Source organism: Harpia harpyja, chromosome 10 (assembly GCF_026419915.1).
Source record: "Harpia harpyja isolate bHarHar1 chromosome 10, bHarHar1 primary haplotype, whole genome shotgun sequence".
NCBI lineage: Eukaryota > Metazoa > Chordata > Aves > Accipitriformes > Accipitridae > Harpia > Harpia harpyja.
In genome coordinates, this window is record NC_068949.1 from 112,470 (window position 1) to 240,896 (window position 128,427).

A 128,427-nucleotide genomic window follows, 5' to 3' on the forward strand; every position below is an offset into this window, starting at 1 on the left:
GTAATTTTTTTTTTTTTAACTTAATTAAACCCAGTGACAGTGCCATATTCTACTGCTTTTTATTTCACATTTTATTTAATTTCCAAGTTTACAGAGCATTTTCCAAGTTTACAGAGCATTTTCCAAGTTTCCAGAGCATTTTCCAACGTATCAGTCTTTTCCACATTCCTTGCTGCCATTACGTCCATCGCTGCACGTCCAGAAGTTTTCCTCCCCGAGGTGACGTTACCTCCGCCACCCCTGTTCCCGGGCAGAAAAGGAGTGATCTCTGCTCCTCTTTACAGACTGTCTACTTCCACACCTAGACACAAAAATAAAAATTGAAAATTATCATTACATCACAAACTACAAAGAGCACCCAAATATTTTACAAGCACACCACGGAAAAATACAGTTACACCCACACACTTCACAACCCTGGCCTCCCTCAATGCTGACCATCTAGTCCAACTCCCCCACCCTTCGTCCGCAAAATCCTCAATTGTCTTGCAAAGACCATCCGCTAAACAACATAATTCTCTGCGCTAAGTGGCAATTGCCACGTTCCAGGGGAGTGCTCCACAGGAACACCGTTCCCGGGAGCCTTGAAAAAAACCGCCCTGCCTGCCAAAACCCCGGCCCAAGCCTGACCCCCGTCCGAACATTGGTGATGAACATTGCCTCACGGAGTGACCTGGACCGGGGAAAAAAAAAAAAAAACCAGCCGGGGGGAAAAAAAAAAAAATGCCCGAGCTGGTTTTTTTTCATTCTAGTTGTATTTTGTTTAATTTTAAGTCCCTGAAAAACACCTCAACTATACAACGTGAAAGGAAAAAACATTAAAAAGCTAGAACACATAACCCTACAAAATTACATACATTCACAACACACCACGCATTCGCATCGCATGCACGCCAGCCCTCGTTCTCATCCATCCAACAGCTCGCCACCCTCAAGGGGCTATCGCCCTGTGCCTGCGACACCGGGGGCCTCAAAAATCGCCCTGCCTGCCAAAACCCCAGGCCGAGCCTGACGCCCCTTCCAAACATTGGCAATGAACATCACTCCACAGAGCAGCCGGGACTGGGGAAAAAAGAACCCAGCCGGAGGGGGGGAAAAATAGTCCCCTGCCTGGGGTTTTTTTATTTAATTGTATTTTATTTTTTCTAATTACCTGACAAACATTTCTACATCCAACCTGCAAAAGACCATTAAAAAGCTAAACCACATAACCCTACAAGATTACACACATTCACAATACACCACTCATTCAGATCACACGCACAGTAGCCCTCACTCTCAACTAACCCATTCCGTTGCCAAAGGGCATCAACGGGCCATTGCCCCTTACCCGCAGCACTCGGGGCCTCAAAAATCACCCTGCCTGCAAAACCCCCAGCCCCAGCCCAATCTCCTTCCAAGCTCCCCACAAACTGCCCTTCCATTACACCAGTGTTTCAACACACACCATCTCCACCACACATAGATTTTCAGCCTGATACTTAGCTTATCATAGTGGCGCAAGTCACAGTCGAACCTCCGTAGCAGCCACATCGCCTAAACGTGAGGTTCCTTCAATTACCTCGTGCCCCGTGATCACCTGCAAAACCAACACACAAAACTGTTGGACACTTCACCCTCGGCATAAAAAATCCTCCACCCCTCCAATCTCCTGCTTCCCACCTATTCCAAAAACAAAAACCTCAGTGCCTTAACCATTTCTAGAAGCTTACCACAAAATGTCCACGTAAAAAATATTAACATCAATGCCCACTTACTGCCTTACTATATTCTACGTCACAAACCACTTGCAACCCACTCCACTACTCACAGGCAATGACCAAAAAAACATTTAACACTCAATGCTAACAATTAAGGCAAATCAACATTTCACCCATAGACTCTTATCGCTGTTCCACCTACCCCTGACTCTACATCCCTGGGCAGAGCAGCTCCAAGCCAAACACACCCATGCACACAACACAACAAACAAAGTGATTCAAAGAGAGAGAAAACTCTCAGCAAGAAGAAGGACTCCCAGATGGGAGGTGCCATCTGGCAAGATGACCTACAGCATCCAAAACCATGAAGCAAGGAGGCTCTACAACAGCCCCAAAGAAGAAGAGGCAAAACTAACGGCCCGTTACAAAAGGTTACTGGCAAAACTAAGATGATGGATGCTTAAGAAGCCTGTCATCAAGACCTAGGAACATCAAGATGCAGGGAAGAACTCCCAGTCCAAGACAACACACGGCTAGACAGCAGAGCTGCCAAAGCAGCCTGGAAGAGCGCCGCAAAAGAGAACCACCTGGTACCTTCTGACACCAAACCACGCTTTAGAGCTCCGAGCACAAGAAAAGAAGCACCCGATTGGCACAGTGCTGATGAGTAAGGGCATTCGAGACCCTAGGGACGGTGACCGAAGCGCATGCCGTGCTCCCTGAGCACAAAGACTGATGACGGCATTGAGAGCCAAGGAAGGTCGAAGGCACAGAAGACAGACTACACAAACCACACACCACCACAGACAAAGGCTGGAACTGCCCTGCCCGGCACACGCTGGTCTCGTGCTGCAAAGCAACCCGCTCCCTTCACCTGCCCAAAGGGGACTGCTTTGGGACAGCCCTCTCTCCTGCACTAACTTTCAAACCCCTCCCTGCAATTCCCAGCTGTGTCCCTCCCTCCCAGCCTCTCCCCAGCCCGGGTCCCTCAACTTAGCTTTCAAAGGGCCAAGGGTCCAAATCCATCCTCCACAAAAATCACATGGGCTAACTAGGATGTTCCTGCAGTCGCCAGGTTCCTCTTCATCATCTGCAGTGAAGACAAAAAAAAAAAAAGCAACAAAGTCAGAAGAGGCAGTAAGTATCCCATCAGCCAACACCAACTACTTTCCCAACCCCCCACTTAATCACACACACCACAGCGTTATGCTTACCCGCTCATTCCAGAGTCAGAACCTACAGCCATCATCACTCATGGTACCTGAGATAGCAACACACGCAAAATTAGCACAGCACTCGTGAGAAGTCACCAGCCCCATGCTCCTCCTCCCTAATCCACAGCTCACCTCAAACGCTCATCCCATTCCAAAGGTGGCCCGCACAGCGCCTCCAAAACAAAAGGGAAAAGCTTAAACCAAACTGCCACCTAATACTTCGATATACAACACCAACCCAGCCCACAACCACCTCACCTTCTTCAGACTGCTCGTCGGCCTGCGGCTTCACCCCTCCGAGGCTGCGTGCGCCACCTGCAAAAACCAAAGCAGAAGACGCATGCTGAGACACCGCCTGAAACCTCAGCCCGCCCGCACCAATTCCCAACTCCCTCTCCTTTCCCTTGGCCACTCAACCACCCCGCCTCTGCCATCGACAGCTTGCCTCATTGAAGCCTCCATACCACCTGCAAAAAACAAATGACAAGTGATGCTGCCAACTTCACCAACAATACAACGCCTCCAAAGGAACTGTTGCTTCAACCCGTTAGTCACGGCTCAACTTGCCCAAGTCACCTCTGGTGCCGACAGCCCGCTTCGCTCCTTGCTTCGCACCTTCAAAATAAAAGAAAAAAAGAACCCGTTAAGCTAGTCGTAGAGCCGCCAGCCACATCTTCCCTCTGACTCCACTCACAGACCCACCTTCTTATGGTGCTCCGCTCCCCTCCTCCGTCGCTCTGGGGCACGCATCTTGTCCCTCTGCATCTGAAAAAAAAACCCCATATTGAACAAGTCACCTGGATGCAGAGCAAGAGCTTAACAACTCCAGAGCTCTTGATTCCATCTACAAAGACCATCTGGAGTCCAACTACAGCCTGCCATTTAAAAAGAAAACCAAAGAAAAAAAAAAAAAAACACCAAAAAAAAAAAAACCAGGGCCAAACTTTAAGCCCATCACATGCAAGACTTAACACCTTAGATATTCAAATCCGCTTCACTACCCCTCCACAGCCCCTGCCACACGGCTCCAATCGTCTCCGTAAAACACTATCAGCACGGCTGTCCGCACAGCCCGCCGATGGCTACTCTAGCCGAGATGACTGTACAGCCCTCGCCTAAACGGTCTAGGCACATCAACATTTCACCCATAGCCTCTTATTGCTCTTCCACCTACCCCTGCCTCTACATCCCCAGGCAGAGCTGCTCCAAGCCAAACACACCCGTGCGCAGAACCTCGCCACGTGGAACGCTACCAACAAGGTGATTCAAAGAGAGAGAAAACTCGGCAACAAGAATGGCCCCCGGACGGGAGGCGCCAGCGGGCAAGATGACCTACATGGCCGCAACCGTGAGGCCAGGAGGCTCTACGGCAGACCCCGAGAAGGAGCCAAACGGAACGGCCCGGTACAAGACGGCACTGTCGAAACCCAGACGATGGATGCGCCGGAAGCCTGGCGTCAACACCTAAGCACGTCAGGATGCGGGGAAGAAGTCCCAGTCCGAGAAAACGGACGGCTAGAGAGCGGAGCTGCCGACGCAGCCCGGAAGAACACCGCAAAAGAGGACCGACCGGAACCTGCCGAGACCGATCCACGCTTTAGAGCTCCCAACACAAGAAACGAAGCACCCCATTGGCACCGGGCCGATGAGTACAGGCATTCGAGACCCTAGGGACGGTGCCCGAAGCGCACGCCACGCTCCCCCAGTGCAAAGCGCGACGAGGACATCGCGACCCGAGGAAGGTCGAAGGCGCAGAAGACACGCTACACAAACTGCACACCACCACGGACACAGGCTGGAACTGCCCTGCCCGGCACACGCTGGTCTCGTGCTGCAAAGCAACCCGCTCCCTTCCCCTGCCCAAACAGGACTGCTCCTGGACAACCCTCTCTCCTGCACTAACTTTAAAACCCCTCCCTGCAATTCCCAGCTTCGTCCCTGCCTCCCAGCCTCTCTCCAGCCCTGGTCCCTCAACTTAGCTTTCAAAGGGCCGAGGGGCTGAATCCATCATCCAGAAAAACCACACGGGCTAACCAGGATATTCCTGCAGTCGCCAGGCTCCTCTTCATCATCTGCAGGTAAAAAAAAAAAAAAACCCAAAATATCCAAACCAAACCAGAAAAGGGAGTAAGCATCCCATCGGCCAACGCCAACTACTTCCCCAACTCCCCGCTCCTCACAAGCGCCACCACGTTACACTTACCTGCTCATTCCAGAGTCGGACCCTTCGGCTGCCATCACTCACGGTACCTAACATACCAAGAGACACCAAATTAGCATGGCACCCGTGAAAAGTCACCGGCCCCACACTCCTCCTCCCTACTCCACAGCTCACCTCAAACGCTCAGCCTATTCCAAAGGTGGCCCACACAGCGCCTCCAAAACAAAAGGTAAATGCTTAATCGAGCGGCCACATAATACTTTGCTATTCAACACCGACCCAGCCAACAACTGCCTCACCTTCTCAGACCCCTTATTGGCATACAGCTTCACAGGAGACCTTATAGCAGCCTTACAGTACCTAAAGGGGGCCTATAAGAAACCTGCAGAGGGACTTTTTACAAGGTTGTACAGCAATAGGACAAGGTGGTAATGGCTTTCATCTGAAAGAGGGTAGATTTAGTTTAGGTGTAAGGAAGAAGTTTCTCACTATGAAGATGGTGAGACACTGGAACGGGTTGCCCAGAGAATTTGCAGATGCCCCCTCCCTGGAAGCATTCAAGACCAGGTTGGACAGGGCTTTGAACAACCTGGTCTAGCAGGTGTCCCTACCCATTGCAGGGGGATTAGAACTAGATGATCTTTATGGTCCCTTCCAACCCAAACCATTCTATGATTCTATGACATCCAAATCCAACTGCAAAACTCATCTGAGAAAGGCTGGTGAACCCTCCTCCCTTTCCGCACCAGTCCCAAAACTTTAGAAACCCCTTTTCTTCTTCTCAGCTGTCAGGAAAGCAACCCCACTGTTTCCTGACACCTCCTGCCCTCCATTTGCACCCCTGAACCCCCTTCAGTGACTACTCCTCAGGGAAGAGAGGGGGGAGAGAGGGGGGAGGGGGGAGAGAGGGGGGAGGGGGGGAGAGAGGGGGGAGGGGGGGAGGAGGGGGGGGAGGGGGGGGGGGTGGGGGGGGGGAGAGAGGGGGGTGGGGGGGAGAGGGGGGAGGGGGGGAGAGAGGGGGGAGGGGGGGGGAGAGGGGAGAGGGGGGGAGGAGGGGGAGGGGGGGGAGAGAGGGGGAGGGGGGGGGAGAGAGGGGGGAGGGGGGGAGAGAGGGGGAGGGGGGGAGAGAGGGGGGAGGGGGGGGGGAGAGAGGGGGAGGGGGGGAGAGAGGGGGGAGGGGGAGAGGGGAGGGGGGAGAGAGGGGGAGGGGGGGAGAGAGGGGGAGGGGGGGAGAGAGGGGGAGGGGGGGAGAGAGGGGGAGGGGGAGAGAGGGGAGGGGGGAGAGAGGGGGAGGGGGGGAGAGAGGGGAGGGGGGGAGAGAGGGGGGAGGGGGGAGAGAGGGGGAGGGGGGGAGAGAGGGGGAGGGGGGGAGAGAGGGGGAGGGGGGGAGAGAGGGGGAGGGGGGGAGAGAGGGGGATGGGGGGGAGAGAGGGGGAGGGGGGAGAGAGGGGGAGGGGGGGAGAGAGGGGGAGGGGGGGAGAGAGGGGGAGGGGGGGAGAGAGGGGGAGGGGGGAGAGAGGGGGGAGGGGGGGGAGAGAGGGGGGAGGGGGGGAGAGAGGGGGAGGGGGGGAGAGAGGGGGAGGGGGGGAGAGAGGGGGAGGGGGGGAGAGAGGGGGAGGGGGGAGAGAGGGGAGGGGGGGAGAGAGGGGGAGGGGGGGAGAGAGGGGGAGGGGGGGAGGAGAGGGGGAGGGGGGGAGAGAGGGGGAGGGGGGGAGAGAGGGGGAGGGGGGGAGAGAGGGGAGGGGGGAGAGAGGGGGAGGGGGGGAGAGAGAGGGGGAGGGGGGAGAGAGGGGGAGGGGGGAGAGAGGGGGAGGGGGGAGAGAGGGGGAGGGGGGGAGAGAGGGGGAGGGGGGAGAGAGGGGGAGGGGTGGAGAGAGGGAGGGGGGGGGGGAGAGAGGGGGAGGGGGGAGAGAGGGGGAGGGGGGGAGAGAGGGGGAGGGGGGGAGAGAGGGGGAGGGGGGGGAGAGAGGGGAGGGGGGGAGAGAGGGGGAGGGGGAGAGGGGGAGGGGGGGAGAGAGGGGGAGGGGGGGAGAGAGGGGGAGGGGGGGGGAGAGAGGGGGAGGGGGGGAGAGAGGGGGAGGGGGGGAGAGAGGGGAGGGGGGGAGAGAGGGGGAGGGGGGGAGAGAGGGGGAGGGGGGGAGAGAGGGGGAGGGGGGGAGAGAGGGGGAGGGGGGGAGAGAGGGGGAGGGGGGGAGAGAGGGGGAGGGGGGGAGAGAGGGGGGAGGGGGGGAGAGAGGGGGGAGGGGGGGGAGAGAGGGGGGAGAAGAAAAGAGAAAAAAAAGAAAAAAAAAAACCAACTGCATACAAGTGTTACTTTCTACTACACATGCTGCTGAACCTTGACTAGTCCTGAAGCTCTTACCTTAGACAGACACCTCTTCCCAAAGGGCTGAGCCAGCTCAAAAGCTGCAAAGGACTCAAGGAAGAGCTGAGCACCAACACCAGAGACACCCAGGAGCACAATGAGCTCCCCTGAGCAGAGGCTGTGGCTCAAATACCCCAGGCCCTGCCCACCACCCTTCCCACAATCACCTGGAAAAGGGGAAAGGCAAACCACCACAAGGCAGGAAGGCAGACACAGGAGCAGCTGTGAGTTTTCTCACCTGCCTCCAATTTACAGCATGCAAAGCCCTGAACAGAGAAGGCAACCCTTCCTGGAAACAACAATACCTGCTCTTGTACTACAGCTACACCTATTGCATCAGCAACATGACCAGGTAGGGAATTAAACTTAATTCTTCTGGGGCACAGATAGAAAGAGATAGATGTCCTTCTACACTATGTAAGAAACTAGCTCATTAAATGCAATAACAACGTTATCAAAATTGATGTGCTTTAGTTTCCTGTAAAAAAGCCAAAATGCTCTGGGGTTACGCTGCATTTCTAGCAAGACCATGCCTACCAGTCAGAAAGCAGAATTATATGCCTTAAGAATTCCATCTAAAAAATATCTCTGGTTGCAAGATAAGTTATTTACTGTGAATCACCGATGATTCAGAGTCGCCCTGAGCGTGTCTCCGACTGACTCCCTTAACAGAGGTACAAGAGTCCCAAAGCGCAAGAGGACACCGAAAGAACATGGAACACAGACACGCAGCGGACCAGGCAGCAGCCACGCTCCACAGAGACACGCGGGGGGGGGAGCAGCCACCACACCCCCCACAGTCACGGGGAGGGGCAGCTGCCCACGTCGAAAATAACCTCACATCGAAAATAACCTCGCATCGGCAGAATTGGCAGTCGATAGACAGGGTGGGGTGCAGAGGTATGTCTGTAAAAACATGGCGGGGGGGGGGGGGGCGGGGGGGAACGCACGAGCTTACCTACACCAGGGGATCCACCCAAGTAATCCACAGCAGTAAACTCGCCTGGGGTAACACCCAACACCAGATAATCCACGCCACCTGCCCCATGGAAGGGGTGCATCCCACAGGATGGGGCATCTGCTGTGCATCACCAGACACTTATGACAACACATCTGAAATACAAAAATCACAAATTGTATTTCAGCATATTAAAAAAAAAAAAAACACCAAACAAAGTAGAGGAATTCCAGCAGAGTAAAGGAGAGGCTAGCAGGTGACCTAAAGGAGGACTCGAGCTAAACAGGTCAGCTCACAATACAACACATCTTTCAGAAGCTAGACTGATTTGAACACTTCAAAGCAGTGTGAAGACTAATTGATATGATTTTGAATGCATTCTTGGCAGAAAAGCAAACACTCCTGCCAGTGTTGCAAAGTGTCTCCTCCCTTCCTTATGCCACTGCTGCAGGGAGATAAAACTGGGAGGCTGCAGGACAAGGTTGTACTGGCATCAGAATCTACACTTTAACTTAGCTTCCAGAGGGCCGGGGGTCTGAATCCATCCTCACCAAAACCACATGGGCTAACTGGGATGTTCCTGCAGTCGCCAGGTTCCTCTTCATCATCTGCACAAACACAGTGCCAGCAATAAGCATCATGTCGGTCAACTTCTTCCACAACACCCTTCTCCTCAAAAGCAACATGGCCTTCTGCTTCCCCGCTCTGCAGATTCTGGTGTCAGATGCTGCAGCCATCATCACTTGTGGCACCTAAGATACCAAAAGACAGAAAACTACCATTGCACTGGCAAGAAATCACCATCCACGTGCTCCTCCTTGCTCCTACGCTAGCTCACCCAAAACGCTCATCCAAGTCCAACAGCAGCCTGCAAAACCAAAGAGAAGTGAAGTCCTGACATTTATAATCTACAAGGGACCTGCCATAAGCTGCAAAGGTTCTAGGGACAACATGGCACTCTCGTGAGCAATTGGGAAAGGCAATAAGCCATCCCAGACCCCAAAAGACACTGTGCCTCATGGCCCTGCTGCTTTCTTGAGAGATACCAAAACTCCATCTACAGATGCGTACAAGACGCTCACCCTAACCCCTGCTAAATAATGTCACCATTGGTCCTAATAAGAGAGATAATATCAGCAACTTACACAGCATACAGCAGAACTGGTGAAAAAAACAAGGTTCCATTTTCAATAACATCAGGAATTCTGGTAAAAAGCAATGCATCTAGAATTAAAAAAAAAAAAAGGGCATAATATTAAACCATCTTGCCAACCATGAACACTCAATACAAAATTACTGAATGGGGGGGGGGGGGGAAGGGGGGGAAAACCCTGCACAAAAGCATTACTTTCTACTACACATGCTGCTGAACCTTGACTGGTCCTGAAGCTCTTACCTCAGACACCTCTGCTTCCCAAAGGGCTGAGCCAGCTCAAAAGCTGCAAAGAAGTGAAGGAACAGCAGAGCACCAATACCAACAAAGCCCAGGAGCACAGAGCTCCCTGAGGAGAGTCTGTGGCTCACATACCCCAGGCCCCTGCCCACCACCCTTCCCTGAATCACCTGGGAAAGGGGAGGGACAAACCACCACAAGGCATGACGGCAGACACAAGAGCAGCCGTGTGCTTTCTCATCTGCCTTCATTTTGCACTGTGCAAAGCACCGAACAGAGAAAGTGACCCTTACTGGAAATGACGATACCTGCTCTTGTACTACAGCTACATCTATTGCATCCGCAATGTAACTGGGTAGGTAATTCCATTTAGCTTTTCTGGGGCATAGATAGAGAAATATAGATGTCCTACTAAGCTATGTAAGTAGTTCATTAAATGCAGTAACAATATTGTTAACAAAAATTATGTAAATGAGAGGGATGTGAGGTGTCCTACAGAGCTAAAAGTGTGCTAAGGGCAACCTCAAATGCATCAATAGGCATTGTGACACCATTAGAAGGGCCCCAACTGGGCCAAACACACCAAAGAAGGCTCAGAGACACAAGGAGGAAGTCTGGAAGGGATTTGAACAGAATACAGATGTCCTCAGGAGGCTGGGGACCAAATAGAGGCACCCTAGATGGCAGAGAGGATGATAAGAGCACTCTGAAGTGCAAAGAAAGCCGAGGATGGGCCTCTGAGGGAACAAGAGAGGATCAAAGTCTGCTACAGAGCTAAAATAGGGCTGTAGTACACAAAGGCGGTCTCAGGAGGCACAATGACTGGGAGCAGAGGGGTCATGAAAGACACAGTTGGGTAAGAGAGAGATTGAAAGGGAAGTGCTACCAAAACGCTGTGTGGCACAAGCAAGGTCTGGCAGGCATCCTAGGTGGCATAGAGAAAAAAAAGAATGCTCTTTTTTGGGAACGGAGATCTTGGGAGAGGTGCAATTGCAACAAAATTAGTCCAAAGGAGGCTTACAGATCTAAAAGTGTGCTGCAGAGGACATCTAGGAACTTGGGAGACATTGTGACAGTAGCAGAGGGCTTCTGAGAGGGATGGACAAAAGAAGGCTTGAGGACATGATGAAGCAGTCCAGAGAGGATTTGAACAGACTACAGATGTCCTCAGGGGACCAGGGAATGAACAGAAGTATTCTAGCTAGCATAGAGAAAATGAGCATTCTGGAGATGAAAGATGGCATCAGGAAAGGTTCTCAGGGAGGGAGAAGGGTGTGAAGTGCACAACAGAGCCAAAAGAGGACTGTGGGGCATGAGGATGGCCTCAAGAGGCATGATGATAGGAGAAGAAGGGTGCTGAGAGTAAAAGACAAAAGGCGGCTCTGGGACACAATGCAAAACTCAAGAAGGTGTCCCAGCAATGTACAGATGTCCTCAGGGGATGAGCAACTGAATGGAGACATCCAAGATGGCAGTGAACAAGGTAAGAGTGCTCTGGAGCACAATGAAAGCCTGAGGACAAGTTTTCTCTGAATAAGAAAGAAACAAAGCCTGCTGCAGAACTCAAGGATAGTGATGGAACACAAGGACGCTCGCAGAAAGCATTGTGACAGAAATAGAGGGGTGCTGAGGTGGCCAGAGACACAGAAGGCGGCTCGAGGGCGCAAAGGTACTCGGGGAAAGGATTTGAACAGAGTACAGATGTCACGAGGGAGACACTGACCCCCCGAAGTCAAACGAGATGGAGGAGAGGACAAAAAGACTGCTCTGAGGAAGAGGCGATGTTCTGACAAAATGAGAGGGGTGCAAAAGACGCTCCAGAAGTAAAAGCATGCTGAGGAGACCCTCTAAAGACTTAGGATGAACCGAGAGAAAAGAACAGAAAAAAAAAGACACTAAGAAAACTTAAAAAAAACAGGGTATGTGACAAACAAGAAAGAATTAAAAAATAGGGATAGAGAGCTTGATAAAAATAGCCATAAAAAGAAAATTTTAAAAGTGACAGCACTAAGACAAGAAACACTTAAAAAACAAAGACAGTGAATGGGATAAAAGTAGACATAGAAAGGGGATTTTTAAAAAAGGATTAAGAAAATAAAGGGAAAAAATTGAAAAATAAGGCCAGCCAACTAAATAAACAGAAACATAGAAAGTAAATTTTTTAAGTGGTGGCAATTAAGAGAGGAAAAAATTGAAAAATAGAGACAGAAGACTAAATAAAAGTAGCTATTAAAAAGCTTTAAAAGCCATGGGACTAAGCAAGGAAAAAATTAAAAAATAGGTGCAGCAACCTAAACAAATGGAGATATAGCAAGTACATTTTAAAAGCAACAGGGTACATGACAGACAGGAAAGAAATAAAATATGGAGATAGGGAGCTTGATAAAAGTAGACATAGAAACAAAAGGGAGTAAGAGAAAAAGCATGAAAAATAGGGAGAGCAAACTAAAACAATGACATAGAAAATTTAAAAAGCGAGGGCACTAAGGAAATGCAAGAAATAATAAAAAATAAAGACAGTGAACTGGATAAGAGCAGACACAGAAAGATAATTTAAGAGTGACACGTTAAATGACAGAGAGAAAAATTAAAAACTAAGCATAAGCCTGTTCATAAAAGTGGTCACAGAAAGAACACTTTAAAAGCTATGAGGTACAGGACAGACAGGAAAAAATTTAAAATAGGGACACCAAAATATGTTAAAGTAGACATAGAAACAAAATTTTAAAAGCCAACGGATTAAGAGATGAAAAGATTAAAAAAATAGGGACAGCAACTAGAAGGTAGATATAGAAATAAAAATTTTAAAAGAGATGGCACTAAGGAAGGACAAGAAATAATTAAAAACTAAAGACATCAAACAGGATGAAAGCAGACCTAGAACACTTTAAAAGTGAGAAGGCTAGGAGAAGAAAAAAAGCCTAAAGTATAGAGACAACAAACTAAACAGAGACATATAAAGTAAATATTTTAAGTGACAGGGTATGTGAAAGGCAGGAAACAAAAAATAGGGATAGGGAGCATAGTAGGCATAGAAGAATAATTTTTAAAGCAATGAGGTACAGAACAGACAGGAAAGAATTAAATCTAGGGACAGCAAACTAGATAAAAGTATACATAGAAGCAACATTTTAAAAGCCAGGGGATTCAGAGAGGAAAGAATTAAACAATATTGATAGCAAATGAAAATGCAGACATAGAAAGAAAATTTTAAAAGGGAGGGCACTAAGGAAAGACAAAAAATAGTAAAGAAATTAAAACAGTCAACAGGATAAAGGTAGAAAGAAAGAAAGTTTAAGGAAATGAGGAAAAAGCAAAGAAATTAAAACGGAGACATAGAAATGAAATCTAAAAAGCAACAGTACTAAGAAAAGACAAGAAATAATTTTTAAAAGACAGTGGAGGGAATAAAAGTAGGCATAGAAACAACATTTAAAAAGCAATAGGATTAGGGAAATAAAGGAAAAACTTAGGAAATTGGGACAGCAATCTAAAACAGATGTAGAAAGAAAATTTTAAAAGCAACAGCACTAAGGAAAGACAAGAAATAATTAAACAAAGACAGCGAAATAAAGGTAGCAAACGGGATAAAAGTAGACAGAAAATTTTAAAAGAAACAGGGACTAAAGAAATAAGAAAAAATTAAAAATTAGCAATGGTTGTCATGGTTTAACCCCAGGCAGCAACTAAGCGCCTCACCGCTGCTCACTCACTGCAGTTGTTGGATCCAGAGACCTTCTCTTCCCTTTGAGGGTACTGAAGAGTGTTGAACAGGGCTCAATAAGCATGGGCCTGGCCCTAGCACATTGCAGCAATTTGTGTCTCCCTGGAATTGTTGGGGTGACAGTATACTTTTTCCAAACATTCTACTAGTTTTTCAGGATTCTGCACTCGTTCAAGGATGAAGTTCCAAAACACTAGAGGTGCCCACCATCCTAGGCATTTGCCCATACTGTCCCACACACCCTGCCGCTCATAATTATCCAGCTTTGGGGCAGAACTCTGGCTGATATTCTTAAATAGTTGTTTAACCCTAAACAAGACTGGAACCGTATTCAGGAACATGCTAGTTCCTAGCAAGAGGACCATATCCTAAAGATACTGAAATTTTAAAAAATTCTCAAACACTGTTGTAATTAGCCTGGAGGAGAAGGGGTGGGGAAAGAAAGGCATCTCACCCTAGATTGGCTCTCCGAGGAGAAAAGGTAAATGGTGTAATTATTAAGTTTCCCACGGATGGCTCCTGAACTATAGAGGTGACGACCATGCCAAGTACAAATATTGGATTAGTCCCACGACTGATAATTTTATCATACCGTAAGCCAGTATTATATAGTACATCAAAGCAAAAACCTTAATCCACAGATGACATGCAGCAGCACAGAGACTATATACAGCAAGTGAGGTGGTACATAACAAAACTCTAAAAATGAGCGCCACAACTCTAAGAGCCAATAAATCAACATTGTGACCGGTGAATATTAAACGAATGTAATGAATGCTTGTAACAAATTTGTTTTAACACACCCTGGTCAGTTATCTCAACCCTTTGTGCCCCATGTTGGGTGCCAAAAAGGACTGTCGTGGTTTGACCCCAGCCAGCAAGTAAGCACTGTGCAGCCGCTCACGCATTTTCCCCCTACCCAGGAGGACAGGGGAGAGAATTGGGGGGGAAAACAAAAGTAAAACTCGTGGGTTGATATAAGAACAGTTTAAATAGGACAGAAAGGAAGAAAATAATAATGATAATAGTAACAACAATAAAATAATAATAAAAGAATTGGAATATACAAACCAAGCAACGCACAATGCAATTGCTTACCACTCGCCAACCGATGCCCAGTTAGTTCCTGAGCAGAGATGCCCCCCCAGGCCAACTCCCCCCTGTTTATATATGAGGCATGACGTCACATGGTATGGAATACCCCTTTAGCCAGTTTGGGTCAGCTGGCCTGGCCGTGTCGCCTCCCAACTTCTTGTGCCCCTCCAGCCTTCTTGCTGACTGGGCATGAGAAGCTGAAAAATCCTTGACTTAATCTAAACACTATTTGGCAACAACTGAAAACGTCAGTGTGTTAACATTCTTCTCATACTGAACCCAAAACATAGCACTATACCAGCTACTAGAGAGAAAATCAACTCTATCCTAGCCGAAACCAGGACAATGGTGAACTAAAACAGAGATGTAGAAAGAAAATTTAAAAAGCATTGGCAAGAAGAAAGAAGAAATAGTTAAAAATAAAGACACCAAAAGGAAAAAAGTAGGCATAGAAAGAACATTGAAAAAGCAACAGTCATTAGGAAAATAAAGGAAAAAAATAAAAAAACAGGGACAGCAAACTAAAAGAAATGTAGAAAGAACATTTTAAAAGCAACAGCGCAACAGAAAGACAAGAAATAATTAAAAGAAAAGACAGCAATGTAAAGACAGTGAATGGGATACAAGTAGTAAAATTTTAAAGCAAAAGGGATTAGGGAATTTACCAGAAAAAAATAAAAGTGAGTGACAGCAAACTAAAACGGAAACATAGAAAGAAAATTTTAAAAGCGAGGGCACTAAGGAAAGACAAGAAATAATTACAAAAAACAGCAAAGGGAATAAAAGTAGGCAAAGAAAGAACTTTTAAAAGGCAACAGGCATTATGGAAATAAAGGAGAAAATTAGGAAATAGGGACAGTGAACTAAAACAGATGTAGAAAGAAAATTTTAAAACCAACGGCACTGAGGAAACAAGAAATTATTAAAAGAACAGATAACGAAATAAAGACAGTGAACAGGACAAAAGTAGACAGAAAATTTTGAAAGCAAGTTATTAAAAAATAAGGAAAAAATTAAAGTTAGTGATAACTAAAATGGAGACGTAGAAAGAAAATCTAAAAAGTGATGGGAAAGAAGCAAGAGAAGAAATAATTAAAAGAAGACAGCAAAGAGGAAAAAAGCAGGCACAGAAAGAACTTCTTAAAAGCAAGGGGTATTAGGGAAATAAAGAGAAAAACTAAAAAATAGGGACAGCAAACTAAAATAGACATGTAGAAAGAATATCTAAGAAGCGAGAGCACTAAGGAAAGACAAGAAATAACTGAAAAATAAGGGCAGGCAAATAAAGACAGTGAGCGGTATAAAAGACGACAGAACATTTTAAAAGCAACGGTGATTAACAAAATAAGGAAAAAATAGTGATGATGCACTGAAACGGAGGCATACAAAAAAATTTTTAAAGTGATGGCACTAAAAAAAACCCCCAAAAAATACTTAAAAATAATGACAGTGAAGGAGATAAAAGTAGAAAATATGGAATGCAGAGGGATTAAGAGAGGAAAGAACTAAAAAATAGAGATAGCAAAATAGAAGGCACACAGAAAATTTTAAAAGCGATGGCACTAAGGAAAGAGAAGACAAGATTTTAAACAGACAGCCAAGGGATAAAAGTAGGCACAGAAAGAACATTCAAAAAGCGAGGGGGATTAGGAAAATAAAAGGAAAAACTAAAAAATAGGGACAGCAAACTAAAGCAGATATAGAAAGAAAATCCAAAAAGCAAGGGCACTAAAGGATGACAAATAATTAAAAAAATAAAGACATCAACAGGAAAAAGTAAGCATAGAAAGAACATTTTAAAAGCAATAGGAATTGGGGAAATAAAGGAAAAAATTATGAAATAAGGACAGCAAACTAAAACAGATCCAGAAAGAAAATTTAAAAAGTGAGGGCACTAAGGAAAGACAAGTAGTAATTAAAAACAAAGACATCAAAGGGAAAAAAGTAGGCATAGGAAGAACATTGATAAAGTGATGAGCATTAGGGAAATAAAGGAAAAAAATTAAAAATAGGGACAGCAAACTAAAATAGATGCAGAAAGAAAATTTAAAAAGTGAGGGCACTAAGGAAAGACAAGAAATAATTATAAAAAGCCAGCAAAGGGAATAAAAGCAGGCATAGAAAGAATGTTTAAAAAGTAAGGGGGGTTAGGGAAATAAAAGAAATATTAAAAAAAAGAACAGTGAACTAAAACAGACACATAGAAAGAATATTAAAAAAAGCAAGGGCACTAAGAAAAGATGAGAAATAATTAAAAAATAAAAGGTAGGCAACTAAAGACCACATTTTTAAAAGCAACTGTGATTAAGGAAATAAAGAAATAATAAAGGCAGTGATTACGTTGAAGTAGACATAGAAAGAAAATGTAAAAAGCAACGTGGTAGACAATAGCAAGGAAAGAATTAAACAACAGCGACATGCAGCTTGATAAAAGTAGACAGAAAGAAAATTTTAAAAGCGATTGGGCACAGGACAGACAGGAAAAATTTAAAAACTAGTGACAGTGAACTAAAACTGAGATATAGAAAAGAAATTTAGAACCAATGGGGTGCAGAATAGCGAGGAAAAAATGAAAAAATAAAGACAGTGAACTGGATAAAAGACATAGAAAATTTTAAAAGCAATAAATTACATGACAGACAATAATTAAAAAATAGCAATAGCCAGCTTCATAAAACCAACCTCCACTCCCAGTTTTATTGCTGAGCACGACATCATACGGTCTAGAATATCCCTTTGGTCAGTTGGTGTCAGCTGTCCCAACTGCGTCCCCCTCCCAACGCCTTGTGCATCCCCAGCTGCTCGCTGGCAGAGCAGGGTGATGAGCGGAACAGCCCTCAGCACTGTTAGCACTGCTCAGCTATAACTAACACATCCCTGTATCATCAACACTGTTTTCCGACAAATCCAAAACAAAGCCTCATACCAGCTACTTGAAGAAAATTAACTCTATCCCAGCCAAAACCAGCACGTTCTCCATCCCTTATTCCACACCATCTATGCCATGCTTAGGTTCACACTATCCAACACATCCTCACTAACCACCACCACACCCTTCCCATCCTTTGATACAATATACAGATATCATTCTCTTAGTCTATGGACCACCCCTCTAAAATGTCCATAAAATGTCCACAGAATGTCCATGGAGTTCATTTAGTCCATGACTTTGGGCTCCATCTGTTACAGTGGTCACTCAGGACAGCAGAGGTGGTGTGTTGCATGGAGTTACTGGGCACCAAAGCCATCTCAGGTCGGGTCGCTGCTGCGCTTGCACTGCTTCTTGTAAGGCTCGGCCTCCATTGGTTCGGGTGGTTCCTGCTATAGTAATTCCTATAACACGCAACTCGAATCATGGGTTACAACAATTTAAAGTTATTTCCATTACAATCTCCACCCCTGGTGCCTTTGGACCAGGCCACAGGGTTTAACGTTGCAATGAACTCCTCACCTTGCCCATGCTCCGGTGTCCTGGTTTCAGCTGGGATAGAGTTAACTGTCTTCCTAGTAGCTGGTACAGTGCTATGTTTTGAGTTCAGTATGTGAAGAATGTTGATAACACTGATGTTTTCAGTTGTTGCTCAGTAGTGTTTAGACTAAAGTCAAGGATTTTTCAGCTTCTCATGCCCAGCCAGCAAGAGAGCTGGAGGGGCACAAGAAGTTGGCACAGGACACAGCCAGGGCACCTGACCCAAACTGGCCAACAGGGTATTCCATACCATGTGACATCCCATCTAGTATAGGAACTGGGAAGTGGGGGTGGGGAATTGCCACTCGGGGACTAGCTGGGTGTCGATTGGCAGGTGGTGAGCAATTGCACTGCACATCATTTGTACATTCCAATCCTTTTATTATTGCTGTTGTCACTTTATTAGTGTTATCATTATTAGTTTCTTCTTTTCTGTTCTATTAAACCGTTCTTATCTCAACCCATGAGTTTTGCTTTTTTTCCCAATTGTCTCCCCCATCCCACTGGGTGGGGGGGGAGTGAGTGAGCAGCTGCGTGGTGCTTAGTTGCTGGCTGGGGTTAAACCAGGACATCCAGCTTGGACTTATCCACAGACTGCAGTCCCTTAGGGGTGTACCTGCTCCACGTGGAGCCTTATCTGTGAGCCACAGCCTCTTCAGGGGTATACCTGCTATGGCAGAGACTTATCCACAGCCACAGTCACCTTGAGGTGCGCCTGTTCCAGCATGGCCTTATCCATGGGCCACAATGCCTTCGGAGATATACCTCCTCCAGCACGGCCTTACCCATAGCCATAGCCCCTTCAGAAGTAAACCTGCTCCAACATGGCCTTAGCCATGGCTGCAGTCCCTCCAGGGGTGTACCTGCTCTGTCGTGGGCTTATCCATGGCCACACGCTTTGAGATGCTCCAGCATGACCTCCTGCACAGCCACTGATGCTTCAAGGTGTACCTGCTGCAGCATGGACTTATCCTTGGGCCACAATCCCTTCAGAGGTATACCTGCTGCGGCACAGACATAACTACAGCCACAGAGGCTTCGAGATGTACCTGCTCTGGCATGGGCTTATCCACGGCCACAGCCACTTCAGGGTGTCCTGCTCCCGCATGAAGTCATACGCAGGTTGCAGTCCCTTCGACTCAAGTTCACACTGGAGTTCCAGCCTGTCAAGTACAGCACCACAGAAACAGCAGCAGATGACCATAGAGCCCTGGAGGTTCCATCTTTGCTCCGTACAAGAGTGCAGCTCTGCACTCCTTGCCACTCCCTGCCAGCAAGCATCACAGTTGCACTTTACTGCCTGCAACATGCAATACTTAGTAGGCTGGATAGGCTGTTCTGCCAATATGTCGGGTGAGCATCTCAGTTCCTTTGGCTGCCTAATTTGCCTCCTTAAAACAAACACTTCAACACTCAGTTTCTCTAATTCAGACCCCTCTAAAGATCTCCTGGCCTGCAAGCCATTTTCAGCTAGCAACACAGATGAAATACAGCACTGGTAGAAATCCAGCCATCATCGTGCTTTGATATCAAAAGGCTTTTGTAGAACCCCTAATTGTTTTGGCATCAAGACTGCAAGGCAAGAAATACACCTCTCCTTGAACAAGCAAGACACCTGCCAAAAAGCTGTGCACAGTGATATCTGGGGCTGCCTGTGACTGACGCCTTTTTCTGCTAAAACCAGAGCACGGTTCCCTTGTGAAGAGCCATGGGCAGTGCAGAAAGTACCTCAGCTTTCCCTGCACCGGGTCCCCAGAGAACAGCGTCTTAGTCTGACTGGAGCGTGCAGCAGTCTGTTTTCATCCCAGCCGCTCGCCCTTGAGAAAGCGGCTGCCTAGGGCAGCAGCAGAACCGCTGCTGCCCAAGTGGAAAGGAGTGACTCGGTGTAAAGCTCTCCAGGGTGCCTGTGTCCTGTGCAGAGTCGATGACCACGGCAGCCTGTACACAGGGCCAAGCTGACAACCTGAGGAAGAGGCACAGGGCATAGAAGTTTCTGCAACAACCGTACATTCCAGACTAGCTGGACAGAGTAATAGGTGAGAGACACAGGCTGGCAGGAGAGGGGAAGAGACACATCCACGGATCCGGGGGGGGGGGGGGGCTGGGGAGAGAAATGCCAAGGGGGGGGCAGGGGGAAGAGACACACCCACAGACATGGTAGAGCAGGAAAGGAAGAAACATGCCCATGGATGCGGGGGGGGGGTGGGGAAGGAAGAGACACAGACACAGGGGGCAGGGAAGGAAGAGACACATGTCCATGCATGCAGGGCGGGCAGGGGTGGTGTAGACACACCCATGGAGACAAGGTGGGCGGGGGAAGATACACGCCCACAGATATGGGGGGCTACAGGGAAAGACACACACCTGCAGACTGGGGGGGGGGCGGCACAGGGAAAGACACCCACCCACGGACACGGCCAGGCAGTGGGAGGGACACCCACCCGCAGACACATGAGAAGAAACATGCCAACAGACATGGGAGGGAGGGGGGAAGACACACCCATGGACACTGGGGAAAGACCCACGCCTGCAGACAAGGGGAGGGACAGAGAAGACCCATGCCCACAGACACAGGGGAAGACACACACCCACGGACACAGGGAGGGGCGGGGGGAAAGGCCCACACCCACAGACATGATAGGGACTGGCAGAGGGGAAAGGCCGACACCAACTGACATGGAGGGGGGGGGCGGGACAGGGGGAAAGGCCCACACCAACCAACATGGGGGGAGAAGGGAAAGGCCCACGCCCACCAACAAATAGGGTGGGGGGGAAGCCCTGAGCTCACAGACACAGGGGGGACAGGGGGGAAAGGCCCACGCCCACAGACATGGGGTGGGGGTGGCAGAGAGAAAAGGCCGACACAGACTGACATGGGGGGAAGGGCCTACACCAACCAACATGGGAGGGGGCAGGGGGGAAAGGCCCATGCCTACCGACATGGGGGGCGGGGGGGGTAGGGGAAGGGAGACAGCCACACCTGGAAACACAGAGGGGCAGGGAGGGAGGACCACACCCACCGACATGGGGCAGGGACAGCAGAGAAGACATGCACCCCCTGAGACCATGGGGAGGGGAAGAAGACACACACACGTGGAGAGAGGGGGGACAGCAGGGGAGACACCCACCCACAGAGCACAGTGTGGGGACAGCAGGGGAGACAGCTACATATGGACATGACAGAAGCTGGGGGGAAGCACCAACCGACGGGCACGCTGGGGGGGGGGGGGGGGGAGACAATGACCACCCATGGTCATGGCAGGGGGAGATGCATACACCCATGGGCACAGGGAGAGGGGGGGCATGGGGGCACACCCACAGATGCACCGCAGGGGGCCAGGGTGCAAAATAATCCCAAAAAGAGACCCCAAAAGCACAAAACTCAAGCAAATCGACCTCATGGCCTGCACCCCTGTCTGCTCACCTTTGCTCTTGGGCCTTGCTTAACTGTCCTGTTTAGCCTAGATATATTACTTGAACTGCAAGAATAAGTCAAACCACTCACTGACACACAAAAATTACAGTTACTGCCACATGATTCAAATACAGGTAGAGGCCGATAGAGCTCAAGAACTCAGCCCCACAAATGCCAAAAGAAGTACAGGTAACAAACGACTGTGGCTAGTGTAACAGACTTCCGTTACGGATCAATACTTCTTAAACAACTCTATGAACTGCAGCATGGAGAACCCCTCAGTAGACAGCAAGCTCAAAAAAGAACGCCAACATAAATGGGACACGAGACTGGGCTGCCAGAAGCTGCTCACATACGGAATGCTACTAGTAGATAACACTGAGTTATAAAGCCTTAAGCCAAAACTGCACAGTAGTTACAGGACACCTGAGTGCAGACAGATGCTGAATATGACTTGATGGTCCCAAAATCTGATGGAGACCCCTCAGACACAAGTGCTTGATGAGAGCCACTTCTTGCCAACGTATGAGCTCTGTAAGAAAAAGCCAAAGGCGATGCAGACTGACCTATTAAAAATCTTGGTACAGAAGCATGTGTTACTTCAGATGGCAGGATGGTTCTGCCAGGTTGGTCCAACCCAAGTATTGGGTTCTAATGCCTGTCCAGTGGTGTCCGTGAGATCCCTTGCAGCCTCAAATGCTATAGACGCTCCCCCATCCAGGACCATGTTCTGCATGTCTGAGCCACCACCCCGCCATGACCATCCCCCCCCCATGATCAAAGTCAAACAGAATAAACACTCTGCTTCATCACCTTGGCCTCAAAGAAGCTTCCTTCCTTTGCTGACAGTCAATGCAGATATCCTCATGCTATTCCTTGAGTCTGGGCTAGTCCTTGGGTGCCCGTACTGCCAAAGGAAGAGAAAATGATCACACACCGATAACCTGCTCCATCCTCCTCTTGTTCTTCGAGGAATCTAAAGAAAGCTACCATCCCCATCATTACCTAAGAGAAGAAGTTCGTGCAGGAGATGACAGAGCCCATCCCCATCAACAGAAAACTCTGCGATGGCCCTGCTTTGCCTTTTGCCAACAGCACCTGCCATCAAGGTGCCCCAAACCCCTTTGAGTTGCTAGGAAAGTCAGATACATTTAGTTCAAAACATCTGGCAAAGAAGGTATCAGCTAACAACTTACATGTACCCTACCTTATCCCAGAATGAGGCAGATAGCTGGCTTCCTCCCACACAAAACTCACATATTCAGCAAACACACAAACCAGAACAACACTACGCTAAACAAAACAAAATCCTTACCCTCTGACATGCTTTGAAAGGGATTAGCGCACCCACATTATATCTGCTCACACAATTGACCCAAGTACAGGACTTCCTCAGGGTCAGCCCCGCAAAGACAAGAGGAAGCCTTACATTACCTCCCTGGATGCCCCGGTGCTCCGCTCCCCTCCCCACTGCTCCAATCATGGGAAAATGCTGGTGAGGATATCTGGCAAAACGAGAGGAGAGTGCTAGAGACCTGGATGCCAAAACACCACCTGACTTCACCTGCAGGAATAAACAAAAGAAACCCTGCCAAAAAGAATTCTAACCAAAATCCAGAAAGCATGAAAAAAAGAGAAAGCTCAAATAGACAGGACACCATACCATGCAGCAACCAAGACCACCTGACAAGCAAAGCTCTAAGGAAGAAAGGTCCCAAAGACCTTAGCCAGCTCAACAGCTGCAGAGGACTCAAGGAAGAGCTGAGCACCAACACCAGAGACACCCAGGAGCACAATGAGCTCCCTGAGCAGAGGCTGTGGCTCAAATACCCCAGGCCCTGCCCACCACCCTTCCCACAATCACCTGGAAAAGGGGAAAGGCAAACCACCACAAGGCAGGAAGGCAGACACAGGAGCAGCTGTGAGTTCTCACCTGCCTCCAATTTACAGCATGCAAAGCCCTGAACAGAGAAGGCAACCCTTCCTGGAAACAACAATACCTGCTCTTGTACTACAGCTACACCTATTGCATCAGCAACATGACCAGGTAGGGAATTAAACTTAATTCTTCTGGGGCACAGATAGAAAGAGATAGATGTCCTTCTACACTATGTAAGAAACTAGCTCATTAAATGCAATAACAACGTTATCAAAATTGATGTGCTTTAGTTTCCTGTAAAAAAGCCAAAATGCTCTGGGGTTACGCTGCATTTCTAGCAAGACCACGCATACCACCTAACTTCTACAATAACTACCTTCTGGATAGGACTGAATCAGAAAGCAGAATTAGATCCCTTAAGAATCCCTTCTGACTCCCTTAACAGAGGCACAACAGTCCCAGAGGACAAAAGAAACTGAAAAAACATGGAACTACAGGGGCATGGCAGGGGCAGCAGCCAAGCCTGACACACATGGGGGGGGGGGGAACCTTGCATGGGGGAAAGCCATGTTAAATGACAGGAAAGAATTAAAAACTAAGAATAGGCCTATTGATAAACATGGTCATGGACAGAAAATTTTAAAAGCAATGAGGTACAGAACAGACAGGAAAACATGGGACACCAAAACCGATAAAAGTAGACATAGAAGCAAAATTTTAGAAGCCAAGGGATTAAGAGATGAAAAGATTAAAACATAGGGACAGCAAACTAGAACAAACATAGAAATAAAACTTTCAAAAGAAGTGGCACTGAGGAAGGACAAGAAATAATTTTTCAAAGACAGCAAAGGGGAAAAAAGTAGGCATAGAAAACATTTTAAAAGCAATGGGGATTAGGGCAATAAAGGGGAAAATTAATAAATAGGGACAGCAAATTAAAACAGATCTAGAAAGAAAATTTAAAAAGTGATGGCACTAACAAGAGACAAGAAATCATTAAAAGAAAACACAGCATCATAAAGACAGTGAATAGGGTAAAAGAAAATTTTAACAGCAACGGGTTAAGGAAATAAGGAGAAATTAAGAAATAGCAACAGCAAACTAATACAGACATAGAAAAACCTTTAAAAGCAGCAGGGTGCAAGACAGGAAAAAATAAAAAGCAGAGACAGCAAACTGGATAAAAGTTGACAAAGAAAATTTCATAAGCAACGGCATTAGGGAAAGATAAGAAAAAAGTAAAGAAAAGGATTCAAGGAGAAAGAGAGGAGAATGGAAAGAAAATTCTAAAAGCTGTGGGGTAAGGGACCGACAGGAAGGAATTTTAAAGGGATAGGGAGCTTGATAAAAGGAGAAATGAAAATTTCAGAAGTGGAAGGAGTAAGAAGAGAGACAAAAAATAGGGGCAAACTAAGTCAGAGACATCAAAAGAAAATGTAAAAGCAACAACATAGAAGAACAGAGAGGAAAAATTAAAAAGTAGGGAGCACAAACTGGATAAAAGTTGACAGTCCAAAAACTTTAAAAGCAATGGGATTGAGAACAGGGATGGAAAAAATATAAGAAATAGGCTCAGCTAACTAAATAAATGAAGACACGGAAACAAAATTTAAGAAGTGATGAAGTAGAGGACAGGCAGGAAGAGATTAAAAAAAACAGAGAGAGAAAATTCAGAAAGCAGGGGGGTACTGGCCATACAGGTAAGAAGTTAAGTATCAGGAGAGGGAGCCGGACAGACAGCCCCAGGGAAAGCACATTGGAAGAGCAATGGGGTGCAGAGCAGAGGGAGTCACTGAAAACAGACATAGGTCACTGGGCAGAGGGAGACCTAGAAATGCAATTTTCGCAAGCAACAGGGAAGAAGGCAGTGTGGGAAGAATGAAATAACATCGGGTGGGGACCCAGAAAGGGAAAGGCATAAAAAGGAAACAGAAGGTAACAGGGTACAGGGCAGCATTGACAAGAGAGCAAAAAGCTTCAGGGAGCAGGACAGTCCAAAAGGGAGACGGAGGCAGGGACAGGCAGAGGTCTGGAGAAGCATGGCAGCGACGGGCCCGAACGTGCAACTCACCACAGCTCCTGGTGTCGGCAGGAAACCCTCACCACCCTGAGGCTCCTCTCTCTGCCTCTGCCCCTTCCTCCTCCGCAGTGCCAGCTGTCTGACCCTCACCCACCCAGGAGCAGGCGGTGGGTGCCTTCACACTCCTCTACCAGGAGGCTTCCCAGAGGAGCTCCCTCTGGAACAGGAACCTCACCAGCTGCACCTGGAGCTGCCCTAGCCCATCCCCACCCGCAGCCTTTTAAACCACCAGCCCAGCCCCATCATCACTTCATGGGTCCCACCTGGGCTGCCCCAGCCCACCCCACAGCCTCCAGCTGTGGGGAGCAGGGCCCATGGCCCCAGCCCCCCAGCTCCTCAGCCCCCAAGACCCCGCCCAGGGACTGCAGACCCATCCAGGGGTACAGAGGGACAGAGAAATGTTTATTCATCCCAGCAGTGAAGTGAGCAGCTCAAGGCGCAGTGCCCCCAGGCAGCAGGACAGAGGAAGGGAGGAGGGATGCCAGAAGAGGTGGGGGAGGGAGCCAGAACAGGGTAAAATTAAACACAGGAAACAATTAAAATACGGGTATGGTGCCAGATAGAGGCAATGTAGTAAAAATGTCAATGGTGACGGAGTACAGGGCAGCGTTGGCAGAAGAGGAAAAGGTTTGGGGAACTGGACAGATAGGTGGGCAGCTGGAGAGGGAGACAGAGGCAGGCAGCGATCTGGAGACCTTCTGCAGACCTGCTGCGGTCACCGACCACACACACGCACTGCACAGGGCAGCTATGAGGACCAGCCCGCCTCCAGCCCAGCCAAAACCAGGACCACTGCAGCCCGCACCCCACCGCAGCAGGGTCCTGCTCGGTCCCACCCTGTGCCACACCACCAGCCACCAGCTTCTGCCCATCCCGCGACAGCTGCGCAGCTATCGGTCCCTTCACCTGCAAAAATTGTCTTTCCAATGTCCATAAATCGTCCATCAAACATCAACCGTGGTCAGCCAGCCCCTGGCTTGGGCTCCACCCATTGTGGTGGTTGCCCAGAACAGCAGAGGCAGTGGGGGGCCACGCAGGCCGGCTCCAGCAGGGGCACAGCAGCAAGTCCACAGCCTCCTGCAGCTCCTCCTCCAGCAGCGTGGGTGGCTCCCGCAACGGTGCATCCTACCACGGGTGGAAACGTGGGTTGCGGCACCATCGAGGCATCTCCACTGCCGTGTCCACGCAGCATCCGTGGCACCAGGCCGTGGGGTTTGACATTGCAGCAAACTCCTCCCCTGGCCTCTTCTCGGGGGGGTGGGGGGGGGGTGGGGGATGTTGTCCACGGGCCACTGGCCCATCGGGGTGTGCCTACTCTGGTGACCCCCCCCATGGCAGCAGCGGTGGTGGTTTGGGGGTGGCGCTGCAAGTGGTTGCTGGAGCTGGGGGACGGGGGGGGAAAGGGGGTTTAGAGGGGATTTGGGTTATCCCCCATCCCCCCATGGCTGCCCCGCATACCTGCGATGCTCCCCTGCCAGGGGTGCTGCTCTGTGGCCATCAGCCCACGCGCATCCCCCGACAGTCAGCCCCGCTTCAGTTGTCCCCAAAGTCCCCTGAGAGTCATCCCTATGACAGTTGAGACACACCAACGGGCACGGCGGGGGGAAAGGGACGCGCCCCGTGGGCAAAACCCCATGTGCTGCACCGACAGGACAGTTCTGCACTGTCCCCTCCTGGTACCACCTGTCAAAGCAGACTCTGAAACATATGTTTACTTTGAGCTTTTGCTGTTTATTGAGAACATAAAATCAGGAAGAAGCACTGAGCATAGAACCCACCTTATCTTTAGGTTTACATGGGTTTATCCATTCAGACAAACATAAATTATCTAGATAAGGGAAAACTCACTATGGGACTAGAATCTTAGTAGGTTGGTAACTAAGGATACAGTTTAGGGATAGAGGGATAGAAAGAGAAGAGATGAATAGGGAGCAGGACAGAGGGATACAGAGAAAGAAACAAAGAAGGAAGGAGAGAGAAACACAGGGACAGGGAGCAGAACGTAGAGAAAAAGATGACAGGGAATGTCATGGTTTAACCCCAGCCAGCAAGTAAGGACCACACAGCCACTCGCTCACTCCCCCCAGTGGGATGGGGGAGAGAATCGGAAGGATGAAAGTGAGAAACTCATGGGTTGAGACAAAGACAGTTTAACAGGTAAAGCAAAAGCCGCGCACACAAGCAAAGCAAAACAAGGAATTCATTCACCGCTTCCCATCGGCAGGCAGGTGTTCAGCCATCTCCAGGAAAGCAGGGCTCCATCATGCGTAACGGTTACTTGGGAAGACAAACGCCATTACGCCAAACATCCCCCCTTTCTTCTTCTTCCCCCAGATTTTTATTGCTGAGCATGATCTGTGGTATGGAATATCCCTTGGGTCAGTTAGGGTCAGCTGTCCCATCTGTGTCCCCCTCCCAACTTCTCACCCACACCCAGCCTACTCGCTGGCAGGGCAGCATGAGAAACAGAGAAGGCCTTCATGCTGTGTAAGCGCTGTTCAGCAATAACTAACACAGCCCTGTGTTATCAACACTGTTTTCATCACAAATCCAAAATGTAGGCCCATACAAGCTACTATGAAGAAATTAACTCCATCCCAGACAAAACCAGTACAGGGACAGACAAAGAGAGTGGTAGGACCAGGACACAAAGAAAGAGAAAGAAAAATCAGCAATGGGCAGCAGGACAGAGGGAGAGAGAGAGGGAAAAGGACAGGACAGTCAGAGGGATATAGAAAACCAGTGAGGGACAAGGAGCCAGAAAATGGGATTCAGCAAACAAGAGAAGGACAGGCAGCAGGACACTGGGACAGAGAGAACAAGAGTGACGGAGGAACAATGGAGAGATGGAGCAAGAGAAAGACAGTGACAGAGAGCAAGATGAAGATAGACCAGTAAATAATAGGTAGACAGGGATAGAGAGAAGAAAAAATAGGGACAGAAAGAGCAGCAGAGTAAGCAAGAGATGAAAAAAGGGAAGGAACAGAACAGAGATGCACAGCTGGACAAGAGATGGAAAAAGTAAAAGTAGGGATGGGGAGCAGGAAAGAGGAACAGGGAGTCAACAAGATGCAAGGATAAAGACAGGAAGGAGCACAGAGGGATGGAGAAGGAAAGAGGGATAGGGAGCAGGACAGGAAGACAGAAAAATAAGAAGGACAAGGACTGAGGAACAGAGAGAGAAACAGCAGCACCACTGCGCAGGCGCTTCTGGACCCTGCAGAAAAGCCCATGAAATAAGCTCCTGGCATGCCCAGGAGCCAACATGGCTGACCAGAAGCCCCGTGCCACAGGAGTACAGCTCCTGCCATGCCAGCAGACACAGCCTTCCCTGTTTTTTGACCCTGCAGGGATGCAGTTCCCCCCACTGCCTCCTCTGGAGCTCTACCCAGCCCCCAGCAGCCCCCACCCTGCCCTGGCACGAACCCCCCGCACCTCAGCCACCACCCCCAGCCTCTGCCATGATCTGCCCCCCCCCACCCCCCGTGGCCTTCCCCTGCACCCACCCACCGATTGCTCAAGCGACCCCACCACCAGACCCAGAGCCCTGGGCATGCAAAGCAGACAGCAAGTGTTTATTCATTCACGCATATAAGTCGTCCCAGGAGTGAGTCTTCTCAGGGGCTCGATGCCCGTGCACTCCCCTGCCCTGGGACATCTTGGCGACCGTTACTGGAGCAGAGCTCTTCGATCCTGCAGGGAATGGGTCAGGTCCCGGAGCGATGCGCTGCAGGACAGAGGTGGAGGTAGCCACAAGGGAAAGGGCCCAGAACACAAGAGAGGACAAAAGGGACAGCCAGCTGGACAGGGGATATAACAAGAGTCAGTGGGACAGGGGGTACAACAGAGGGATCATCAGAGAAAGGGACAGGGACCAGGACAGCACTGGGGGAAAAAAAACAGCTGTGATGAACAGCAGGACAGAGAGACAGAGAAAGAAAAATTACTGAGGAAGAGAGAGAGGAAAGAAGGAGAGCCAGCTGGACAGGGGGATATAACAAGAATCAATGGGTCAAGGAACAGGGCAAAGAGAGAAAGACAGAAAAAATAAGAAAAAAGACAGAGGGGACAGCAAGAGGCAAAAAAAGGGACAGGGATTTGGCCAGAGATAGAGGAAGAACCAGTAGGAACAGAAGAAAAGGTATAAAAAAGGGAGACAGGGAGCAGGACAGAGCTGGAGAAAGCAGCAGTAGGGACAGAGGGGTAGAGAGAAATAAAGACAGAAGAAAGGACAGAGAAACAAAAATAAGGGCAGGAAATAGGACAGAGATGGAGGAAAAAAACTGGGATGAGCAGTATGACAGAGGGAGTAAAAAAAAAAAAATAGGGGCAGGGAGCAGGACAGAGAGATATAGTGAGAAACCATGGGACAGAAAGGAGAGTGACAAGATAAAAAGCAAGAGGGAGCAGGACAGAGAAAAGGGGCGTGGGGGGGGAAGGACAGAGAAACAGGGAAAGAGGGTCAGAGAACAGGACACTGGAATAGAACAAGAAAAAGAAGGACAGGGAGCAGGACATACAGAGAGAAAGAATGGGAACAGGACAGGGGGACTGAATAAGAGAGGAGGGTGCAGATCAGGACAAAGGGATGGAGAAGGAGAAAAAACAGCGATGGAGAAAGAAGAAATAGGGATGCAGAGCCCTACAGAGGCATTGAGAAAACAAGTGGGAGACAGGGAGACAGAAAATAGGACAGAGAGAAAAAGACCAGAAAAGGGAGCTGGACTAAGTGAGGGGTGAGAGGGCAGGGGGGGATTAGGACAGATTAACAGAGAGGGAAACAGAGGGATGGGGATCAGGACAGTGGGACTGAAAGAGAGAAAGAAGGGGAGCAGGACAGCAAGGTGGAGTGAGGAAAAAACACAGATGGGAACGGACAGAGGAAAAAGCAAGAAAGAGCTGAATAGGAAGAAAGATAGTGGGATATAGATAGAGAAAGAAAAAATAGCGACGGAGAGCAGGGAAGAGGGATAGAGAGAGAAAAACAAGGACAGGAAGAAGGACAGAGGGATAGAGAGAGAAAGAGAGCCATTGGGGGACCAGGACAGTGGAACAGAGACAGAAAGGAACAGGGTGCAGGACACAAGAATACAGAGAAAAACAGATACACAGGGAAGTGGGGAAAAAAAACAGAAAGAAAGGGACAGTGAGCAGGACAAAGGGATGGAGAGAAAAAGAGAAGGATGGGGAGCAGGGCAGAAAGCTGGAAAGAAAATATACTGCTGGGGAGCACAACAGAAGGACAGAGCACAAAAGAGAAGAATGAAAAGCAGGGCAGTGGGATGCAGAAAGAAAAAATAGTCATAGGGAACAGGACAGATGGATAGAGAGGGAAAAAAAGGAAGGACAGATGGATTGTCAGAGAAAGAGAGGGACAGGGAGCAGGTCAGAGTGACAGAAAAAAAAGGACAGAGCAGGACAGACGAATAGAGGAAATAATACTGATGGTGAGCAGGACAAAGAGATGGAGACAAAAAGGAGGGGAAGGATGAACAGGGGATAGAGAAAGAGGGGCTAGAGAATGAGACAAAAAGGACAGGGAACAGGACAGGGGGACTGAGAAAAGAAAAGAAGTATGCAGATCAGGACAAAGAGATGGAGAAGGAAGAAACAGCAATGGGCTGCAGGTCGGAGACAGACGAAGAGAAAAATGGGTCGGGAAGCAGGACAGAGGAAGACAGAGAGGAAAAAAGGGACAGCCAGCTGGACAGGGGGATATAGTGAGAAACTATGGAACAGGCAGGAGGACAAAGGCAGAAAAAATAGGGAGAGAAAGCAAGACAGAGGGACGAGGAAAAAAAAGGAGGAGGGAGCAGGACAGAGATGGAGAAAGAAGCAATAGGGACAAAAGGATAGAGAAGGAAAAAGACAAACTGGATGAAGGACAGAGGGACAGAAAAAGAGTGTGACAGGACCAGGACAGGGAGGTGGAGAAAGAAAAAAATAGCAATGAGCAACAGGACAGAGAGACAGACCAACAGATGAGGAGCACGACAAGAGGGATAGAGAGAAAGACCAGGACAGGTAATGGGGTGGGGAGATAAGGAGCACAATAGATGGATAGAAAGAAAACAAGAGGGGAGGAGAGCAATACAGCACTGTCGTGGAAGAGGGATGGAGCAGGCAGAGCAAGAACAGAGAAAAACAGAGGTACAGGAAGTAGAAGAAACATGGCGGAGAAAGAGAGAAAGGGAGGCTTGGGCGGGGGGGGAACAAAATAGCAATGGACAGGAGAGAGAGACGGATAATTAAACAATACGTCTAAGGAGAGAACAGAGGGACAGAGTGAGAGAAAAGAGGGACAGGGAACGGCATAAACAAAAACAGAAGGAAAGAGCAGGGGGAAAGGACAAGACAGGGGGTGGAGAAAGAAACTGGGACAGAGAAAGAGGAACCCAGAGAAGGACAGAGATGGCGAAATAAAAAACAGTGAAGAGTAGCAGGACAGACAGATGGAGCAAGAAAAAAAATAGGGCCAGGGAGCAATACAGAGAAAAGGGAGGAAAGAGAGAGACACGGAGCAGGACAGAGGAAAAAAAATACTGATGGGGAGCATGACAGAGGAAGAGAGAGAGGAAGAAGGGACAGCCAGCTGGACAGATGGATATAGCAAGAAATGATGGGATGGACAGCGGGACAAAGGCAGGACAGAGATGGACAAAGAAACATTAGCGACAGAAGGACAGAGAAAAAAAAACACGGACGAGAAGGACAGAAGAATAGACAAAAAGAGTGACAGGACCAGAACAGAGAGAGGGAGAAAGAAAATCCAGTGATGAGCAGCAGGACAGAGGGGGAGAGAGGGGAAGAGAAGGGCAGGAGGACAGCCAGACACAGAAAACCGGTGAGGGACAGGGAGCGAGACAATGGGATTCAGAGAACAAGAGAGGGACAGGGAGCAGGACACTGGGACAGAGAGAGGATGAGAGTGACGGGGAGAACAGCAGCAAGTTGGAGCAAGAGAAAAACAGGGACAGAGAGCAGGATGAAGATGGAGCAATACATAATAGGGACATGGAAAAGGACAGAGCAATAGAGACAAAAAGAGAGGAACAGGTAGGACAACAGAGGACCGGAAAAAGAAAAGACAAGGGACAGGGAACCACACAGAGGGACAGAGAGAAAAAGAGAGTGACGGGGATATAAAGAATAGGGACACAGAGCAGCACAGAGGCATAATAAGATGCACAAGGATAACAGCAAAGCAACAAAGACAGGGACAGGGAGCAGAAGAGAGGGATGGGGAGCAGGGCAGAGGGACAGAAAGAGAAAAATAAGAAGAGGAAGGAGGACTAAGGAACAGAGAGAGAAACAAAGATACAGGGAAAAGGATGGAGAGATGGAAAAAACAGTAAAAATAGGGATGTAGTGTCCTGCAGAGAGATGGAGAAATTTAAAAAAAACTGACAGGGACCACGATGGAGGGAGAAAGAGAGGGACAGGCAGAAGGACAGAGGATAGAGAAATATGGGGATGGGGAGCACAACATAAAGACAGATGGAGAATAAAGAGAACAGGGAACAAGCCAGAGAGATTGAGAAAAAAAGGAATGCAGATCAGGACAAAGAGATGGAGAAAAGGGAAAAGTGGTAATGGGCTGCAGGACAGAAATGGAGGTAGACAAAAAGAGGGACAGGGAGCAGGACACAAGAACAGAAAGACAAAGAGAGCAATACGGACCAGGACTGAGGAGCAGAGATGGACAGGGAGCAGGACACAAGAATAGAGAGAAGAGCAGAGATAGAGGGAAAGAAAAAAAGACAGAGGAAAAGAGAGGCTCAAGAAGCCACACAGAGGGACAGGGAGCCAGGCAGACAGATGGACAGGCAAAGAGAGACAGAGGGATGAAGGACAGAGAGAGACGGTGGCAGAGACAAACAGAGATGGGCGGGGATCTGGAGGGGTGGCGGATGCAGAGGGGGGCAGGGAGAGAGCAGGATGCAGATGAGTGAGACATGGCCCTAAGGGCCTGGGACTCACGACAGCTCCTGCTTTCAGCACTGCCCACAGAATTTTCCAGTTCTGATGCTTCTTTCTCTGTCTGTTTCTCTTTCTCTCCCCCTTCCTCTTCTGCAGCTCTAGTCACTTGACTGTCCTCCACCTAAGAGAACACAGTAGTACCTTATAGCTCTTGCAATACGAGGCTTCCTAGATGCACAGCCTTGCACGCACACACGCCCTCCCCATGGCCGTACCATGCTTTTGGATACACATACAGACCCTGCGGTGCTTGTCAGTGATCTGGTCTGCTGAGGACTACTCAGAGGGACCCTTCCTCACTCAGAAAGGCTGGCTGTCTCTTGTCTGTGGCTGGAGGCACCTTCTAGCTCAATCCCCTTGATTTCATTCTCCAGCTGCTTTACCATTTTCTAGCCTCTTAAGCTTCATCCACAGCAGCTCCTGTGGATGGTCCAAAGCCAGTAAGTGTCCACCGGTCCCTGGTCCAAACAGGGGCAGCCCACACAAACCTGAGGCAAATGTAGTCAGCAACAACCACGGGGAGGAACAGACAACTGAGTCCTCAGCACGGCCTCTGGGAGAGGAAGAAGACAGGCAGCCGTTACTTGAAGGGTTCCATCGCAGCTCATGCCGGCAAAAGCTCCCACAGATGGCGCTTTCCCCACATGGACGCTCCCAGCACCTGCATTAACGGGCAATAAAGCGCATTCAAGGCAGCCGGCTGCTGTCAGGAAGGGGCCGGGCGGGGAGGGGATCGTCGCCTGGCGGTGCCCTTGGCGGGGGGACAGGGGGTTGGGGCCCCCCTCCTTGCAGAGGGACGAGGAGCGGGAAATCCCCCTCCCCGCCCGCTCCTCCCCGCGTCTGCCGCCCCAGGGAGCGGCCAGGAGCCGCCCCTCACCCGCGGCCGCCGAAAGGTCCCGCCGGCTGCCGAGGACGGGAAACGCGCCCGGCCGGCGCCGGCAGCCTCCCGGCGTGCCTCGCGGCCCATGTGACCGCCCGGAAGCCCCCCCCTCCGTTCCGGAAGACTACAGCTCCCGGCGTACCCCGCGCCCCACGTGACCACCCGGGAGCCCCAGCCGCCCCGGGCAGTCCCCCGGCGGACTGGCGTGGTCCTGGCCCCGGGCTCCTGGGCCCCGCCTGGGGGGCCGGGAGGGCAGTGGAAGACGGGTGCTCCCCCACCAGGCCTCGCCCCTGGGGTGCCCCGTGCTGCGGGGGAGGGTCACATCCCATGGGGCCGCGCACACCTCCTGCCCGCCGCACACACACACACGACAATTTCTGAATTTTTTTATATTTTATTATTTCTGCCATGAAAAGTACAAAGAGTCGAGTCCGGGGGTGGGGGCCTGCAGCCCGTCCCCTCCGGAGGCCCCGTTCCGCCACAGGGGGGGCCCTGTTCACGCTCAGGAGGTTTCTCCCCGTGTTGGGTCCCCCCGGACAAATGGTGGGGGGCCGAGGCGGGGGCCCCTGGGGTGCAGCTCTTATTGCTACTGAACCGGGGGTCCTCTCGGCCCACTGATCCTGCTGGGGCTGCCTGGAGGCCTGGGGTGGGAGTCCCCAGGGTGGAGCTGCCCGGGGTGGGGTCAGAGCTTGGAGGGTGGAGGCAGCCCCGGAGGCCTGGGTCCCTTGCCCACCCCCAGGGACGTGCGCACACATAGGCAGGGGGAGTAATAAATATTTACATTAACGATAAGTTAAAACTACAAGAAGCTGCAAACGGGCACGACACGACGCAACGCAAAAAGCAGGACCTGGGAGGGCTGGGGTCCCAGGGTACCCAGGAGGGACAGGGGGTCCCCGGGGCCCCAAGGCTGGGGAAAGCCAGCGAAGAATCGGAAATAAATAGGAACCGAAACCACTGAAAAGCAAGAAATTATCCCGACGGAGAAGAGAAAATAAATAATAATAGCAATAGTAATAATAACAACAACAAGAAGAAGAAGAACAACAACAACAACAACAACAATAATAATAATAATAATAATAATAATAATAATAATAATAATGAGGATGGGGCTGCTATGGGGAAGACAGCCTGTTGGGAGGGTTGGGGGTTTCGGGGGGGGTTCTGCCCTTTTCTTTGGCCATGACACTCAAACTGGCCAAGCAAAAGCACCCACCCCAGCAAGCTGAGGAGGTTGGGGCAAAAAAAAAGCCCATTTTGGGGTATTTGGAGAAGGATGGGGACAGGGCAGTGTGGACAAGACACACACACACCCCACCCCACACCCAGTTTGGGGGTGCCGGAGGCTTGGGGCAGCAGGACCCCCTGGCAGCCTCAACGTGATGACATTTTAGTGCCATCAACCACCCCCACCCCCCAAAATGTGCTGTGACTGTGCTTGGGGATTATAACGTCTGGTCCTGCCTCCAAGCAACTGGGGTGGCACATAAAAGATTCTCACACACACCCCCAGCCCCCACAACTTCCCTCCAGAGGGGTGATTTGGGGGGACTTCAGGGGATTTTTTTTTAATTTTTTTTTTTTTCTTCTCTTACAAAAATAGATGGTTTTGTGTCTGTCGCTCTGGAGGAGTCACCGCGTGCTGTGTCGGTCTCTCTCCTCGCTACCGTTAGCGCTACCGTTATTGTTATTATTCGTTATTGTTTGTTCTTTCTCCCAAAAAAATTTCCCCCTCCAAAAAAAGAAACAAATTGGAAAAAAAAAGGAGAGAGAGCAGACACCTCCCCCGGACTCCTGGACCGGAGGGGAGGGGGGCACGGCCCCCACTTGGCACCAGCCTGGGGACAAAATGAGCCGAATTGGGTGCTCTGACGGGGGTCCCTCCCCGGGGCAGCGGCCGGAGCCGGGGCTCGAACCCACGCACCCCAGGCGCCGCTCCGGGTGGTCCGGCCACCGCCAGAGCGCACCGCCCCAGGCGGGCGCCGCGCCGGAGGCGTGGTCTCCCAGCTGGGGGCGGGGTCAAGCCCCGGGACATCGGGGGGGGCTTAGCTGTAGGGGCGGGGCCTCGCGGAACCCGGGGCGGGACTCCCCGCTTTCCCTCCCCCACGTTATCCCCGGGAGCAGCTCGGTCCCGGGGTACTCTGTGGCCTCCACAACCCACCCCAGCCTCGCCCCGGTGGGGGCAGGACACCCTAAGGGGGGGGGGGGAATCCCACTTCTCTCCATTTGGGGGTGCATGACCCCCCAGAGGAGAAAACAAAGGGGGGGGGGTGTTGGTCTGGCACCTGCCCCAGGGAGTGCTGGGGATCCCAGGGATCCCCAAGGTACCTGGGCTCGCTGGGGGTCGCCGCAGCTTCCTGGTGCTGGGGGGAGGGGCAGGGGGCCCCCACCTCCAGGGTCTCTGCAGTGCCCACGGGGGGGGGTCCCCCAACATCTCTGGGTGCTGGGGGGTCCCCAGGGTCTTTGGGGTGCCCATAGCATTCCTGGAGACTTAGAGGTGACGCCCCTCCATACCCAGACTCCTTCACACTTCCCAGGGTTTTCGGGGTGCCTGGGGGGTCCCCAGCGTGTCCTGGGGGTTCTCCAGTCTTTCCAGGTTGGTGGGGCAGGAGGATCTTCAGGGGTGCTCCCAGCATCTCCATGCCCCCACAGTGTCCAAGAGCTCTGGGGCACCTGGGGGAGTCCTCAGGGTGTCCACGGTGCCTAGGGGAGAGATGGGGTGTCCATGGTATCCAGGCTGTCCTTCGGGCGTCCCCATGGTGTCCTTGGTGCCCATGGAGGAGGTCCCCAAGGTCTCCAAGTGTCCGGGGGAGTTCTCCATGGTCTCCAGGGCGGGGAGGTCCCCACAGTGTCCTTGGTGCCTGGAGGGGGTCCCCAAGGTCTCCAGGTGTCCAGGGGGGTTCTTCATGGTCTCCAGGGTGTCCTTGGTGCTCATGGGGGTCCCCATGGCCTGGTGGTGCCAGGGGACCCGGTCCCGGGGGCTGGGGGGCCAGCAGGGTGTGGCTCAGGCCTTGTGCTGTTTGCTGGTCTTGAAGGAGACCTGGAGCACACGGTCGCCCAGGCGGTAGCCATTGAGGCTGGCGATGGCCATGGCCGCCTCCTCGTAGTTGGTCATGGTGACGAAGCCGAAGCCCTTGCACTTGTTGGTGGCGAAGTCACGGATAACCTTGACGTTGGTGACAGCACCAAAGGGCCCGAAGAGCTGCCAGAGGACACTCTCATCCGCCTCGGGTGCCAGGTTGTAGACGAAGATGCACCAGCCAGCGCCGGGGGCCCCCAGGCCCACCCCAGCCAGCCCTGGCACCGCCTCGATGGCCAGCGGGGAGAACCTGGGCAGCAGTGACAGCGGGCTGGCCTGGGGTCAGGGCGCCTGGACACCGGGTTCACCCCCAGGACACATGGGTCCCCTCCTGCCAGGGTCCCCAGCGTGTGCATGGGGCTGGGGGCGCAGAGCTGGACTGGGGCGGGGCTGGGGGGGGATGGGGAGGGGCTGTTACCTCTTCACGCCGTAGGCCACATTCAGCAAATTGTCGAGCCTGGAGGGGACAAGAGGCTGTTAAGGGGGGAACAGGGTTGTGCCCATGTAGGTGTCTCTTTGCCATGGGGGTGTCCCTTGCCCTGTGGTGACCCCATCCCCTGGGGAGCATTCGTATGGTGATGAGGACGTCCCCACACCCTGTGGTGGCCCCATCTCCTGGGGGGTGCCCCCATTCCCAGGGATGCCCCACTCCCCCAAGGTCCCCAGCATGTTGGGCTCACCGGAAGCGCTGGGGAGGGTGGTGCAGGGCACCGTAGCGGCGGGCACTGGGGCAGAGGCTGAGCAGGGCCCCCCCTGACTTCTGGCCCGGGCTGTTGGCGAACTTGACGGTGATGGGCTCAGCGGCGCCCAGTGGTTTCTGCCCATGCAGGCCCCGCACAGCCTCCTCTGCCTCCACGCGCTTGTCGAAGCGGATGAAGCCCACCCCCCGTGAGACACCTGCGCACAGAATGTCCAGGGTACAGAGCCCTGAGACTCTGCTGCACAGCCGCGGGACCCAGGCATCCAGGGCATCCCCCCCACAGACCCACCCACAGGACCCAGATGTCCAGGGAATCCCCCCCACGGGACCCAGGTGTCCGGGGAATACCCCCCACAGGACCCAGGCATCCAGGGAATCCCCCCCCACAGACCCACCCACAGGACCTAGGTGTCCAAGGAATCCCCCCAAGCTCCCTACTGCCCACCCCACAGGACCCAGGCATCCAGGAAATGTTCACCCACTCCATAGACCGTACTCGGAACCCAGGTGTCTGGGTGGCCCCCCCCCTTCCCTGGGGGACCCAGGCATCCAAGCACACCTGTGACCTGGTCGACGAGGATGCGGGAGGTGATGATGCGGCCATACTGGGAGAAGAGCTGCTCCATCTCCTTCTGCCCCATGGCCTTGGGGAGGCCGCTCACGTAGAGATTGGCATCACGGATGGAGGCCGAGCTGGGCCGAGCATAGGACACCTGGGGGGGGGGGTGGGTCAGCCCTGGGGACCGAGGTGTCCGGGTGCCAGAGCTGCCTCCCACCCATGGCCCACCCCCCCGCCAGGACCAAGGCATCTTCCCCCCTCACACCCTCACCCCCCGCCAAGGACATCTCTAGTGTCCACCCTCCCCAGGGCACCCCCTGGTGCCCACCCCCCCCAGAGGGACCCCAGCATCTGCCTGCTCTGAGGGACCCCAGCATCTATCCCCTGTCCCTGAGGGAACCCCTGGTGCACAACCCCCCCTCCAGGGACCCCAGTGTCCGCCTGCTCCGAAGGACTCCAGCATCCACCCCACCCCACCCCCCGAGGCACTCCTGGTACCCACCCACCCCCCCCGAGGGACCTCAGCATCTGGCACCTTGATGGTCTTGGTCTGCAGCTTGAGGCCGTTGAGGGTGCTGATGGCCTTGTCGGCGTCACCCGCCTCAACGTAGTTGACAAAGCCATAGCCCAGGCTCTGCCCTGGGGCACAGGGTCAGCACTGACAGTGGCCCCAGCACCAGGGCCAGTCATGCCATCCCCAGTCCCCATCCCCTCCCCACCCCTGTCCCCAAGACCCATTTCCATCCCATCTTCATCTCTGTCCCTGTGGGTCCCCATCCCCATGTGTCCCCATGTCCCTGTACCAGGGATCCTGTGGTCGAGCTTGCAGGACCTGGTGTCCCTAGAGAGGTTCCTGAAGCTGTTCCTGTCCCCAGGATTCCATCCACATGCCCATCCCTGTCCTGGTCCCCATGTCCTATCTGCCCGTGTCCCATCTCCCCATGTCCTGTTTCCTCATGTCCCATGCCCCCGTATCCCATCTGCCCCCATCCTGTCTCCCCATGTCCTGCCTCCCTATGTCCAGTCTCCCCATGTCCCACATCCCCGTGTCCCATCTGCCTGTGTCCCCATGTCCCAACTCCCGACCCCATCTCCCCATGTCCATGTGCTCCTGTCCCTGTGCCCCATCTCCCCATGTCCTGTCTGTCTCCATGTCCCATCTGCCCATGTCCCACGTCCTGTCTCCCCGTGTCCTGTCTACCCTGTCCCGTACCGGTGACCTTGTCGCGGACGAGCTTGCAGGACTCGATGTCTCCAAGGCTGCCAAAGAGGCTCCGCAGCTCCTCCTGGCTCATGCTCTGGGGCAGGTAGTTGACGATCAGGTTAGTTTTGCTGTCATCGGCCATGGGGGGCCCTGGGGGGGCCCCATTGGGCAGCGCCGCCGCCACTCCTGGCCCTGGCACCGCCACCACCGGCACAGCCACGGGGACAGGGCCGCAGCCCGATGACCCTGGGGTGCTGGGAGCCTGGGCCTCCACCGTGCTCAGGATCTGCTAAGGGGACGGATGGGTGTCACCATCATGGGGACAGCGGAGGGACAGAGAGACAGGCACAGGGAACCCCAGGCGGTGGGGACATGCAGTCATCACCGAGGTGAAGCAGGGATGGAGCCATGGGGGGACACAGCGATGGGGACGGCGGGACATGGCAGTGGGGATGAGGACAGCGGGAGGGGGGAACAGGGACAACTCAGGTGGGGACGTGGGGACAGAGGGCTCTTCGGGGCCCAGATGCCTGGGTCCCACAGGCTGCCCCTCCTCCCCAGCAGGGCAGGAGGGGACCCAGGCATCTGCGCTCCCACAGCACCCCACCACCCCAAGGCGGGGGGGGGGGCTCAGGCGTCCGGTGCACCCCTCCCCCCGGGGGATAATCCCCCATTGTGCAGCGAAGCCCCCGCCCCTCCCACACACACACAATAGCAGGGGACAATGGGCCTTTGTCACCGGGAGACGGGACACCCGGGGCCGCCAGCCACGGCCGCAGGACCTGGGCATCCGGGCGCTGCCCGCCCCCCCGGCGGGATGGGGACCCGGCGTCCGTGCCCGCCGGGAGCTGACCAGGCGCTGAAACGGGGCGGAGGGGCCGGACGCCTGGATCTTTCGCAGGGGGCACTGTACCTTTAAGGGCTGGGGGGCCGAGGGGGGCTGGGGCGCTCGGCACGAGCGAGAGGGTGTCTGTCCGTCTGTCCGCCCGCGGGGCAGCGACAGCCCCGAAATTGGCCGGTGGGAAAAGTGAAAGTGGAAAAGCCGAAAATCACCAAATCGGATTGAGAAAATGGGATTTACGGACGACGCAGGCGGACACACACACACGCACGGACACACACACGCACGGACACACAGCCAAGGCAGCAACACACGCCTCTGCCGCGCACACCCGCTCTGCACGGGGACCGGACTGCGCGTGTCCGCGTGTTGTGTGTGCGCACACATCTCCTCCCCACACACGCATCCCTGCGCCCACACGCCAAGGTGGAGATGTGTGCGTGCACCAGAGCACATGTGTGTGCACCTGTGTGCGGGCCCCTCTACGCGGCGCACACGCATGTGCATGCGGCAGGGGCTCTACACGGCCCTGGTGCCAAACAGAGGATTGAGAGGGGAGCAGGGGACAGCTGGGTCCCCACCCCGCCCTTGCACACACGTGTCCCACACGAGCACACAGGACACACCCGTGTCCCAGCGTAGCAGATGCACGGGGCACGGAGGGTGTGGTGGCCCATGTGGTAACACACGCATGCCCCCATTGCATGTACATATGTGTGCCCCCAACATGTGATGCACATGCATGTGCATGCAGCTCTCACAGCACTCCTGTCCCCGCCCAAGCGTGTCACACACTCAGAGAGCCATCGCATGGGGGGGACACGCAGAGATGATGGGGTCATGGGGGGGGGGGGCGGGAATGCTGGGGGCTGGAGGAGGGGGGGACAGGGGAGTAGGGGGACATCGGGGGTGAGGGGACACGGAGAGCAGGGGGTGTTGGATGCCGGGTACCGGGGGTGGGGGCCACGGGATGGGGCTTTCAGGAGATGGAGGACGCTGGAGGTGCCGGCCGCGCCCCCCCGACGACACCCCCAACCCCCGCGGCCCCTCCCCCCACTCCTACCGTCACCATCGTCACGGTGCCGTGGCCGCGGGGGCTGCTCGGGGGGGGCCCCCGCACGGCCCAGCGGGCTCGGGGGGCTGCGGGGGGCCCCGAGGCGGGGGGACTCCGGGGGTCTCGGTCGCGGCGTCGGGCGCTGCGAGCGGCGGCCCCGTCGGTCCTTTAAACGTCCTTGGGCGGCCGCGGGGCGGGGCCCCCCCAAACCGCCGCGGTGGGCGCGGCCCGGCCCCCCCGCTCCGCGATGGCTCCGTCCGCCCCCCCGCCCGCAGGTGGGTCGGTCCGGCCCCCCTGACACCCCAAAATGGACCGGCCCCCCACGGCCCGCTTCGGCCCCCCCGGCGAAGCCCATTGGCTGCCGAGCGGGCGGGGCCCCCCCAACGCCCCCCGAGACCCCCTACAGTCACCGCCTATAGGCCCCCCCCGACCCCGCCCACGTGACCCGGGGAGGAGGAGGGGGGGGCCGGGGGGGAAGGAGAAGGAGGCAGCAAGGGTGATGGGGGCGGGGGGGGGGGGAGGGAAGGATGAAGGAGGAAGTGGCGGGCGGGGGGGAGGAAGGAGGGGGGGGTGGAAAAGGAGGAGGAAGGACAGGGGGAGGCGCAACGAAGACACCGCAGCGGCACCGCCGGACCCGGGGGGAACCCGGGCGTCCGGGCAGGGCGGAGCCGCCGCCGGTTCAGCACCGGGGACAGCTCCGGGGCGGGGCCGTGGGTCGCGACCCCTCCCAGTTCGCCCCAGAGACCAACTGGGGAGGTACCGTTCTGCGAGGGCCGCGACCCCCAGAGCTGGGGGTCCACGTGTGTGCCCCACCCCCCATACGGGGCCCTGGATGCCCCTGCTCCTCCCCGAGCCACCATTGCCCCCCCCAGCTCCCCACGTCCCCCCCTGTCTCACCCTGGGGCTCCCAGGCAGAGAGCAGGAGGCAACAAGTAAAAGCCAGTACTTTAATGGAACTGGGGGGGTTTGGGGGCCCTGGGGGGATTGCCCCCCCCCCCCCCCCAAGACAAAACCAGGCTCCCCACTACTCCCCCCCCCCCCAAGACCCACTTGCCCCGGGGGAGGGGGGGATGACAAGCGAGAGTCAGGAAATAAATAAAGGGTGACTGGGGGGGCCAGGGCAATGGGGGGCATCCTGGGGGTGTCAGGGTGCCCCAGCACTGAGGGGGGTGTCTCCAGGGCAGCTCAGGCAGCCCAGGAGGATGAGGGACTCCACCAAGCGCATGGAGCTTAGGGTGCCCCATGGAGGGTGCAGGACCCCCAGGGAGTACTTCCTCATCTCCACATGCCCCAGGGGAAGTCAGGGGCGACCCAGCGGGTGGGGAGGGGCAGGGCCCCTAGGTGCCGCGGGGCTCAGGGTGGCTCTTGAGCGCGTGGAACTTGAGGCCCTCGGGGCGCTCGAAGCACCTCCCGCAGCGCTCGCAGGGGAAGGGGCGCAGCCCTGGCCCCCCGTGACGCCTCATGTGCCACGTCAGGGAGGCACGTTGGCGGCAGCGGTACCCGCAGACCTCGCACCTGGGGGGGGCAAGGGAGGGGTGAGGGGTACCCGCAGACCTCGCACCTTGGGGGGTGGGCAAGGGAGGGGTGAGGGGTACCCGCAGACCTCGCACCTTGGGGGTGGGCAAGGAACGGGTGAGGGGTACCCGCAGACCTCGCACCTTGGGGCGGGGGGGTGGACACGACAGAATGGGGGGGGGGGGGTCAGAGGGAGGGGGGGGTTCCCTCCCCTTGTCTCTCACTCAATGCAGCAGTGACCCTACCTTATCACTGACCACAAGCACGGGTTTCCCCCACGCACCCCCTCAATGCTACCCACAGGAGATCTCGCCAGTGCCCCCCCCCGGCTCGACACTCACTGCAGGGGGGTCTCCCCGGTGTGCGTCCGCCTGTGCACCTCCAGGTGGTTCTTGCGCTTGAAGGATTTCCCGCAGGTCTCGCAAGTGAACTCCCGCACGCCTGGGTAGGGGGATGTGGGGGGACGTTGGGGGGACACAGGAGGGACACGGGGGAAACACTGGGAGGACACTGGAGGCTCACCAGAGTGGATGACCATGTGTCGGCGCAGGTGGTTGGCCAGATAAAACCTCTTCCCGCAGCCGGGCTGGGGGCACTGCTGGGTCCGGCCCTTGCGGTGCACCAAGTTGACGTGATTCTGGAGGTCGGAGAGGTGAGGGGGGCCCCAGGGCCCCAGGAGGGCACAGGGGGGCCCCAGGGGAGCCGTACCTGGAAGCTGCTGAGCGCAACGTAGACCTGCCCGCAGCCCGCATAAGGGCAGGCAATCGGCTCTGGGAGCTCCTCGGGGTCAGGGTGGGGGGCACGGCCCCGCCTGCTCCGCCGCCGCCTGCGCAGGGAGAAGCGACGTCACAGCCAGGGGTGAGCCCCCCGCCAGAGGCCACAGCACAGAGAGGTCCAGGCATTCAGGGCCCTTGTCCAACACACCTTGGCATGCTTGAGGACTTCTAAATCCCAAATAGCTGCTTGGCCCTGGGAGTACCCCAAATAAAGACCCCCACGGCACCTGGACACTGTCCCAGGCCACTGCCCCCCAGAAAAGCCCCCCACCCCTCAAAAGGCCCCCAGAGCCTCACCCCTTGTCCCCAAGGACCCCTCCATAACCCTAAGGTCTCCCCCAACCCTAAAAAAAACCCAAGCCCTGCAGCACACCCCGTCGCTAAACCTTTTGTAACCCCCCCAGACCTTCCCCAGCCCTGACTCCCTCTTCATGTCCCCAGACACTTAGGGAACCTCATAGTGATCCCCGAAGACACCACCCGCCCCCCCCCAATATCTCGCACTTCCCCCGAACCCCCAGAGACACCCCAACCTCCATCACCCCTCCCAAGCCCTGAGCCTCCCCAGCCTGACCACCCTTGGGCCCCTGGGTACCCAAGTGACCCCCAAACCCGACGCCCTTGACCTCTCAGGCTCTTTGGGGATCTCGTAGATGATGGCCGATACGTCACCACCGTCAGCGTCCTCAGCCAGGGGGGGTGGGGGGGGCTCCCGAGGGGGCTCCGGAGGGGGCTGTGGGGGGGGCTCGGCGGCAGGGAGGGGCACCTCCTCCTGCTTCAGCCCCAGCACCTCGTCCTCCTCTGCCGTCAGCGTGGCAAGTGAGGCACTGCTGCCCCCCCGGCCCCCCAGCACCTGATCCCCCCCCAGCACCCTGATCTCCTTGATTCCTGACCCCGATCCCCCCTGGTCCCCCCAGCACCCCAATCGCCCCAACCCCTAACCTTTATTCCCCTAACCCCCCAGCACCCCAATCCTCCCAAATCCTGAGGTCCCAGCACCCCAATCCCTCTCATCCCCATGACCCCTACCCCCCCATACCTGTCTTAGGGAGATGGGAGTCCAGGGGGGGTGGGGGGAAGGCCCCCCCGCTCTCCAGCAGAGCACAGGGCACCTCGTCCCCCCCCACATCCAGCTGCAGCCCCCCCAGCGCATCATAGCCGGGGCTGGCCAGGATGAGGAGGGGGGGCCCCTGCAGCAGGGCGGGGGGCCCCCCGTCGGCCAGCGCCCCCCGCCCTGCGCCCAGCCGCAGAGGCAGCGGCAGTGGCACGCAGACCACAGCCTCCAGTGCTGCCCCCCGCCCCTCTGCAGTGCCCTCGGGGGGGCCCGGACCTGCAGGGGGGGCCACTGCCACCCCCCCTGGTGCTGATGGGGCACCCCCTGGCGTCGCCTCCGAGCCTGAGCTGCAGCCTCCTGAGGAGCAGGAGGAGCTGCCAGGAGCTGCTGCTGTAGAAGAGAAAAGATCAAGGGGAGCCCCCAGAAGAATCCACCCTGAGCCCCAAAGGAGAGCCCCCACCCCCTAGAGAACCACCGCCCCAGGCCCCAAAGGAGTCCCCTGGGCCCCCCACCCACAAGCCAGGCCCCCAAAAGGCGCAGTCAGGTCCCGCAAACCACCCCTGGGCCCCACCCCTGCATCCCCCCTACCCAGCTGAGCACCCCCAGCCCCCTCCCCAGAGGGCCGCAGCTCCCCCTGCCCCCCTGCACACCGTCATCACTGTCCCCGTCGGAGTCGCTGAGGGGCCGCAAAGGCGAGTGCAGGTCCTGGAAGTAGCGATGCCCGCGCTCGCACTGCCAGACGGCCGTGGTGTAGAGCCCCACCGAGGGGTCCAGCTCCGCCAGCCGCGGCTCGTAGGGGCAGCGCTGCCGGTGGTCCTCGTACCAGATCACCGCATGCCGCAGGCAGTTCACGTTGCGCCGCCGCCCTGGGGGAGGGCTGCTGGCAGCCTGGCACCCCCCACCCGACCCCACCACGCCCCCGGCCGCCCCAGCCCCTGCCCTCCTCACCCCACGCCCCCACACCTCCAGCCCTATTCCCCATCACCCCCCAGATCCTGCCTCCACCCCTGGCAGCCCCAGGCCTCCCAGCCCCTGGACGAGTCCCCCCAGCACCCCCTGGTGTGGGGTGCCCCCACTCACACCCTGGCCCCCACCGGCAAGGGCAGCCCCCGCCCACCCACCCCCCCCAGCACTCACTTTTCTTCCGTTTCGGCTTTTTGGGGATCTGCTCCCACGGCTTCCTGTGGAGAGAGGGTGGTGGTCTGGGGACAAACGGGCGCCCCTCCCCGCAGGGGGGGTCGTCCCCCGAGAGCTACAGAAGGGGAAGGGGCCTCCCGGTGTCCCTGAGCCCCCATTCCCCACTGGCCCCTCCAAGCCCCCCCCGGCTCTTCAGCCCCGCTCACCCGCGCCGCCCGGCACGCTGCCCCCGCTCCAGCCCCAGCAGGTAGGCCGCCAGTTTAGCATCGCTCCAGCCGCTGCGGCGGCGCAGGTCAACCCAGGGCCCGTGCGCCTCGCCCAGGTACACCCGCCGCACGTCGTACTTCTTCCGCGACTCCAGCCGCCGCCGCGCCCGGTCCGACTCCGTCAGCCGCGGCCGCCCCCGCGCCTTCCGCCCGCCGCCCGGCTCTGCCGCGGGGCCTCGCCCGGGACCGCCGCCGGTACCGGGGCCGCCGCTGTCCCCCGCGCCCGGGCCCCGCTCCACCGCGCTCATGCCGGGCCCGTCGCCCCGCGCCGCGGCGCGCTGCCGATGACGCCAGCGCCACTTCCGCTTCCGGCCCCCGCTCGCGCCGTTTTTCACGCAGGAAGGCGCGGCGCGCCACAGTGCGCACGCGCGGAGGGAGGCACCGGCCGGACAAGGGGCGCGCTCTCCGGCGCCGGCACACAGCACGCATGCGCGCCAGCTTCCGCCAGTCTCTGCCCCGAAGGCGTCTGAACGGCCAGTGCGCCTGCGCGGAGCCCTGCCCGCACCCGACCCGACCCAACCCAACCCGACCGACGCCGCTCCCCACGGGGCCCGTTCCCCCGCACCTCCCATGTACCCCCGCCTGTCGCCCCTCACCCCCATGTGCCCCCGCCCCACCTGCACCCCCAGCGCCCCTCACCCTCTATGTGCCCCCACCCCCTCCGTACCCCCAGTGCCCACCCGTCGCCCCCACCTCGCGTGCCCCAGGGCACTGTCCCCCCAGGACCCCCGACACAAGACACCCCTTTCCTTCGGCGATACTTCCTTTATTCCCCCAGGGCTGCGGGGGGAGCACCCGGCCCCCCACCGCTCCTGGTATCACCCCTGGTGCTGTGCCCGTGCCCCCGCGGTGGGTCGGGGGGCCCCAGCACCACGGGTTGGGGAGGCGCTGCCTCCAGACAGGGCACAGGGTGACCTCCGGGGGCACCAGCCGTGGGTTCCCCGTCCCCCAGGCGGAAGACGACCGGGGTGCGCCCCAGGACAGAGTTCGTCTCCTGCAGCCCTGCAATCCACTTGCCCAGCGTGTGCCGGTCGCCCGCCCCTGCCATGCACAGTGCAAAGACAGGGCCCTCCTCCACTGCGGGGGACACCCGGTCAGGGGGACAGGGAGGGCACCGGGGTCCCTCCTCGCCCCTGTCCCCCCACCTTACCCTCCTCCACATCGAAGTCGTCGTCGTCCCAGGGGCCGCGCTCCAGGTCCAGGTCAAGGTGCAGGGGGTAGTACAGGCTGCGCTCTGGGTCTGGGGGGTCCTCCTGGTGGGGGCAGGGCGTCCCCTCCTACCCATACTGGGCCAGGGGTCCCCTCCCCTCTGGGGCCATGGGGGTCCCCTCCTGTCTTGGGCCAGGGAGTTTCCTCCCTCCCTCCCCTCCTCTCCTGGGCCATGGGGGTCCCATCCCCTCCTGTCCTGGGCCAGAGGAAACCCTCTGTGGCCATGGGTAGACCATCCCACCCCCTCCAGGGTCATGGGGGCCCCCCTCCCCTTTCATCTTGTCCCAAGCAATAGGAGATTTTGTCCAGTCCCCTCCCATCCCCTCCCGAGCCCCAGGGTCCATCGGGCTCACCCGCAGGTCGGGGGGCAGAGGGTCCCCCCGCAGCACGTAGTAGCTCAGGCGGGTGCTGCGCAGCCAGAGGGGGAACGGCCCCTCCACGAAGACGGGCCGTGCCGGACCATGCCGGGCCAGCAGCGCCTGCTGGTCCGGGCTCTGGGCACCTGCGGGTGGAAGAGGAGCTGGGGACCCTATGCCGGCACTGGGTACCCCATACCCCCACACAAGAGAACACAGCACTGGGGACGCCACACCCCAACACCAAGGGGCTCCCTCTACATCAGGCTCCCCCGAATGCCTGGGTCCCTCGCACATGCCAAGGTCCCCAACCCCACACACTGGGTCCCCCCGCATGCCGGCGTTCCCCCAAACACAGGGGTCCCCGCCCCAGACACCCACCCCCCTCCTCAAGATGCCCACATGGCTCCCCTGACACCCAGGTCCCTCTGGGTCCTCCAGCGCTCACCGACGATGTAGGGCTGGATGGAGCCCTCGTCGTCCCCCTCATCCGGCACTGGCCGCTGTGAGAGGGAGACAGTCGTCACCAGCCGCCACTTAACGACCCAGGGACATGGAGTCCTCGCTGGGGCACTGGGACCCCAAGGGGGGGTCCTGCCGGCCACATCTGTCCGGCCACAGTGACAGATGGGCCCCCTCTGCCTCCCCATCCTCATGTCTCCTGCCCCAGCTCTGCACCCCCGTGTCCCACCCAGCTGACAGTGAGGCGGGTTCCCTGTCCCCCTCCTCCCATCCCCATCCCACCTGACAGTAACATTGGTGTCCCCCCCCCGTCTGCCCACCCCCATGTCCCCACATCCCCCCATGTCCCCATCCCCACATCCCCTGTCCTCACATCCCCTGGTGCGTCTCCCATCCCCACGTCTGTCCCCGTGTCCCACCTGGTAGACAGTGATGCAGGCGTCGGGATCGTTGGCAATACGGCGCAGGCCCAGGTGGGCAGTGGCCAGGCCAGAGGGGGGCAGGCTGGGGGGCAGGGGGTGGGGGTCCACATGGCGCAGCCTTGGCAGCCAGTACAGCATCCGCTGACACTTGCGCACAGGGCGGCTGCGGGGCCCGAAGACCCCCAGGAGCAGAAACCGTGTCTCCGCGTCCGGTATCACGCCTGCACAGGGACCCGGGTGTCCGGGTGGGCATGCGGACCCAGGCACCCAGACCCCCTCCCCAAGGAATCAGGCACCCCCTCCCCCTGCCTGCACCCACCGTATCGCTCCATCTGCTCCAGGATCTGGAGGCCGCATTCCTGCTGTCGGGGGAAGGGGGCCAGCAGGCGCTGGAAGGGCCCGCGGGGCACCCAGACCCCCCGGGGCAGCAGGCGCAGCAGGCGGTGGTAGGCCTCCCGGTCCCGCGCCACCCCCAGCGCCGGCATCGCCGCCAGCGCCGCCGCCACCAGTTCCAGCCGCCCCACGCGCCGCCCCGGTGCCTGCTCCAGCGCCGCCAGCGCTGCCGCGAAGGCTGCAGGGCCCCGGCCCTCGCCCTGCGCCCCGCGGGGGGTTCCACGCCACGCCGGGGCCCCCGAGGCCTTCTGCGAGGCATCCCCCGAGGCATCCCCTGAGGTGTCCCCCGAGGCCTGCCCTGCCGGGTCCCCCTCCGGACGGCCATGCTGGCACATGCTCCGAGCAACCTGGCAGGGAGAAAGGGGTCAAGGCTGGGGAGGGCCGGGGGGGCCGGGGCTCCCCGTGCTGCCGCCTGGCTGAGGCACCTCCCCCGTGTCCCCCATCTCCCATTGTGTGTCCCCCATCTCCCATTGTGTCCACTGTCCCACCGCCTTCCCCCGGCCCCCCCATCCCCACGCCCCCCCGTGTCTCCTCGTGTCCCCCCATCTCCTGCTGCCTCCTCCCAGCCCCCCCCCGTACCTGCGGGGCTCCCCAGCCCCCCCAGAGCCCCCGGGGCAGCACGCGGGCCCAGGGCAGCCTCATGGCGCCGCGGGCTCAGCGCGGGGTCGGGGCGGGCGGGACAGAGGTCAGAAGTCACGGCCGGACACCAGGACCCCCCCCCGTGGTCGCGCCGCCGGGCGCCGCCATGTGCCGCCGACCCCGCCGGCCAGCGCTTCCGGGTCGTGAGGCGGGGCCTGCGGCAGAGCCAATCCCCGTGCGCCCCTCGCCTGGGGGCGGTGCCCGGGAGGAGGCTGGCAGCGGGGGGGCGGGGCTCGAAGGGGTTCCCCATGACGTCAGAGCGGGCCCCACGGATGAGTTCAGAGCCGGGGTTACACGATGATGTCAGAGCCGGGCACAGCGGTGGCCCTAGGCACAGCTGGGTGCAGTCAGAGCCTGGGGCTGGCGGTGATGTCACACGGGGCAGGGTGACGTCAGAGCTGCAACGGCTGCTATAAATGGAAACGGCAGCTCCGGCCGGGGTGGGGGGGACGGGTGGCCCTGGACGCCTGCGTCCCCCGCATCGACCCAGAGCTGCCCCTTCCGAGGGCGCGGGACACAGACCGCCCCCCCGAGCCGGGTCCCCGCGGGGCGGCGGGGCCCGGACGCCTGGGTCCCCCGGCCGCAGTCCCGGCGGGGGGGTGGAGGGGGGCGCATTCCCCGTCCGTGACGAACCGTCCCTCCCCCGGGGCCGGCGGAGTCCGATCCGCTGACGGCACCGGGAGGACCGAGGCGTCCGGACCGCCCCGCCCCCCAGGGGACCCAGGCGGGAGGGGGGGGAGAGAGGGACGGACGGGGGGACAGGAGTAGGGACAGAGGGACAAGAGGGTCGGGCGGGAGGGGTAGGGGGATGGAGGGATGGACAGAGGGACCGGAGGGACCGATGGACGGAGGGGGCGGGGGATGGGGGAGGATGGAGGATGGGGAAGGGATGAAGGGGGGGAGGGGGGCTGGGGGGGGGGCCGGCCCGGGGCTCCCCCGCCCCCCCGGGATCCCCCCGCTAAATGTGGAAAAAATGACGCCACCACCCGCCCCGCGGTGGCGTCAGCGTAGCGGGTGGCGCGGATTGGCTGGCGGCGGCCCCGGCCCGGGGGGGCTCCGCGCCCTCCGCCGACTTTTAAAAGTGGCGGCGGCGCCGGGTCGGGGCCGGGACGAGCGACCCGGGAGGAACCGACCCGACCCGACGGCACCGACCCGACCCGAGCCAAGCCAAGCCGAGCCAAGCCAAGCCAAGCCAAGGCAAGCCGGACCGGAGCGGACCGAACCGAGCCGAACCGGGACAGACCCGGATCGCGGACAACCGACCCGACCCGACCCGACCCGACCCACCGGGACCCTCCCGCACCGAGCCCATGTCCAACGCGCACTTCAACCGCGGGCCGGCCTACGGGCTGTCGGCCGAGGTGAAGAATAAGGTGGGTGGAACCGAACCGAACCGAACGGGGCCGACCTCACCCGGGCGGGGGGGGGGGGCCAGGATCAGGCCGGAGCGGAGCCGGGGAGGGGGGCAGTACCCGGCCGGAGCGGAGCGGGCAGGGGGCGGGGGCAGGACCTGGCGCTGTCCCTGGTGCTGCCCCGGGCGGGGGAGACCCGGGCGCCCGGGTCCCCTCTGCGGGCGAGGAGGCGATGGGCGCCCGGGTCCCCGCCGTGGCCGGGGGCGAAAGGGGCGGCGGGGGGGGGCGGCACTCGGTAGCCTGCGTGTGTCCCCCCCCCCGGCCGTGCCTCAGTTTCCCCCTGCAGACGCCCCGCGGGATGGGGGGTGGGGCGCCCCGTCCCTCCGGCCGCCGCCGCCTGCGGGAAGCGGCGCGGGAAGCGTTAACCCGGGGGGCCCTGGGTGGCCCGGGGGGGGCCCCGCCGCCCCCGGCCCCGCCGCGCGCCCTTATAAGGCGTCGGAGCGCGGCGGGCGGGCGGCCGCGGCCCGGGGCTATATATGGGCAAAGGTTCGGCGGGCCCGGACGCCTGGGTCCTCCCGGGGGGGGGCGGGGCAGGTGGGGGGCCCGGACGCCTGGGTCCTCCCTGCTTTGCGGAGATAGGTCCCCCCCGCCTCCCTTATCCCCCTCCCAGCACCGGGGGGGACCCAGGCATCCGGAGCTGTTCTGCTCCCCCCCCCTCCCGCCCACCCACGGCAGGGGGGGCCGGAGGGCTGACCTCAGCTCGTGTGTCACCCCCGGCCTGACACCCCCCCCCCCCCATGTCCCCCTGCATCTCCCCTGCCCCCTGCTCAGACCCCCGTCCCCTCCTGTGTCCTCCCATCTGACAGCGTCGTCCCGACAGCATCCACCATGTCCCCCGACAGTGTCCCTGTGTCCCCCACGTCCCCACGTCCCGCTGGTGGTGTCCCCCACGTCCCCACGTCCCGCTGACGGTGTCCCCCATGTCCTCACGTCCCGCTGACGGTGTCCCCCATGTCCCCACATCCCACTGACGGTGTCCCCCGTCCCCAGCTGGCGCAGAAGTACGACCCACAGCGGGAGCTGGAGTTGCGTGCCTGGATCGAGGCGACCACCGGCCGCCGCATCGGGGACAGCTTCATGGACGGCCTCAAGGATGGTGTCATCCTCTGCGAGTATGACCCCTGACCTCTGACCAGAACCCTGTCCCTAACCCTGGCCCTGGCTCAGCGACTGGGCTGTCCTTTGGGAACATGGCCCACCCCTGACCCCGGCTCAAGTCTGGGGTCATCCTCCAGGAACCCAGCCCAATCTTGACCCCAGACCTTAAGCTTGACCCCATCCCTTGCCCCCCACTGACCTCACCTGGGCTGACCCTGACCAGTGAGGGCTGATGGCTGCTCCAACCCTGACCTTGACCCCTGCCCTGACCCTGGCCCCGGCCCCCTCCCCCCCAGGCTCATCAACAAACTGCAGCCCGGCTCCGTGCAGAAGGTGAACGAACCCATCCAGAACTGGCACAAGGTGAGGGGACCCCGAATGGGGGGGTTGGGGCTTGGGGGACTGCAGGGGGCCAGGGTCCCGGGGGCGGGACAGGGGGTCTGGGCTCCAAGCTGACCTGTGCACAGCTGGAGAACATCGGGAACTTCCTGCGGGCCATCACGCGCTACGGAGTGAAGCCCCACGACATCTTCGAGGCCAATGACCTCTTCGAGAACACCAACCACACGCAGGTCCAGTCCACCCTCATCGCTCTCGCCAGCCAGGTGACCCTCTGGGGCGGGATGGGGTGCGGGGTCCTTGGGCGGTGGCTGGGGGGGCCCTGGGGGCTCCTACTTCCCCTGGAAGGACACCAACCACACACCAGTCCTCCCCCATTGCCCTCAGCCACTGGGTGATGGGGCCAAAGGGGGCAAAGCTGAGGAATCAGGGGAGCCCTGTGGGGGTATTTGAGGTCCCAGGGGGCCCAAGGGGGTGGGGCCTGGGGGAGTTTTGGGGCAGTCCCAGGGGAACTGGGGACAAATATGGGTCTGGGGGGTCTGGTGGGGCGAGGGCCTGTGCACACCCCGAGCCCCAGGGTCTCACACAGGCCAAGACGAAGGGGAACAACGTGGGTTTGGGGGTGAAGTACGCGGAGAAGCAGCAGCGGCGCTTCCACCCTGAGAAGCTGCGCGAGGGCAGGAACATCATCGGCCTCCAGGTGCGATGGGGACACACGGGGCAGGGCGGGCACGTGGACATGGGGGAGCACAGGGGGGACCAGGGTGCATGGGGGACGTCAGGACACATGGGGTGCCCAGAGGTCCCTGGGGGGTCTCTTAGGGCTGGTTGGTGCTGTTGGGGACACCACCCCTGTCTCTGTTCCTGCCCGTGATCCCCTCTCCCCCATCCCCAGATGGGCACCAACAAGTTCGCCAGCCAGCAGGGCATGACAGCGTACGGGACACGGCGGCACCTCTATGACCCCAAGCTGGGGACGGACCAGCCCCTGGACCAGGCCACCATCAGCCTCCAGATGGGCACCAACAAGGGTGCCAGCCAGGTGGGGACAGGGCAGGGGGAATACAGACACTGCCATCCCCAGGGGCATCAAGGATGCCAGCCGGGGGCGGGGGGGGGAACGCAGACACTACCATCCCTGCGGGCACTCCATCGTGTTGGGCCAGCCAGCCAGGTATGGGGACACAGGGACACTGATGTCCCTGGGGGACCCCAGCGTCCTGGGTCTGCCAGGTAAAAGGACTTGGGGACATGCCACTGGAGGAAGGGGGTCAGGGAGACACCATGGGCAGCGGGGGGGAGGATAGGGGGTCCCCAGGGCCTCCAACATCCTGAGATGTGGTCCCCTGATGAGGATGAAGGACCCTCTGGGGAGGACAAGGGACCCTCTCTGCTCCCCTAGAGGACAGGTAGACCCCCCACAGGTCCATAGGGAAGCTGAGGGACCCTTGGGACAGGCCAAGGGACCACCCCCCCAGTCCCGATGGGGAGGCCAGGGACCCCTGGGGAGGCCAAGGCCGCTGCCCCCAGCGCTGCCCTTGCCCAGGCGGGGATGACGGCACCAGGGACGAAGCGGCAGATCTTTGAGCCGGCACTGGGCATGGAGCACTGCGACACGCTGACCATCGGGCTGCAGATGGGCAGCAACAAGGGCGCCTCGCAGCAGGGCATGACAGTGTATGGGCTGCCGCGGCAGGTCTATGACCCCAAGTACTGCGGCGGCCCCGAGCTGCTGGGCGAGGATGGCTTCGACGGCCTCTACAACTCCCAGTAGCCGCTGGCCCGCGGCTGCTTGCACCGCACTGCCCTGCTCTGTGCAGGGCTGCACCGCACCGGCCTCACCGCGCCCCCGGCCCTGCGGGGCCGGCTTGGCCACGGGGCTCGGCCCGGGGGGGCTCGGCCAGGGGGCCCGGCCCCGCCGTCACCTCCCCCCGCCACTGAGGCACAATAAAACCCACATGCAAACCTGCCGCCTATGTGGGCACCAGCACGGGGGACAAGGAGGCACAATGGCAAGACAGGGGACAAGAAGACATGGGGGGAACTACAGGGGACAGCGAGGCACAGAGCTGGGGGGACATGAGGTGGGGTGGGACAGAATGAGCTGGCGGGGGGCAACGAGGCATGGACATGGGGCAAGGATGTGGGGACACCAAGGCACACAGGGGGGACATTGAAGGGGAACGGGGACAGAGGAATACCAAGACACAGAGTGGGCACAAGGGGGAGGCCAGGAAGACACATGGTGGCACAGAGGGGATGCTTCGGCGGCCAGACAGCGCAAGGATGCTGTAAGGGGGACAGGGGTGGCCCTGGACACCCAGGTTCCCTGCATCAGGGCAGCACTGAGCCCAGGGTGACCCCCACAGAGCCCCTGAAATGCCCGGCCCTGGCCCCTCCTACCCACGCAGGCACCTGTGACAAGAAAGTCAACCCTAACGAGGTCTCTGGGGGGTAACGGGGTCCCTGGGCTTAGGAGCTCGTGGGTGAGGGTGACAATTTGTCCCAGTGTAGCTGTGAAACCAGAAGAGATTCGTTAGCACCGCTGAGCCTCACTAGGACTTTGGCATCACCTGGCCGCTGTGGGCCCGACCATCCACACAGGGCCATCCCCAAGTGTCCCTGCACATCCCCACGGACCCACAGATCCCTGCATGTCCCCACGCGTCCCTGTGCCCCCCACAGTGGCACTGCCAGTGACAAGGACACAGAGCCCCAGCCCAGCCCCACAAGGGTGTTTATTCAAGGGCGGCTCTGCCAAAACGCGTCACCTCTGCGCCCGGCCCCTGTCCCCGCATCCCTGCAGCCCCGCTCCTGCGCAGTCCCTACAGCTTGCTGGTGAGAGGCAATTAAGTGCCTGGGATGGGGACAAGTCCCAGAGGGGCCAGGCGAGCCCCCTCCCTCCCTCAGACCCACCCCAAGAGCAGGAGTCCTATCCCTGGGGGAGGACACATCCTGGGTCCCCATGTGAGCTGGAGCCCCGTGCCCGGGGACAGAAAGGTAGAAAATGTAAAGAGAACACCACAAAGGGGTGGCAGGGTCGTGACCCCTCTGCCTCAGGTCTCGGGGTAGGGATGTGATCTCCCGCCCCAGGGGTCTGGGGTTGTGCTGTGGGCAGGGGCTGCCCCAGCCACTACTGGTTGGCAGCTTCGCAGGCATCGATCCAGTCGCTGTAGACGTCCACCGGCTCCGACAGGTCTCAGGGGGATGTTAAGGCACTAACAGGGAAGTGGAGGGGGGATCCAGGGAGGGTTGGGGGGGGTGGGGTTCCCGGTAAGGATACATGTGATGGGCGTCTGGAACTCCTCCAGGCAGACGGTGCAGGAGATCACCCCCGTGTTGCGGGCACGGTCCCTGAGAGCAGCAGAGCACAGGCTGCTACAGGCAGCCCCTGGCCGTGCCCCCTCCCGGGCTGTGGCCCCCTCCCAGCCGTGGCACTCCCCCCCAGGCCGTGGCCCCCCAGCCGCGTCCCCTCCTGGGCCGTTCACCCCCACTCACATCTTGACGTCGCAGGACTTCTCGTGGTTGCAGAAGGGGCAGGTGAACTGCGTCTCCAGCGTCCCCGTCACCTTCTTCTTGGGCGGCGGCTTCCGCTTGGACTTACGGCGCCCCATGGCTGCGGGAACCGCGACGGACCCGGTCACGGGCCGGGGGCCGGGTGGACGCAGCCCCTCCCGGGACCCGGCGTCCAGGAGCCACCGCGGGCGCGGCCCCGACCTGCAATGGGCCACGACGGGGGCGAGCTCGACGGCCCGGCCCCCGCACCCCCTAGCCGTACCCCCCGGGCCCCCCCAGCCCCGGCCCCCGCACCCCCCGGCCGTACGCCCCCGGCCTCCCCAGCCCGGTCCTCGCAGTACCCCCCGGCCGTAACCCCCGACCCCCCCCAGCCCGGCCCCCGCACCCCCCGGCTGTACCCCCCGCCCCACCTGTCGCCCCGTCCCACTCCGCTCCACTCCCGCCGAATTTCCCCCAGCGACGGGCACTTCCGCCGCGGCGACACGGAAGCGGCCCCGGCCCCGCCCCCGCCTGGCGCCGCTTCCGCCCGCCCTGCGCCCATTGGGCGACGGACGCGCGGCCCCAGCCAACCGGCAGTTGCCGCTGCCACCACGCGGCCCGGAGTTGCCCCGCCCCCCCCGATCGGAGGCGAAACACGGCTGTTCTGGGGCGATCGGTCGCAGCGGCTCCGGGGCAGCGGCTCCGTCCAAAGCCCTTTATTGGGGGCGCACTGGGGACCCGTGGAGGTCGGGGCTAGGGGCTCCTACAGGGCCTCGGGGGTCCCGCCCTGTGTCCCCAGGTCAAGGGTCACGAGGGGTCCGGCCCCGCGCCCCCACGGGGTCACCAGCACCAAGGGGGCCGGGGGCTGCTGGCTGCCCCCGCGGGGTCCCACAGGGCCTGGGGACACAAGGGTCTGTGATGGGCGCCCCCCCCCATGCCGGGGGCCGGGGGTGCCACCGGGTGCCCCCCTGCGTCCCCTGCTGTCTCGGGTCCTGGGGTCCTCCAGGGTCCTGGCACTGCGGGGGTCAGGCACCAGGGGTCTCAGGGGTCACAGGTCGCGGGGGGGCAAGGCCACACGGTAGAGGACGCGGCCGGTGGCCTCCAGGTAGGTGACGGTGGCCGCATGGGCGTCCAGGCGCAGGTGGGCAAAGCCACCGGGGGATGCAGGCGCCCCGAAGAAGAAGCGGAGGGAGCCGGGGGGCACGGCCCCACTGTGGTGCTGGGACTCTTCCACAAAGTTGCCAGCGCCGCTCACCACATAGCCAACCCCCCCTTCCTCCAGGAACTGGGGGGTAAAGATGGGGGGGGGGGGGGTCAGGGGTCTGGACACCTGGGTCCCCACCCAGATGCTGGGGCCCCGCCCACCTCCTGCTCCAGGAACTGGGGGGTGGGGGTCAAGGGGGCAGCAACATGTTGGGGGTCAGAGGGGGGTCCCTGGACACAGGGGTCCAGTGGGGAGTCTAGGGGTCCTCTCAATGCCAGGGTCCCATGGCAGGGGGGGTTGGTCTGGAGGGTTCCTCAGACGCCATGATCCCATTGCAGGGGGCCCCAGACACCAGGGTCCTGTGTCAGGTTTTGGGGGGTCCTTGGACACTGAGGTCCCATGTGGGGGGGTCTGGGGGTCCCCCCCAGAGGCCAGGGTCCCCGGGCTCACCTGCAGGTTGTGGTCGTGGCCGCAGAGGTAGGCAGTGACGCGGTGGCGCCGCAGCAGCGGCCGCAGCAGCCGCACCAGGCAGGCAGTGGGGCCGTGCTCGGCCACCGACCACACTGGGTAGTGGCCGGCCACCAGCACATAGCGGTCGTGGCGTGCAGCAGCCAGGCGTCCCCGCAGCCAGGCCAGCTGCGCTGCCGCCGCCCCCGCATCCTGGGGGCCCTTGGGGGCACCCCCCACCCCAAAGTCATCCCCACCACCGCAGAGCAGCACCGTGTCCAGCATCAGCAGCCGGGCCGAGGCGTTGGTGCCCGGCAGGGAGAGGCGCAGGCTGTAGTAGTAGTGCGGGAAGTGCCTGTGGGACACAGGGGGCTTGGGGACACTTGGGGACATCCCAGGGGTACTTGGGGACACGGGCAGGTGGCCATGCCAGGGAACAAACAGCAACTGCACAGGGGTCCTGGCTGTTCTGGGGGGTCCCTACCATCGGGGGGAGTGGTGCCCATATGCCAGCTGCGCCGTGACGTTCCCAGCATGGTCGTGGTTCCCAGCCAGCACGAACCAGGGCAGCTCCCGCAGCCCCGGGGCTGTGAACACCCGCTCGAAGGTCTCCTGCCAGGGGGACATGGGGGGGCACAGGGAGGACAGGGGGAGCGGGAAACAGAGAGAGACATGGGGACACGGGATGGGGACATGTAGGGACAGTGGGAGCTGAGCACAGTCCACCCAGCCAGGCTCCCCACAACCCCCCCTGGGGACATTTGGGTTCCACTCATAGAGGTACTGGGGTCACCCCTGAGATTTTGCCCCCCTCCCCCCAAGACTGGGAGTCCCCCATACAGATTTTGGGATCCCCCCACCGCAGCCCCCCCCCCGAGATGCCCTCCTGCTCCCCCTCACATTTCAGGGTGCCCCCACCCCAGAGACATGGAGCCATACCTGGAAGCGGGGGTCCCACTCGTCCTGCACCCCCTCATAGTAGAAGTTGTCCCCAAGGGCGAGGACAAAGTCGGCGCCGAGGTCAGTGGCGGCACGTCCCATGGCTGCCGCTGTGGCCACCTCTCGGGGGGTGGTGAAAGGGGGGTCGGGGACCCCCCCCCCAGTCACCCACCGCCAGGAACTGCACCGCCCCCTCAGGGCCCCCCCCGGCCACCACCGTCACTGTCATCCACAGCAGCGCCAGCATCTGCAGACGGTGACCGTGGGGACCCAGGCATCTGGGGGGTACGAGGGGTCCCAGCCCCCACCCATCCAACCCAGGTGTCCAGGGGATCCCAGGGGTCCCAGCCCCCACCCGTGGGTCCCAGGCATCCAGGTGGGTCCAGGGGGGTCCCAGTCCCCACCCATGAGACCCAGGTGTCTGGGGGGGTCCCAGGGGTCCCGGCCTGCACCCATGGGTCCCAGGCATCCGGGGGGGTCCCAGCCCCCACCCATGGGTCTCAGGCGTCCAGGGAGGTCCCGGGGGGGCCGGTCCCCACCTGTGAGACCCAGGCATCTGGGAGGACCCCAGCACCACCACCAGCCCCCGTGGACCCAGGCACCCAGTGCAGCCCAGCCCCCCCAGTACGGAAAGGGCACCCAGGCCTCTGGGCCGCCCTCCCCGCGTCGGTTGCTGGGGCAGGACCCCGCGGGGCCGGGGCCCACTCACCCTCGTGACCCCTCGCGTCTTCCCTCGCGTGTCCCCTCCGGCGCTTTATGGGCCCAAAAGGGGAAGTGGGGTCGCGCCACCCGGTGCCCCCCCCCCCGGCCCCGTCGTCACCTGACGCCTCGCGGTGACATGGGTCCGCCGCGGGGGGGGCCGGGCCGCGGGGCACTGGGAGCACTGGGTACACTGGGGGGCCCCGAGGGGGCTCAGCCCCGGCCTCCGCCGGAAATCCCCGAAATGCCCCAAATCCGCTCAAGCCGCGGCCACGTCACGGCTAATGCGGGACCCCAGCGCCCGGGAGTGCCCCCCCCCCCCCCACCGGGGACACAGATGTCCGAGTGTCCGTCCTCGTACCGCCCCCCCGCCCCGGGACCCAGGCGTCCGGGAGCGTCGTCGTCGTCGTCCCCCCCCCCCGCCGCGTTTTCCAATCAGGCCACGTGCAGCGGGGGAAGGGGGGGGCAGCCGAACGCCTGGGAGCCTTACTGGGCGGAGCGGGGAGGGAAGCCCCCACCCCAAGCTCTGGCCTTCGGCCCTGGGGCCGGTGGACCCGGGGGGACCCGAACTCGGGGGGACCCAGGCGTCCGGCCCGGCCCAGTCCCACCAGTCTGCCCAGTTCCGCAGCTCACCGGCCGGGCGGGGTCCCGCACGCCTGGGGCCCTTCGGGGTCGGGAGGGTCGGGGGGGGGGGAGGGGTGGGGGTCGGGGGGTCCGGGGCACCTGGGTCCTCTCCAGCTCCGGGAGGGGCAGCAAGGCCCAGCGTGTGGCCGGGGGGGGGAAGCGTCCCTCCAGGTGGGGGGTGGGCACCGCCCTTTGCCTCTTAAAAGCGGCGGGGGAGGGGCTCGGACACCTGGGTCCCGCCTGCCCCCCCCCCCCCAGCGCGGAATGGGGAGAAATCGGCCTGTTTTGGAGCTGCCCGGGCCGGGAAGGGGGCTGCCCCCGGAGTGTCCGTGCCCCCGCCTCCCCCCCCGCCCCGTAGGCCCCCCCCCCTCCGTTCCGGGAGGAGGACGGAGCTCCCGCTGCTCCCCCTCGGGCAGAGGACCCCGGCGCCCGCCCCCCCCTCCCCGGTGAGGGGACCAGCCCTACGGGGACCCCGTCGCCGCGGGTACGGTCGCTACGGAGAACCCATCACCGTGGGCACCCCGTTGCTACGGGGTCTCCGTTGCCCTGGGGGCCGCGGCTGTTGCCCCCCCCGCGACCACCCCCAACCCCCCCGTGACCCCCCCCCCACAGGCTGAGGCGGGGCGGGCGGGTACGACACTTTATTTCCTTTTTTTAATCTTTTTGCCCCTTTTCCGCGGAATTTTCCTCCTTCCCGCTCGCGGGCGGCGCCTCTGGGGGGTTTTTCCTTTTCTCCTCGGTCTGGGGGAGGGGCCGACCCACCCCAACGGGAAATGACGTCACTACCACGTGCGGGGGTGAGGGGCGACCTGGGGGTCCCCAAATGTGCAACGCTGGTGTGGGGGGGCCCCGAGAGCGACGCCCCCCAACATCGCAACCCCCCACCCAGGGCTTGGGGGGGGACGGGGGTCCCGAAATCGGGGTACCCAGAACTGGGGGGGGAGTTACCACTGCCCGGGGAAGGGCCCATTGCTGGTGGGGGGTCCCCAAATGTTGGGGGCCCCATTGCTGGTGGGGGGGCCCCAACAGGGGCCCCAAAATGGAGGGAGCCCAAAAAATTGGGGGGGGGGCCTGTTTCCCGGGGGGGGCACTGCTGGTGGGGGTCCCGGGGGTCCCAAAAACCCGAGGGAGGGGGCCACAAAGAGGGGGTTCACCCCAGAGTGGGGGTCCCCAAAACGGGGGGCCCTAATGATTGTCCCCATTTTGGGGGGCCCATTGGGGGGGGGAAGGCACACGGGGGGGGGTCTAAGGCAAATGCAATTTTGGTCCATCTGACCCCAAAACCCGGGGGCTGGGGGGGGCTGGACCCCCCCAAACTGCCCCAAGGTGGGGGGGGGCCCCATCCCATCCCCCCAACACCGAAATCAGCCAAAGGTGCAGAAAACCCCAAAATGAGCAAAATGCCCCCAAATCCCAACCCCAGCTGCTCCCCCCCCGGTCATGGGCCCCATGTCAGGAATTGGGGCCCCCGGTGACCCCCAGAATGCGGGGCTGGAGCAAAAACTACCCAAAAAACGATAATAAAAAACACAAAATTGCCGGGGGGGGGAACCCCGCTGGGCAAAATCAGGGAAAATAGGGGGGGTTCCCCCAAAAAAGCACTTTGGAGAGCTGGGGGGGGGGGGGGGGCCCGGAAAGGGGGGGTTTGACCCCAGAATGGGAAGTTTGACCCCAAGGGGGGGGGTGTCACTTTGGGGGAGGGCATCAAATGGGGGGGGTGTTGACCCTAAACGTGGGGGGGTTCAACCCCAGAGAGGGAGGGGGACCCACAGTGGGGTGGTTTGACCCCAGATGGGGAGATTGGACCAAAAAGGGGTGGGTTAACCCCAAAAGGGGGGATGGGCCCCAGATGGGGGGGTCTGACCCAAAACGGGGGGGGGGGTTTGACCCCAAACTCGGGGGGAAGGGGGTTTGACCCCAAGCGGGGTTGGACCCCGAAACGCGGGAGTTTGACCCCAAGGGGGGGAGGGGGGGCCTCGCCCGGGGGTAATTGCACTTAATTAAAAAAATGAGCTGGGGGAGGAGGGTCAGGGGGACCCCAAAGCCGGGGGGGGGGGGCGTTTCAGGGGATTCAGGGTGTTTCAGGCCCCCCCCAGCCCCGCTCGCTGGCCTGCAGCAAGGGGGCCCCCGGCACACGCATGTGCGGTGCGTGTGCGAGTGCTGGTGACCAGGGCACAAGCATGTGCAGGGGCGGGGGGTGCACACGTGTGACAGTGCGCACGGCATGGGGGGGGTGCCGACGCATGTAGTGTGACCACACGGTGCCGGGCGTGCACACATGTGCGCGGGTGTGTGCAAACGTGTTGCGTGCACGCGCAGGAGTGCGCAGGTGTGGTGTGAGTGCACACACGTGTGCTCCCCCGGGGCCCCACCCCCCCCCGAATTGCGGCTGGGGCGGGGGGGCCCAAACACCCCCGGGGGCCCGGGGTGACCCTGTCTGTGCCGGGGGAGTATGGGGGGTTGGGGGTGGGGGGGTTGGGGGATCCCGGGGCGGGGACACATCAGAGAGGCCGAACCCTCATCCACGTCGGGGGGGGGTTGGGGCCCCCCCGGGGGCGGACGGCGGCGGGGGGGGAGCCGGGGGGGGGCCGGGGGGCTGCGGCTTTTTTTTGTCTTTTTTTCTCCTTTTTCCGGGCGGTTTCTCCTCGTCCGGGGGCAGCGTCAGAGGAACCAGGACTGGGGAGAGACGGGGTCAGTGGCAGTGGGGGGGGACCCCCAGCCCGACCCCCCGGCCCCACTGTGTCCCTCCAGCATCCCCCCCGCCCCCCCAGTGGTCCCCAGGGCTGGGACAGGGGAGGGGTGGAGTGAAGGGGGGAGGTCGGGTCCCAGCAGCAGCACGGGGACCCAGGCGTCCGGGCGGTGCCCCCGCTCTCAGCACCGGCCTCAACGCCCAGCACATGGCGGACCCGGTGTCCGGGGGACCCAGGCGTCCAGGTGCCCCGCCCATCCTCGCGTGCCAAGCTGGGCGAGGTGCTGGCACGCCATTGGCAGCCCAGCCACCGCACCACCGTGTCCGGCCAATCAGGGCGCGCCTGCCCGCCGCAGCGCCCGCAGCCTGCCAAGGCCTGCCAGTGCCAGCCAATCCGCTGCTGGCTCCTCCCCCTCCTGCCTGCCGGTGCCAGCCAATCAGGCACTGCCTGGCTGGCCCGCCGAGGCCCCCCATTGGCTGCCAGCCCTGCCCCCCCTCCCCCCTCCCCCAGCCCATTGGCTCCGGGCCGGCGCCATGGCCTGCTCCAGCGCCAGCCAATCCGGGGCCGGCGCCACAGGGCAGGCAGCCAATCGGGCGTCGTGCCATGGCACTGGGGGCCAATGGGGCGCCCTGCTGGGGGTCACGACCCCCAGCCCGTGGTGCCACGGCAGTGCCACGGTGACGGGGGGGGGGCACAGGGTTGCCACGGTGACACTGGGGGCAGGGCCCCGCCCCACCATTGTTCCCGGCAGGGCCTGGCAATGACATCATGTCTCGTTGCCCCGGGCAACCAGACGGGTCAGACATGATGGGGGGGCCCAGTCCCCCCCAGTGCCTCCCAGTTTGGCAGCAGGGGCGGGGCGGGGGAGGGCAGTGACCTGGGCCCTGCTCATTAACCACCTAATTAGCCCACGGAGGGAGGGGCAGGTGAGGACCCAGGCGTTTGGGCGTGCCTGTCCAGGGGACACAGGCCTGCGGGAGGGGACCCAGGAGCGGGGGGGGGGGGGGGGGGGGGGGACACACACGGACACGGGAGTCCGGGGGCCCTACCTGCTGCTGGGGGAGGGTCAGAAAGTTGCCGTCGCGGGGTCCGAGGCCGACAAGGCGGGGGGCAGCGGCGGCGCCTGACGCTGCGAATGCTGCGGGGAGAGCGGGCTCAGCCCGGCCCGCACGGGCGCGTGCGACACGCGGTGCGGGCGCGCGAGGCGTGGCGCGGGTGCGCAGAGGCCCCCGGCGCCGTGGGAAGCGCGCGTGCACGTGAGTGTGTGAAAGCACCCATGTGTGAGTGGAGCTGGGGGGAACGTGCCCCCGCGGGTGTAAGGAGCTGGGGGCGGCTGCACACGTGCGTGCGACGGCGCGGGTGAGCATGTGAGGCCGTGCATGCACAATCATGTGTGTGTGTGCATCCAGGGCCATGTCGTGCGCACACACCTACACGTGTGTGCCCCCCCACACTGCACAGGAGTGCTCATGCACCCAGGGTGCCCCGTGCCAGTTGCAGAGCACCAGGACCCCCTCCCGTGTGAGCCCCCCCCCTCCATCAATACTTACCTGTGGGGACCCCCCCCCCAACCCCCTTCCCTGCCCCATCTCCCCTGAGGATGGAGCCAGGAGAAGGACAATTCAGACGATCTGGGTGCCCCCCTGTCCCTGCAGGGGACCCAGGGGTCCAGGCCCTGGGCCCCCGGCAGCACAAGGGACCCAGGCATCCTGTGCCCCCCCTTCCCGACCAACCCCCCCACCGAAAATGGGGTAAAAAGGGGTAAAAAATGGAGAAGGGGAAAAACGAACTGAAAATGGGGTGGATGAGGCGCCGGCGGGGACGGAGCAGACGTGCCCGGGGTCAGGGGACGGTGACGGGGGACGGTGACAGCGATGACGATGCGGAGAAGGTGATGATGCACGGGCAGCCGGGCCAGGCTGGGCCACCCTGTCACCTCGTGTCACCCCCCCGTGCCAGCCCCGTCACCCCCTGTCACCTGCTGCACCCCGCCCCACCCCCCCCCCGCCGGGGTCACCTTGGTGCCACCCGTGTCACCGGTGCCATCCTGTGCCTGCCTGTGCCACTGCCAGATCGTCCCAGGGCCACTGCTGCCACTTGTGCCACCGGCCCCCGAGGTCCCCGCCCGGCACCTGCAGCCCACTGCACCCCACTGCTGCGCACCCCTGCACCCCACTGCTCCACCCCCCTGCGCCGCACAGCTGCACCCCACTACTGTGCACCCCCGCACCCCACTGCTGCACCCCATCGCTGTACCCCTGCACCCCACTGCTCCACCCCCTGCGCCCCACTGCTGCACCCCACTGCTCCACCCCCACACACTACTGCTGCACCCCAGCACTGCATCCCCCCCACCCCATTGCTGCACCCCCTGCACCGCTTCCTGCCCCCCCATGGCCCAGGTCCCGGCTGCGGGTGCAGTGGGGTGCAGTGGGGCACAGGTGGCGGGGACTTACGGGGTGCCGCGGGCGCTCCGCCCTGGGGGCCGCTGGGGGCTTTGGGCTCCGGCGGGGGCAGGGGCAAGGGCCGGGCCAGGGGGGCCCCCGCAGCCCCCCCGGCCCGGCCCTGCGCCCCGCACGGCTGCAACGAGAACACGGTGACGGGCACCCGGCACCCAGGGACCCCTGGGACCCCCAGGGTGGGGGCGTGGGGACGGTGGAGTGGCACGGAGGGGGCAGCAGCACAGGGTGGCACGGGGGACACGGGGGCCATTGCACCGGGGGGGGGGGTGGGGGGCCTTGCACATGGCAGAGGGGCACGTGGGGGGGGTCCCCAGGGTGGGGGGGCCCCCAGCGCGGGGGTCCCCGTCACTCCCTTCCTGGCCCCTCCGCGGCAGCCGGCACGGCTGGCGGGTCTCGTTTGCATACAAGCTCCGCCCCCGCGCTGTATTTGCATGTCGGCCCCGCCCCGTAACCGTATTTGCATAAAGCCCCACCTCTTTGCACTCCGGCACCGCCTCTGTTGCCTCATTTGCATACAGACTCCACCTCCTGGCCCTCATTTGCATCTAGGTCACACCTCCAGGGAATTGTCCTGCACAGGCCCCGCCTCCCCAGCCTAATTTGCTTACAAGCCCCACCTCCAGGGAACTACTTTGAACAAGCCCCGCCTCCTGTGCCTCATTTACATACATCTCCCGCCCCCAGGGCGCCCGTTGCCGCGGAGACCAGGCGCCGCTCCGGTCCCTCGGGAGCGGCGCTGGGACCAGCGTCCACGCGGGGCCCCGCACTGGTCCCAGCGCCCCGCACTGGTCCCGGCCCCGCAGAGCCCCGAGCACGGGGTCGGGCCGGGGAGGGGGGCAGCGTCCCCGCAGCATCACCGCATCCACACGTCCCGCGTCACCATGTCCCTACGTCCCCTGTGCCCCCCGCCCCATCCCCGCAGCATCACCGCATCCACACGTCCCGCGACACCGTGTCCCTACGTCCCCTGTGCCCCCCATCCCATCCCCGCAGCGTCCCCCGTCCCCATCCCCATCCCACCTGGGGGCCCTGGGCGGCGCCGTCGGCGCAGACGAACTGGACGAAGTCCTTGAGCGAGTCCTGCCCGTGGTGGTAGCGGATGGTGGGGTGGGCGAAGTAGGGGCTCGACTGGGGCAGGAGGGACCCCGACGGGAAGTGCAGCGCCGAGGCTGTGGCCCGCGGGCTGCCTGCAGGGACCCTCAGCGCCAGCACGGGCGGCCGTGGGACCCACACGTCCAGGGATGCAGGACCCAGGGTCCGGAGCCCTCCCAGGACCCAGGCGTTTGGGGGAGGATGGGGACAGGACCCAGATGGCCAGGGACATGTCGCCCCCCCCCCCCCACCCCCACCCCGGCCTAGGCCTGGACCCCCAGTCCCACCCTGTGTTCACCCACCAGTGCCCAGGTGGGACCCAGGTGTCCGGAGCCAACCCAACCCCTCCAGACTGGGGATCCCAAGGAGCTGGGGGGCACAGGGGGTTTGGAGGGGTGAGGCAGTGCGGGGGGCCAGGGGTCCCAGGGGAAGGCAGGGGGTGCCCAGGGGGGATGGGGGTCCCGGGGGGTCCCGGGGGGGTGGGGTCTCACCGGGGCGGACGCCGGCCAGGACAGGCAGGGGGTGGTGGCCGAAGGCCATGCGGGGGGCAGCCCCGTGCCCCGAGAGGGCGCTGCAGAAATCCAACTTCCCCGACTTCTTCAGCGCCGCCGGGCCTGGGGGGGCCGGGGGGAGTCGGGGGGGCACCCAGATCCCGGACCCCCCACAGCCCCCTGGGGACCCCCCTGGACCCCCAAACGTCTCCCAGACCCCAGTGTCCCCCCCAGGCCTCCTGGCACAGACCAGCCCCCCCCAGCTCTCAGGGAACCCCCACGGCCCCCCACTGATGCCCTGCACCCTGTAGCCCCCTCACCCCGAGGCCCCTGCATGCCCATAGCCCTCCTTCGCCCTTTACCTCCCATGTTCCCCCCCCCGCAAAGTCCCTCCCCATGTCCTCTTGTCACCAACCCATGTCCACATCCGCCCCCAGGAACCCCCTGTGTCCCTCCATGTCCCCCTTGTCACCCCCCTCCATGTCCACATGCCCCTCCCATGTCACCCACCGGTGTCAACGTCCCCCCCCCAGGGCCCCTGGCTGCTGCCAGGGGCTGGGGACCGCCCTGGCCCGGGGTAGAAGACGTCGTCCCCGGGACCCTCCAGGTCCCCCTCATCCAGCGCCTTGGGGCGCTTTGGGCCGCTGCGGGGACAGGTGTGTCACCTCCAGGGATGGGGGCATCACCCCCCCACCCTCCCAAGCGGTGTCACCCACCAAGAACTGGAGCACCACCCCACACTGGGGACACAGGGATGTATGGGACTCCTGGAGGGTGCCCAGCTTGGGGGGGTATAGGGTATCCCAGGGGCTTATGGGCATCCCAGGGAGTTATGGGGGTCCCAGGGAGTTATGGGGGTCCTGGGGGTGTCCCAGGGGGGTTATTGGGGTGGTTAGGGAGGGTTCCAGGGGGGCCAAGGGGGGTTATTGGGGGATCCCGGGCGGGGGGGAAGGGGGTTACGGGGGTCCCAAGGGTTATGGGGGATCCCGTGGGGTTACAGGGGGTCCCGGGGTACCTGGCAGCTGGGGGGCCCAGGGGCCGGCGGCCGAGGGCGACGGGGCTGATGTTGTAGTAGCCCCCCGGGCTCTCCAGGTCGGCCAGCGAGAAGTTGGGGCCCGACGCCGTCGCCACAGGGGCTGGGGGACACAGGGGACTTGGAGGACCCACATGGGACCTCCCCCCCACCCCGAGCCACCCTCATGTCCCCCATGTCTCCATGTCCCACGCCCCCACCTCCCCCCATTCCCACAACATGCTTGTGTTCCCTTGTCCCCCACATCCCATCCCTCCCCCTGCCCCTGTCCCCCCATGTCCCCACCATGTCCCCACCCCCCATGTCCCCACTTACTCTGGGACACCCTCACCAGCTCCGTCACGTTCCAGACACCCGACGTCACAAAGCAGTCCTGGAAGGTCAGGTGCCCTGGGGAGATGGGACATGGGGGACATGGGGGGACACCGCGCTAGGGGGGCACAGGGCCTGGGGACACGAGCACACAGGGCCGGGTCACCATGGGGACAGAGGGCGCTGGGGGGCACTGGGAGCACGAGGGGGCTGCAGGGGGTGGCACTGGGAGGGCCCAGCAGACCGTGGGGGTGGTGCTGGAGGCACCGGGGGGCTCACCGTTGGGCAGTGGTTTGATGTCCGCGTCTCCCTGGGGGTTTGAACTGTCGGATTGTCCGGAATCTGCAGGAGAGATGGGGTCAGGACCGGACGCCGGGGTGCCCCCGGACGCTGGGGTCCCTGTCCCGCCCTCGGGGAGGGGCAGCCCCAGACGCCTGGGTCCCAGCACTGGAGGGCCCCTTGTTCCCGCAGGGTCGTTCGAGGTGAACGTCCGCCGGGACCTCAGCTGCGCCCGGGCAGCGCCCGCAGCCCCCGTCCTCCGCAGGACCCAGGCGTCCGGGTGCCCCCCCGCCCCATACAGGACCCAGGCGTCCGGGTGCCCGCACCCCCGAGGGGACCCAGGCGTCCGGGTGCTCCTTGGCCGGGTGATGGGGGGGGATGCAGCAGCCGCAGGGGGCCGGGGGGGGCTGGGGCTGGCAGGGGGCCGGGCCGGGCTGGGCCGGGGGGGCTGGGGGCCGCCGTGGGGCCGGGCCGGGGGCCAGGAATGCGCTGGCCCCCCGCCAACGGGCAGCGCCAACAAAGCAGCCATTGTCTGCGCCGAGTGGGGGGGCGCCCGGACGCCTGGGTCCCCCCCAGCACCCCCCCGTACGGCTGGGTCCCCCCCCCCCCGGCGGCAACCCCCATCTGCCCCGGACACCTGGGTCTCCCCAGCACCCCCGCCCCAGACGTCTGGGTGTCCCATCCCCCCTGCACCCCCTCCCATTCCCGACGCCCGGGTCCTCCCCAGCACCCCCACGCTCCCCACGGGGCCCCAGGGCTCCCTTCACCCCCCCTGTCCCGGGGCCCCGGGCGTCCGGGCAGGGGAGGGGCAGCAGGACAGGTCCCCTCCCCCGTTTTGGCCCCGCCGCGTCGCCCCGCGGAGTCAGGGGTCAGCAGGGCACGTGCCGGGTCGCGACCTCTGCAGGGGGGTCGCGTGGCAGGCACGTGCCACCCCACCCCCACCGCCCGCCTGGACGCCTGGGTCCTCCTCCCACAGCCCCCGGCCTCGGGGCAGACCCCGATGCTGGGTCCCGGGAGCAGGGGGGCCCAGGCGCTCTCGGGACCCCCATCCCGCAGCCCCCCTCTGTGCCTCAGTTTCCCCCCCAAGCCCCGAGCTGGACCCAGCGGGTCCCCATGTCCCTACAGGTCCCCAGCCCCACAGCAGCCCCACAGCCTCCCCGTGTCCCCAGCCCCAGCGGGGGGTTCAGGTGCTGTTGGGCAGCTGCGCCCCGACCCCCCCGCGGGGCCCCTCCCCCCGCACCTGCGTCCCCTGGACTCAGGCGTCCAGGAGGGGACCCAGGCATTTGGGCAGCGCCAGCAGCGACTGCGTGCGTCACCCGCGCAGCCCCCCGCAGCCCCTATGGATCCTGCGACCCACGGGGACCCCTACAGCTGCCTGCAGCCTGACAGGCCCTATAGACCCGCCTGGAGCCCCACAGACCCCCAGACACACAGAGGTCCTGGCGGAGCCCTGTAGAGCCTACGGAGCCCTATAGCTCCACCTGCACCCCGAGACCCCAGAGACCTACAGACCCTAATGGGTCCCCCTGCGGGTGCCCACAAACTCAGAGACACACGTATGGACCCCCCCCAAAGCGTGGAGCTGGATCCCCTGACAGGGAAAGGGACCTCAGTGTCCAGGCGTGCCCCCCAAAAAGGCAGGCAGGGGGTGGCGGGGGGGCACCACCAGCATGGCCCCAGGGCACACGCGTGTGCAAGACAAGAACAGGGGCAGGTCGGGGGGTCCCTAGCATAGGGGGGGGCTATTGCAGAGGGTGTGGCACACCATGGCATGGGGGGGGGTCCCCATCACGGGGGGGGCTATTGCAGGGGGGGTGGCACACCATGGTACGGGGATCCCCAGCATGGAGGGGGTCCCCATCCCAGGAGGGTCCCGCTGCGGGGCTGCGGTGCCGCAGCGCGTTTCGGGTGCCAACAAGCGCCGCCATCTTACGCACGGGGGGGGGGGTTGGCACCGCGCCCCCCCCAGCCTGCAGCAGCCAAAGGGCCCCCGGCGGGGGGGCGAGGGGGGATGCCAAGGGGGGCCAGGGGCCGGGGCCGCGCACGGGGCCTCGTGCCGCGCATGGGGGCACGGTGCCAACCGGGGCCATTTTGGCGGCGCCGGGCAGGAGCTGCATTGGGGATTTGAGCCCCCCCCCTAGCCGGGCAGCAGAGGGGGGTGGGGGTGTGTGAGGGGGGCTGCAGGGCCCCCCCGCGGACATGCTCAGATTTGGCACATGGGCCTGGGGGGGGATTTGTCCGGGGGATTGTCCGGGGGGTGGGGGGGGCCAGGATACACATCCCAGACTGCCCCCTCCTTCACCCCCCAATGCACACGAGGGACCCAGGCGTCCGGGCACACCCCCCAGCAAGGACCCAAGCATCTGGGAGCCGACCCTAAGCACCAGTAAAGCAGCCCAAAATCCCTCGCTCCAGCCCCAGAATTATACCTCTCCCTGGCAGGGAAGACGGGACCAAGTGTCCAGGCTGGGGTCCCCCCTCCATGCACACACACACGGCTCTGCCCCTGTGGCCCCTATACACGCGTGTCCCCGTCGCAGCCCCTGCAGCACTAGGCACGCGTGTCCCCCCACGCTGGCTCCGTGCACACACACGTGTGCGCTGCTGGTGCCCCACAGGCATGAGGGCCGGGTGCCTGTTGCACGCCCACGGCCCGGCCAGGGCAAAAGCATCTGCTGGGAGCCCGGCCCATGGCACGGCACGGCTCGGTGCACGGCAGAGCTCAGCAGGCGGCACGGCTCGGGGCTTAGTGTACGGCACTGCTGGGTGCACGGTGTGGCTCAGCACTCGGTGCACAGCAGACCACGGTGCAGTGCAGAGCCCGGTGCACGGCACAGCTCAGGGCTTGGTCCAGCGCCCAGCTCGGTGCACGGCACGGCTCCGTGCACGGCTCACGGTGCACAGTCTGGCACAGCGCATGGCACACGGCTTGGCACGCGGCACGCAGCACGCGGCGCGTGCTTTGGCACACGGCGCGGCTTTGTGCGAGGCACGCGGGGGCCGGCACCCCCGGCCGGGGCCACCCCAGGTGGGCATGGGGAGGGGGCCGGGAAGGGCCGCGGGTGGAAGGGGGGCCCCGGGCAGCTGCACAGAACCACTGACACTGCTCCGGCCCCAGGGCTGCCACAGACCCAGCCCAGCCCCAGTGCAAGGATCCCTCCGGCGCCCACTGGGGCTGCGGGTGCACCTGGGACATCGCGGGGAGATGGTGGTCCCAGGGCCCCCTCCGGAGCTGGGTGGGGCACAGCCGGGAGCCTCAGCCCGCAGTCCTGGCATGTGCAGCGGCTCCCGCCGCCCCCCGGCCGCGCTGTCGGCTCCGGCTCAGCCCCCCACACTCCCCACCGGTGGCACTCACCAGGTGCGTGGACAAAGTAGGCCAGGTAGAGGTCGAGCTCCTTGATGGTGACGCCAATGTGGTGGGGCTGGACGCAGAGGCCGGGGCTGGCACACTGGGGCGCCTTGGCCAGGCGCTCACCGTCGGTGCTCTCCAGGGGGACGCCCTTGAAGAGGATGACCATCACCAGGTCCAGGCGCCAGACCTTGTCGGCCTGGCGCAGGCAGTCGATGCGGCGGATCTTGCCCTTCTGGTCGGGGTTGGAGAGGACGCAGCAGGGCGCCTTCTTGCCGGTGACGGAGAGCACGAAGTCCTCGCGGCACTCGGGCCGGATGTCCTTGCGCAGCTTGGCCAGGAGGCGCGAGGCCCACTTCTGCTTGACCTCAGGCTTCTCGCCCAGCAGCTCGTCCTTGACGGCGCGCTCCTCCTCCTTCGACATCCGCTTCTCGTGCTTCTTGAAGTACTTGCGCTTGCGGGCCTGCAGGTTGAACCAGGTGTAGGAGAAGGCCCGGACGTGGGGCAGCAGCGCCTCGATGAAGGGGTGGAACTCATCCTGTGGGGCAGGGCGGCGTCAGTGGGGTGGCTGCCATGGGGTGGCCGCGGCCCCGGCAGCTCCTGGGGGACCTCCATCCTGCACAGGGAGCTCCTGGGGGGACGGCCCCATCCCACACAGCGGGAGAATCCCTGGGCATGGCCCCATCCTGCACAGGGAGCACCCGGGCGGATGCCCATGCCGGGCAGGGGGAGCATCCCCAGACACGGCCGCATCCTGTGCAGGGGGCTCCCAAGGGCACCCCAGTCCTGTGCAGGGAGAGCATCCCTAGGCATGGCCCCATCCTGCGCAGGGAGAGCATCCCCAGGCACAGCCCCATCCCAGCCCCTGGGGATGCTCAGCTCAGCCCTGGGCATCGCTGGGGGCCGGGGCTGCAGGATCCAGCCCCGGGAATGGCCCTTCGGGGCTAGGGGACTGGGGCAGCCCCGGGCCGGGGGGGACGTGCTGGGCTCCCGGTGCCCAACTGGCTCCGGGAACGAGTCGGCTCCCAGCCCCGCACAGCCCAGCGGTGCTGCCGTGTCCCCATGTCCCCGGCCTCGCTCAGCTCTGGGTCCCCGTTCAGACCCTGTCCCAGCCCCGCTCAGGCCCCCGTCTCGGTGCAGCCCCGTCCCCGTCCGCCGTATTGCCACAGCCCCGGCCCCGTCCATCCCCATCCGGCTCCCGGCGATGCTCCCGCTGCCGTCGGGGCTCGGCTGCCTCGGGCACGTCCCCAAGCCGCCCGCCCGGTCCCCGTCCCCAGAGCCGGTCCCTGCTGCCAGCCCCATCCCCGGTGCCACCGACCACCATCCCCGTCCCCATCAGTCCCCGTCCCCGGTGCCACCCCCTGTCCCCGCTGCCAGCGCCACCGGTCCCCGTCCCCTGTCCCCGCTCGCTGGTGCCGTCGGTCCCCGGCCCCATCCCCGGCCCCAGCGCCACCAGCGCCTGTCCCCGGTCCCCGTCCCCGGAGCCACCGGTCCCGTCCCATCCTGTCCCGTCCCCGTCCGTACCATCGCGGCGGCTCATCCCGGCCGTGGGCAGCTGCCAGTCGGGCCCCGGCGGGGCAGAACCGGGGGCGACAGACGGGGACGGGGGGCGCTACCGGGGGGGAAGGGGTTAACGGGGGCTACCGGAGGGGGGGGGGGGGGCGGGTCCGGGGGGCGGACACTGCGGGGGGGCTCAGGTACCGGGGGTCCCGGTCACCTGGAGGGGACCCAGCCGCCGGGACAGCGCGGGTCCCGGGGCGCGGGGGGTCCCTGTCGGGGGGGTCCCGGTCCGGGGGTCCCGGTGCCGCCGCGGAGCCGCCGCAGCCGCCGCCGCCGCCGCCGGGCGCGGAGCGCGCGGAGCCGCCGCGGCCCCTTTTGGCACCGGGACCGGCGCGGCGGTGGCCAATGGGGGCGCAGCGCGCGGGGGGAGCGGCCGCCCCATTGGCCAGGCCGGGGGGGGCGGGGCCCGGGGGGGCGGCGGAGTTCGGGGCCGGGACACGGGGAGGGGGGGGGGCCGGGGGCAGCGGGACGGAGCGGGCCCGGGCGCGTGCGGGCGGGCGTGCACCGGGCGCGCTCCGGCGGGGCCGCGCGTGTGCCCCGCGAGCCCCGTGCGTGCGCCACGCGTGTGCAACGCGAGCCCCGTCCAAGAGCCGTGCAAGGCGGCCGGCGGGGCAGAGCCCCGGTGCACCCGCGGCCCCGGGGGCTTCGCCAAAACACGGGGATCTGCACCCGAAGCCCTGCCGGGGGGGGTCACCGAGCCCCCCCCGGCCGCACTCCTCCCGCCAAAGCCCCGCGCAAGGGGGTCGAGCGAGGACGCCGGGGCCGCGCGTGCACGAGGGGCCCGTCCCGGGGGTCCGGCCCCCCCCGACACACCCCGAGAGGGGGAAGGCCCCGGATTTTGGCCGCTTTCCCTGGCCCTGTGGCGGCCCCAGCGCGGAACGGCCCAAAACCTCTGTTTCTGCCCCCAAATCCCCGACGCGGCGCTTGGAGCCAACACCCCCCACCCCCCCGCCCCGTAATTAATTCCCTCTGTGCAAAGAAAAAACCCAAAATTTGGGCGTTTTGGCGGCGGGGCCGGGTGGAGGCTCCCGCGCATCGGTGCCCGCACACCTCCCCAGCCCCAAACCTTGCAGCTTTCGCCCCAAAACCACCGCAGGGAGGGGGGGGGCCCACATACAGTGTCTCTTCCCGGCCCCCACCCCCTTCCTGCCCTGTTTTGCTTTGCAAAACCCATGAAATGGGACACAGCGGCACTGGCATGGGGGGAGGGGGGCACGGGAAGAGGGGGCACCCGGGGTGTCCTCCCCCCCCACCCCCGAGGGGGTTGCACGAGGGGTCATGATTCGCACGAGGGGTCGCGGCTGCACATGACAGCTCTGCTCACAGCACCCCTGGCTGAGCCGCCCGCAGGGGCAGGGGAGGGACCCAGGCGTCCGGGCCCCCTCCACCCCACAGCCCCCTCCCCTCCCAGCTGGCTGCAGAGGACCCAGGCGTCCGGGCCCGCCAGCACCTGCTTGGGCACGAGGAGGGCTCCCTGATGCCTGGGTCCACCTGGACACCTGGGTCCCCTCCGTGCCTCAGGGAGGGCACTGGGGTGGGTCGGGCTGGCAGAGGGGGAGTCGGTGGCCCGAACGCCTGGGTCCCCCAGCAGCCCCGGCAAAGACAAAGAGCCACCAGGTCAGGCCCATGCCGCCTGGATGCCTGGGTACGCCCGAACGCCTGGGTCCCCTCCCAAACGCCTGGGTCCCCTCCCCGCCCCTCCGCGGGGAAGCTGGGACTAGCGTGGAAGGATCTAGAGCCTTGGCCACCGGGGTCTGCCTGGACGTCGGGGTCCGTGCCCGAGGCCGGGGTCCCCTCCCGGATGCCAGGGTCCCCCCCCGGACGCCAGGGTCCGCGCTGAGGCGGGGTCCGGCCCCAGTGCCGCCAGGCTGCCATTGGCTGTGCCGGCCCCGCATTGAGCCGCAGTCTCGGGCGAAGCCACGTCGCCGCGTCCGCAGCTGCGAGCGCCCGGCAAAGCGCCAGCGCGGCGGCGGGGGGGGGCGGCGCCGGATCAGGAGGGAAAAGCCCAGAAAAAACAGAAAAGAGGGAAAAAAAGAAAAAAAAAAAAACCACCCCCCCCTCAGCCCCCCCGCCCCGGCAGCGCCCGCCCTCCCGCGCCGCTGCCAGCTCCCCCCGGCCCTCGGCTTCGCCGCGAGAGAAAACAGCCCAAAACAGCCGGAATTGCCGCCAAAAATCCCCCCGGCGGCCCCTGATGCCGCTGCCAAGACCCTCCCGTGCGGGGGGGGGGGGGGAGGCCGGGGGGGGGGGCGAGCGAGGGGCGTCCTGGACCCCCAGGCGGGGGAGGGGGGGCGGCCACGAGGGACCCCAGCACCAGGCCGGGAGCTGCTGGGACCCAGGCGTCCTGGCGGCCTCAGAGAGAACGTGCCGGATGGTCCTGGCAGGGGACTCAAGCATCCGGGGGGGACCTAGGCATTCGGGGGGGACCCAGGCGTCCAGGGGGGGACGGACGCAGGCGTCCGGGCTGTGCAGAAGAAGCTGCCTGCCTGCTGCCCTGCCCGCAGCCACGTGGAGGACCCAGGCGTCCGGACTGCTCGAGGGGAACCCAGGCGTCTGGGCCCCCCCTCCTTCCCCACACAGCAGAGCTGGGGACGGGACCCAGGCATCCAGGCCATGCTGGGGGGCCGGGGGGGTCACGGGCACCGGGGGGGACATGCCGCAGTGGCTCGAGGCGGTGCCGCAGCGTGCAGGGCCGATGCAGTTTGGCACCAGTGGACCCAGGCGTCCGGGTGTGCCTCCCCCCACCAGCTGGGGAGGGGACCCCGGCGTTTGGGCTGCCCCCCACCCCCTCCAACCCCACTCCCTCCCCAGAGCGGACCCAGGCATCCCGGCCCCCCCCCCGTGGCCTCCTGCCAGGCCGGGCCAGGGGGGCCCCGCGGTGCTGCCGCGTCCAAGAAAGCTTTTTGTGGCCCATCAATAATTCAGGCCCCCCCTAGCCCGGCCAAGGGCTCCTCCATTATTGATGCTGCTAGCACAGCCCCGCGGCTGGGGGACATGGGGGAGACATGGGGGGACGCAGGGAGGGGGATCAGCAAAGCCGTGAGTGCCGCAACACGGGGGTGCGGCAGCACAGACAGCGAAGCACACGCACACGTCTCGCCATGCGTGTGCAGGGCCTGCACAGCACGCACATGCCTCGCCACACACATGGCTCCTCGCACGCGCAGGCGGCACGCGTGCCGCACAGACATGCGGCACAATGGCACGCGAACACACCACGCGCAGGCAGCGCACGCCACGCACACGCACCCCCCGGCATGGCGCCCACGCGTGTCGCCCGCCCCCGCCTCGCACGGCCCCGGGCGCCTCGCACGGCCTCGCACGGCCTCGCACGTGGCGGGGGGGCGGTGCCTCCCCCGCACCGATTGCATCAGCCAGCGGCGCGGCCCCGCACGGCCACGCGTGGGGCAGAGGGCCCTTGCACATGCCTCACATGCTGGCACAGGCATGCACACACATGCACTGCACCTTGCACATGTGTGTTGCACACGTGGTGCACGCAGGGATGCAACACGGGCAGTGTGGGAGCGCACCCATACGCAGAGGCACTGTGCACACATGTTGCACACACGCTGCACAGGGAGACGCACATGGAGCGTGCAGGCGCAGCTGCCACGTGTGCACGTCGCCTGTACACGTATCGCACACAAGGTGCACGCATGGCACATGCACATGCACCCCATTACATATGTATCACCCAGCCCCTGTGACGCACGTGTGCATCCTCTCTCCTCATCACATATACCTGCACCCCATTACATATGTGCGCACATCCCCACCGTTACACATGTGTGAACCCCGCCCCACCGCCGGGCACTTTCAGCCCTTTGCACGCCCCAGCCCCTACAGCCTATAGGTGCCCCGTGCACCGCCCTGGTCCTCACTGGGCCCTATAGGCGCCAGAAGGGCTGGCTGCCGGCTGGGGGGGGCGGGGGGCCGCAGTTTGGGGGGTGTTGGAGCACCCCTTCCATCCCCCCCCAGCCCCCCGAGGCAGCTCGCACCCTCTGCAGGTCCTGGCACTAGTGGGGCGGAACCTACTAAGAGCTGCGGGTGCAGGGCACACCCCGTGGCAGCGGGGGGGTACCCTCCGGCGATGGGCACCGCCACAGCCTGCGGCAACAGGCCCCGCAGCAGCGCAGTGCCATGCCGCAGGCGCTGGGGCACATCCCAAACCTGCGCCACACGACTTCCCCTGACACCACGTCCTGCCCCGGCAGCCTGCTTGGCAGCACGCCCTCAGCTATGGTCTGCTGCCCTGGGCACGCGGTGCACTGCCTATCACATACGTCTCACATATGTGTCCTGTACATGGCACGAGCACAGCGTGGCCCCCAGCACAGGCTGCACCGAACCCCCAAATGCGCGTTACGTTGCGTGCCGTGATGTGCACATCGCACCCACAGTGTGCGGCACATTGCGACCCGCCGTCAGCAGCACCTTGTGCTCTGTGCTGTACCCTGCACCGGCCACAGCACTGTCTTGCGCCGCACCCTGCACCACGCCAGCCACAGCACCCTGCACCCTGTACCGGGCATGGCACCAAGCACGGCACCTGCACTGCACCCGCCTATACCACACGGCTATAGAGGTTGGTGATGTATGTGTTGCTGTGGCCATCACCTCACACCCCCAGGGTGGGGGCTACAGGGGCTGCGCACACGCAGCCCCCTCATCTCCCATGGCGCGCATTGGGCTGCCTCCCCCCACAGGAGTTGTGCAGGCACGGGGGGGGCTGTGCAGGGACGGGGAAGGCTATGTGTTTTTCCCCGTGCTTTGCAGAGGAAATGGCCACGGGGGCATTTTGTGCAGCTGGGGGGTCCATGGGTGCCCCTGCTCCACCCCGGGAGTCACCAGGTGCCGACAATAACGGTGATGTCGTGACAGTGAGGATGAGGGCGACCCACGTCGCTCCCAGGCTGTGCTACGTGCCCCAGGGTCCGGCCCAGGGCAGGGGGTGGCTCCGTGTGGCCGGGAGCCCTCGGCTGGGGGGGCCTGGGGGGACCCTGGCCCAGCAAGCAGCCATGGCACCGACAACTGGAACCCAGTGCTGGACTGGGGGCTGCATCCTGCTGGGGGCTGGGGCCACGCGTGCTGCCGGGGGGGTTTCACCCCGGAGGCTGGAGGCTACAGCACATAGAGAGTGGCCACTGCCTGTTACACTGGCTATAGGGGACGGGGACTGTAGGGGACGGGGACTGGTGCTGCACCAGTGGCAGACGAGGTACAGCCCATGCCTGGTTGGCCACAGGGCCCGGTGGCAGGAGCCGCCACTATACATGCCGCTATAGGTGCCGCTATACATGCCACTATACGTGCCGCTATAGGTGCCGCTATGCGTGCTGCTATGCGTGCCCACGGCTGGGCACAGCGGCCAGATCCTGTGTGCGCTGGGGGCCTGGCCCTGCGCCGGGGCGGGAGGGGGGGCGGGATGATGGCACCAGCCCAAAACCGCCCAGAAACGGCTCAAAAGGGAAAGGGGGGTGAGAAGGGAGCACATGCATGTGAGCGTGCGGTGCCAGTGTGCACACGCACGGAAACACTTTGGCACACTCAGGATTGGGCCCCTGAGGCTGCTGTGCATACGTGTGAGCGTGCACGTGTGCGCACAGTGTGAGACTGCGGGTATGCACAGGGATGTGCACACATGTGCAGAGTGCAATTGTGCACACACACCAGCAAGCACATACATGTGACTATGTGTGTGCATGCGGGAGCACATGCATGTGCAATTGTGTGTGCAGGAGGGAGCACATGCCTGTGCGCTGGCATGGGCAGGCTGGCTCACAGGCGCGTTGCTGGCGTGTGCAGGCAGGGGCACACGCATGTGCAATGGCGTGTTGCTGGCGCGTGCACACGCGTGTGCGGGGCGGGCGCCGAAGCTGCGAGAAGCGCCGCTGGCCGCCCGCCCAGACACAACCGGCCGCCAAAACCGCCCCGAAAAGCGGGAGAAAAGGGCAACGGCGGGGGGGGGGGAGCAGCAACGCCCGGCGGGGGGAGGCTGGACCGCCTGAGCGACCGCAGCAGGACCCCGGGCGGACCCCAGGACAGCCGGGGGGGGGGGGGGAGACCCCCATAGGGACCCCCATGCCACAGCCCCCGAGACGTGCCCCCACCCAGAGCGCCCGATGTCGCCCCTCCCCACGGACCCCCCTGTCCCCACGGAACCCCGCAGCCGCCCAGCAGCGACCCCCCCCCCACGGCCCCCCGCAACACCCCAACAACCCCCCCAGGACGAGGCGTCCCCCAGCCCTGGTGCCCCCACGGGGGCCTCACCCTCGCCCGGTCCCCCGGAGCCCCCCGGCCGCCCTCCTATGGGCCCCGGGGCCACACCCCCCCGGGGCCGGGATTCAGCCCGTCCCGACGGTGCCCACAGGCACAAAACACCCCGTGGGCCCCGACTGCCCGGTCCCGCAGGGGCCCATGGACAACACCTCCCGTGGGGCAAACGCCCCCCACTTCCCCGTGGGTGACCCCTGCCACGTCTCCCCCCGCCGCGGGAAGGGGCTTCGCGGCGACACCGGGCCGGGGGATCCCGGGGCGCAGCCCCACTCCGGACCGAGTCCCCTCGCACCGGGCCGCCACCGGGCTGGGCACAACCGGGCCCCCCCGCACCGGGGGCCCGGCCGGGGCCGCTCCGGGACGCAGCGCCGCGGGCACCGGCCTGAGGCGGCAGCAGCCCCGAACTGGACCAGCCCGCCCCCCCCCTCCCGGCAGCCGCGCACCGGGTGCGGCCCCGGCGCTCACCCGGGGCCCCGGCGCCGGCGGAGGAAGCGGAGTCGCCGCCCGCCCGGTACCGGCAACCGGGGAAGGGTCGCACCCCCACCCACTGCACCCCCATTCTGGGGGGCGCAGCCATTCGCGGCGCGCAGCAAAGCCGGGACCGGACCCCCCTTTACGGACCCGCCGATACCGTACGCCCCCCCTTACTAGACCCCCCGCTCCCGGCCGTACCTGGGTGAGGCAGTACGGGGAGTACATGGCGGCGGTGTCAGCCGCGGCGGGGCATGGCGGGGAGGGGGGTCCGGGGATGCCGGGGGTCCCGGGTCCGGGGGTGCCGGTGCCGGCAGCGCGCGGGGAAAGTTTGCCCGAAGTTGGCGCCCGCCGCACTTTTGCCGCGGGAAGCGCCGAGCCGGCCCCGCCCCCGCCAAGCCCCGCCCCCTGGCCCACCCCCTCCCCGCCCCCGCCGGACCCGGGTCCGCCCACACGCGGCGGGGCCCCGCCCCCTCTATCGCGGGACACGCCCCCGCCCCTGTGGGCACGCCCCCGCCGGGATGGGCCCCGCCCCTGCCGGGACGGACGGGGGGGACCACGGGGGGGACGACGGGGGGGACCACGGGGGGGACCACGGGGGGGGGGGGTGACGGGGGACGGAGGACGGGGGTCGTGGGGACACGGGTCCCCCACCTGCCCCCTCTGCGGCCCCGTCCCCGCACCCCCCCCGGGTGCGGGGACCCGCAGCCACAGGGCCCCGGCAGGCGAGAGGACCCAGGAGCCGCTGCGGGTCCCCGCTGGTGACAGTGACAGCGACAGCGGTGGCAGCGGGGAGAGAGGCAGCGCGGTCCGGTGACGGCCGCGGTGACCGTGCCGTGACAGCAGCGGTGGCACCCACAGTGCCGGTGGTGGTGGCTGTGGTGGTGACAGTGCCATGACAATGACAGAGCCAGCACTGGTGACCGTGTGGTGACTGTGCCAGTGACAGTGGCAGTGACAGTGCCGTGGCAGTGTGGGTGACAGTGACAGTGGCAATGGCAGTAGCGGTGACGACGGCGGTGGCAGCCTCATCTGTCATTCCGGCTGCGGCCGAGTCCCTCCGCCATCTGTCACCGCCCGGTGCCAGCGCTGGCACCACCACCACCGCCACTGTCACCCCTTCGCTGCCGGAGGCGCCGTCACCGCCACGGCCTGAAGCACTGAGGGGTGGCACAAGGGACCCCGGCTTTGAGGCACCCCAGAGGTCACCAGGTGCCCCGGCTGTCCCTGGGCCAGGGGACCCACGGCCGCGAGGGGACCCCAGGATTGGAGGGGAGGGGGAGGTCTCAGCATCCCCCCCACCCACTCGCCTGGGTCCCCCCGCGGGTAGGGGAGGGGAGGGTGGGCACAGCTGTGGCCCTCCCCCACGCTGGGCCGCTGCCACGGGGGGGGGGGCACTGCCATCCTGTGGGGGACACGGGAGGACGCAGCTGCACAAAGCCCCCAGCCCTGCCCAGCCCCCCCCAGGCATGGCGGGGGGGACCTGGGGACGGGGTAGTCCCAGGCATCCGGGCACCCGGTGTCCCCCGTGGCCAGGGGGGACCCAGGCGTCCAGCGTGTGCGAGTCCCTGTGTCCCCACACACATGCGTGTGCAGCCAGCGTACATTGCACAGGGACCATCGAGGCCCCCCCCCGATCCCCACCAGCTGCTCGGGGGCCGCCAGCACCAGATGTGCCGCTGTGACCGGCTGGGCCCACAGATGGAGCCGAGTGCGGGGGGGGGACGGGGGACACAGCATTCACACACGCCGCCACACGCAACGACACGCCCTGACACGCCCTGACACGCCATAACATGCAATGACACACCCTGACACACTGCGACATGCTCTGACACGCCGCAACATGCAACAACATGCCCTGGCATGCTGCGACACGCCAGGACAGGCACTGACGCCGCAGCACATCACCTGCCAGCCCCGGGGACATGCGTGGGGCGGGGACCCAGGCGTCAGGGAGGGACCCAGGGGTCTGGGCTGCACACTCCCCCCCGAGGCTGGACAGGAAAAACCTGGGTGGGGAGAAATGCCCCCCCCCCCCCGGGGTAAATCCGGGGCTGGGGGGTCTCGGCGGGAGCGAAGGAACTGCGGAGGCCCCAAAATCAGGCAAAACTGCCCCAAAATGGGCCAGTTTCCAGCTCCTCCCCTTGGCCGGGTTTAGGGGGGGCCCTGAGTTCATGGGGGGGATGGGGGCCAGGAGCCCGGGCACCTGGGTCCCCCAGCTAGCGTGGGGGGAGCTGGGGGCTGCAGTGGGGGCGGGGGGGAGGGGTCCGGACGCCTGGGTCCCCCAACCCGGGGAGGCTCGGGGAAGATTTTGGGGCGATTTTGGGGCATTTTTGTCTCTGGTTAGCAGCGGATTTTCGCCGGCTTGCCGAGGCCTGGAAGCCATTAGGGCTCCCCCCCCCCGGCAGCTCCAGCCGGGGGGGGGGGGGGGGCGGACCCGGGCGTCCGGGGGCCCCGGCCCCCCCGTGGGGCCCACGCGGGGAGCGGTCCCAGGCGTCCGAGCGCCCCCCACTCTCTTCTCCCGTCACCCGGCTGCACGGCGCCCCCGCGCCCCCGCCCCCCCCGGCAGGGGACCCAGGAGTCCGGGGGCTGCCCCTGGGCGCCGGGGGGCCCGGCCGCGGGCAGGGAGGGGTTAACGCCGCCGAGCCCTTGGCAGCGCGCCCCGGGGTTTGGCTGCGACTGAAAAGGTTTGGGGGGGGGGCGCGGGGGGGGGAAGGGGCGGGGGGGGGAGGGGAACCCGCGCCGAGCCCAAATCCGCCCCCCCCCCACGGGGGAGGGGCGGCCGTTTCGCAGCATCGCGGCGGGGACTTCCCCCCCCCCCCCCTTTCCAGCGCCGTTTTGGGGTCCCCGCCGCCCCCCGCCCCACGGAGGGGCCCCCTCGGGGTCCCCCCAACGCCCACGGGGTCCCCCCCCGCTATGAAATCCCTCCGTTACGAGCCATCGCCACTACCGGGGCGCCCCGTCCCCTTTGGGGTCCCCCCACCCCCGGCTGCCGCACCCCCACCCCCGGCCCCTCCCCCGCCCGTCACCTCCCGGCCCGGCTTCCGCCCGCGCCTTCAGCCGCTTACAGTGCGTCACTTCCGCCGCCCGCGCAAGATGGCGGCGCCCTTGGGGCGAGCGCTGGCGGCGGCGGCGCCGGGCCGGGCCCGGGCCTCGCTGGCGATCGCGGCCCCGGCGCGGCCTTACCGGGCGGCCCCACTGCGGCGCCGCAGGGGCCCGGCCCCGGCCCCGTCGGACCCCGCGGACCTGCGGGCGGCGGCGCGGCGCTTCGGGCGGCTGGGGGAGGCGGCGGGGGTGCCGGCCTGGCGGCTCTGGCCGGACCCCGAGCGGCTGCGGGCGGCGGAGGCGGAGGAGCGCGAGTGGGAGCCGCCGCTGCGGGAGATGGAGGCGGCGCTGGACCGGCGGGAGCGGGAGGAGGCGCGGCGGCGTGAGGAGAGGTGGGGCGGGGCGCCGGGGACGGGTCTGGGGGCACTGGGAGAACTGGGATCGGGTGGGGAGGGGGGAGACTGGTGGAACTGGGATCGGGGGGGGGGGAGCACTGCTGAAAACTGGGAGGACTGGGGTGGGGGCTGGGGAGAACGGTGGGCACTGGGACTGGGGGTACACGAGGCACTAGGAGAACTGGGACCGGGTTTGGGGGAGGCACTGGTGAAAGCTGGGAGAACTGGGATCAGGTTGGGGGAGGCATTGGAGGTACACTGGAAAAACTGGGATGGAGGCTGGGGGAGGCACAAGGCGGAACGAGAACTGGTGAGAACTGGGATCAGGGCGGAGGAGGCATTGGGGGTACACTGGGAGAACTGGGGTGGAGGGTAGGGGAGGCACAGGGCGGGGGGAGAACTGGTGAAAACTATGAGAACTGGGATGGGGGCTGGGGAGAGTAGTGGGCACTGGGACTGGGGGTACACGAGGCACTGGGAGAAGTGGGCCCAGGTCTGGGTGGGCATTGGGAGTACACTGGGAGAACTGGGATGGCGGCTTGGGGGACACTGGGGAGAACTGCAGGCACTGGGGGAGTGCAGGGTGGGGGGGACGGGACTGGGGGTTTCCCAATCCCGGGGGTGTGCCTCCTCTGTCCCCCCAGGCAGCAGCTGGTGGCCCGCAGCCTGGCGGCGATGCCGGCGCGGGTGAGCGCCTGGCGGCAGGAGCGGGCACAGGCGCGGGAGCGGGCACAGCAGGAGGCGGAGCGGCGGCAGCGGCTGCTGGCCGAGGCGGGGCTGGGGGGGGCCCCCCGGCCCGGGACCCCCGCCCGTGGCAGCCCCCAGGCCCAAGCGCTGCTGCAGGACCTGGAGCGGCAGCAGCGGCGGGAGGAGAAGCGCCGGCGGCGGCAGGAGCGGGAGGAGGCTGCCCGTAGTGCCATGGCCGCCGCGGAGGCTGCCGCCGCCTCCCGCCCCCCTCCGGGAGCCACTCCCCAGAGTGCAGGGACTGTCTCCTCCTGAGCCCGCCCCCCCCCCAAATCACACCCACATGGCCCCAAAATGGGTTTAAAATTCTGCGTTTAATCTCTTCCCCCAAATTGTGGTTCTTCCCGCGGTGCTGCCCCCCCACCCCCCGGGGCCGAACAGGAGAGGGGGGATGGGGGGGGGGGTGTTGGGGGAACAGGAGAAAGCGATTTGTGGAGCACCCCCCCCCAGTGTGGGGGGGCTCCAGGGCCTCCACCAATTGCTGCTGCTACCTCAGGGCGTGGCGGGGCTGGGGCCCAATGGGGGTCCCAGTCCTGCCCCTCCCCGAAAGGCAGAGCCGCACCCACAGCCCCGGGAGGGCTGTGCAGCACTGTGTGTCCCCCGTGCTGTGGGTCCCCCCCAGGAGAGAGTGTGGGCCCCGTGCCCTCCCCCCCCCCCCCCCAGAGGTGGGGGGAGGGTGGGGGGCGCCTGCCCCTGCCTCTCAGTCGTCATCGAAGTTCTGGCTGAGCAGGAAGTTGGCCGCCAGGTTCTCATTCTTCTCACAGGCGAAGTAGGCCTGGATCACCAGGCTCTCGGGGAAGCCCAGCGCCTTCAACTGCAGGGGAGAAGCATTCACTCTGGGCCCTACTGACCACCCAGGGCAGGCACAGCTTCCCACTGGACCCTAATGGTAGCTCTCCCTGTGTGCCCCCCCCCTGCCTCGCAACCCATTAACTCTGTTAACACCCATTAACACATTGCCAATTGGGAGTGCTAAATCTGGTCCCTAATGATGACTGACTGAAAAGCAGCTGTTGCCTTTCTGCTTCCCACTAACAGCTGCTTTCTGGTGCTGTTAACTCTGGAGCCCAGCAACCACAGCCCAACCGCTGCCATGCTTAGGAACTGTAAGGATACTGTGCCTCCTACCAGTGTTAACTCTGGGTCTTAATAACAGTTCTAAGTAAGCTGTTTTCCCCAACTTCCTCAGCATTGTAAACTCTGCTTCCTACTGATGGCTGTAAGTCACCTGCACTGAGTCGTGCCTACAGGTCAGCCACATTGCTAACCCTGCTCCCTACTAACAGCAAGGAACTCCCCCTGCACCCTGCCGATGGCCGAGAGCCAGCACCCCCATGCCCTTACCCTTTCTATGGCTTCTTTTTCCTGAGGCGTCACCTGGATGTAGTTCATCTGGGGGGACTCATCCCCGATGGCGCCCATCTCCCCCTCGAGGTCGCCCAGCTCCCCCAGCGGCTCATTCAGCATCTGGATGAACTGCTCCTGGTGCTGGCTGATTTGCTGGGGGGGGGGGGGGAGGGGGCTGAGTCTGGGGGTCCCAGGAGGTTCAAGGGGGGTTCCCAGGAGTGTGGGGTACCTGGAGCAGCTGGGGGTTCTCCTGGCCCAGCTGCTGGAGCAGGGCAGGCAGCAGGGCCGGATTCTGCTGGATCACCTGCCGCATGTTCTGGAACTGGGGCTGCTCCCGCAGGAACTCCAGTGGGTTCTCCCCTGCGGGTGGGCAGGGTCTGACTGGGACCCAGTCCCACTCTCCCCAGGGGAAAGAGCCTCCCCAAGCACCGCCCCAGGAGGTGGGGCCAGACACAGCCCCACCCACTGACCAACCCTACCGCAGACAGGACACATCCACAAAGGGGGCGTGGCCTACCCAGGCCACACCCTCACCCAGTGAGGGGCGCAGTAGAGCCACACCTCCGGACAAGGAACCAGGCAGTGGTTCCCTGGGGGTGGTTCTTAGCACTAGACCCCGCCCCCATCAGGAGGAGCACTCAGGCCACACCCCCAGACCAGGAACCCACCCACCCCCCGGGGAGAAGTCCCAAGCCCCGCCCTGACAGGGCAGAGCCTACCAGCACCCACTGGGGCGTGGCCAGCCACGGCCCCGTCCGGTGGGCGTATCCCGCGCGGGCCCCACCCCACTGACCTTCAGGCGCCGGCTGCTCCGGGGGGCGGCTCTCCTGCACAGGTGGGCGCTCGGGCTCCGGGCTGCCGGGGATGCCCTGGGGGCAGCAGGGGTCAGGGGGGGCCCTGAGCGCCCCCCCCCCCCCCACTCCTCAGGACCCTCCCCCGCGTCACCCCAGCCCCCATCTCACCGTCAGCAGGTACTCGACAGCGCGGTGGGGGTTGTTGTAGCTGGCGCGCAGTGCGGCCACCACCCGCTCCCGTTCGTACCCCATCGACATGATCTCCGTCAGCATCGTCTCGTACTCCGAACCCGTCACTGCCAGTCCCGTGTCAGTGCTGGCCCTGGGACCCCCCCCAGTCCCAAGACCCCCACCTCCCCTGTCCCTCCCATCTACCTTCATTGCCCCGTAACAACAACCCAGAACTTCAAGGACCCCCATTTATCTGTCTCATTCCCTCACCTAGGGGCCCCCAAAACATCTTCCAGGACCCCCCCCCTTTTCTCCATCCCCACTCAGGACCCTACCCCCCCTCCCCCCATTCCAGAGCCTTCCCCATGTCAGGGGCCACCACATGCTGGGAAGCCCCCACCCCACCACCTTTCTGGGGACTACAAGTCTCTAGACCCCTGGGATCCCTTCACATCCCTTCCCCTCATGCCCTTCCCCCCCTTCCCCTCACCCAGGGAACCCCCCATCCCCCCCATCCCGCGCCCCCCTGGCACCCACCGAGGGTGGAGGCGGCATCGGCCGAGCGCCCCGCACTACCTGGGGGGGGAACAGAGCTGCGGATTCAAGAGAGAGATGTGGCAGCCGAGACCTTTCTGGGAGCTCCGGGGCACAGCTGGCCCCCGCAAAACCCACTGTGGCCCCCCAACCCCACCCCTCTTGCTGGCCCAGCCCCAGCCCCCACTCTGCTGCTCCTCCCCCATGCCATGTCCTCTGTGCTAGCCCCTACCCCCCACAGCCCCCCCAGATGGTTTGCTTTAGCCTCTCCTGTCCCCCACATCCCCCAACCACAGGGTCTGGAAGAATTAGACTCCCCCAAGCCCCCAATTCCCCATCCTTGGGGCTCTGCCCCCCCTTACCCCGCTGCAGGCTCTGAGAGGGCGAGTGGAGGGAGGTCATGGGATGGCGTCTCCTCGCTGGGGGCAGCCGGCGGTGGGGGGACAGCATCAGCAGCCGGGGGGGGCCCTGGTGCCGCAGGAGGCTCCGAGGCACTGCCAGCTCCGGCCTCGGGGGCTGCAGTGCCCAGTGCCGACTTGGCCTGTGGGACAGGGTTGTGAGCGGGCATGGGAGTCTGGGGGGGTCCCGTTTGGGGGGGGGGGGGATCTGGGGAGTTCCACCTTGGTCACCATGACGACCACGAAGTTCTTCTCATCGATGCGGTATTCACGGATGGGGACGTCATCGCTTAGGATCTTCCCGGCATATATAAGCTTCTGCCCGGCCACGGGGAAGGCGTCGCTGCCCTTCTCCGCCTCGATCTTCTCCTTCAGTGCCCGCACCTGGGGGTGCAGGGGGTCAGGGGCGACCCCCAGACAGGGTCACCCCAAAACCACGGGGTCCCACCCAAAGCAACAAAGGAGTCATCATCCCGTCTGGGGCTGGCAGAACGACACCTTCTGGGGTGAGGCAGGCAGTAGTTGGGGAGGTGCTCTGAGCCCGGGGGGGATTCAGCCACCCCCGATATTCAGCCCCACCCCAATAATTCCCCCTTCAACCTCCCCGGCGTGCAGAGGACACAGGCATCCAAGCCACCCCCGCGGGGGGCACTGGGGAGCCCCAGGCTGTACAATGACAGGAACCGCCCCCCCCCCGCAACGGCTGACACTGCAGCGGGCACAACAGCCGGTAGCCCCCTCCCAAAAGGAGGCGGGAGGGGACACAGAGCCCCCCAGATGTGCCGTGCGGGCGGCGAAGCCCCCCCCACTCCGCACACGGCTCCATCCTGAGCCGGAGAAAGGGGCAGGGACCCGAAACGGCACGGCGGGGATGCAGAAGCCCCGGGCTGCCCCACTCCGGGGGGAGCCGGACCGCCCCCCCCCCCCCCCGGCTCCGCCGCGGGCGGGAGAGAGATCGGGGCCGCCCCGGGCCGGCGGGGGGGTGAGGCCCAGCCCCGCCCGCCCGCCCCGCGGTTCGCTCCCGGCCGCGCCCGCCCGGGCCGCGCTCACCGTCTCGTGCGGCTCCATGCGGATCTTGAAGGTCTGCTGCTGCAGCGTCTTCAGCGTCACGGTCACCGCCATGGCGCGGCGGCGGCTCCTCCCCGGCGGCCCCCACAACATGCAACTCACGCCGCCGCCATCTTAGGCGCCCCGCCGCTTCCGCCACGTGACGCGCGGCCGGAATTGCGTCACCGCGCAGGCCCTACCCGCCTTCGCCTCCGTCACGTGACGCTGGGACGGGCGCGGCCCCCGTCACGTGAGGCGCGCGGCGGCACAAAATGGCGGTGGCGGCGGGAAGATGGCGCGGGCTGAGGGAACAGAGCGGAGGCGACCGGGACGAGCGTTAATTTAATAGAAACCAGATCGCGACACCCCGTACAGTCACGTGCGCCCGCGGAGCCGCACCCCCCCGCCGGTACCGGGGGGGTTCTCACCCTACCCCCCACCCCCCGCCCCCGCGGTACCGCGCCCGGCGCCGTTCCTGAGTCCTCGCCCCGCAGGGGGCCCGGCCCGGCCCCCCGCTCCCGCGGCCGGGCGGGCGGCGGCGCCCATAGAAAAGAGTCCAGGTCTCACAGAGACATTATGGTCCCGCCCCGGGGCCGGCCGGGCCATGCCGCCCCTCACAGCTCATCGCGCGGGGCCGCCTCCTCAGCCTCGGCCTCGGGCTCCTCCTCGTCCTCGTCCTCCTCCTCCTCCCCGTCCCCCTCCTCATCCCCCTCCTCCTCCTTCTGCTGCTTCTCCTCCTCCTCCTGCTTCTTCCGCTGCTCCTCATCCTGCTGCTCCTTCATCTTCCGCTCTGCCTCCTGCGGGACACGGCAGAGGTCACTGGGGGTCAGCAGGGGGTCCCAGGGTGCAACCCCCGTCCCCTCCCCTACCTTGGTGGCCCCCCAGGTCTCATTCCCGATCTCCTCTGCCAGCTTCTCGTCATCCGTGATGAGGAAGTTATCGAAGATGGTGCCAGACTTCACCTGTGGGGGATGGGGGGGTCAGGGGGGAGCACACAGGACCCGGGGAGGGTCTCCACCACACCACCCACCTGCCAGAGGTCGAGGCCAATGACACCAAAGCTGTCATAGGCATAGAGGTGGGGGTCAGGGCTGTACTCAGGGTTGTCGATCTCAGGGTGCACCCACTTCCCCTTGTAGTCAGGATTGTCAATCTGCTGGGGCCTCCACTCGCCCTGGGGGGGGACAGGGGGACAGGGGGTCAGGCAGGCATGGGGAGGCACAGCCCATGCCCTGGAGACCCCCCAGACCCCAGCCTCACCTTGTACTCGGGGTTCTGGATGACAGGGGGCTCCCACTCCCCATCCATCTCCTCATCCCAGTCCTCCGGCTTCTTGGCATCAGGGTCAGGGATATGCTCTGGCTTGTCCCAGTCCTGGGGGGTGGCCAGGCAGGGTCAGGACACTGCCATGCCCCCCCCCGCCCCGAGCCCCCTCCCCCCACCCCCAGAGCCCTCCCCCCACCTCAGGCTTGGTGTCCTCGGGGTCATCGATCTTGGCCCGCTCATCCCAGTCATCAGGTTTCCGGGCCTCGGGGTCCTTGATCTTCCTGGGGGGCAGGAAGTCCCAGTCCTCCTCCAGGCTGCCTGATTCCACCCGCCCATTGTCGATCTTCACCTCATAGGTGTTGTCAGGCCGGACCACCAGCGTGTAGAGGTGCGTGAACTCATCATCCTGCAGGGAGGGGCAGCTCAGCAGGGTCCAGGACATCCCCCCCTGGGGCAGGGCCCAGCCCCTCACACCCCCCACCCACCCACCTTGCAGCGGATGTCCTTGTTGATCAGGACGTTCTTCCCCTTGTAGTTGAAGATGACATGGACCTTCTTGGTGCCAGGGCCGCAGATATCAGGGCCTGGGGAGGATAGGGGGGTGAGGGGGGCCCCCTGCACACTGCCACAGGGGGCCATGGAGGGAGGGGGGGCCCAGGGACCCACCGAACATGATGTTGTACTCGGAGTCACCATGCATGTCCTCCTGGTTCAGGCTGGCCGGGAAGAGCTTGACGTAGCCGCCACCGCAGTCGATGTTCTGCTCATGCTTCACCGTGAACTGCACCACCAGTGTCTTGTCCCGGTTGCTGAAGGGCTCAAAGCGGGAGGAGATGGCGTAGAACCGGGCATCCTGGCTTGTCTGGATCCCTGTGGGACATGGGTGTGTTGGGGCAAGGGAACGCCCAGTCCCAGGCATCCCCACCCAGCACAGCCCAGCTGTCCCCCTCACCTTTGTCCTTCTCAGCATCACCGTAAAACTTCCCAGCAGTGAGGACGAACCGGCCGTAGTCAGGCTTGTGCTTCGATTCCACCCACCGGTGGGTCCAGGCATCTGCAGGAGAGGAGTGCTCAGGACCCCCAAGCCCCCTCCCCACAGCTGGGGAGTCTGTTCTGCACCTGCCCCCCTTCCCCCCCCCCCAATGCAGAGCCAGAAGCAGGGCAGGTCCCAGCTGGGCCCATCACACTCCAGAGGAGCCCATCGAGGAGGGCTGCCCACCTGCACCCACAGCCAGAGCTGGGGACCCAGAGGAGCCCATCAAGGAGGGCTGCCCACCTGCACCCCACAGCCAGAGCTGGGGATCCCCACATTACTCCTCCTCCCAGTGCTGGGTGCCCCAGAGGGAGCTCAGGTCTTGGGGTGTCTTTTGGTGTGGGGCTGCAGAAGGATTTGGGATACTAGGGAAGGACAAACCCCCAGCACAAGCCACCTCTTGTCTGGCCTCCCCACATGAGGAACAGCCCAGCCCCCAAATGTCACCCTCCAGTGAGGAGCCCCTACCCCTTGGGGGGCCCCCACTCCTGGCAGCCCCCATCCACTGCCTCTCTAGCCCCCTAAGCTGGGGGGGGGCCTCTCAGCCCCCTGTATCCTCCCAGGGCCTCATTCCCCAGCCCAGGGCAGACCTCCTACACAAAGTTCTCCCCAGGACCCCCCATTCAAGTGGGCCCTGATCCCTCCCTCTGTCTTTCTCCCGACCCCCACCCCTCTCCTAGATATCTCAGCCCCCCTTATCTCCCCCAGCTCCACCCGAGGACTGACCCAGAGCCCTCAGCAACCCCCCCCAATGACCCCTACCCTCCTCAGCCCCAATCCTTCATCTACCATATGACCCTCATCCCCCCCAGCACAGGTGAGACCCCTAACCCCCCCCCCCCCTTCCTGTACTCCCCCCATAAACAGGACACCTGCTACCATAGGCCCTGCCCTGCAGCTCAGGGGAGGCCTCCTGGCACCCCGTGCCCTCCCTCACCTCAGGGAACACCCTGGGTCATCACAGCCACCTCCCTCACCTCGGGGAAGTCCCTCTCAAGCCTCCATACCTCAGGGGACCCCCCCCAGCCTCCCCCCATCTCAGGGACCTGCCCTAGGTCCCCTTCACCTCAGGGGACCCCACGGATCCCCACAGGCCCCGCCCTCACCTCAACCCTCTCCCGCCCAAGGCCCCCCCGGCCCGGCCCCCCCCCCCCTCACCTCCGTCACCGAACTCCTCCCGGAAGAACTGGGTGGGCCCAGCCGCCGCCAGCGCCAGGAGGGCGCCGAGCGCGACAGGGAGGCTGAGGCGGCTCATGGCGGCGGTCCCACACGGCGCGGCCCCGTCGCTCGCTCCCTCCCGGCCTGGCGGCACCCGGCACTGCGGAGGGGGGTGGTGGCGGCGCCGCTTTTTATACGCCCACCGCCCCTCGGCCCGCCCCCGGCCCCGGCCCATTGGCCCGCGCCCGCACAGGGCCCGCTCCCATTGGCCGCCCGCCCGCTGGCCGGCGGCGACGGCGCCCCCGAACGTTGGCGTCCCAGATGGCCGCTTCCCATTGGCTGAGCGCGACGGCCAATGAGGAGCGACCACGCGTTCGGAGGGAGACGCCCCCCCCCCGCGCGCTCCTGTCCTCCCTCCGTGGGGTGCGTCACCGCAGTCACGTGGGGCCAGGCTCTCTTAAAGGACCCGGCCTCCTGCGGACCACGTGGGGGGCGGTGCTCGCCATCCCATAGTGGCACCGGGAAAAGGGTTAGGGCCCTGGCATGGCATGGCAGGGGAATGCGGGGGGGGGGGGTGGGACACTCGGGACAGGTGGTCTCCTTCTGGTCTCAGGGATTTATGACCTAATACAGAGCCGTGATGCAATGATGATGCAGTATGGCCCAATGATGTCATAGCACATGTGAAACCCAGGAAGGTGCAGGCTGGGCGGCTGTGCTAATGAAGCTCTGGTGTCCCCCGGATTTGGCCCCAAGGGCCGTCGTCATGGCGACAGCGGGCCTGGGGTCAGTGTCACCGCAGCAACGGGCCAGCAAACCGGGACGGTCGTTGCCATGGTGACAGGTCTGGGGGCGACAGGGGGGCATCGCTGGCGCTACCACCAGCGCTCCCTGGCACAGGGTGGGGCAGGGAACCGGCCTGCTGCTGCATGGGGACCCTCGCAGGCCCAGGGTGCACGAGGGGGTACGTGGTAAAGTCGCCTAGCGCCTCATGGCGTCACTCTGCAGCCTCACGACGTCACAGCCCTCCCGCAGCACCTAGCGGTCTCCCCGTCTCAAAGGCACCCGTGGGCCTCCGTCACGCTCAAGATGGTGCCTCGCCACACTCAAGATGGCGCCCGCCGCGCCCCGCCCCGCGCGGCGCCGGCGCTTCCGGCCGGCGTGGGGAGCGCTTCCGGTCGCCGCGATGTCGCCGAGCGTGGCCGAGCTGCTGCTGCAGCGGCTGGAGCGGGAGGCGGCGGGGCCCGGCGGCGGCCTCTGCAGCCTGGAGGCGGCCGCCGCGCTCGGCCTCGACCACCAGACGCTCGTGGGCGCTGTCAAGAGCCTGCAGGCGCTGGGGGAGGTGGGAGCGCCGGGGCAGCGGGGATGGGGCGGCGCACGGGGAGCCCCGGAGTGCCGGTGCCGGAGCTGACCCTGGTCCCGGCGCCGATCCCGGTGGACTCCAGTGCTGGTGGCGGTGCCGATCCCGGTGCTGACTCCGCTGCCGGTCCCGGTGCCCGCAGGTGATCGAGGCGGAGGCGCGGGCAGCCACGCGGTGGGAGCTGAGCCCCGAGGGTGCGGAGGTGCTGCGGGACGGCAGCGCCGAGGTGCGGCTCTTCCGGAGCCTCCCGGCGGAGGGGCTGCCCCAGAGCGACGCCATGGTGAGAGCGGGGGCACCGGGAGGGGGAGGGGGCGGGGGGGGGGTCGTCGGCGGGCACCGGGTCCCTCATGGCTGCCCTGTCCCCGCAGAAGCTGCCCGGCGGCTCGGTGGGCTTCAGCAAGGCCATGGCCAACAAGTGGCTGCGCCTGGAGAAGGGAGCACCGGGTGGCCCCCGTGTCTTCCGTGCTGTGAGTGTTGGGGGGGGCTGGACGGGGGTCCCCTGGAGCCAGGAGTGTCCCAGGGAGGACGGCCAGGGGTCCCCCGGAGCAGGGAGCATCCTGGGGGGGACAGATGGGGGTCCCCTAGAGCCATGAGTGTCCCGGAGGGGCTGCTGGGGGTCCCTGTTGGAGCTGTCCCCAGCCCCCTTGGTCCCTCGGGGGGTCTGTCCCCCACCTTGTCCCCATCCCCGGTCACCCCGTGACACGGCCATCCCTGTTCCCGGTGCCCCGCAGGTGGCAGAGGTGCAGGACAGGGTGCAGGAGAGCCTGCGCCGGGTGCAGCGGGGGGAGGCCGAGAGCCTGCCCGAACGCGACCGTGCCGAGCTCAAGAGAAGGAAGCTGCTGCTGGAAGTGTGAGCGGGGCGGGGGGGCTCGTGGGGGGGCGCAGGTTTGGCAGCACCCCCCTGACCCCCCCCTTGTCCCCCCCAGCACTCTCAAGTCCTACTGGATCCGCAAGGGCAGCGCCTTCAGCACTGCGGTGGCGCGGCAGGAGACGGAGCTGACGCCAGAGATGATCGCCACGTGAGTATCGGGGGGGGGGGGGGCAGCCCTGCCGTGACCCCCCGACCCCACCATGACCCCGTGACCCCACCCGCAGAGGGTCTTGGCAGCAGCGACCCTTCAAGCCCTACAACTTCTCGGCACTGGGGCTGCCGCCCGCCTGCGGCCACCTCCACCCCCTGCTAAAGGTGCGTTCCCAGCTCCGCCAGATCTTCCTGGAGATGGGGTGAGTGGCGGGCCTGGGGGGGCACCCGGGGGGGCCCCACACGGGGGGGCACAACCCCCCTGACACCGCGGCCCCCAGGTTCACGGAGATGCCCACCGACAACTTTGTGGAGAGCTCTTTCTGGAACTTTGATGCCCTCTTCCAGCCCCAGCAGCACCCGGCCCGTGACCAGCACGACACCTTCTTCCTGCAGGGTGGGTGCTGGGGGTGGGGGGGTGGGGGATACGGGGGTGCCCCCCAGACCCCACTGACCTCCCCCCTCGTGTCTGTGTCCCCCTCCAGACCCTGCCGAGGCCCCTGAGCTGCCCGCCGGCTACACGGCCAAGGTGAAGAAGGTCCACTCGCAGGGAGGCTATGGCTCGCAGGGGTGAGGGTGAGACCTTGGGGCGGGGGCAGGTGGGGGGCTGTGCCCCCCACCCCCCAGGCTGTGCCTGCCCCCCCCCCCCACTGAACCGCCCCCCCCAGGTACAAGTACGAGTGGCGGCTGGAGGAGGCGCGGAGGAACCTGCTGCGCACCCACACAACGTCCGCCAGCGCCCGCGTGCTCTACCAGCTGGCCCGCCAGGTGGGACGGGTTTGGGGGGGCACAGGGGAGCTTGGGAGGGGGGGTCCTGCCTGACCCCACCCCTCCTTTGCCACCCCCCAGGAGAAGTTCTCCCCAGTGAAGTACTTCTCCATTGACCGGGTCTTCCGCAACGAGAGCCTGGACGCCACTCACCTGGCCGAGTTCCACCAGGTAGAGGGGGGTGGTGGCTGACCGCGGCCTCACCCTTGGCCACCTCATGGGCACCCTCCGGCAATTCTTCACCAAGCTGGGTAGGGGGGGCACTGGAGGGGCACCTGGGGGGGGTGGGGGGGTCCCCAGGGCCCCCCTCACCCCTCTCCGTTCCCAGGCATCACTCAGCTGCGCTTCAAGCCGGCCTATAACCCCTACACAGAGCCCAGCATGGAGGTGTTCAGCTACCACAAGGGTGAGGGGGGCCCCGGGGGTCTGCATGGGCCACCCCCATGGAGCAGGGGGGGTCCTGGGCGTCTGCGTGGGCCCCCAAAGGAGCCTCAGGGTCTGCACGTGCACCCACAGAGCGCAGGAGAACGTGGGTGACTTTTTGGGGTGGCAGCCAGCTAAGCCTCATTCTCTCCCCTATGGAGTAGGGGCCTTTGGGATACCCCTGTAGGGTGGCAGGGGTTCTGGGATGGCCCTGTGGGGTGGGGGTCAGCCTGGCCTCAGTGTCTCCCGGGAGGGGAGGGGCTTTGGGGTGTTCCTATGGCGGAGGGGATCTCCGGGGTTCTGATATGGGGTGGCCTGGTCTCACTCCCTCTGAGGTAGGGGGTCTCCGGGGTGCCCCATGAGCAGGGCCCCTGTCTCACCCCTGTGGGGTGGGGGCCCCCACCTGCTCCCCAGGACTGAAGAAGTGGGTGGAGGTGGGGAACTCGGGGGTCTTCCGCCCTGAGCTGCTGCTGCCTATGGGGCTGCCAGAGAACGTCTCCGTCATCGCCTGGGGGCTCTCACTGGAGCGGTGAGTCGAGGGGCGACTGGGGGCCCCAGCACGGGGAGGGGGCCATCCCCGCCCCCGCTGACCCCCCTCTCCTGCGGCAGCCCCACCATGATCAAGTACGGCATCAACAACATCCGGGAGCTGGTGGGGCACCGGGTCAATCTGCAGATGGTCTACGACAGCCCCCTCTGCCGCCTGGACGCCTAGACCCCATCCTGCCCAGGAGGGTCCCCCCTTAATAAAGTCCCTTTGTCCAGCCGGGTGCCTGTGTCTGTGCCGGGACAGGGACCACGCGTGGGGCGGCGCTCGGGGCGGGTTCGCTGTTCCCCGGGGGCCCCGCAGCCTCACACAGCTCTGAAAGGAGCCGCACCCACAGATGCTCCAGCCCCGCGGCCGTGACCGCGGCTCCCCACGACCCTCCGGGGTGCCTCAGCCCGGCGGCCCCACGCCGGGGCACCTGCTCGCTCCTCAACCGGCATCCCCCCCCCACACACAGGCCGCCCCCCGGTGCAGCCCCGCCCGTACCGTCTCCCGGCGCCATCGCGGCTCCGTCTCCTCAGCGCCCGGCCCGGCCCTTCCCGCCTTTTCCCGCGCCGCCTTTCATTGGCCGCCCCCGTCGCCCAGGCGGGCGCCGATTGGCCGGCGCAGGTGCCCGTCGCCCACCGAGACCCCGCCCACCGTGCTCTCCTCAGCGCCGTGAGGGGCGGCTGCGGGTCTCGCTTCACCTTCCCCGGGCGCCGGCCAGCGCGGGTCCCCGGTCCGGTGCCTGGCCCCTCCGCCCCGGGCCCCACTTCCCTAGCCGTCCCCCCGGGTCCCCAGTCGCGGCAGTGGGACCCCCCCTGGGGCTGAGCATAGGCCCCGAGCAGCGGCACTGGAGCCAGGTGGGTCCTTCCCCACCCAGCGACCCCGCCGAACCTGGCTGTGCCCCGGCCCCCGGTCCCCGACGGCCGCTTGCCCCCCAGGGTGGGTATGTCGCGAAAGGAGCACGAGGGGCCCGAGCCGGAGGCGGCGGCAGGTGACAGCCCCTTCGTAGGGCTGGGCAGAGACGAGCCCCCCAGCGAAGACCCCAACAGGTAACACATTTTCCGCTCTCCGTTGCCTCACAGTTTTGACCTAAGTTGGTGAAAAAAGAGCATACAGGGAGTGACAACCCCACAGGCAGTGCAGCGAGGGGTGTCCTGGGTGACACACACATCCCCCTGTCCACGAGCAGCCACATTCATTAGCGGGGTTCCCAATGTTTCCCAATTAATGTGACCAGCCGGGCAGGCTGTCCCCTCCCTGGACAGGGCAGAGCACGGCCCCATCCCCGTGGGGTGCGTGCCCCTGATGCGCGGGTCCTGTGTTTTGGCCGAGGACGGAGGTGCTGCCCATGGCCCCCCGGCCCAGCACGGAAGCAGCGCTGGACGGCCAGGCCTCCCGGTACTTCGCGGCGCTAGATGCCAGCGTCGGGGGCCTGCAGCAGCGCACGCAGCAGCTGATCGACAGGGTGAACGACAGCCGCAAGGAGGACCACACCGTGATGAGCAGCTTCAGGGAGAGCCTGCTGCTGAAGGTGGGGGCCAGGGAGCGGCGGGGGGCTGCTGGTGCAGGGGGGAGCGGTGGGTGAGGAGACCCCAGCCCACGCCAGCCCCTTGCTGCTGAGCAGGGCTGCACAGCCATGCGGTCTCTGCTTGACGCGTTTAATCGCATTATTCTGCCCGAATTAGCGGCAGGCTGGGGGGCGGTGAGACGAGGTGTCATGGGGAGGGAGCGCCGTGCGAGCAGCCTCTCGCAGGGCACCGGCGCCAGCTGCAGAGCCTGGTGTGCTGTATGCACCGGTGCTTGCTGCTGTGGTGGGGGAAGCGCCCCAGCCCCTTCTGGGGCAGCTGCAGCTGCCTCCAGCCCCACTTTGGGGAGCGGAGGGGACACCAATGTCTCCCCCGTCCCTGCACAGCCGCTGGCTGCCCTTGGCGTCCTCGCTTGGCTGCGCACCGTGCCGGACTTTGCTCCCGCTGGCGTCCCTGCAGCCGGGGGGGCCATGCCGGCAGGGCAGGAGGGGAGGCTCCCGCAGGCCCACACACAGATGGCAGCCTGGCCTTGGCAGCTGCGGCCTGCAGTGACCCAGCACTTGATGGCTACTGTGGTCGGCTCTCCGGCTACCGTGGGCGCAGCTGGCAGCGGCAGCAGCCAAGCCAGGCCGGGAGCTGCGCCAGCCCGGGCGGCCGCAGCTGCCACCCCCCTCTGGGGATGGCAGCCGGGTGCCGGCCGTGCCAGCAACGCTGCCCACCCCCACACCACGGCAAGAGCCATTTCCCCCGTTTTCTGCCCCGGCGCGGCAGGTCTCGGGCCTGGCAGAGCAGCTGGAGGAGCGGCTCTTCCACCTCTACGGCCTCCACAACGAGCTGATCCAGGAGCGGCTGCAGGAGCTAGCAGAGGTGATGGAACGGGTGGGGCAGGCTGAGGCCGAGCTCCGGCAGGTCTGCCGCACCGTGGAGGCAGCCTACCACGACCTCTGCCTGCAGCCCGAGACCTGAGCAGGGCCTCAAATGCACAGAGGCCCCCCCAAACCCGCAGGAGCCCCCCCCGGCCCTGCGGCAGCCCGCCTGCCCTGCGAGTGGGGCCTGTGTTGCCCACTGCTGCTGTGCCAGGGCGGCTGCAAGCGGGAAAGGGCGACTGGCCCAAAAGGGCTTTTCTGTTGCTGTTGGTGTTCGGGTTTAGCACAAATAAAAAGAGCAAAAACCCCAAAGGCTGAATCCAGGGGGCTGCTAGGGCTCTGCCGCCCGCTCGCTTCTGGCCACTTGCCGGGGCAAACCCGGCCGCGCACAGCATGTGCTGAAGCAGGACCCCCTCCCAGTGGCGGAGCTGTGTCCTGGTGGGTTAATTAATGGTGATGAGGCTCACGCTCATGAACGGAGGCTGGCGTGGGGTGGCTTTTCCACCTTTTATTGACGAGTGGCCACGAGGACAGCAAAGGCACTGGGGCAGTTCACTGGCCAAGAGGCTCTGCGGCAGAGCCCAGCACAACCGGGATGCCAGGTCCCATCGGTGACACGAAGTCCTGTCAGTGACAGTGGGTCTGTTCGGCAATACCTTGTCCAGTCAGCAACACCGAGTCCCATCAGTGACATGGGTCCAGTCATTGGCGCTGCCTCCTCAAGTCCTTCCCCGCGAGGAGCGGATGCTTCCCCCACGGGTGACGTCCTGGCCCCGCCAGCGGCAGCACGAGGCCAGTCATGCCGCAGAGCGTCACAGCCACATGCCGCCAGTGCGGTGCTGAGCACTGTCTTCCCCCACTAGCCCCGCGGTGCCGGCGGCTTGCTGGGGGCGAAGGCCTGGATGCCGGTGATGGCTCGGCCCAGGATCAGTGCGTGGATGTCGTGCGTGCCTGTGGGCAAGGGAGCAGCCAGGCCTCGGGGGCGTCCGGCGGTGCCGGTGCTGGCACGACCCCACACCCCTGCCCGGCATGGCGGTACCTTCGTAGGTGTTGACGGCCTCCAGATTCATCAGGTGCCGGATTACGTGGTACTCGTCGCAGATGCCGTTCCCCCCCAGCATGTCCCGTGCCTCCCGGGCGATGGCCAGCGCCTTCCCACATGAGTTGCGCTTCAGCATTGACACCATCTCAGGGGCCGCCCTGTGGGGACAGGGACGCTGACACCCCCCCTGCCACCACTGCCAGACCCCCCCCCCCGGCTCCAGGCCCCCTGCAGCAGCACCCACCTGCCCTCGTCCTTGAGGCGGCCGAGGCGCAGGCAGGCCTGCAGCCCCAGGGCGATCTCTGTCACCATGTCCGCCAGCTTCTTCTGCACCAGCTGGTTGCGTGCCAGCGGCCCCCCAAACTGGCTCCTGTGGCAGAGGGGGGCGGTGGGGCCAGGGGACAGGTGAGACCCCCCCGGGGCACCCCTCGGCCCCAGCGTTACCTGTCGAGGACGTACTGCCGCGCCGTCTCCAGGCAGGCCTCGGCAGCGCCCAGTGCGCCCCAGGCGATGCCGTAGCGAGCGTGGGTCAGGCAGCCGAAGGGGCCCTGGGGCGAGTGAGCGTCACCGGGGTCCCCATCCCATGGCAGGGCCCCCCCACACCCTCGCCATGCCCCCTCTTACCGCCAGGCCATCAGCGTGGGGCAGCAGGTTCTCCTCTGGCACCTCCACGTCATCCATCAAGATCATACCGGTGGCAGAGGCGCGGAGCGAGAACTTGCCCTCGATTTTGGGGGTGCTGAGGCCAGGCATGCCCCGCTCCAGCAGGAACCCCCGCACCCGCCCATCCTCCTCGCACACCGCCCACACCAGGCACAGGTCGGCCGCTGGCGCGTTGGTGATCCTGGGCAAGGGGGGGGTGTCAGGGGGGGCGTGTTGGGGGGTCCCCATCCCCCCATGGTTCAGGACTCACCAGGTCTTGGAGCCCCGCAGCGTGTAGGTCTTGGTGCTAGGGTTATAGCGTGCCCGCGTCTCCATGCGCCCCGGGTCGCTCCCGTGGTTGGGCTCTGTCAGCCCGAAGCACCCCAGCAACTCCCCCCGTGCTGGGGGAGGCGTCAGGGGGATCCCGGGACCCCCATGGCCCCCCATGGCCCCCCCTGCCCAGGTGGCTCCTGTGGCTGGGCTCTACCAGCAGCTCCCCGTGTGGTGGGGTGGTGTCAGGGGGACCCCCAGGAACCCCATAGCCCCCCACCTGCCCCACAGACCCCCCTTCTGCTCCACAGCCCCCCACCTGCCCCACAACCCCCCCCCTTCTGCCCCAGTATCCCCCATCCCAGCCCAGTGTCCCCCCTCGCCTCATGTCCACCCCCAGTGCCGGTCTCACCCAGGGGGGGCAGGAAGCGGTCCCGCTGGGCAGGGGTCCCGTAGGCCAGGATAGGGTGCATGACAAGGGAGGACTGGACGCTCAGCACCGAGCGGTAGCTGCTGTCCACCCGCTCCAGCTCTCGCGCCACCAGCCCGTAGCCCACTGAGGTGGTGCCCGCACAGCCGTACCCTGGGGACAGCATCACCCCACGGAGAACCCCGGGCCCCCCCAGGCGTACCCTGGGGACAGCGTTGCCCCACAGAGACCCTTGGGCCCCCCCAACCCGAGGAATCCCAGCACGGCTCCCCCTGTCCCCTACGGCCCTCTGCCCCCCCCCCAGGAACCACCCTCTACCCCCATGTGAGGACCCTGCCCCCCCCCCCCCACTGCAAGACACCCCCAAGGAGGACCACCGCTTTCCTCAGCCCCTCCAAACCCTCTTGTTGCCCCGGGGGACACCCCAGCCCCTCCCCAGGGGTCTCAACACTCCCCCATGGCACCCTGGACCCCCCCAATAACACCCTAGTAACCCCAAGGGGGACCCCTGGCCCCCTACATCCACCCCTTGTAGCCCCCCAGCTCCCTTGCTGTCTCTACGGGGACCTGAACTCCCCCCTCAGTGACCCCACAGCTCCCCCAAAGTCTCCCCCAGAGGGTCCCGGTTCCCCCATCGCCCCTCACTCACCTTTGATGGTGGGGCCCAGCACACCCAGTGCCCCCATCTCGGACACGATCTCCCGGTCGAAGACTGGGGGGGGTGCACAGTGGGGCGTGAGGGTGGCTGAGATGGGGTGGGGGCAGTGGGGCTGGAGGGTCCCCACACCCCTGCTCCCACCCTTGGCCCTGCAGGGAGGGTGCTCGGGGGGGTGGGGTGGGGTAGCAGGGACATGTTAGGGGGTGCTGGGGAGGATTAGAGGGTATTAGGGGGTGCCGGGGAGAGCAAGGGTATATCTCGGGGGTGCAGGGGGCATCCTGGGGGTATTTGGAGGGTGCCTGGGTGTAATGGGAAGTATCTGAGAGGGGTCACAGGGGTGCCAAGGGGGTACCCTGGGGTGCTGGGGGGGGTGTGGTCACCAAGGGAGAAATGGAGGAGATGGGTCGGGGGGGGGGTGGAGAGCGGTTCTCGGGGTATTTGAGGACACGGGGGAGGATTCTGGGGTTTGGGGCGGAGTTGAGGAGCCGGGGAGGTCGGGGGGGGGGGGGTGTCCGGGTACCCTCGTGGCGGTTGGCGTGCAGCACACGGGGCAGCAGCCGCTCCTGGCAGTACTTGCGCAGGGCGTCGCGCAGCAGCCGCTCCTCGGGGGCCAGCAGCTCCTCCAGCCCCAGCGGGTCCCGCCAGTCGAAGGCGGCTGCAGCTGGGGGGGAGTCAGCACCAGCCCTACGGCCGACCCACACATGTGCCCCCCCAGCAGCGAGGGGGCCGGGAGGGGGAGGCAGCTAGGGGTCTCAGCCCCCTGTCCCCACTCACCCTGCGACGGGGGGGCCGTGCCCCCCCAGCGGACTCCGGTCCGGACCAGGCGCAGCAGCGGGGCGGCGAGTCGCAGCGCCATGGGGGCCTGGGGGGGGACGGACACGGCAGCTGGTCCAGGGACCCCCAACTGCCCCCCTCCCAGGGACCCCCCCAACCACTCCCCTAGAGATCCCCAAGACCCTTAAACACCCCCAGGGCCCCCCCAAGGACCCCTCTGCTGCCCCCGCCCCCCCAGCTGACCCCGACCCCCCCAACGGCCACAGGCCCCCCCCGCACCGTACGAGCTCGGCGGCGGCGAACGGGCCCAGAGGAGCCCGGAACGGCCCGGAGGAGCCCTCGGCCGTGACGTCCCGGGGGGTGGGGTGGGGCGTGACGAGGGGCGTGACGTTAACTCTTGCCTGCCCGGGCTCCGGGGTGGGGCCCAGGGCTGCGGGACCCCCAGACCACCGTCCGGACAGAGCTGGGGGGAGCGGGGGGAGTTGGGGGATTTCGGGGGCCCGGGGGGTCCCCAGGACTGCGGCCGCGGCGCGATGACGTCTCGTGACCCCCCCCCCACCCCGTCCCCACGGAGGCACACGTCGTGGGGTCGGTGCTGTACAGGCTTTATTGGTCCCCGGGCCCCCCCGGCCCCCCCTGTCCCGGGGGCGGGGCGTTTGCATAGCGAGAATGGGGGGGTGATGATGTCACGGGGGGGTGGTGAAGTCACCTGCTTGGCCGGCCCTTGCAGTGATGCCAGTTGCTGTAGTGTGACATCACTGCGTACCTGGGACGCGCCAGCCCCACTCGGTGACCTCACGGCGGCGAGATCACCGCTCGACACCAGTCATTGCCCCCACCCCACTGTCACCACAGCTGTGACACACACCATTCCCACACCTTCGGTTACATCAGAGGTGTGACAGCAGCACCCCTGTTACATGATAACTGTGACATCACCACTCCTACACCATCAGGGACACCGTAACTGTGACATCATCAAATCCACACCACCACCACCGACACTGTAGCTGTGACATCACCACTCCACCGGCACCAGTTGTGGCATCACTTTCACTCCCCAGTGGCTGCTGCCACTGTGATGTCACGGCTCCCCCTCCCCGAGTGACATCAGAGCTGTGCCCTCACCCCTCCCACCCCATCTGTGACATCACCGCTGTGACATCAGTGGGGCAAGAACCAGGGGCAAAAGGGAAACTGTGGTGGGGGGAGGGGGGGGAGACACCCCAAGGCAGGGGCGGGGGGGGCTGCCGGGCCGATGACATCACACCGGGGGGGGCGAGGGGGGGTGTCACAGTATTAACCCTTCGCGTACGCGGGGAGGTGCCGGGGGGGGGGGGGGGCTGCAAGCCGCTTCCCTGGCCGAGGCAGGCGGGGGCCCTGCATGCCTGGGGGTCCCCCCCTATTTACAGCCGCGGCAGGGGGGAAGCTCAGCGGCCGGGGGGGGGGGCCGGCGCTCCGGGGGGGCCCCAGCGCCGCGTCCCCGGGGGCCGCGCCGGGCCCCACCACCACGATGGGCACGGGGGGGCCCCCCGGGGCGCCCCCCCCGCCGGGCCTGCTCGTGCTCCTGCACAGGGCTCAGCGCCTTGGGGGGGCCCCGCGCCCCCCGCTCGGGCTCTTCGCCCCCCGCGGGGGCGGCCTCGGCGCCGGGGGGGCCCCCCAGCAGGAGCGGCAGCTCCTGGCGGCCGAGGCGGCGGGCGGGGGCGGCGGGGGGCGGCCCCTCGGCCGGGCTCTCCCCGTCCCACTCGGCCAGGCTCTGCAGCGGCGGCTCGGCCGGGAAGTCCTTGCGGGCGGCCTCCAGGCCGTGCTTGCGGGGCGCGGCCGCCGCCGCCTTCTCGGGGGGGCCCCGGCGGGCCAGGCGGGGCGACTCGGCGGCCTTGGGGTGCAGCTTGGCGGGGAAGGCGGGGGGCGAGGCGGCGGGCGGCGAGGGCGTGTGGGCCAGCGGCGAGAGCGGGATGCTGCCGGCCGACTTGCAGCGCGCTGCCCGGTACTGCCGCTGCAGCTTCGGGGAGAGGCCCTGCAGCGAGCTGGGCCGCAGGTGGGGCCCGGCCGGCGCCGGCGAGGGCGGCGCGCTGGAGCCCGGCGAGCTGCTGGGCGGGGAGGCCCCTGCGCCGGCGGCGGCGGGTCAGAGCCGGCCGCGGGGCCGGGGCCTCCCGCCGCGACCGGGTTCGGGGGAGACCCCGGGGCCGCGGAGCGCCCGCCCGGCCGCCCCTGCCGCCGTCCCTTTGCGGCTCACCGTAGCGCCCGTTTCCCCCACCGCCCTGCCCCGGCCCCGGCCCCTCACGGCCACCGTAGCCCCGACCCGCCCCCTTCCCGTGGCCCCGCCCCCTCGCTCGCCCCGCCCCGTTGCCATGGCGGCGCGTACCCGTCTCGGCGGCGCGCGGCGGGAGGGCGGGGTCCCGCGCGCGCGCGTGGGTGGGGGAGGCGGGCAGGCTGTCGGAGGAGGAGAGCGAGCGGCTCAGTGACGTCAGCGAGCGGCTCGTGTGCAGCAGCGACGCCTGTCGGGCCAGGTGCCGGAACAGCGCGCTGCGCCGCCTGCCGGCGGGGAGGAGAGTCACTGCGGCGGCCGGGCCCCGCCCCCGCCCCCTGCTCCACCCACACACCCGGCCCCGCCCCCGAGCCCCCCCCCCCCCCAGTTACCCCCAGTTACCCCCCTCCGTCCCCACCTCTCGTGGCCGCCCCCGGCACCGCCCCGGCGGTTCCTCCGCGCCATCTTAGCCCGGGCGCTGCGGCGCCGCGCGGGGCCCAGGCGGATGGACGTGTTCTCCAGCGGCGTCGTTGTCACCAGCACCTTCGTCCCGCTCTGACGCACAGCGGGTCACTGCCACGCCCTGCCACGCCCTGCCACGCCCGGACCCGGGGCCCACCCCCCTGCCAGCACCCACCTCCCCACCGTGACCCAGGAGCCTGCTGTGACCCCACCAGGACCCCCAACCTGGCCGTGACCCATGACCCCCCCATGACCCCACTCTGACCTCCTAGCAACCCTATGACCCTGATGTGACCCATGACCCCACCACAACCTCTCACTCGTGTGACCCCCACATGCCCACAACCCCCATGACCCTCTACCCTGTGACCCCATGACCCCTCATGACCCCTGACCTTGAGGATGAGTTCGACGACCTCGGTGTGCACCAGCCCATGGACAGGCTCCCCATTGACGTGGGTGATGAGGTCACCGGCGCAGAGCCCTGCCTCCTGCGCTGGGCCCCCCTCCTCCACGTGCTGCACCCACAACGCACCATTACCCACAATGCACCGGGGCCACGATGCCCAAGCCCCCCCCGCCATGTCCCCCTGTGCTCCCCAACCCAGACATCACAGCAGATGCTGCAGACAGCCCCCCTGTCCCCCCACATCCCTCCATCCCCACCGCCCCTGACAACATGGTGGTCTCTGTGCGTGTCCCCGTCCCCACATCCCCCTGTCCCCCCCCATGTCCCCGATGTCCCCACCCCACAATCCTCCCTTGTGTCCCCCCGTCCCTTGCTGTCCCACACGATGTGGTGGGCACTGCTGATGTCCCCCCCACATCCCTCCATGTCCCCGTGTCCCCCAACGTCCCCCCATCCCGCTGACCCAGACGACGTGGTGGACGCTGTAGATGTCGCTGTCCCCCAGGTAGACGCGGATGGCACGCAGGGTGAAGCCGAACTTCTTGCCGGGGCGGGGGATGGCGATGGGGGAGCGGGGGGCAGCCACCGCCGGGGCCAGCTCCCGCCCCGGGGACGAGTCCCGCGAGGACGGGTCCGAGGACAGCGACCGCGGGGACATGGGGCTGCCCAGGGGCGAGGAGCCAGGCGCCTCCCCTGCGCCCCCCCGCTGGCACCACACCCACGGACCCAGGCATCCGGGGCACCCACTGCCCCCCACCCATGGGACTGGGGTCCCACCACCCACAGAGACCCAGGCACCCAGGGGAGGCCCCCAGCCCCCCACCCCCCATGGGGACCCAGGCATCCACAGGCACCCTCACCCACCCACCACCCCCCGGGGGGACACAGGGGACCAGGGATCCCCCACCCTTGGGACCCAGGTGTCCAGGGGACCCCTGCCACCCCCCCCCCACCCTTTAGGACCCAGGCACCCTAGGGACCCACACCACCCATGGGGACCCAGGTGACCCTTGGGGGGGGGAGAGGGGGGCCAAGGGAATGGGGGGGTCCCGGAGGGTGGGCTGGGGTCCCTGGGGTGACACCCACCGCTGGGGATGATGACGGAGAGAGCAGTGGCCGACGCTGACTTGGTGACCTTCCCGGGGCCACGGGGGCTGCGCTTGTCACCCCCTGCCTCAGGGGCCACCCCCGGGTGCCGCGGCCGCCGCAGCCCCAGCTCAGCCCGGGGTGGGGGCAGGTCCCCAGCCCGTGGCGCTCGCTCCCCTGGGGGGACGGACTGGTGAGGATCCAGGTGTCTGGAACCCCCCACCAGGGACCCAGGCGTCCAGGACCCCCCCACCCCTCACCAGGGACCCCGATGTCCAGGACTGACCTGGCTCCTCACTGGGTCCATCTGTGGGTCCATCGCGGGGGGGGGCCCCGTTGCGGGGGGGGCGGCCGCTCCTCGGGGGGGGCCCCAGGGCGCCCCGGCTCCAGCAGTGCCGAGAAGCGGCGACGGGCACCCGGGGGGGGGCTGCCCTCACCCTCGGCGGGGGGCCCTTCAGCTGCCGACGGGCGCTTCCTGCGGGGACCCAGGCGTTTGGGGGGGGTTCTGACAACTACACCCACACACACACCCCCCTCTGGGGGAAGCAGGCATTCGGGCAGACCCCAGGGGACCCAGGTGTTGCCCGCCACCTTGGGGACCCAGGCGTGACCCCCACCCAGGGACCCCAGCACGGGCACTCACAGCTCGGGCGAGGCCGTGCGCCAGCCGCGGTCACGGGCGAAGCCATCGCGTCTCCCCTCGTCCCGCGGACGCCCCTTGGCCGCCTTCGGCTCCTGCTGCTGCGAGAGCTGCTCCAGGCTGCTGTACACCTGCGCACCAGCACTACCTCACACCCGCTTGCACCAGGCTTGGCACGGGGGTTGCATGAGGATTTGCACGGGGCTGTGTGTGAGGAGCCTGCACTGCACGGGGCCACACGAGGTCCTGTGCGTCCCCACGTCCCCCTATCCCAGCCCATCACTGCGCGTCCCCACCCCTCCGTACCACCCCGTCCCCCCACCTTGCTGAAGCGGGGGGAGCAGGATGAGAACTGCCGGATCTCCACGGGTTCATCCTCCGTCGTGTCCTCATCCTCATAGGAGGTGACGTGGGGGTACCGGTCTGAGCGTGCTGCAGGAGGCAGGGGTGAGGGGGGAACATGGGGTGGGGGGTCCTGTAGGGTGACCCCAGGGGGGCCCAGGGGTGAGGAACCATAGAGGGGGCCCTCCCAGGGACCCATGAGTGTGGGGGGGCTAGAAGGTCCCCTGAGGGGTTGTCCCTGGCTGGAAGTCCTGGGGGGTGTGTGGGGTGCCAAGGGGGTGACCCCTGGGAGGGAATGTGGGGTGGTCCCAGGGTTGGGGGTCCTGAAGGGGTCCCGAGGTGTTCCCAGGGGTGCCCCGGGGGTCCCTCACTGTCGAAGTAGCTGGTGTCCTCCTCAGACTCCAGATGCGGCACAAACTCAGCTTTCTGCCTCAGCAGCCCTGTCCAGTCGAGTGCCGCGAAGAAGCCATGAGCCTTCACCTCCTGTGCCCCCCCTGCGGGGACAGGGATGGGGTCAGTGGGGGCAGGAGCCCAGGGGGGAGGGCAGGGGCGGGGGGGGTCTCACCAGCCCCGAGGCGACGCAGGGGGTCGGGCTGCAGGAGGCAGGAGATGAGGTGCTGGGCATCAGGGGGCAGCGCCTCGTCCCCCTCCGGCCACAGGATCTCGTCTGACGTGGTGGGGACAGAGGGGGACATGAGAGCACAGGGTCATGGCTGCCAGCCCCATCATGTCCCCATTTCCCCCTACCCATCCCTGAACCAGGGATGACCTGCCCTGTCCCCATGCCCCCATCCCCACATACCCGAGATGACCTACTCCATCCCCGTGTCCCTGTGTCCCCCCATGTCCCCATCCCTGTACTAGAGATGACCTGCCCCATCCCCGTGTCCCCCCTGTACCCAAGATGACCTGCCCCGTGTCCCCCCTGCATCCCCGTCCCCAAGATGACCTGCCCTGTCCCCTCATGTCCCGTCCCCCCCCCCGCCATGCGTCTGTCCCCATACCGGAGATGACCTGCCCGAAGAGCTCCTCGGGGGTGTCCCCAAAGAAAGGGACGCAGCCCACCAGGAACTCGTAGAGGACGATGCCCATTGCCCACCAGTCCACCGGCTTCCCATAGCCCTGCCGCAGGATCACCTCAGGTGCGATGTACTCGGGGGTGCCGCACACCTGGGGGCAGGGGCAGGGTCGGCCACGCCCCACCACACCCCAACGGCCCCGCCCCAATGGCCCCACCCGGCCCCACCCACCTGCTTGTCGCGGAACTCGCGGGCATCCTTCTCCATGTGGCCCTCGTAGAGGTTGGTGGTGAGGCTCATCAGCCCCATCTTGGAGAGCCCAAAGTCCGTCAGCTTCACGTGGCCCAGCGAGGTGATCAGCAGGCTGCGGGGACCCAGGCGTCCGGCGGGGACCCAGGTGTCCGGCATCCCCCCGGCCCTCCCCCAGACCGGTGTCGTTCCCCCCGCCCTGGCCTTGGGGGACCCCAGTCTCCAGGCATACTTGTCGGGCTTGAGGTCCCGGTGGACGATGCCATAGTTGTGCAGGTACTCGAGGGCCAGGACGGTCTCGGCAAAGTAGAGCCGGGCCAGCTCCAGCGGCAGCGCCCCGATGTGCTTCAGCAGTGTCGCACAGTCCCCGCCTGGGATGGGGGGACATGGGGGGACACAGCAGTATGCATCACAGCATCACCCACCACCATCCAGCACATCCGAGCGGGACACAGAGCACCCACACAGATGTAAAACACTGTGGCAGGACGTAAAACCGCCCCATCGTGACATAAACCACTCTGTCGTGACACAAACCACCCCACACTGCACTGCCCGGCCCTGTACCACAATGCCCCGCTCCATATTGTGATGCCTGGCCCCATATCATGACACATAACCCTGTATTGCAATGCCCAGCCCCTCATCGTACCACCCAGCGCCACATCATGATGCCCAGCCCCATATCACAAAGCCCAGCTCTCTATCACGATGCCCAGCCCTGTACTGCGGCACCCAGACCTGTATCACGATGCCCAGACCCATACCATAACATCCAGCCCAGTATCACGATGCCCAGCCCTGTATCGCGATGCTCAGTCCCGTACCGCGACACCCGTCGGCCCCGTGCCCACCTTCGACGTACTCCATGACCATGCAGAGGTGGCGGCGGGTCTGGAAGGAGCAGAACATGCTGACGACGAAGGGGTTCTCGGCGAAGGTGAGGATGTCGCGCTCCACGAACGCCTGCTCCACCTGGTTGCGCAGCAGCAGGTTCTGCTTGTTGATCTTCTTCATGGCGAAGCGCTGGCGCGTGGCCGTGTGCCGCACCAGGTACACCGCCCTGCCGGCACAGCCGCACGTCATGCCGCGACGGGGACCCCGGTGTCCGGGACCCCCCCCACAGGGACCCCGGCATCTGGGGCCGCTCACCCGTAGGCGCCATTGCTGATGAGTTTGATGGTCTCGAAGTCGCCTTCGCCCGGCGGCTTCTTTGCCCTGGGGACAGCGCTGCGGCCCTGGGGGGACGTGGGGTGACACGGGGACACAGGGGGACACAGGGAGGGACACACAGGGACCCTGCCCCGGTGCCCACCTCAGCCCCCTCCTCGGGCTCCGGCGTGTTGCTCCCGCCGCTGTCGGGCTCCTCCAGATGCACCACGTCTGCAGGGACACAGGGTGTAACACATGTGCGGGGACATGGGGTGTCACACGTGTGCACCCCCGGTATACAACACCCCACATATGCAGCCCTCCAGCACGCGCCCCCCGTGCATGCTCCCACACACGTGCATGCCCCTTGCATGCTCCCACATGTGTGTGCATGCCCCCACAGGCATGTGCAAACCCCGTGCCTGCCCCGCGGCCGCTCGCACACCGCGTGTACCGGGGAAGGGGTCCCGTGCCAGACCCAGCTGCCCGATGATGTAGCGAGGGATGTCGGCCTTCAGCAGCCCCTCGCGGGCCTGGCCCTCTGCCGCCGCCAACAGCTGGTAGAACTCGGCCGGGTCGAACTCCTGCACCAACACGCCCCAGCACGTGTGTGCATGGGGGGACACGCATCGTCACACACGTGCACACAGGGACGTGCACCAGCACAGTGCGGTGCACCAGCAGACAGTGGGGGCATGTGCTGGTGCACATGGGTCTGCACGCGTGTGAGAGCGTGTGTGACTCATGTGTGTGCGCACACCAGGACACGCGTGTGCACCAGGACATGTGCGCATGTGCACGTTTGAGCCCAAACGCGTGTGTACACGTCTGTCGCTGCGCCTGCACCGACACACGCACACACTTGCCAGACCACACGGATGAGCACGCGTGTGCCGGCGTGCACCGACAGTCACAGGTGAGTGCACACGCGTGTGGCCCCCCCGGCCCCTCCCGCCTTTGTCTCGGTGGTCCCCGGGATGCGCCGTTGCCATGGCGCTGCCCCGGCAACACGGCCGTCACCATGGCAACAACAGTCCTGCCTCCCCATTGGCCGTGCGCAGGGATTGGCCAGGGCGTTGTCAGGGTGACCGGAAGGGCTTCGTCTGATTGGACAGTTGGGATGGTGCAAAATGGGATGGGGGGGGGGGGGGATGCTGGGGGGGCTGTCACAGGGCCTGGATGCCTGGGTCCCCTGGGGATGGGGGGGGGGTCCCGGGGGACTCACCAGGCACTCGAGCAGCCGGGCAGGGCGGGAGATGATGATGAGGAGTTTCTTCACCAGCTGGGTGATGAAGGCCACCTCCTCCGACTCCGAGCGCTCGTAGGCCTGGAGGGGGAACGCAAAGGGGTCAGGGGATCCCAGGGGACCTGGGGGTCGGGGTATGCTGGGGAGTCACATAGGGTCCTGTTGGGCCCTGGGGGGGTCCCATGGGCCCCGGGGCATCCCCTTGGGTCTCATTAGGTCCAGCAGGGTCCCACCAGGTCCTTGGGGAATCCTGTTGGGTCCCATTGGGTGCCCTTGGGTGCTGAAGGTTCCCATTGGGCCCTGTATGGCCCGGGTGCATCCCCATTAGGTGCTGAGGGTGCCATTGGGCTCCACCGGGACCAGCTGGGTGCTGTTGGGTCCCTTGGGGCACTGTTGGGTGTCACTGAGCCTCTTTGGGCCCCGTTGGGTGCCAATGGGTCTGCAGTGGGCCCTGTTGGGTCCATGTTGGGCTCTGTTGGGCGCTGCTGGGCACCATTGGGCCCTGATGGGTCCCTTTGGGCCCCATTGGGTGTCACTGAGCCCCGTTGGGTGCCAATGGGTCCTGTTGGGCCCTACTGGGTGCTGTGGCTCACGTCCTGCAGCAGCCGCTCCATGTTCTCCTGCAGCTCGTAGAAGTAGCCGGCGGTGATGAGGCCGTGCCGGGCCTTGGCCAGGCAGTCACGCGCCAGCTCGACCAGCTGGTGCTGGATGAAGCTGAGGGCACCATCGGCCAGCGGCGTCCCCCCGGGGCCGCAGCCCCGCACAAACTCCTCCAGCCGCTCCTCCATCTGTGCCGTCGCCTGCGGGACCCAGGTGGACGTGCTGCCCACGGCTCCCGACACCCCCCACAGCCCCCTGGGGCCCCCCAAGACCCCATAACCTCCTCCAGTGCCCCACAGCCACCCCAGACCCCCCAGAGCTGTCGCACCTCCCCTCCAGGAACCTCAGAGCCCCCATGATCCCCCCTAGATACCTCATAACACCCCAAGACCTCCATAACCCTGCCAGGACCCCCCCAAGACCCTATATCCTCCCTCAGTGCCCATTAGCTGCCCGAGACCCCCCCCAGAGCTGTTCCGTAACTCCCCAACACCCATAGCCCCCCCCCACCAGAACCCCCCAAGACCCCATGTCCTCCCCCAGTCCCACATAGCTCCCCCAGCCCCCCACATCCCCCCAGCCCCACCTTGGGGAACCGCTCCTTGTAGACATGGTTCATCATCACGATCTCGTTGTCGTGGGACGAGGGCGAGCGTCCAGGGCTGGGGGGGCACCGTTGGCACACATGGGACCCGCAGCATCCCCCCCCCCCAGCGTCCCTACCGCTGATACCTGCGGGACCCCCAGCATCCCTCCATGGCATCCCCACGGGGAACCACGGTGTCCCCATTCCACCTCCCTGATGTCCCATGGCCACGGTGTCCCCATCATCCTGCTGTCTCCCACCCCATGGTGCCCTGATTCCCCCGTGGTGTCCCCAAGCCCCATGGTGCCCCCCAAAGCCCTGGTTCCCCTCCCCCAACACCATGGTGCCCCCCAGCCTCCTGGTGCCCTGATTCCCCCATGGAGTCCCCCCCAGCCTCTTGGGGTCCCCAACCCTCCCAGTGCCCCAGCCCCACCTGAGGCTCCGTGAGCGGGGACGTGGGGCCGGCCCCCCCCGGGCCCCTCCATCCTCCTCGGCCAGGCTCTCGGAGCTGCCGAAGTGGCGGGAGAGGAAACGCAGCTCCTCCGGCGTCGGCTGCGCTGGCAGCTGGTGCAGGCGCTCCTGCGACGAGCACGAGGACTGCGCGCCCGCATCACCCCTCCGACCCCGCGGACCCCCACCACGCCCCAGGAATCCTCATAGGCCCCCCTATGGACCCCCCCATGGCACCCCACAAGGACCTATGGCCACCCATGGGGACCCGCTGGCCCCACCATAGTCCCCCAACTGCACCCCATGGACCTTCCATGATGCCCCACTGCACCCCATGGGGACCCCTGGCCACCTGCCGACCCCGCCCCAGGCCCCCACTAGTGGGACCCACACCTAAGCCCACAGCCAGACCCGTGCTAGAACCCACCCACAGACCCCTGGCCAACCCCCCCCCGGACCCCCAGTCACCTTCCCATCAGCCACCCCCCCTGCCATGGGGAGGATGCCCCAGTGGGTCCCCTGGATGTGGGGGGCTCCGGGGCCCCCGACTCACCGAGACAGTGGAGCTGGGGGTGTTGGTGCCATAGCCGGAGGAGGGCAGCGAGGCCAGAGACCATCGGCGCCCATCGGCACTGGGGGAGGGGGTGGGTGTCGGCGGACCCAGGTGTCCAGGAGACCCCCACCAACGCCCCTGAGCTGGGATGGGACCCAGGCACCTGGGTACCTCCCCCCATCAGCACCTGGGTGCCTGGGTCCCCCCCAGACACCTGGGTCCCCCCTCCAGATGCCCAGGTCCCCCCCCCCCCCCGATGCCTGGGTACCCCCACTGGACGCACGGGTCCCCTTACCGGCGGGAGGAGGCAAAGGAGAAGTGGGCCGGGTTGCTGGGCGAGAAGTTGCGGGGACTGTCCAGGGGGCTGCTGCCTGCGGGGGGGGGGGCAGGGGGAACAAGGAGGTGATGTCACCACTGCCCCGCCCTGACACCCCTGCCCTGCCAGGCCCCACCCACACCAGAGGGGGGGGCAGGGCCAAACGGATGCAACCCACCCCAGGGGAAAAGGGGGGGCCAGAAGGGACCCCAGGGGCTGGGGGGGGCTCTCCATGCTTTGGGGGTCCCTGTAGGTACCAGGGAGGCCAGTGGGGTTATTGGGGCTGGGGGGGGGCAATAGGTCCCTTGGGGGGATCCCAGCGTTTTGGGGGGGTCCTTGGGCAGGCCCTATTGATCCCTGGATCTTTATGGGCTCCTTTGGGGGTTTCTGGGGGGACCTGGGGGGTTCCAGGGCCTTGGGAGGGGGTTGGGGGGCAGTGGGGTTCTGGGGGTCTCACCGATGTGTCCGGGCAGCGGCGAGTGGGGCCGCGGGAGGGTGGGGGAGGTGCTGGTCAGGATCAGGCTCTTCCGGTTGCTCGTGCGGCAGCTGGGGGAGGGTGGGGGGGCCGTCGGGGGGAGGCCAGGACCCCCCCTCACAGACGCTCCCCCCCCCATGTGTGTCTTCACACCCGAATGTGCTCATGACACCCAAAGGCACCCGGGGGGGCCATCCACAGCCCCCACCAGGGGGTGCAGGAATGGGGGGTGGGGGGGGCAGTGCCCATGGGCGGGCTCATGCGGCTGGGGGGGGCTGGGGATGGAGGATGAGGAAGGAGGGTTGAGGGCCGGAGGATGCGGATGAAGGAGGGAGGAGGATGGAGGAGAAGAGATGAAGGGTGAGGATGAGGATGAAAGAGGACGAGGGTGAAGGATGAGGACGAGGATGGGGATGAGGATGGAGAAGGGATGAAGGCTGAGAATGAGGATGGAGAGGGGATGAGGATGGGGATGGAGAGGGATGAAGGCTGAGGATGAAGGATGGGGATGGGGAAGGGATGGAGTTTGAGAATGAGGGTGGGATGGGGGGAGGAAGGCCGAGGCCCCGGGTACCTCTTGGTGCGGCGGAACATGCTGCTGCCCACCAGGATCGGCATCGGGGGGTCCAAGAGCCCGGGGGGGGGCCGGGGATTCCGGGGCGGCGGCGCCTCGGCGGGGCGGGGGGGGGGGGGAACGCGGCGGCAGCGGCTGCAGCGGGGCGGGGCCGGGGGCGGGGCCGGGGGCGGGGCCCGGGCGGTGGGTGCAATGGGGGCGCAATGGGGGGGCGATGGGGGCGCAATGGGGGGGGGGTCTCACCTGCTGCTCTTTCGCGGCAGCGGCAGATCCTTCTGCAAAACGCGGCAGAGGGTGGGGGGCGGCCCGGACCCCCCCCGAAGCCCCCCGATCCCTCCGGACAGACCCCCACCCCCCGCAGCAGCGCTTGGAGGGGGGGGACACCCCGGGCCCTGCCCCGTTGCTAGGGGGCCCAGGCTCCCGTTCCGTTCCCCCCCCAGGGCCCCCTTATGTCTGAAGCCCCCTCCCAGATCTGGCAGCCCCGGACACCCACAGCCCTGCAGCCCCCCCGGTACCGGGTCCGCATCACCCCCCTCCCCGGTGCTGACGCCGCCCGAACCGACCTTCCCGGTACGGGGGCTGCATTCCCCCCCCCTCCTCGTATCCGCCCTGCCCGGTACAGCCCCCCCCCCCCGGACCGGGCCTCCACCCTCCCGGTACCGACCGACCCCCGCCCCCGCGCGGTACCGACCCCCCCTCCGCCGGTACCTGCAGCCGCCGCCGGCGGATCACGCCCGAGTCGTCCATGGCGCCGCCGCTGCCGGTGCGGGGGGGTCCCGGCCCCCCCCCCCCGCGCCCCCGGTGCCCGCAGCCCCCCCCCTCAGCCGCCCGCCGCCATCCTCCGCCGCGCGGGACCCCCGGGAGCGCCCCGCCCCCCGGCCCCGCCCAGCCCCGCCCCCACGAGGGGACCCGGCCGTCCGGAGGGGGGGGAACGGCCCCACCCCGGGGAGGGGGGGTTTAACCCCTGCGCTGCCAGGACCCCCCCCGGCTCGCCCCCCCCCTCCAGCGCTGTCCGCGGTGCTGAACCGGCCGCGCTCTCCAGGCCGGACGCCGGGGTCCCCTCGGGGGGGGGGGGGGGGGGCGCCCCGGCCCCCCCCCCCCCGTGTGTGTGTGTCCCGTGTTAATATTCGGCAATACGGCAGAGCCCCCCCGCCACGACCCCCCTCCCCCGCCTCATTAGTGACATCACAGCACCGTAACCCCCCGAAAAACGCGCCCAAAAGAGGGGGTGTGGGCGGGGCTGCTCAGGGCCCCCCCCCAGTGACCCCCCGGTACCCCCCCCGGATTAGACCCCTAATCCTCCGGGATTGAGGACATGGCGATTTCCAGGCGCCCGGCCAGGACCGATTAAGTTGGGGGGGGGGAAACACGGGCCAGACACCTGGGTTCCCTTCCCCCCACGGGGGGGGACGATGACATGACAACACGACAACATGACAACACGACAACATGACAACACGACAACATGACAACACGACAACATGATCATGGGGGGGGCCACAACCCCTCCCCAAATCCAGGGAGTCCCAAACACCCCCCCCCAAACTCCAGCATAATGGGGTCTGTGCACCCCCACCCTGCAACACCACAGACCCCCAAAAGGTACAGACACCCCCCGTGTCCCCTTCCCTGTGACTCCCCCAACTTCACAGGGGGAATAAATAGGTTTGTTGCTACCCTGGGCCCCCCCCCCCCGCAAAAAAGAAGTGGATTTGGGGTTTTTTCGCCATTCTTTGTAAAAAACCAACCACTTGCTTTATTAGGGGGTGGGGGTTGGGGGCCCCCATTTCAGGGGGGGTCACAGCTCGGCCAGGGGCCGCAGGCTGCGCTCATGGAAGAAGCGGTGGGGGGGTCGCCGGGCCGGGGTCCGGGCGAAGTAGGAGAGCACCGAGGGGGGGGCCGTAGGGTCCTGCTTGGGGTCCTCATCAGCCCTGGGGGGTGGAGGTCAGTGACCCCAGGGGAGGCACAGGGGACCCCAGAGTCCGTGGGGGGGGTTCTGCCCACCCCCCCCCCGAACTGCAAGGCAAGGACCCCTGTGCCCCTTACCAGTGCATGGGCCCCTGGTGTCCCCCCATTGCATGGGAACACTCCCCCAACCTCGTCCCCCCCATTGCAGAGACACAACCTCCTGTGTCCCCCCCATTGCACAGGTCTGGTGTCCCCCCCCAGCCCCCCCATAGCACAGATGGGGCCCCCTTGTGCCCCCCCCAATTACACAGGGACCTTCCCCTTTTCGTCCCATAGCCCCTTCACCACAGACCCCCCCACAGCATCACAATGGGATCCCCCTGAGCCGCAGCAGCCCCTGTGCGATCCCCCCCGGACCCCCCCCCTCGTACCACTTGATGGGGACCCCCCCGCGCTGCAGCAGCTCCTGCGCCGTCCCCCAGCTGAAGCGCACGAACTGGGGGAACCCAAAGACAGGCTCGAGGTGCCGCCGCAGCCACTCCTTCGTCTTGGGGTCTGGGGGGGGAGAGCCATGAGGGGCACCTGGACATCGGGGTCCCCCGGGGGCCAGACCCCCCTGTGCCCCCCCCCCCAGCCACTCCTACCGTTGGGGTACCCTGAGCCATAGTCCCGGTCGATGTCCTCCAGGTCCTCCACAAACTTCCAGTGCTTCACAGCCCAGTCACGGGCCACCTGGGGGGGAGCAGAGGGATTTGGGGGGCCCCAGAGAGATTATGGGGGTCTGGGCCCCCCCCATGAAACTCACTGCCCAGGGTGCAGCTGGGTCTGGGGCAGAGTGAGGGAGTAGATGTGGGGTGTTGGGGGGGATGGCCCCTGGAGGGTGGGTATGTTTTCGGGGGGGGGGGGGGTGTTTGGTGCCCACCTTGGCGCAGATGCTGGCAGCGCTGACAACGGGGAAGAGCCCATCAGCTTTGGGGCGCACGGTCACCTCCAGCCCCGGGAAGCGCTGCCGCAGCTTCGCCTCATACTTCTCCGCCGGTCCCACTGTGTCCACGAACACCTGGGGGAGCCCCGGTCCCCCAAAATCACCCCCAGCTCCCCAAAAATCACCCCTGGCTCCTTGATCCATTCTGCCATCCCCCCAGTACCCCAAAACCCCTGCAAAAGCTCCTCAACCCCCCCAAACCCTCTGCTGCACCCTGACCCCCCCTCCTCAAAAGCACCCCCAAAGCAGTCCCAAATCAACCTGGAGCCACCCGCCACCCCAAAATCCACCCTAAATCACCCCAAACAATCCCAGACTCCCCCCGCATCCCCCCAAAACACCCCAAATTCACCCCAAAGCAACACAGAGCCCCCTCCAGAGCCCCAACTCTCCCCCCAAATCCTCAGCCCAGTGAGGGAAACCAAGGCACAGAGGGAGGAGAAAGGTGGGGTTCACCCTCAGCCCAGGGCCCCCCCAGTTCCCCCGTCTGCACCTGGGCGGCCCCCACACCCTCCAGCCCCCCCAAACCCACCTCGGCCACCTGCACCCCAGAGTCTAGCGCGAACTGGATGAGGCCCACGGCTGTATCGTGCGATAGCTCGTTCAGGTTGTACTTGGCTCTGGGGGGGTCGGGGGGGTGTCACCTCCCAGCAACCCAAATGGGGAGCAACCCCCCCAGCACCCCGAACTGGGGGGGTGGTGGGGCAGGAGATGGAGACTGCAGGAACCAGGTTTAGGGAGTCAGGGGCACCCAAAGGGTGCTGGGGGGCCCAAGGGGGGTCCCAGAGGGGTCTAGGGGACCCTGGGGAGGGGTTGGGGGGTCTTACCGCTGCTGCATGCAGGCAGAGATGTGGTTGGGGGTGCCCCAGCAGGGTTTGGGGGGCCCTGGGGGTGTCGGGGGGGGTCTCACTGCTGCTGCATGCAGGCAGAGATGTGGTTGGGGGGGCCCCGGTGGGGTTTGAGGGGCGCTGGGAGTGTCAGGAGGCGGGTCTCACTGCCGCTGCATGCAGGCAGAGATGTGGTTGGGGGGAGCCCTGGTGGGGTTTGGGGGGCCCTGGGGGTGTCGGGAGGGGTGTCTCACCGCTGCTGCATGCAGGCAGAGATGTGGTCGGGGGGCAGCACATGCAGTGCCCAGCCCAGGATGTCGCTCGCCGCCTCCAGCAGCCCAAAGCGTCGCTCCCGCTCCCCCTCTGACAGCGTCTTTGAGTCTGGGGGCAGGGGGGGACAGGGTGAGGGACCCTCCCGGACTCCCCAACTCCCCCCAGGAACCCCCAGCCATCCCAGGACCCCCCAACATCCCTCGTGCCCCAAACCCACCCTTGGGACCTCCAAACCTCCCCCCCCCCAGGACCCCCCCGGGTTCCCCAACACCCCCTCCCAGTGCCCCCCCCCCCCGAGACGCTCCCACCTGCCACCCCCAGCGCCTCCAGTTCCTCCAGCTTCTCCACGGGGCAGTAGCAGATCCCATAAACCATAGGCCCTAGAGGAGGGGGCGCGGGGGGGTGAGACCGGGGCGGGAGGAAGGACACCCCCCCCCCCCCAGCCCAGTGCAAACCGCAGCCGCGCCACGTGCAGCCGCCCCCCGACCACCCCCCCCCGACCCCGACCTCACCCAGCACCGGCCCCCGCCCCGCCTCGTCCACGCCGAGGGCGCAGGGCCGGTGGCGGCAGAGGGGGGGCACGGCCGAACCGAACCGCCCCGCGCCCGCCGGGTCCCGCTCCAGCCGCGCCAGCGCCATCGCGGTGGGGGGCGGGGTTTGGGAGGGGAGTGGCCCGCGCACAGCCCCCTGGGAGATAGGGGTTACAGGGGGCACCCCCATAGACCAGCCCCCCCCGGGGGTCACGGCGGGGTCCCGGACGTCTGCGTCCCGCGGGGGTGGGGGGGGAGTCCCGGCCGGGAAGTGCCGCCCCGGGGCGGGCGGTGCCGGGCAGCGCGGGTGGGGGTTCCCGGAACGGCCCCCGCCTGCCCATATATGGGCATGGCTGCGTCAGCGGGGAAAGCCCCGGCACCGCCCTCTTCCGCTGACGTCGGTGCCCCCGGGCTCTGGGGGCCGCGGGGGGGGGGGGGGTCCCACCGGGCGAGGCGGGACACGCCGGCGAGGGCACACGGACACACACACACACACACACACGAACCCCCCCCCAGAACACAGCACAATTAGACCCATTATTACAATTATTATTAATTAAATACAAACGTACAAAAAAAATAAACAGTGACAACAAAACGCCCCCGACCCCCCTCGGACGCGGGGGCACCGGCGGGGCCTGTAAACGTTACAGGGGGGGTTCCCCCCCCAATACACCCCCCGCTTGGGGTGCACAAAACAGGGGCTCAGCCCCCCACAAAATGAGTCCATCCCGGGGATATCCCGCCCGGGTGAATCCCCAGTTTGGGGGACCCGACCCTGCGGGTCCCCCCCAGGCCCGGAGGGGTCCCCAGGCCCAGCTGGAGGGCACCCCCAGACCGGGTTTGGGGGTACCCGGTCCATCGCACAGGTCCCGTTCCCGCAGGCCCTGGGGGTCCCCCAACCCCACCGCGGGGGCCCAACTAGGGGTGCCTGCTCCTGCAGGTCCCTTCAGGCTGGTCCATGCTGTGGGGGGGGGCCCAGTCCAGGGGTCCCCCATCGTCACAGGTCCTTTTGGGGTTCTCCAACGGGGGTCCCCAGCTCCTCCATGTCCATGCTCGGGGGGTGGTCCCCTCTGGGTGCCCCCCTGAGAAGCGGTAGCCTTCGCCGAGCAGCAACTGGAGCCGACGGGGGTCCGTGTCCACGGGGGTCCGTGTCCACGGGGGTCCCCACCAGGACCCCCCACCCCCCCGCCGAAGCCGTGGTCCTCGTCCCGGCACAGTCCCACGCAGCGTCCCGTCGGGGCGCCCCGTACCTCCGTGTCCGCGCCAGGGCTCCCCGTCCCTCCGGGTCCATACAGGTCCGTGGGGTCCCCATCGGGGTGTCCGTGGGGGGGGGGGGGGGGTCTCCACCAGGCAGCGGCCGGGGCGGGGCCGGTCCGTTCCGCGCCCGGCGGGGGGTGGCTAGAAGCCGAGGGCAGCCCCGGGGGGCAGCGGGCAGCCGGAGCCGGCGTGGTCGCGCACGGAGCCGCGGAGCCGCCGCACCTGGGCGCGGAGCCCGGCCGCCGTCGCCGCCAGCGCCGCGTTCTGGGCGCGGAGCCCACGGACGCGCTGCTCCAGCCGGGCGATCCGCTCCAGCTTCCGCCGCCGGCACCGGCTCGCCGCCAGCCGGTTCCGCAACCGCCGTCGTTCCGCCTGCAGCCGTTCCGGAGACTCCGGGCCCGGCTCGGCCGCCTCCGCCTCTGGTGCTGCTCCGGGGACCCCCGGGAAGGGTCCTCCCCCCGCCGCTGCCGCCGCCGCCGCCAGCCCCGACGGCTCCGGCAGCGCCACGTTGGGCGGCCCCGGCTGGTGCAGCTCGTCCAGCGCCTGCGCGAAGCTGCCGGTGAAGCCGTCGCGCTCCCCGGGGCCGGGGTAGAAGAAGCCGCCGGTACCGGCGCCGCTACCGAAGAAGCCGCCGTCGGGGCAGGGCGCCGGCTTGAGCCCGCGGAAGGGCTCGGGGGGGGCCCCCGGCGGCAGCGCTCCCGCCAGCGCCCCGTAGTCGGGTTCGGGCCGGCAGAAGCCGCCCGGGAAGGGCGCGGGTCGGTAGAACGGCGGCTCCATCCGCGCGCACATGCGGCCCAACCGGGGAAAGACGCGGAAGCGGCGGCGGGACTCGAACCCGCGTCCCCGCGTCGCGCCGCCCGCCCGCCTTATACCCGCCCGCGGCGGAAGCGCGGCCCCATTGGCTGCGGCGCCCGCCGGACACGCCCCCCCGCCCCCCCGCGAAGGGACACGCCCCCGTGCGGGAAGGGGCGGGGCCTTGCGCGGGAGCGGGGGGGGTGTGTGTGTAACGGTGGGGGGACACACGCGTGTGCAAGTAGGGGGCACGCACCCGTGAGCACAGACGTGGGGGCATGTGGGGGGCACACAGCACTGGCATGTGCACGGGGTACACGTGGGCGGGGCTTTGGGAGGGCACACGCATGTGAGCGTGGGTCCCAGCATGTGTCCCGGTGCACACGCGTGTGAGCACAGGCCCCAGCACACATCCCAGTGCACACGCGTGTGAGCACAGGCTCTGGTTGTATCCCTGTGAACATGCGTGTGTGAGCACAGGCTCTGGTTGTGTCCCAGTGAACACGTGTGTGAGCACAGGCCCCAGCACACGTCCCAGTGCACACGCGTGTGAGCACAGGCTCTGGTCATGTCCTGGTGAACACACGTGTGAGCACAGGCTCTGGTCGTATCCCTGTGAACGTGCGTGTGTGAGCACAGGCCCCAGCACGTGTCCAGGTGCACACATGTGTGAGCACAGGCCCCAGCACATGTCCCAGTGCACATGTGTGTGAGGGCAGGCCCCAGCACACATCCCGGTGCACATGCGTGTGAGCACAGGCCCCAGCACACGTCCCGGTGCACATGCGTGTGAGCACAGGCTCTGGTCATGTCCTGGTGAACACGCATGTGAGCACAGGCTCTGGTCGTATCCCTGTGAACATGCGTGTGTGAGCACAGGCTCTGGTTGTGTCCCAGTGAACACGTGTGTGAGCACAAGCCCCAGCACACGTCCCGGTGCACACGCATGTGAGCACAGGCCCCAGCACGTGTCCAGGTGCACACGCATGTGAGCACAGGCTCTGGTCATATCCTGGTGAACACGTGTGTGAACACAGGCCCCAGCACAGGTCTGGGTGCACACGCGTGTGATCCCAGCCCACACCAGGGCTGGGGCGAGCGCAGAGCACACGCATGTCATGTCAGGGCCATGCACACACATGAGCTCACGTGGTGCCCATGCGTGTCGGCTCCCGCGCTGTGGGCGCCTGGACGACTGGGTCCCTCCATGGGCGCCCGGACGCCTGGGTCCAGTCCCCATCCCTGAGTCACCGTCGGCAACGCCTGAGTCACTTCCCTCCCCGCGCCCCGGCGTCGCACACCCGCGCTCAGCACACGGGACCCCCCAGCCTGAGTCCCCCAGGACGCCCCTGCCTGGCGGGGGACCCAGGCGTCCGGGCGGGGCAGACGCGGGTTAACGAGCGGCGTGTCCCGGCCTGCCGGGGCGGGGCAGGGACGCACACACGTGTGCACGCATGAGGACACGTGTGCGGGGCGGCAGCACGGGGGTCCCCCCGCCCCGTCTCGGCCACATGCTAATGCCCCGCGCCGCCAGCAGCCCCCGGGGCTTTCCAGGGGGGACCCGGGCATCCGGGCCCCGCCCCCACCCTGGATTTTAGGGGATTTTGGGGCCGTCTCATTTTCCCTCCTGACTTCTCCTTCCCCACAAGCAGCCCCTGAGTCAGGCCTGGCCGGACCCCCTGCCGTGACCCCTGGGGACCTGGGTGTCCCAGGGCCCCCTGCCCCGGTTCTACCCCCCCATGGGGGAAACTGAGGCGAGGAGGGGGGGTGTTAGACCTGGATGCGTCGGTCCCCCGGCTGCGCCCTCCCCATGCCAGGAAGTGGCAGGAGCAGGAAGTCGGGGGGGGGTGTGAAACGGAGGGGGGGTGGCAGCTCTTACCCCGATGCCGGGGTCCTCCAGCTGCAGGGGCTGGGCCTGGGGGGCCGCGGGGGGGGCCTGGGCCCGGGGAGGTCTCAGGTTCCCCCCACACCCCCCCCAGCGCCTCTCACTTGGCATCACCTTTGGGTGCCCAACGGCCCCAACGGCTGCAGCTGCCACCGGGTTTTCGGTGCGGGGGGGGGCTGCCCGCACAGGGGACCCAGGCGTCCGGGGTCAGGCTCTGTGAACCCCCCCCACCCCCAGGGGACCCAGGCATCCGGCACCGTCCCCCCACCACAGGCAGTGGGGTGAGAACCCACACATCTGGGCCACCCCCCCCCCCGTGAACTGCGAGTCCTGGGGGGACTGGGACTAACTGGGGGGAGTGACCGTGCACCCGAGGGTGGAGTGGAGCGAGGCTGGGTGGCGTGGGGGGTCTGGGGAGGGGTCACTCAGGGGGACCCAGGAGTCTGTTGGGAACCTGGAGGCCCCGCGGGGTGGGAATTTCCCAGCATGCCCTGGGCCCGGACGCCTGGGCTCACAGTGGTGGCAACAACCGGGGGGGGGGCACTGGGAGGGTCTTGGGGCCAGACTGGGGGCACTGGGGGTGTACTGGGACACGGTGGGGCAGGGGCAAAACTCCATTGGGAGCACTGGGATGCCCCCAGGGCTCTACTGGGAGCACTGGGGGGTTTCCAGGGCTCTACTGGGAGCACTGGGATATCCCCAGGACTGCACTGGGAGTGCTGGGGGGGGTCTCCCGAGCCGCAGTGGGAGCACGGGGAGGGGTCCCGGACTCCCCCCATCCCGGAACCGGAAGTGCCGCCGCGGGGGTAGAAGCAGCGCGCGCCAGCGTTGCCATGGCGATGCCGCTGACACCCCGCGCCCCCCCCCCGGACGCCTGGGTCCCCTGGGGCCGGTTCCCACCGCCCCCCCCCCCCCCGCCCCACGCCGGTGACGCAACCGGAGTCGCCGAGTTCGTCGCTGACGTCACGGGGGCGGCGCCGCCAATCCCGTCCCGCAGGGGAAACGGCCCGGCCTGACCCCGCGCGGCCCCGGCGCCGTCCCCCCCCCCTTCCCCGGCCCCCCCCAGCACCTGGCGGCTGCCGGTCCCCGACGGGGCGGGGCGGGCCCGGCCGGGCAGACGGGAGCGGCCGGAGGGGCGGGGGCGGGCGGTGACGCGGCGCTGAGTCAGCGGCGGGGCCGGGAGGGGCGGTGCTGGGCGCCAAGATGGCGGCGGGGAGGGGCCGGGGAGGGGCCGGGAAGGGGCGGGGCCGGCAGGGGCGGCCCCTCTGGGCGGAGCTCGAGAGCCCAGGCGGACCGCCCCAAGATGGCGGCGGAGGCGGGGCCGAAAAGGGGCGGGGCCAGAAGCTGCGGCCGCTCTGGGCACGGTACTCTGTAGCCCTGGAGGACCGGCTCCAAGATGGCGGCGGGGCGGGGGCCGGAAAAGGCGGGGCGAGCCGCTGCGGCCGCTCTGGCCACATCTCCGTAGCCCTGGAGGACCGGCTCCAAGATGGCGGCGGGGCGGGGCCGGAAGGGGCGGGGCCAGCCGCCGCGGCCGCTCTGGCCACATCTCTGTAGCCCTGGAGGACCGAGTCCAAGATGGCGGCGGGGCGTGACCGGAAAGGGGCGTGGCCGGCATGTGAGGCCGCTCTCGCCACGACTCTGTAGCCCAGGAGGACCGGCTCCAAGATGGCGGCGGGGCGTGACCGGAAGGGGGCGTGGCCGGCAGGTGAGGCCGCTCTCGCCACGACTCTGTAGCCCAGGAGGACCGGTCCCGAGAGAGCGGAGGGGCGGGGCCGGAAGGGGGCGGGGCAGGCAGGTGCAGCCGCTCTGGGCGCGGCTCGGTGCCCCTGGCGGACTGGCCCTGAGATGGCGGCCACGGCGGCGGGCCGGGATGCGTGCGGGCCGCTGCTCACCTGGGTAAGGGGGGGCCGGGACCCCCCCGGACCCCCCGAGACCTTGCCGGGCCCGTGTGACCCCCCCCGGGCACCCCCTCGCCCGTGTGATCTCCCTGCCAGGTCCCCCGTACCCCCTGAACCCCCCCAGGCGCTTCCTGCGGCCTGGTGACCCCCCCCGAGCACCCCCGGCGCCCTGTGACACCCCCCCCACCCCCCCCCCAGGCCCTGTGATTCCTCTCGGGTATCTGCTGAGCCCTTGTGACCCCCCCCCCCCTCCCCAGCACCCAGTGACCCACCTGGTGCCCTTTGCCCCCAGCTAATGTGGGGGGGGTTAACAGGGGGGGCAGCCCAGTGGGATCTGTCCTATGCCTAGGAGAATGTTGCTGAGGGTAAAAAGGGGGGGCCTGCCCCCCCTGCAGTGCTTTGGGTGGCTTGTGCAGGTTTGGGGGCTCCCTTGTCTGCAAGGGAGGCATTGGTGTATGGGGGGGGGGGCAGGACACGAGTTGTCCGTTCTCAGCCCTGAGCAGGTCCAGGGGAGCTGTTTCGGGGGTGGCCATGCCCTGACCCCCCCCTTTGTGCCCCCCAGCTGCAGACCTTCGCCCCCCCCTCGCCCTGTGCCTCCCCCCAGGACCTGGCTAGTGGGGTGGCCCTCGCCCACGTCCTGCACAGCATGTGAGTGGCAGGGGGACACTGCCCCCCCACTTTGGGGACACCCTTAGGGCCCTCCAAAGGGTCTGGGGCACCCCCAGGTGGGGGCAGCGTGGCGGGAGGGGACCTGATTTTGGGAACCACCCTGTGCCCCCCAGCGACGCCTCGTGGTTCAACGAGACATGGCTGGGCCGGATCCGGGATGACGCTGAGGATAACTGGCGGCTGAAGGTGGGGGGGCATGTGTTGGGGGGGGCATGTTTGTGGGGGGACACTTCTATGTGTGTTTTGGGGGAGTCATTCTCAGCCTTCAGTCTGCTCTGGGGGGTGAGAAGGGAGAGTGGAAGTTTTGGAAGTGTTGGTTTGGGGGGGTCTGGGGGCGGGGGGGGCGTTTTGGGGGGACGCAATGCAGGGGCTGATTGGGAGAGCTGGTTTTGGGGGGTTCAGTTGGGGAGGGCCGTTTTGGGGAAACCTGAGGCAGGGTCACAGCAATGCAGGGGGAGTATTTTGGGGGTGTGAGGGGGTTCCCAGCTTCTCCCCCCCCACACAGGTGAGCAACCTGCGGAAGGTGCTGCAAAGCCTCCTGGAGTACTGGCAGGATGTGAGTGTGGGGGTGCGCAGGGGACCCAGGCATCCGGGCCCCCCGTTTTGGGGTGGGGAGGTTCCCCAGAGGGGGGCTGACCCCGCCCCCCCTTTCCCGGCCCCCCAGGTGCTGGGCCAGGTGGTGGCAGAGCAGCACGTGCCCGACGTGGCGCTGGCAGCCCAGCACGCCGACCCGGAGCAACTGGGCAAACTGGTGCGACTGGTGCTGGGGTGCGCTGTGAGCTGTGAGAGGCGGGAAGGTGGGTGCAGGGCTGGGGTGCCCCCACCCCCCTGAAATGCCCCTTGACACCCCTAACCCCCCCACATCTCCCCTTTGCAGAACATATCCAGCGCATCATGACACTGGAGGAGTCGGTGCAGCACGTGGTGATGACGGCCATCCAGGAGGTGGGGGTTTGAGGGTCCCCAGGGGGCTGTTGGGGGTCCCCAGGAGGTGTATGGGGGCCCTAGGTGGGTCAGGGGGGACAGGAGAGGTTGGGGGTCCCTGTGGGTTGGGCTCAGGGGGATTTTGGGCCATCTTGGGGGCCTGAGAGTGAATGGGGCCAGAGGGCTCTGTGGGAAGGTTTTCGGGGGTGGTTCTTGGGGGATTTGGGGGAAGCCCTGGGGGTTATGGGGGGGCCTGAAGAGCCCCCCCAAACCCCATTTTGTGATTTTTTTTTTCCTTCACACAGCTTTTGGAGAAAGAGCCGTCAGAGACGATGACGGCGGAGACGTATGGGAACTTCGACACACAGGTAGAGGGATGGGGGGAAGACTGGGGGGGGCTGGGTGCAGGGATAGGGGAGCAAGGCCAGGGTCGGTGGGGGACAACTGCGGTAGGACCGTTTGGTGGGGGGGGATGCAGGGAGCCCCGAGGCTGGGGTAGGTTGGGGATTGTTGGGGAGGGACAGAGAGTGGTTGAGGGGGTTTGGGGGTGTCTGGGTGACCCCCCAGCACTGACACCCCCCCGCCTTTTCCTTTTGCAGTCACGGCGCTATTACTTTCTGAGTGAGGAGCCCGAGGACGCCGGAGGACCGCAGCAGCGCTGCCTTGAGCTGGAGCAGCAGGTGGGGCCCGGATGGCTGGGTCCTCCTGGTGGGTGTGGGGGTCCCTCGATCATCTGGGTCCCCCAGTGCTGTTCCCTCCCTATTTCTAGAGCTGGGGCGAGGGCACCCAAAGCAGTAACGCTGAGTGGGAGAGGATTTTTTGCTGTCCCCTATGAGGGCTGGGTACAGACACACAGCGAGACCCCGCTGGGATGGGAGCCCGGACACCCGGGTCCCCTCCCGGACACCTGGGTCCTGCTGGCGCGGGGCAGGTGGCGGTGCTGCTGGAGGAGAAGGGCAGCCTGGCGGAGGAGAACCGGGCGCTGCGGGAGGAGAAGGCGCAGCTGGAGGCCGATGCCGCTGGTGCTACCGCCAAGAAGCTGCTGTTGCTGCAGACGCAGGTGGAGCAGCTGCAGGAGGAGAATTACCGGTAGGACCCGGATGCCTGGGTACCCTAGGCAGGGGGAGGGGGCCAGCCCGGGTGCCTGGGTCCCTTAGCGGGGGGGTCACCCCGATTTCTGGGGTCTGGGTTTTGTGCCAGAGAGAACAAAACAGGGATCAGGGGGGCAAGGTGCATCCTGCACCCCTGTGCCGCGGGGGTGCCCCTGACGCCAGGGTCCCCCTGCGCAGGCTGGAGAGCGGGAAGGAGGAGCTGCGGGCACGCTGCAACCGGCTGGAGCGGGAGGCGCGGGGGCTGCAGGCACGAGCAGAGGAGCTGAGCGGCCTGGCCGGGGAGGCCCGGGCCTTGCGCGACGAGATGGACGTGCTGAGGTGGGCTGGGGTCCCGCAGGGGAACAGGGTTGCCTGGACACCCCTACGGGCACGTCCCCCGGTGCCGCTGGCACAGGGAGGGGGTCAGCAGTGCCGCCCGTCCGGCAGGGCGTCGTCGGCGCGTGCAGGGCGGCTGGA

General features: G+C 64.5%; 16 protein-coding genes and 1 long non-coding RNA gene across 43 annotated transcripts in view; 5 read left to right on the forward strand and 12 right to left on the reverse strand.

Annotated features, from left to right (window-relative positions):
- Window positions 1-2,460: 2,460 nt before the first annotated feature.
- On the reverse strand, window positions 2,461-3,089 carry LOC128147008 (uncharacterized). Its single transcript, XR_008236910.1, has 3 exons — window positions 3,047-3,089; window positions 2,915-2,961; window positions 2,461-2,790 (listed from the first exon to the last, which is right to left on the reverse strand). It is a non-coding gene; the product is annotated as an uncharacterized LOC128147008 (long non-coding RNA).
- Window positions 3,090-30,967: 27,878 nt separating this feature from the next.
- LOC128147285 (uncharacterized) lies at window positions 30,968-34,405 on the reverse strand. Its single transcript, XM_052799743.1, has 4 exons — window positions 34,311-34,405; window positions 33,674-34,094; window positions 31,608-33,554; window positions 30,968-31,009 (listed from the first exon to the last, which is right to left on the reverse strand). Exons 3-4 carry the CDS (start codon window positions 32,628-32,630, stop codon window positions 30,968-30,970), a joined length of 1,065 nt encoding a protein of 354 aa, XP_052655703.1. The 5' UTR covers window positions 32,631-33,554; window positions 33,674-34,094; window positions 34,311-34,405.
- Window positions 34,406-35,858: 1,453 nt separating this feature from the next.
- On the reverse strand, window positions 35,859-46,927 carry LOC128146991 (ELAV-like protein 3). 17 transcript variants are annotated; one of them, XM_052799103.1, is made up of 12 exons: window positions 46,442-46,927; window positions 46,236-46,279; window positions 45,749-45,964; window positions 45,084-45,485; window positions 43,977-44,094; window positions 43,791-43,905; window positions 39,868-40,144; window positions 39,190-39,293; window positions 38,655-38,808; window positions 38,076-38,292; window positions 37,814-37,852; window positions 35,859-37,666 (listed from the first exon to the last, which is right to left on the reverse strand). In XM_052799103.1, exons 1-12 carry the CDS (start codon window positions 46,747-46,749, stop codon window positions 37,321-37,323), a joined length of 2,340 nt encoding a protein of 779 aa, XP_052655063.1. In that variant the 5' UTR covers window positions 46,750-46,927; the 3' UTR covers window positions 35,859-37,320. The 17 variants fall into 17 exon arrangements, with proteins under 17 accessions (XP_052655063.1, XP_052655065.1, XP_052655064.1 ...); XM_052799105.1 differs by having other exon boundaries at window positions 43,791-43,878; window positions 45,084-45,488; XM_052799104.1 differs by having other exon boundaries at window positions 35,859-37,645; window positions 45,084-45,488.
- Window positions 46,928-47,246: 319 nt separating this feature from the next.
- ECSIT (ECSIT signaling integrator) lies at window positions 47,247-50,112 on the reverse strand. Its single transcript, XM_052799120.1, has 7 exons — window positions 49,923-50,112; window positions 49,270-49,690; window positions 48,948-49,171; window positions 48,515-48,569; window positions 48,064-48,212; window positions 47,652-47,754; window positions 47,247-47,578 (listed from the first exon to the last, which is right to left on the reverse strand). Exons 1-7 carry the CDS (start codon window positions 49,983-49,985, stop codon window positions 47,268-47,270), a joined length of 1,326 nt encoding a protein of 441 aa, XP_052655080.1. The 5' UTR covers window positions 49,986-50,112; the 3' UTR covers window positions 47,247-47,267.
- A 1,074-nt stretch (window positions 50,113-51,186) lies between these two features.
- CNN1 (calponin 1) lies at window positions 51,187-54,796 on the forward strand. 2 transcript variants are annotated; one of them, XM_052799133.1, is made up of 7 exons: window positions 51,187-51,355; window positions 52,385-52,506; window positions 52,789-52,855; window positions 52,960-53,097; window positions 53,421-53,531; window positions 53,727-53,873; window positions 54,378-54,796. In XM_052799133.1, exons 1-7 carry the CDS (start codon window positions 51,293-51,295, stop codon window positions 54,603-54,605), a joined length of 876 nt encoding a protein of 291 aa, XP_052655093.1. In that variant the 5' UTR covers window positions 51,187-51,292; the 3' UTR covers window positions 54,606-54,796. The 2 variants fall into 2 exon arrangements, with proteins under 2 accessions (XP_052655093.1, XP_052655094.1); XM_052799134.1 differs by lacking the exon at window positions 52,960-53,097.
- Window positions 54,797-55,545: 749 nt separating this feature from the next.
- ELOF1 (elongation factor 1) lies at window positions 55,546-56,586 on the reverse strand. The gene is made up of 3 exons (XM_052799138.1): window positions 56,330-56,586; window positions 56,115-56,185; window positions 55,546-56,029 (listed from the first exon to the last, which is right to left on the reverse strand). The coding sequence occupies exons 1-3, from the start codon at window positions 56,443-56,445 to the stop codon at window positions 55,965-55,967; spliced, it is 252 nt and encodes an 83-aa protein (XP_052655098.1). The 5' UTR covers window positions 56,446-56,586; the 3' UTR covers window positions 55,546-55,964.
- Window positions 56,587-57,003: 417 nt separating this feature from the next.
- On the reverse strand, window positions 57,004-59,161 carry ACP5 (acid phosphatase 5, tartrate resistant). The gene is given in 5 exon segments (XM_052799131.1): window positions 57,004-57,611; window positions 57,981-58,332; window positions 58,462-58,589; window positions 58,917-59,048; window positions 59,050-59,161. Coding segments are annotated over 5 exon segments (945 nt in total). The 5' UTR covers window positions 59,146-59,161; the 3' UTR covers window positions 57,004-57,374.
- Window positions 59,162-62,482: 3,321 nt separating this feature from the next.
- NFIX (nuclear factor I X) lies at window positions 62,483-80,639 on the reverse strand. 6 transcript variants are annotated; one of them, XM_052799127.1, is made up of 11 exons: window positions 80,456-80,638; window positions 71,954-72,485; window positions 68,599-68,661; window positions 68,323-68,397; window positions 67,990-68,110; window positions 67,485-67,618; window positions 66,975-67,097; window positions 66,412-66,578; window positions 65,386-65,509; window positions 63,979-64,067; window positions 62,483-62,915 (listed from the first exon to the last, which is right to left on the reverse strand). In XM_052799127.1, exons 1-11 carry the CDS (start codon window positions 80,480-80,482, stop codon window positions 62,901-62,903), a joined length of 1,470 nt encoding a protein of 489 aa, XP_052655087.1. In that variant the 5' UTR covers window positions 80,483-80,638; the 3' UTR covers window positions 62,483-62,900. The 6 variants fall into 6 exon arrangements, with proteins under 6 accessions (XP_052655087.1, XP_052655085.1, XP_052655084.1 ...); XM_052799125.1 differs by lacking the exon at window positions 65,386-65,509 and having other exon boundaries at window positions 66,412-66,471; window positions 80,456-80,639; XM_052799124.1 differs by lacking the exon at window positions 65,386-65,509 and having other exon boundaries at window positions 71,954-72,410; window positions 80,456-80,634.
- Window positions 80,640-83,158: 2,519 nt separating this feature from the next.
- On the forward strand, window positions 83,159-84,743 carry GADD45GIP1 (GADD45G interacting protein 1). Its single transcript, XM_052799135.1, has 2 exons — window positions 83,159-83,694; window positions 84,342-84,743. The coding sequence occupies exons 1-2, from the start codon at window positions 83,174-83,176 to the stop codon at window positions 84,694-84,696; spliced, it is 876 nt and encodes a 291-aa protein (XP_052655095.1). The 5' UTR covers window positions 83,159-83,173; the 3' UTR covers window positions 84,697-84,743.
- RAD23A (RAD23 homolog A, nucleotide excision repair protein) lies at window positions 84,737-88,913 on the reverse strand. The gene is made up of 9 exons (XM_052799130.1): window positions 88,736-88,913; window positions 87,908-88,069; window positions 87,650-87,828; window positions 87,291-87,346; window positions 86,751-86,878; window positions 86,582-86,657; window positions 86,018-86,148; window positions 85,786-85,941; window positions 84,737-85,255 (listed from the first exon to the last, which is right to left on the reverse strand). The coding sequence occupies exons 1-9, from the start codon at window positions 88,844-88,846 to the stop codon at window positions 85,142-85,144; spliced, it is 1,113 nt and encodes a 370-aa protein (XP_052655090.1). The 5' UTR covers window positions 88,847-88,913; the 3' UTR covers window positions 84,737-85,141.
- Window positions 88,914-89,057: 144 nt separating this feature from the next.
- On the reverse strand, window positions 89,058-92,439 carry CALR (calreticulin). Its single transcript, XM_052799119.1, has 9 exons — window positions 92,190-92,439; window positions 90,951-91,052; window positions 90,665-90,868; window positions 90,488-90,582; window positions 90,195-90,404; window positions 89,993-90,106; window positions 89,763-89,906; window positions 89,602-89,694; window positions 89,058-89,529 (listed from the first exon to the last, which is right to left on the reverse strand). The coding sequence occupies exons 1-9, from the start codon at window positions 92,422-92,424 to the stop codon at window positions 89,347-89,349; spliced, it is 1,380 nt and encodes a 459-aa protein (XP_052655079.1). The 5' UTR covers window positions 92,425-92,439; the 3' UTR covers window positions 89,058-89,346.
- A 906-nt stretch (window positions 92,440-93,345) lies between these two features.
- On the forward strand, window positions 93,346-96,525 carry FARSA (phenylalanyl-tRNA synthetase subunit alpha). Its single transcript, XM_052799132.1, is given in 14 exon segments — window positions 93,346-93,531; window positions 93,692-93,829; window positions 93,918-94,016; window positions 94,281-94,399; window positions 94,476-94,568; window positions 94,645-94,773; window positions 94,852-94,967; window positions 95,056-95,140; window positions 95,239-95,338; window positions 95,420-95,515; window positions 95,517-95,589; window positions 95,667-95,744; window positions 96,176-96,290; window positions 96,371-96,525. Coding segments are annotated over 14 exon segments (1,503 nt in total). The 5' UTR covers window positions 93,346-93,375; the 3' UTR covers window positions 96,477-96,525.
- A 686-nt stretch (window positions 96,526-97,211) lies between these two features.
- SYCE2 (synaptonemal complex central element protein 2) lies at window positions 97,212-99,116 on the forward strand. The gene is made up of 2 exons (XM_052799137.1): window positions 97,212-97,824; window positions 98,591-99,116. Exons 1-2 carry the CDS (start codon window positions 97,642-97,644, stop codon window positions 98,783-98,785), a joined length of 378 nt encoding a protein of 125 aa, XP_052655097.1. The 5' UTR covers window positions 97,212-97,641; the 3' UTR covers window positions 98,786-99,116.
- A 62-nt stretch (window positions 99,117-99,178) lies between these two features.
- On the reverse strand, window positions 99,179-102,814 carry GCDH (glutaryl-CoA dehydrogenase). Of its 2 annotated transcripts, none has more exons than XM_052799128.1 (11): window positions 102,781-102,814; window positions 102,502-102,589; window positions 102,248-102,382; window positions 101,719-101,781; window positions 101,052-101,222; window positions 100,641-100,770; window positions 100,352-100,571; window positions 100,172-100,275; window positions 99,972-100,097; window positions 99,725-99,885; window positions 99,179-99,636 (listed from the first exon to the last, which is right to left on the reverse strand). In XM_052799128.1, exons 2-11 carry the CDS (start codon window positions 102,581-102,583, stop codon window positions 99,545-99,547), a joined length of 1,284 nt encoding a protein of 427 aa, XP_052655088.1. In that variant the 5' UTR covers window positions 102,584-102,589; window positions 102,781-102,814; the 3' UTR covers window positions 99,179-99,544. The 2 variants fall into 2 exon arrangements, with proteins under 2 accessions (XP_052655088.1, XP_052655089.1); XM_052799129.1 differs by having other exon boundaries at window positions 102,786-102,804.
- Window positions 102,815-103,769: 955 nt separating this feature from the next.
- MAST1 (microtubule associated serine/threonine kinase 1) lies at window positions 103,770-115,776 on the reverse strand. The gene is given in 28 exon segments (XM_052799139.1): window positions 103,770-104,607; window positions 104,867-105,036; window positions 105,168-105,304; window positions 105,607-105,729; window positions 106,084-106,313; window positions 106,707-106,883; window positions 106,993-107,171; window positions 107,173-107,181; window positions 107,350-107,477; window positions 107,669-107,778; window positions 108,060-108,182; window positions 108,254-108,355; window positions 108,693-108,858; window positions 108,939-109,071; window positions 109,189-109,327; window positions 109,811-110,019; window positions 110,109-110,194; window positions 110,272-110,339; window positions 110,563-110,692; window positions 111,334-111,435; window positions 111,948-112,154; window positions 112,541-112,616; window positions 112,974-113,137; window positions 113,544-113,622; window positions 113,839-113,914; window positions 114,317-114,405; window positions 115,152-115,183; window positions 115,617-115,776. Coding segments are annotated over 28 exon segments (3,987 nt in total). The 5' UTR covers window positions 115,656-115,776; the 3' UTR covers window positions 103,770-103,903.
- An 857-nt stretch (window positions 115,777-116,633) lies between these two features.
- On the reverse strand, window positions 116,634-119,803 carry RNASEH2A (ribonuclease H2 subunit A). 2 transcript variants are annotated; one of them, XM_052799722.1, is made up of 8 exons: window positions 119,414-119,540; window positions 119,210-119,281; window positions 118,883-119,009; window positions 118,334-118,421; window positions 117,739-117,876; window positions 117,461-117,548; window positions 117,248-117,371; window positions 116,634-116,839 (listed from the first exon to the last, which is right to left on the reverse strand). In XM_052799722.1, the coding sequence occupies exons 1-8, from the start codon at window positions 119,538-119,540 to the stop codon at window positions 116,707-116,709; spliced, it is 897 nt and encodes a 298-aa protein (XP_052655682.1). In that variant the 3' UTR covers window positions 116,634-116,706. The 2 variants fall into 2 exon arrangements, with proteins under 2 accessions (XP_052655682.1, XP_052655681.1); XM_052799721.1 differs by lacking the exon at window positions 118,334-118,421 and having other exon boundaries at window positions 119,414-119,803.
- Window positions 119,804-125,141: 5,338 nt separating this feature from the next.
- HOOK2 (hook microtubule tethering protein 2) overlaps window positions 125,142-128,427 on the forward strand; it is a 7,084-nt gene continuing 3,798 nt past the window's right edge. Inside the window, exons 1-11 of one of the 3 annotated variants that reach the window (XM_052799896.1) lie at window positions 125,156-125,264; window positions 125,829-125,914; window positions 126,049-126,121; window positions 126,441-126,491; window positions 126,600-126,732; window positions 126,813-126,880; window positions 127,165-127,227; window positions 127,459-127,539; window positions 127,791-127,948; window positions 128,149-128,289; window positions 128,398-128,427. The exon at window positions 128,398-128,427 is cut by the window's right edge and continues 172 nt beyond it. In XM_052799896.1, coding sequence (XP_052655856.1) covers window positions 125,214-125,264; window positions 125,829-125,914; window positions 126,049-126,121; window positions 126,441-126,491; window positions 126,600-126,732; window positions 126,813-126,880; window positions 127,165-127,227; window positions 127,459-127,539; window positions 127,791-127,948; window positions 128,149-128,289; window positions 128,398-128,427 — 935 coding nt within the window. In that variant the 5' untranslated portion in view covers window positions 125,156-125,213. Of the gene's footprint in view, window positions 125,265-125,828; window positions 125,915-126,048; window positions 126,122-126,440; window positions 126,492-126,599; window positions 126,733-126,812; window positions 126,881-127,164; window positions 127,228-127,458; window positions 127,540-127,790; window positions 127,949-128,148; window positions 128,290-128,397 lie in introns of those variants that run through there. The other 2 variants (XM_052799898.1, XM_052799897.1) reach the window with 2 other exon arrangements.

Bases quoted from the DNA above. Each gene is read 5' to 3' on its own strand.
- LOC128147285 (XM_052799743.1), bottom strand. From the start codon at position 32,630: ATGCCTCTGTGCTGCTCTGTGTCCCTATTCTTTATATCCCCGTCACTC. The intron at 31,010-31,607 runs GTACCTCTGTTT...TTCTTTTCTCAG, and splicing joins CCATGTTTCTTCTACTTCCT to TCCCCCTGTCCTGTTCCCTG.
- LOC128146991 (XM_052799102.1), bottom strand. From the start codon at position 46,749: ATGAGCGCGGTGGAGCGGGGCCCGGGCGCGGGGGACAGCGGCGGCCCC. The intron at 43,906-43,976 runs GTACGGCTCCCC...TCCGACCTCCAG, and splicing joins TTGCGCTCAGCAGCTTCCAG to AATCACGTCAACTTGGTGCA. The intron at 40,145-43,790 runs GTGAGCCTCCAG...TCCCCTTAGCAG, and splicing joins ACACATGGTCATCCACTCTG to ATCCTGAGCACGGTGGAGGC.
- ECSIT (XM_052799120.1), bottom strand. From the start codon at position 49,985: ATGAGGCTGCCCTGGGCCCGCGTGCTGCCCCGGGGGCTCTGGGGGGGC. The intron at 49,691-49,922 runs GTACGGGGGGGG...TCTCCCTGCCAG, and splicing joins GGGGCTGGGGAGCCCCGCAG to GTTGCTCGGAGCATGTGCCA. The intron at 48,213-48,514 runs GTGAGCGCTGGA...TTCCACCCGCAG, and splicing joins CATCCAGCCCTACATCGTCG to GTGCCCAGAGCCCGGACCAG.
- CNN1 (XM_052799133.1), top strand. From the start codon at position 51,293: ATGTCCAACGCGCACTTCAACCGCGGGCCGGCCTACGGGCTGTCGGCC. The intron at 53,532-53,726 runs GTGCGATGGGGA...CCCCATCCCCAG, and splicing joins GGAACATCATCGGCCTCCAG to ATGGGCACCAACAAGTTCGC. The intron at 53,874-54,377 runs GTGGGGACAGGG...GCCCTTGCCCAG, and splicing joins CCAACAAGGGTGCCAGCCAG to GCGGGGATGACGGCACCAGG.
- ELOF1 (XM_052799138.1), bottom strand. From the start codon at position 56,445: ATGGGGCGCCGTAAGTCCAAGCGGAAGCCGCCGCCCAAGAAGAAGGTG. The intron at 56,186-56,329 runs GTGAGTGGGGGT...TGCTGCTCTCAG, and splicing joins AAGTCCTGCGACGTCAAGAT to GGACCGTGCCCGCAACACGG. The intron at 56,030-56,114 runs GTATCCTTACCG...CATCCCCCTGAG, and splicing joins GTTCCAGACGCCCATCACAT to ACCTGTCGGAGCCGGTGGAC.
- NFIX (XM_052799127.1), bottom strand. From the start codon at position 80,482: ATGTACTCCCCGTACTGCCTCACCCAG. The intron at 68,398-68,598 runs GTGAGCCCCCCG...CCATCTCCCCAG, and splicing joins CATCAAACCACTGCCCAACG to GGCACCTGACCTTCCAGGAC. The intron at 67,098-67,484 runs GTGGGTGACATG...CGGCCCCCCCAG, and splicing joins GGGGGGGGACGTTGACACCG to GCCCGGCGGCGCTGAAGAAG.
- GADD45GIP1 (XM_052799135.1), top strand. From the start codon at position 83,174: ATGAAATCCCTCCGTTACGAGCCATCGCCACTACCGGGGCGCCCCGTC. The intron at 83,695-84,341 runs GTGGGGCGGGGC...CTGTCCCCCCAG, and splicing joins GCGCGGCGGCGTGAGGAGAG to GCAGCAGCTGGTGGCCCGCA.
- RAD23A (XM_052799130.1), bottom strand. From the start codon at position 88,846: ATGTTGTGGGGGCCGCCGGGGAGGAGCCGCCGCCGCGCCATGGCGGTG. The intron at 87,347-87,649 runs GTAAGGGGGGGC...TTGAATCCGCAG, and splicing joins CTCTCAGAGCCTGCAGCGGG to CTCTGTTCCCCCCCCAGGTA. The intron at 86,879-87,290 runs GTGGGTGCCAGG...CGGGACTGGCAG, and splicing joins CGATGCCGCCTCCACCCTCG to TGACGGGTTCGGAGTACGAG.
- CALR (XM_052799119.1), bottom strand. From the start codon at position 92,424: ATGGGCCGGGGCCGGGGGCGGGCCGAGGGGCGGTGGGCGTATAAAAAG. The intron at 91,053-92,189 runs GTGAGGGGGGGG...CCTCTCCTGCAG, and splicing joins GGAGGAGTTCGGTGACGGAG to ATGCCTGGACCCACCGGTGG. The intron at 90,405-90,487 runs GTGGGTGGGTGG...CCCTCCCTGCAG, and splicing joins ACAAGGACATCCGCTGCAAG to GATGATGAGTTCACGCACCT.
- SYCE2 (XM_052799137.1), top strand. From the start codon at position 97,642: ATGGCCCCCCGGCCCAGCACGGAAGCAGCGCTGGACGGCCAGGCCTCC. The intron at 97,825-98,590 runs GTGGGGGCCAGG...CCGGCGCGGCAG, and splicing joins GGGAGAGCCTGCTGCTGAAG to GTCTCGGGCCTGGCAGAGCA.
- GCDH (XM_052799128.1), bottom strand. From the start codon at position 102,583: ATGGCGCTGCGACTCGCCGCCCCGCTGCTGCGCCTGGTCCGGACCGGA. The intron at 102,383-102,501 runs GTGAGTGGGGAC...CCCCAGCTGCAG, and splicing joins CACGGCCCCCCCGTCGCAGG to CCGCCTTCGACTGGCGGGAC. The intron at 100,276-100,351 runs GTAAGAGGGGGC...CACTCGCCCCAG, and splicing joins CCCACGCTGATGGCCTGGCG to GGCCCCTTCGGCTGCCTGAC.
- RNASEH2A (XM_052799721.1), bottom strand. From the start codon at position 119,772: ATGGGCAGGCGGGGGCCGTTCCGGGAACCCCCACCCGCGCTGCCCGGC. The intron at 119,282-119,413 runs GTGAGGTCGGGG...CCCCTCCTCTAG, and splicing joins GGGGCGGGGGCCGGTGCTGG to GGCCTATGGTTTATGGGATC. The intron at 117,877-118,882 runs GTGAGACACCCC...GGGCTCCCCCAG, and splicing joins TCTGCCTGCATGCAGCAGCG to GTGTTCGTGGACACAGTGGG.